At 42.8% G+C, this 130,424-nt stretch overlaps 1 long non-coding RNA gene across 1 annotated transcript; it reads left to right on the forward strand.

Annotated features, from left to right (window-relative positions):
* The first annotated feature begins 34,152 nt into the window (after nt 1–34,152).
* LOC115276996 lies at nt 34,153–98,168 on the forward strand. Its single transcript, XR_003902156.1, has 2 exons — nt 34,153–34,219; nt 98,108–98,168. It is a non-coding gene; the product is annotated as an uncharacterized LOC115276996 (long non-coding RNA).
* Nucleotides 98,169–130,424: the final 32,256 nt, after the last annotated feature.

Here is a 130,424-nt window from a genome sequence, read left to right on the forward strand (position 1 = left end):
GTGACCTTCATGGCTGCCTCATGAGGCAGAAGAATCACTCTGCTAAGCCCTGCCTGAATTCCTGCCAATAAAACTGCACACATAAACCATGCCTTTAAACAATAAATGGGCTGTTGTGCTACTAAGTTTTGGGATAGTTAAGGAGTGATAGTAACCAGAATGGGTTCTATTGCTATGATCCTGGTCTCTTCTCACCCCATCCTTGAGGGAGAAGACCTCCTTTGTTTGACTGAATACCAAGGAAACAGAATCTCCCACCAGTTACCTGGAAACAGAGTGTGGGTAGGGGCAGGAGTTGGCTATCCAATAAGACCTAAAAATGGTAGTTTTACCCTGAGGGTCTAACCTTGCAAGTAAATCTAAGGTGGGGAGGCGGCAGCATTTTAGATAGACCCAGGTGGGATCTATCTTTGGGTTGTATAGTGTCCCAAATAAACGCTGTGAGTTGAGAGAGAGTGGAAAGTTAAGGGGTTAAGTGATCTCTGTGGCCTGTATTTCCCCTCAGGTTGCATCTGACAAGGACTCCTTGAGGAATAGAGAGGATCGTTACATGGGGACACAATGGTCTTCATATTGTAGACTCCAGTACTGCAGAGTTTGGGGTCCCAGGCATCTACCCACAGAAGGCCAGGTTATTCAACCATGGCTGACCTGAGGGTCATGACCAGCATCCCAGAGGAGGACAGAGGCATGCCCTGTGGCCAGTGTCAGGAAGGCCCTCATACAAATGTTTCTTAGGATTATTTTCTCAGGGACTTCCTATGAAAACAGCAGAATACTAACTCCAGAGCTGTGATGAGATCCCAATTGCTTCTGGCTGCTGTGTTATCTTGATTTTGAGAACTGATTCCATTCTGAGACAAATAGATGGGCCATGCTCCCAGATTTAAGAAGAATAAAACTTCATAACCTTTCTTCATAATAAAAGTTTGTGAAAAGAAAAAAGCTGTGTTGGTGTCAGGCCTCTGGGTTGGCAGGGTGACCTCTGGTTTGGCCTCTTTTCTTCATGTCACAAAATGAGTTTATAAATGAGTGCTTAAGAAAACTCTAAAACAAAAGAGAAAAGCCTCTTTGGCAGAATGATAGTGGGAGCAGAGCTATCTTGCTCTGAGACAAACCTCTTTGGAGGACTCTATGCGGCCATTCCCAGGCAATGGGAATTAGGCTCCCTTGATTGCATTTATGTTTTACAAGTGGTTCTTAAATTGACCACGGGCTCTTATCATCATTTGGCTGAGGGCAAAGGCAGGATGGTCAACCAAAATCAGACGTGAGCAGTGTCCACAAGGTTCTTCCCCCTGGTAATTTGTTTAGAACCATGGGAAACCCTTCTGCCCTGAATCCCATAGTCACAGTAGGTCACTCCACTGTGTCTCTGATGAGAGTGAGGGACTGCCAGCAGTTAGAGACTAATAAAGGGAGCACATGATTTCTACTTTCCATACTGACTGGCTACACTTTGGTCTTTTTGCTTTTAATCTCCCTCATACTTATATTACTTACTATTAAATACTTTGGGGAGCATATTTCAGATGGCTTCACTGTCATGTCCTTCTCTGGGACGATGACACCTACAGGCTCTCTGGTCTGGCTGCTTCCAGGAGTGCCTGCTCTTGCCACATTGCTGGTTTTGACCCTGCCACAGGACTCTCATAGTGTCACTGCACCACACTCTAGGGGCCAGAACAGTTGCCAGTCTGCACAGATTCAATGTTTTATCTATGTTTCTTCTTGTTCCCGGATTCCAAGTTGGAGTCATTTATCTACATATTTTTCCAGTTTTATTGAGATCTAATCAACACACCTCACTGTATAAGTTTAAGGTGTGCAGCATAATGGTTTGGCTTACATATATTTCAACATGCTGACCACACTAAGTTTAGTTGTCACTCAACAATCTCACGCAGACACAATAAAAAAGTGAAAGCAGACACAGTAAAAAAGTGAAATCAGAAGAAAAAAAACTTTTTCTTGTAATAAGAACTTTAAGTGTTTGCTCTCTTACCATCTTTGCTCTTTATTGTCCAGCAGGGTCACCTGCAGTCATCACTCTGTGCATTGTGTCCCTGGTACTTTCTTGTAACTGGAAGTTTCTGCCTTTTGACCACTTTTCTCCAGTCCCCTCCTCCACTCCTTGCCTCTGGTAACCACACACCTCATCCCTTTTTCTATAGTTTTTTTTAGTGGATCATTATTTAATATTAACTGTTGATACTATAAGAATTTTATGGAATTAAAAGAAAAGTCAAAATAAGGCACCTGGGTGGTTCATTTAGTTAAGCATCTGACTTTGGTTTATGTCATGATCTCATGGTTCATTGAGTTTGAGTCCTACATCAGGCTCTCTGCTGTCCACGCAGAGCCATCTTCAGATCCTCTGTCTCCCTCTCTCTTTACCCCTCCCCTGCTCATGCTCTCTTTCTCTCAAATAAAGAAAACTTAAAAAAAGTCAAAACCAATAATATGGCTTCCTATTTTAGTCTATACGTATCACATCTCCAGTGAGATTACACATTGTTATTACTGTTATGTGGATATAAGTAGTGTTGATGTAAGCAGAGAATCTTAAAATAAATAGTTCTGACACCTGAAAAACAGAAACATCAGCCAATTGCTAACTGTCCTGAGACCTTAAATTGTTATTAATCTTTTTTTGTGGTTCATATAGTTCCACCAATCAGGAAACCAAAGCCCAGAGCTGGAAATCTAATTTACAAAATTCTCTTCTCAAAGGATCGTCTATGAGAAGATAATGAATCTTTTCTCTTACCTGTAAAAATGTAGTGAAACAGATTCTTAAGTTGAAATATACTAATAACTGAGAAGTTGATGATAATGCATTTAGAATGGCTGTACTATGAGTTGACATATATCACAAGCAACTTATGTTCATTTTCATCTGTTTTAATATTCTGGTTCACCAGGTCATGATTTCGAGAATCCAACCCTTTCTCATTTGCCTTCCCATTTCTGACGCTTGATGGCCATGCCACTAACTTGTGCACAGTTTCACAGGAACCCAGCATTTGATGTATTCTTTAATGAAGCCACCCAGAAGTGGCGCCTGGAGGAGCGCTGGCTTCCCTTCCCTGGTCTGGGAAGCTGCTGTGCAGAAGGGATAAGTGCCTGGTGCAGATTTAGCCGGGCTGCTGTTTCATTTATTATATCTCTTTATTGCCTCTATGCCGGCAATAGACTCAGGGTCATAAAATTAGAGTGTGGTCGCCATGTCCGGCTTCCCAGATTTCCATGTCAGGTTGTGAAGCCCCGAAGTTCCTGATTCATGCCACTGTGCATTTTCAACTTTCTTTGTTAAGGATTTCAGAGATTGACAGAGCATTATTAAAAAAAAAAAAAAAAAGAGGTGGAGGTGTGCTCAAGTTTGTAAAATCGCCCCAAAACGCCCCAAAATAAGCACCAGAGACTGCTAGGGAGACCGAGTCACGCCTGCAAAAGCAAAGGGCCTTTATTACAAGCTTAAGCTCGGGCTCACAGTCCCCAGGAGACCCGCTGGCCACGTGGAGAGAGCCCCAAACAATGGCAGGGCAGGGCCTTTTATGCCTTTGGGAGGGGAAGTTACAGGGAATGATGACAGGTGTACAGTGATCCAATCCCTGCCCCCCATCAATACTGGCAGTTGTGAGAGCCAATCACAATAGTTGGAGTATTGACCAATCAGAGTGGGCCCAGGATGCCCCACGTGGGGCATGACTAGGCCCGCCTCTAGGAAGGTCAAAGGTATCTGCCGGCCTCTCCCGATTGGGCACCGCAGGAGTTGTCCCTCCTTAAGGTGCGCCCTTTCAGGAGAAGCCGGCGCCTTCCGCTTTAAGTACAGGGGAAGGCTGGGTTGGACCTGCGGCCGGCGGGGGAACGCCCCCCAGAAGGCTGGGAAGGTCCGGTGGTGAGGACCGGATCGGACCTGCATCCTTACCGAGGAGGCTGAGAAGCAAAGCAGCGTTGACATTTTAGAGAAAGCATCTGCCTTATATAGAAGAAGCGTAGGTTTGGGTTTTTTTTTAAAGGCAAAGGCGCCATCTTGGCAGCCCTTCTCTCGCGTGAGGACTATGTAGGCCACAGGCAGCCCCCCTGGAACCTGCAGCAGGGACCACACAAGGAGAGCCCTCCAAACAGGAGGAGCAGGGCCTATGGTCGCTGTACCCAGAGCACACATCAGAGCATGCGGCTCCCAAAGCCTTCAGCTAGCCGGCAGGTTGTCTGACTTTTGTCTCCACTTTCCCTCCCTCTTAGAGACAAAGAATAGCTCTCTTTGAAGAGAAGGCCTAACCACAAACAAAGTGAGCAGAGAAGTTTCCTTTGTTGCTCGTCCACAGCAGGGCTCCGATTTAAAAAGAAAAAACAAACAAGCAAACACTCCCCTTGCCCCCTGCAAATATTTTCCAGAAATACACCATCTAAAAAAATCCATGTTTTCATTGCAGTGCCAGGAAAATAGCTATTGGTATCAGGAACTACCTTTGGTTGGGGGCTATTATACATGATCCCTTGTGATGTGATGTTCACAGCCACCCTGTGAGGCAGGGGTATTCCTTTGCGACATAGGAGAGGACAGGACTGACTCCCCGGCTCATGTTCCTAATCCCATATAGTATTTTGTCCATGAACTTGATTCTCTGGGCTAGAAGGCATGGCTGCCTCCAGAGAGGAACTTTCACAGAGCACTGGCTCTTAACAGAAGGCAGTTTTGCCCCCTAGGGAACATTTGGCAATGCCTGGAGACATTATTGACTGTCCCAACTTTCAGCTGGTCAGCTACAAAACATCCTGCACGTCGAAGATGGCTGAACTTGTCGGTAGCGTTGAGGTGGAGACAGCTTGCTGCAGATGCTTCTATTTTGTGACATTAAAGTTTAAAGTGGTTTACTTTGTTGTAAATACTAAGAAAGGGAGGAAACTGGAGGATGAGAAAACTCCCTTAAATCATCACAGCAACATCAGCCTGGGTTCTTACACACAAAATGCTTCAGGAAACAAACCAAACCCACACCACTTTATCCTTAAAACCTGGACAAGATGGGGCTCCTGGATGGCTCAGTTGGTTGAGTGTCCGACTCTTGATTTCAGCTCAGGTCATGATCCCAGGGTCGGTGGGATAGAGCTCCACATAGGGATCTGCGCTGAGCATGGAGCCTACTTAAGGTTTTTTTTCTCTCTCTCCCTCTGCCTTTCTCCCCTGCTCACTCCCTCTGTCTAAAAAAACAAAGCAAAACAAAAGAAACAACAACAGCAATAAAACCAAAAAATAAACCAGGACAAGAAATGCACACGTAGGAGACTCAGTGTCATGGACGACTGATGGCCTTTTCATTATCCTTGCTTGTATCACTCTCTTCCCTTTTTGTAACAGCTGCATCCAGATTTCCAGGGGATTCTGAGTGAGCCGACATCAGCCAACATCCCTAGGCGAAGCTCCTCACTGAGGAGTGGGTGGGTGACCTAAACAGAAGAAATGTCTGGATATTTTCTGTGAATACCGGGACAGAAGCTCTCCTCCTAAGGGTGGGTGGGAGTAAGATCAGAGATCAGAAACACTTCCCTTTCTACTGGGAGGGAAGCCCCAGCACTCCTGACATCTTCCAGTTGGTCAGCACCTGTTACAGCCAGGGGCTCCCCTCCCCTGGGCTGGGGCTCATTCCACCCCCCCCGCCCCCGCCCCCTGACCTCAAGCCTTAGCTTCAGCAGTTTTCTCTGCAACAGCATCCCAGAGCTGATTTCCTGCGCTCCTGCATAGCTCAGTTCCATGCTCTCTCCTCTAGGAAGCCTGAACTACTCTGAATTCTTAGTCTGTTTAGTGACAGCAAGGGCTGAGTTATATGGTGTATTTTCATGATCTACCCTACTAGAGTAAAAGTCCCTGGAAGGCAGGCACATGCTCTATATTTCTCTGTATTCTGTGCAATGCATAGGGATATGTGTGGTCTGAACAAGCCACAGGACCACAGGAACAGAGCCATGTGACTGGGGGGTCCTGCTTTGTGTGCCTTTGGGATAAAATGACAGTTGTGGGGGGACAGACTATGATGCTACACTTCCAAGTCCCTCTCTGTCAACCAAGGCACCCACGTATTTGGGTGATACTCCTGTCCACAAATGGCTCCAGCCAACTCAGCCTATCTGCCCCTGTCTTCCTTTCGGCTGCTTCCTTGTGATCCTTTTTTTAGTACTTCGTCCAGCTCTCCCACTTCCTAGCTAGTGAACCTCTGGCAAGCCTCTACCTTCCTGTGCCTCCTTTCCTCACTGGTACTGGTCTTGAGGTGACGAGGCTTCAGGGGGCCATTCTGTGCACTGTGGGTAGTCACTGAATGTGAGCTGTTATGAAGAGCAACAGGGTAGGAGACTGCAGAAGAAGAAGGGGAAACAGGCAGTTTCATCAGCTACTTACTATGCAGTGTTTCAGAGTTGAGGGTTCTCTTGCACACAGTCATTCACTAGACTTCTACTGTTCAGTGTGTGACCACCGGTCACAGGCAGCTACAAGCACTTGAAACTTGGCTGGCACAAATTGATGTGGCTGCCAGTGTAAAACACACACGGGAGACTTAGTATGAAAAAGGGAAAGTACAACATATTATTAATATTTCTTTTTATATTGATTTACCTCCTGAACTAATATTTTGGATATATTTTGCTTAAGAAAATATATTATTAAGATGAATCTCGGTTGTTTCATTTTTTTAAGGTGGCTACTAGAAAATTTTAAATTACATCTGTGTGATTTTATTTCTTTTAGGCAGTGCTGGTCTTGGTGGAATCTTCTGCAGTGTGACTTCTGGGTGTTGAATGGAGCTTCCAGCCCACAAAACATCTCTTGTACAGGATTATGATGGCTGAGATCCCACTATAAGAGCCTCAATCCTTAAAGGCCTTGAGCCCTGGGAAAAATTTAAATCTCCCTGGAGGATTTTAAGCTGTCAGTCATTTGCACCTGAGTATGAATGAGCACAGAGGTGTTTTTTTTGGTGGAAAGCAGATTTTATTTGAGGAAGTGGGGTTGGAGGGAAACAGAAGGGAGCAAAAACAATGAGAACAGTGAGTAGTCAAGAGGGGGCAAAGGTTCCCCACTCAAATGGGTGAAGAGGGTGCTGAACGGGGCAATGGTGAAATAAATCTGCAAATGTTGCCTTCACAGCTTTGTTTCTTTTTTCCTTTTGTACTTCTTACAGCATGTGGCATGGGGAGCCCACAATAACTGTACAGACTGGGTGACCAATATAAGATTTGAAACAAGGATTTCCTTATATAGGACAATTTCTCACCTGGCATGATTTGACCTTGATTCTGCAAACCATTGCCAGATGAGTAGCTGTCATTTCTTTCTTGGGTAAGGAGTTTTACTAAGAGATTTTTTTCCTTCTCTGCTTCTGTAGCTTATTGAGATGGGGTTAGAATTATGACCTCCTTTGTAAGCGAGGAACCTGAAGCTAAGAGAGAAAGGAGTGGCTTAGTTTTGATTCTGTATAAACCATAGATCCAAGATGAAAAAGATGGCTTTTATCATTGGACCAGCCAATGGATGGGCCATTTGTTTCTTACAGATTGTCAAGAAAGGTGGGTACTAACAAACGGTCTCCAATTCAGAATTTCAGGGGAGCAGCAAGTCAGAGGGGCCGGTCACTTCCAGAACAACCACCACCTGATGTGGCTGCACTTCCTTGCGACTGATTTTTTTGTTTGGTGACATCAAACCAACTTCAATTTCCTGATATAAGCCTTGGAGTTCTTTTAATTCTGAAGACAACACTACTGGTTTCTCAAATAATTTCCCAAAAAGAACTTAAATGAAGGAAAGTAATTAGTTACCACAACAAGAGGTGTGGAAAAGCTGAGAGGCCTGTCATGGACTGTGAGGTGTTGCCAGGATCTTAGTCTTGGGAAGACCAACCTCAGAGAAGACTCCTGGCCTCAGAAGTAATTTCTCTTTCTCTCCATCTCTCCTTCTCTTTAAAAGTGTTCTCTAGGAAACTGACTCAACTATTTTTTCTCTTCTTTTTTCTTTTAAAGAATATGAAAGATGACAAGAAAATAGAGGAGAAAAAGTGAATTCACTCACTCACTTCATAAGCTTTGAAGGAAACTTCCCTTGGTAAAGTTCCTCCTGTGAGGTCATAAAATGCTCCTGAACAATAGCATTTCGACCTGAAAGGGCACTTCCATCCTTTGTGGTTTTCTTTCCATTCGATCAAGGCCTTCTTCTCTCGCTCTGTCTTTTTGTTTAGGAAGACTAGGGGAAAAGCTGTTTTTGTAACTTCTAGTCAAGACATTTCTTTTGAGCCAACTCTTTGTCAGTACCGTCACTGGAGTTGTGTCTAAAGTCCAGCACTTTATCTAAGAATACTGTCTGCGATCCACATCTGAAATATGTGTGTGCAATCTAATCAAATGCTTTCCCTTTCATTTCATTTATTTATCTTCAGAACACTGCTACAAATGGAAAGGTTTGAAGTAATGTGAAATGAAAGGTTTTCAGTCATGAGAGCTTGAAAAGAGTAAGTCCCTCTTGGTAAGAGGTTTCTGGTGGCTTTGGTTTGTGTCATCCTTCCTTTCTCCCTGTGGTGATCCATGACCTCCAGTGAGGGTGAAAATATGCCTGCTTGGACAGTATGGAAACTCCGGGTATGGTAGTCTCGCTCAGCTGGGAGGCCAAAGGTCTAAAAGATTCAGTTCTTGCCCTCAAGATGCATTCAACAGCTATTTTTTCTGGCTATGTGCCAGCTGTATGGATTTGCTAGTGTCCTGTGTACTAGACACTCTCCCTGTAAAGTTTACTTCCCTGTCCCCCAGCTACAGCAAGCCATGCAGCCTGCCTGTGGCCCACAAGAAGTGCCGAGGAATGAATACACCCTGGGACAGGCCCTCAGCATGGACTCTAGGGAGGAGTGCAGAAATACCACAAATCCCTCCAAGGAGGAAGTGCATGGGCTGCCCCGTCTTAGGACTGCCCGCAGGCTTAGGCTCCAGTCATCCACTGCAGCAGCTGGCCTCAGGACACACCCTTTATTGGCTTCCCTTGTCCCTGATGTATCTGTCAGAGTCCCAGTGCCTCTGCTTGAGTGCTGGTCTCTGGGTCTGCTTCTAGGGGAACCAGGAAGTCACCTGGGTATAGCAGGTCAGAACAGTGAGGGATATTGGGCATCAAGGAAAGGGGACATCTAATATATAGATGTATATATTATGTACATATAATGTAAATCTTAAAAAGGCTTTATTTAAATTACAGATAGTTAACATACAGTGTATTCTTTTCAGGCGTACAATACAGTGAGTCAACACTTCCATACATCATGCGTGCTCACCACAGAAGAGCATTCCTTAATCCCCATCCCCCATCTCACCCATCCTCCCACCCACCTCCCCTCTGGTAACCATCAGTTTGTTTTCTATAGTTAAGAATCTGTTTCTTGGTTTGCCTCTTTCTCTTTTTTTTCTCCCTTTGCTTGTTTGTTTTGTTTCTTAGTTCCACATAGGAGTGAAATTCTATGATATTTGTCTTTCTCTGACTGGGTTATTTTGCTTAGCATTATATTCTCTAGCTCCATCCATGTAGCTGCCAACAAGATTTCATTCTATTTTATGGCTAAGTAATATATATGTATATATGGGGAAAGGATAAAACATATATATATGTATATATGTATATATACACACACACATATTTTCATATATTCATACCACATCTTCCTTATTCACTCATCAGTAGATGGACACGGGCAGTTTCCATAAATTGGCTACTGTAAATAATGCTGCTCTAAACATTAGGGTGCATGTATCCCTTAGAATTAGTGTTTTTGTATTCTTTGGGTGAATACCTAGTAGTTCAATTGCTGGATCATAGAGCACTTCTATTTTTAACTTTTAGAGGAAACTCTACACTGTTTTACAGAGTGGTTGCACCAGTTGGCATTACCACCAATAGTGCAAGAAGGGGTTCCCCTTTCTCTACCCCCTCACCAACATCTGTTGGTTCTTGTGTTCTTGATTTTAGCCATGGGATAGAAATCTTGCTTTGTATGTGTTTTAAGTTACAAAAATAAAATTTCCATCAAGTTCTTGGGATATTCCTTGATGGGCACTGGGTAATGTATAGAAGTGTTGAATCTCTATACTGTACACCTGAACTAGTTTAACACTGTATGTTAATTATGCTAGAATGAAAAAAAATTAAGTGCTTTACATAATGATAAAAATCAATGCCACCACTAACAAATTCTTGGGATACTCTTTAGATGGCTAGGATTTCCCATGTGTAGTCAAATCTTGGACTCTCAAGATGCTGGTAGGAATGTGGGTCAACCACAAACTTTGATGGCAGCATTTTCTGGACAGTCAGCCTTGGGGAGGGTGTATAATAAAACAGTTATCTACAGGACTGTCTCTAGGATAAAAAAGTAAGCTTGGATGCTTGGGTGGCTCAATTGGTTAAGCATTCAACTCTGGATTTCGGCTCAGGTCATGATCTCACGGTTCATGAGTTCGAGCTTTGAATCCAGCTCCGAGTTGACAGTGTGGGATTGGGAGGCTCACAGCCTGCTTGGGATTCAGAGTCTCTCTCCTTCTCTCTCTGCCCCTCCCTTGCTTGTACTCACACTCTCTCTCTTTCTGTCTCAAAATAAATCAATAAATAAAATATTTATAAAATGAAAATGTAGGACTCTCCTAGCCTTGTTTTCATGACTCCTTTCCCTCTCCCAACTGCCCCTGCCTCCAGCAGGTCCTGAATTTTTTAGTACAATCTTAGAATCCATGTTTTTTCCTTGTTCACCCATAAGCCATTGGGATGTCCAGAAGTCTCAGAACAGGAGTGATCAGACCACATCTCTTATGTTGCCTTTTGCACCTGGAAGCCACACCATGGGTCTTTGTTGAAGCACATGTTCCAAATAGGGATTTGGAAGGCATGGTTATCATATCCATTGGGCCCTGTGCTCACTCCCAGTGATTGTGGGAAGCAAGAAAAATGGAGGAGGTGACATGACCAGTGGGTACAAGAAGAGGCCTGAACCTGGGCTGTGGTCAGTCTCTAGCCGTTTCCACTACCAGGATGGCAAATGGTACAACCTCTACTCTCCTTTCCTACAAACCCCTTGTGGTGCTCCTGTCTTAGTTTCCCAAGAAGGCTTTTTATAACCTCTTTAACCTGATTGTACCTGCATAACACTGTGTGAGAGAGAGAGAGAGTGTGTGTGTGTGTGTGTGTGTGGGTGTGGGTGTGGGTGTGTGTGTATCTGTATGTCTGTGTATAGATGTGTCATTCTCTGTGTGGGTTTATCTGTGTATATATGTGTCATTCTCTGTGTGGGTTTATCTATCTGTGGGTGTCTTGTGTTTATGTGTGTGTATTTGCATGCATGTTCTGCACATATGATGGGTTCACTCATAGCTTTGGGAGGATGATGCCACCATCATGGAGTCCAGGACTTATGTGTCAGAAGGACACCTCTGGATGGAGATTCAGGGAGTCTATGTTCTACCTGGTTCCTCTTTTGCCACAGCCCTGCTTTATGCTAATCATGATTGTTGGCTCCAGTTTCCTCTTCAGTAAAATTCATAAGCTGGTCAAAATGATTTCTGTGGCTTTCTCCAGCTTGAAAAACTTAAAAGAGACTCTTTACAAAGATGCGGGCACTGTATAGGGAGACCACAAGGGACTGTGCATCTAAGTAACAGAGAGTTGAATGGATGAGGTTGGGATCAGAAGCTGGAGAGGGCCTGCTTGACAGGAGGCTCCAGCTGTGGAGTGCAGATAGACTAATGTGACCTAATGGGAAGAAGGAGTAAATAAATGCCAAGCCTCACTGTCCTCTCTCCCTCTAGATACTGCTGGGGCTCCTGGTTATCCAAACCCACTAGGAACCATAAGGGTAGGTAATCTGATGGTGTTGCACAGGTCAGTTTGCAGGGCACACAACAGGTTGGAAAAGCATGGAGAATCTGTCTAGAGAGGCCAATGGAAGGGTTCCTGCCCATTGGGCCTGCCCTTTACTTACGCTAAGTCCATAGTGAGCACAAGGTGCCATTAACTTCCTCACCAACCTCAGATCCTGATTTCATCTGTTGATTGGACTTTAGCCAAAACATGATTAAACAAATCCTCAACATCCTCCTTCTTGTATCTTCCTATAAGCATGTGCTCCTGATAATGGTCTACAGGTAGTCAGGCTTTAGAATGTACCGGTCCTACATCTCTTCCCTCATTTTTGTCTCACAACTAGCTCCCCACTCAGCTTCTCATGACCTCCTTCTTTCACTGTGGCAAGACATTCTTAATTAACCTCTGATTCTGCTTGTAGAATTGAATTCTAAAAGCAGGACTCTCATCTTCGCCGTTCAAAATTCTTCACTGGGCCCTCTTGTCTGAGGCTTCAGACACAGTCCATGCTATAGTGTGATGGTGGCCTCCCTCATATCCCAGGATCTGAATGAAACTGCCTTTCCAGTCTCATCCTTGGGACCATTCTTCATAGCCCTGTGTGCCCACAGCCAGATGCTGCTGGAAGCTTTTCTGTCTCCACTGAGGATAATCGTGGTTTGTGGAGCACCTAGTGTATGCCAGGAGCTGTCCTAGGTACTTACTCAGCCTGCACTATCTCCTTTACACTTCAGAGACAGGCAGTCAACAGGTCCCTCCTGCTGTACAACAAGTGTAACAAATTTAACACAAAAATTCAAACTAAACTCAATACGCCAGAAGCGAAGCTGGAGCTAACGCGTGCAGGAGCTAAATCCAGAGTCAGAAAGGACTGGAACTGAGAACACCATGTATAAGTGAAGGCCTTCAGTCCAGGCATGGTGAAGAGCCGAAAGTGAGTCCTCTGCACAAAGCCAGGGATCTCTAAGGCCTGTCAGTCCACCACTGGAGAAAAATACCACTCCCCAATTCAGTGCTTTGGCAAGGAAGCACTGCCCATTTAAGGTTGAGGAAGAAAGAGAACCTTCTGCTGAAATTTAAACCCCAAGCTGTCCGTGTACAGTTAGGGATCCCAATTACTCATGTACTTCAGGCTTCCTGAGCCCATAAATTAATATCAAATGTATGCTAGACATGCAGAGCTGCATCATGTCGTAGCCAAGGCGACAGCTCTTCTGCAAACTCCTCCTAGAGATGATCCCTCATGAGAAACTTCCAACTGCCATAGAAAACAAGCCCTTAGTGGAGCAGAGTGTGCAGATGTACCACTGAGAGATCTCTCACCCTAACAACAGGCCACCTGGACCATTTTGCTTAAGGAGGTTACAGAAGTAATGATCTCATATAAGGCAAAAACAAGATATGGTTTTACAGTGATAGAATTTTTGAAAAAGAGCCAAATATGGATTCCAGAAATAAAAAATGCAGTGTGACATAAACAACTCAGGACTGGGAGGGCAGAGGAGGCTGGCCACGCTTTGAACTGCTGAATTGGTAGATAGCCCGGGGAACGATTTAAACCTTACAATAGTCCTGGGAGCCAGGCAATTGTTTCTCCATGTTACCACAGGAAGACACTGATGCTCAGAGAGGCAAGAGACTTCCCCAGGGAACCCTGACTTTGAACTCGGATCTGTGTGACCCTGCAATATGCTAGGGCTGGTCTTTACTAGCTTGTGGGTGCTCACTGTGTGCACCTCTTCCCAGTTCCATGTTCAGTAACAAAATGTAGGTAGCTTGAAATTGGCCATGGCAAGAGTACACCACAGAAGATGCTTTCTTCCCCTAGAAAGTCTATTGCTAAACCCTCATCAGCATACCACTGGTCTGACCCACACTCCCACTGTAAATCAGGAGTCACAGGCAGTTTCCCAGGGGGTTTCACAAGACTGAGTGGGACTCGTGGGTACAGGTGATTGTGTCCCCTCTTTGGAGTGAGCAACTGTGACAGACCTCCAGAAAATTCTTGTTAGAATGTGGGGAGCTGAACCCAATCTTAACATCTTCCAATTTTTTTCAAGAGAAGCTGCAAAACCCAGATTTTTATGTAGAGCTCAATTTTAAAATGTTGGCAACTGATTCAGTTAAAAAAAAAAACAACATTGTTCAGGCCAAAGAAAACACATCTGTTGGCTGGATTTGGCCATGGGCTACAGATTTGTGATTTTCACTTTTAACCAATAAACCCAATTATTTTGTGTCACTGCTCCTTTCTGTTAATCCTTTCTGTAATGTCCTCCGACTTGTCAAGATCTAGCTTAAATGATAGCTTCTTCATGTTTCATCCTTCATTCCTGTCGAAGCCATCTTCTGAACACTGAGAAGATAGTTTTGAACACATGCATATTTCCCTTTAAAGAAAATGCTTATATGTTTGATATTATTTGTGCAGACATTTCTTTCCTTCTCTGGTAGCTTGTAACCTCCCTGAAAATCAATATCTATGTGTTGGTCATCTTTGTTTCTCCGGAAATGTTCAGCAAGTCCCTTGTATATAATAAACATTCAACAAATATTAGGTAAAATTAAAAACTGAAAAGTCAATAGATGTTTATTTGAATCCTATTTTATGCTTGCCTTGAGAATTGTGGCTTGTCTACTCAGTCAAGAAGACTAAAAATTTAGATGGGAAATTTCAAAGCCGTGTTGACAGCCCTGGAGACATTTCTCATCATTCCTGGTTTTATGAAAGAAACACACTCAAGGGAAACCTTTATTTTCATGTGTGTGTTGATGCCTATGAATGGGGGTTCCTGTGTTAAGCTTCATGGTCCAAAGAGGGGGGTTTCCATAGTTGTGGTTGACTGAAGTGATAGAATACAGAGCATTTCCCCATTGAGTTAATTTTTTCTTAATAAAAATTTATTTGCTTGGTAAAATTAAAAACATGATGTTTACTCACATTGGCATGTAAAAGAATATTTAAATTCCTTTTAAATTAAAGTGTAATGTATTATGGAGCAAGATTTAAAGGAATACACACACTTGGGTGCAAATCTTAAATTAAAAATACTGTTTTTCTCCTACATTTTCTTATAGTGTTTTAAACAAAGAATCTTTAGACTATCAGTGCTATAGATTTGTAAAGCTTGCAATTCTTCAGCTCTTAAATTTCCTTTGGGGTCTTCAAATGTCCTGATCTACTCTTTCCCAAAGAATTGTCTGGTAATTCTAAAAAATAATTGATTAGTTGTCTCTAAATTCTAAGAAGTATCAGATTCCTTTTCTTTCATAGGCAGGGTAAACTGTACCTTCAGTTTCCTTCCACGGTATTTTTTCTGAGCAGGACAAGGTTAGAACCTTGTGTCCTCAGCTGGTTGCTACTCTTGGTAAAAGATCTTAGAATTAGAAAAACCTCAACCTCATCAGTACTTTGTTTTAAAAATAAGTCAAAATAAAACAATAAAAGTATTAAAGCATTAAAAGTATTAAATACAGATACAACATGTTTTCTTCTCACATTAATCATTAACTTTGTTATTTACATACTTTGGAACAAGGTAGTAAAAAATGAATATGGGCTAGTCATTTTTTTTCAAACTTTCTCACATGTGTATTTTAAACATAGGATCTAGTTTGAACCATTGAATTCACTGAACTTTTTTAAATTGTAAAACTTTAGTCTGATAATGGCATAGAAACAATCTATAAATGCCATTTAAGTTGAATTTTCTCATCATAGTTCAGAAAGACTTAAATTCTGCTAGCCACTCAAGTTATCTTATTTCTAAAGCTTTGGAGATTCATGTGTATTATGTACAACCTTGTACATTTATTCAATAGATGTATGTTGAGGGCACTAGCTACACAGTGGTGAACACAACAGGGAGGCCCAGGACCCACCTTGTGCCATCAACAGTGTGTGGCCATATAGGGACTGAGCCTACAACTTTGACATTTTTGCTATCACATTCTGACCTCAGTTGCTAAACAGCTTTGAGGTATAATGAATTTTCTTTCCATTGCCAGTAAGATATGATTTCATCATTTCCAAGACCTAGGTTATTAAAGCTTGAAAGGAACAGTTTTCATAATGTATAAGTTCATCCTTCGTATCAGTTCATTCCATTAGCTAAAGCCCCTGATTTCTGCTCTTTATCTATTATGTTCTGCTGTACCACGTTAGACTGACCATCCTTGAAACAAACTGACAGGCAAACATTGGACATATGTGGTAGACACATGTCAACCTAATGGGGCCGATTGCCTTTTGTCTTTGCTCTTTAATAAGCCCTGCATCTCAAACTGGAAGTTTAGGAGGTTTCCTTCATTAAGGCTGGAATTCTTATTTTGAAATGATATGAGTTAAATGGGAAGCTTTGGGATCATTTATACCTTTCATGTCGACCCCTACATGCATTTGCTCATTATTTACTATTGTTTTTCAGAACAGTCATGGTGTAGCTCCAGGAAGTCATAGACTATAAGGGGGGAGGGTAGTGAGGGGTAGCCTTAGATGACCTGAATCCAGTCTTCTCCTTTGACGGAAGAGGGAGAGATCTGAGGCTCAGGGAAGTGAAATGAATTTCCAAGGGCACAAAGCTGGTCACAGAGTAGGATCCTACATCCTGGTCTCCATGAGAATAATGTTCTAAATATTCTGGTCCCACATTTTATGTCTCTTTATCTTGTTACACTATTACAGTTGGAGTTGTAGACTATTAACTTCACTGATGCAATGTACTTATTTACTGAATGAAAGTTTTAGGTTTTCTTCTGTGAAGGACACTTGTCCTCACTCAGCTCATGACTGGTTTTGAGTTGGTTCATCTCAGAAATGCCAGCCATTTGCTGCCTGAGCTTAACCAAAAGAGGTATTTACAGCAGTTCATTTTTCAGAGACCAAAGCAGAAACCAAACGGTGCTTGGAGTTAACACACGTTGCCCCTTCCTTTTGCCCTGAGTGAGTTAGTTGATCCAGGCAGGGCCTTTACACCTTCTGTTTTTGTTCCCCTGAGGCAACATAGTTGCATGGCTGCAAGGAAGTTACTGGAAGTGGAACTGGCCAGACTCTGGGAAGAGAAATTGTATGTGCCAGATGGGAAATGGGTGAACACTTCTCTTATCTGTTTGGTCGAACCACATGAAATTTTCAATACTGCACTACTTTTTACCCACAAAAAATGGTAATTTTATACAGCATACTCCAATAAGGCTTTCCTTTTTCTCCTTCCTTCCCTCTTATCTCCCCAAGCCCCCGTAAGTATTTTTCCCTGGCCTGGTGGTAGAAATCGATTCTCTGACTTACTATCAAACTTATGCTTATTTCTCCTTATCATTAAAGGCTTTCAGGCTCTGTTTAGAATGTCAAAGATTTGCTCCTTAAAAGCCACCACAGGAATTGAAACTAGGTTCAAAGAGGATATTTAAACTTAGCAATCAACCAAAAAACACTCCTGTATTCAACATCTGCCTGGTGCTCTTTGCTGCTTGTAAGAGCTTGGAAAATCAATAGTTCTGTGCTGTTTCCTCACTGGAAGTAGTCTGGTTCAGTGACTGGAGGCAATATGCTTAATATTAACATATCTTGAGAGATGAAAGCACTTTCCTTGTGCCTGGTCAGGTTGAGACATGGTGACTCTATCTATCACCAGAGGAATATTATGGTTGGATTTCTATCACTTATAGACCTAAAAGAGGTGCCCTGTATTTCATCAGGAAAGCAGGGTGCCTACTTGGACCATCAGGTAACCAAACTTGTGTGTAATTGATAGGCAGCAGGACACTGTGGGGCAGGTGACTGGCTATCCAAGGGAAGATAATCCCATCAAAAGCTGTGAGCCATTAATTTTTAATATAGCTTTTGGGTAAGTCTGGAAATCTCAAGTGACTGCCTCAGTCTCTTCATCCTTAGAGAACTTGGAAACTTGCCAGATTAGAAATGAATGCAAAGTTGGCCATGAAGATCCATAAGGCCTTCTTGTGGAACTAGTTCTTGGCAGTAGAAACAGAACAATAGGCTGACGATTCTGGGTAAGTACTCAGGGCCACCTAGCATTGGAGGAAGGGAAGACAAGATGAATTGAAAGTTACTGGGTGTTAGCTATTGCTCCTCTTTTAGTCATTCAGAAATGTTACACTGCAACCCCAAACATGAAGCCTTCTTCACCCTTCACTGGTAGAAACACAGTCTGAGACACTGCCTTTTCATGCAAGTGACACATATTATCAAGGACCTCGTTTGTGCCAAGTCTTCTTCTTGGCCAGTGGATGTCAGGTGTAGCCTCCAGAAGAGCTCACCAGGGACACTTGTGAGAAACAAACTCTCAGGTCCCCTCAAGACCTGCAGGAGCAGAGAGGCTTTGGAAGTCTGGGGTCCCAGTGTCTGTGTCCTCATAAGCCCTTCAGGTGACTGTGGAGCAACCCCAAAGATGGAGAATGATAGCTCTAGGCATGAGACATGGACAATTGAACAACACAGTGGGGCATGGTTTTGGTGGCTTTATTCTTGTGTGGTAAGGCTCATAAAATGTGCCTGACAAACTGTTGCTTAGAAAACATTCTTTGTTTGCCAACCAATGAAAAGGAGGCCACATTGAGAAAATGATAGATTTATGTTTTGATGAAGTGTCACCATCTCCTTTGAAGCTAGGCCACATATTAGGAAATTCTGGAATTGCTAAGCCATGATGTAATGTTGTAATTTTGCTGTGAACAAGTTTATGAGCCTTGATGAAGATTTTTCCTTTTTTCTCTAGCTCTTAGCTATAGCCTGTAATGGAGTTTTGATACTAGAAAATAATGCTCCTTGGCATTGCCTCAACCTAAAAACTGAGAGAATAGCTGAAAAACCCTTCTGTCAGTGCTGTCAAAAAAGCATGAACAGTTTTGCTTTGGGTCTTGTCTCCTACTTCCCTCCTTTCTTCCCCTCCTTCCTTTCTTAATTTTTTTCTCCCTTCCTTTCTCCCTCCCTCCCTTCTTCCCTCTCTTCCTCTTTTCCTTATTTTATTTCCTTCTTTTTTTATTTTATATTAAAAATTAAAATCTGATGTCCCTGTCCTAAGGTACTTCTCTACATTTATCCCACACACCTGGAAATAGGGTTGCTTTGGAAACATTCATTAAAAGAAAACATAGATCATGATGAAGGGACCTTTATAGACACTGGCATTCTATGTTTCCATCACAAGCGATAGCCTTCTGACTATTCCCTTTTGCAGTTAAGACAACAAGGCTTGGAAGAGTAGAGCAACCTGCTCATGATCCAGTTGGTTAATGGCAATGGAATTGGAGCCAATATGTGAACTCAGACTTTCTGCCTTCCAGGGTCATGTAAGCCCCTAGGTAATATATTGTGATCTGCCATTGTCGTATCTTCTGCTTGGCCTATTTTTACCTGTGCCCAAGGAAAATTGAATCTGGAGACTACTCCAAGGTGTGCTAGGTTTATTGCTGACTTCAATCTCTTTAACTCCTCAGCTGCTGCCTCCTCTTCCATATCTTCAGAGCCACCAGTCAAATGTGCTCCCAGAGAAGGTGGGCCCTGGGACATCCATTGCTTGGAAGGAAGCTCCAGTGGTAGAATTTCAAGTTATCAGTTGTCAGGTGGTACACTAGGGCTCCAGGCCATTCTTCTTAGAATTGGGAGGATCTGGTAGACCAGCAGGACCTTAGTACCTGAGCTTCACTAATGACTGGCACCTAGATTTCCACCCCAAGTGATGTTGGCAACATACTTCAGACTTCTGTTAGGGGGAATCTCACCAGCACTTATTCCAACAATGAGGGTAGCTAATGCCCTTCTTCAAACCTTTCTAAGTTAAAGATTTGACAAAAAAGAAAGTTTCCGGACATATAAATATCAAATAGGAGATACTTCATACTTTTTTTTTTTTAACAGAATTTATCTGGGTGGAGAACAGAAAGGATTTTTAGGGTAGTGAAACTACTCTGTGTGATACTATGGTGATAAATACATGTCATTTTGTATTTGTCCAAACCTACAGAATGTAACACACCCAGAGTGAAGCTAGTGCAAACTATGGACTTCAGGGGATAATGATGTTTCAGTCTAGGCTCATTGATTGTAACAAATATACCACTCTGGTGCAGATTGTGGGGAAGACCATGCACAGGTGGGCAGGGACAGGAGTTACACGAGAAATCTGTACCAACTCAGTTTTGCTATGAACCTAAAATTGCTCTAAAAGGAAAGTCTATTAAAAAAATAGAATTTATCCTTAGAGAAGGGAAACATGGTTTTTAAGACAAATGATTTTCCTTCTGTCTTGTGGCATACATCACCCTGCTGTTGGGAATTATTGGAAGAATTTGGGTATCAGTTAGATATCATTTTTAAAAAGATAGTTGGTTTAGTGGATAAAGGACCAATTAAATAGATAAAGAGAAAGGGCCCCGTGAGACAGACCCATCTATGTGCATGGCCACTTAGCTAAGTCTGGGAAAGCTTCAGAAAAATGAAAACAAAAACAAACACCCAACCCTCCCTCAACTTTGGAATAAGAAAAAATCTGGTCAGCAATTCCTTATTCTAGACGTTGGTGAGCTGTCAGAAAGAAAGTAATGATACAGGACATGCTAGAAAAAATTGAAGATAATAAAGGGCTTGTTTTATTTCATTTCAGTGAGGTTTGAGGTTTCCAACATCGCCTCCATTTTCACCGGCTGACATGCAGGACTCAGAATCTTGATCTCAATTACCAGCCTGTCCACCCCACCAACACCCAGCAGCTGCCCCAGGGCAGCCCTGGGGGCCACTTGAAAGTCCATCTGGTTCTTCCAGAGAGTCTTGTTTGTTTGTCTTTTCAGTGACATTCTGTTTATTCAGCTCTGTTTTCCCTTTTGAGGGAGAAAGTTTACAATTTCTTCTTCTTTTTCTCCTCTCTGCCTCCTTTTTATCTACATTTCTGTATTACCACTGCAGATGAGAAGGATTAAAACTCTGAAGGCAAAGTAAAGGGACCCAGACCAGGGAAAGGAAGGAGAGGCGCGGAGGAGGGATCGGCCCGGGGTGGGGGTGGGGGTGGGGGTGGGGGTGCGGCTGTCACCCACATTCCCGGGCGCCCTGAGCGCAGCCTGTCATTTCCTCGCTGGGCTCCGAGGCGGGGCCGCCGGCCGCCTGGCGACGTGGGTGGGCTTCTGTGAAGACACAGTGTCTCGTCCCATTCAGGAACTGCCCTGGGCCTGGCCCCTCGGAAGGCGGGATGTTTGCTGTTTGAGTAAATAAACCGGCGGAGGCGCAGGCTGGCCGTGCCTGCCCCGCGCCCTCACCCCTGCGAGGCCCGGCCCAAACCGGGAACGAGGCCCCGCTGCCACCCACCGCGACACCGGCTGGGCGGGGGTGTGTGTCCCTGCGGGGGCTGTGACCGCGTCCTTCCCCGGGCATTCCAGGAACCGGAGGGGAAAAGAGAAGCTCGCAGCTCTATCTTTGTCTCCTGTCACAGTGAGGAATGTGGGCCTGTTCATCTGGTTTTTTCTTGTTCCCTTGGGAGCTCTTGCTGGCCACCTCTGCCCCAAACACTCCCCGAGGCCCGGGCCGCGGTCCTTGCAGTCAGCTGCCGGTCCCGCTCGCCCTCAGACCGGGGGCGGCGGGCCGCGGGCCGGGTCTTCAGGCACTGGGCAGGTGTTGGATGCGTGTTTTACCGACAAACGAATGATGGACATAGAAGGGCAGGCTGGGGGGTTGGCTTGGTGGTTCCTCTTTTCCTGCCCACAAATTCATCTCTGCCCCTGCCCCGCACAGCCAGTCTCTCCCAGCCAGGAGCCCAGGGTTTGTCGCTGGACTTTGCCATCCACCTGCCTTTTTGAGAGGGTCAAAAGCAGGCGGGGCCAGTGATGGAGGGACAGGATGGCTCTCTTCTGAGGCTGCCTTGGAAATCTTCCCTCCCCACAAACTTCCTTCACATCGTGGAGCTCTGTCTGTCTCTCTCTCTCTCCCTCTCTCACACACATTATCTCTCTCATGCACAATATTGTTTTAAATTAAAAGTGCTTCCAAAGCTCCTGACCAGGTACAGTCAAGCATGTCAAGCATTCAGATTGGGCTCCCCCCGCCCCCCACCTTCCTAACCCCCACTGGTTACCAGTTAGTGCTTGAAGCCACCTGGACAGGATCTCCTTCCATGCCCAGTGCAAGGTAGTCCCTTGATAAATATTGACCACTGACCACCTACTAGGTGTCAGACACTGGAAGAGGCTGACTGTGGTCAACAAAAAAGATTCGGAGTCTGTGCTCATGGCATTTCCACATATTAAGGAAGACAGGTAATTAAATAATTTCAATAAAATATAATGTAACAAGTGTTAGGAAAGTGTTATTTAAGATGCTATTAATTACATGGCATCTCGTGATATCTTCTGTTATCTTAAAATTTTTTTTTAATGTTTATTTATTTTTGAGAGAGAATGGGTGGAAGAGACAGAGAGGGAGAGGGAGACATAGAATCCGAAGCAGGCTCCAGGCTCTGAGCCCTCAGCACAGAGCCCAACGCCGAGCTCCAACTCAAGAACTGCAAGATCATGACCTGAGCCGAAGTCGGACACTTAACTGACCAAGCCACGCAGGAACCCCGTCTTTTGTTATCTTAAACAGTTACATGATTTAACATGCTTACATGTCTTTCCAGCTAAATGCTAAGTTTCTGGAGGACAAGAAGGATATCTTACACGTTTTCTATCTTCCACGGTTCTCAGCCTAGTGTGCTCCAGTGACACTCATGGTTCTAGCCGTGAGCACTCTTGTCCCCAGGGAACATGTGGCAATGGCTGGAGGTGGAGGCATTTTTGATTGTCACAACTTGCACCGTTCAGGGGAGGGCGCATCTAGATGACGGAGGCCAAGGACACTGAGTGCACAGGACAGCCCAGCCCTGACATGGAATTACCCAGCCCTAAATGACAGTAGTACAAAGTCAAGCCCCTGATCTGGGGAAAACCTGTGAGCTCCTCCTCACAGCATCCTTCTTCTAGCAAGGTCCGAGGTCATGGCTGATTTGATCCTGCTTCAGGTCATCAGTCCTGAAGTCGGGTCCAGGACCAGCCTGTGTCAGCTGGCACAGCTCCACCTGAGGCTTCAGCCAGACATGTGTGACGAGAGGGCGGTCTTGCTGGGAGAAGTTTGAACACCAACACTGGCAATTCTCCAGCTCTAACTTGGCTCTTCGAAAGTGGCAGAATAGGGATGTTCCTGGGATGGTAACGAGTAACTGCTACTCATACGATTGGTGTCCTCCACTCGGATGTTTCCATGGGGCAAAAGTCAAAACTGGAAATTTGACTTCCTGGCCCCACAGCACTGAAGTAACTAAAATTGGAAAGTCATGTTTTAAAGTGGTGTCAACTTTGATTGTGGTAGCCAGTGTGATGCCGAGAAGGAACAGGTCCTGAATGATCGAGCAGGGTGTGGTGGCTTTGTAACCCCTTATTTTGTGCGCCTCCTGAGACTTGGTAACGACAGATCAGGAAACTGCACAGCAAACACCTGCTTGATGTCAAGGTGTCCAGCTTCTACACACAGGATAAAGCATGCTGTATCCTTTTAATGAAGGGCAATTGCGGCCTTCACTGAGGCAGAATGTGTCTCTGCAGAGATTACTGACCACCCTGGGATAGGGAGTGGCAGGGGCAAGGAGGAATGACACTCAAGTGGCAACGTGTTAGGCTAGTGGTTGAGGAGAGAATCAGAAGGAAGTTCTCCCATGAGCAGGCATGCCCACTGGTGCTTAGGAGTCATGAGGACTAATCTCTATGCCTCTTTTCCCTCTTTTCCATGTAATTCATCAAGGCTGCTAGTTAAGATCACTAAGCGTGACTGTCTTCTTCCAGCATGGCTTAGGAAATAGCCCAACCCTATGGTTAGGCTGAATGGTAATCTAGACGCAACGGCACGGCAGTGATGACAGGCTCAGTGAGAGTGGGAAAGCTGCTGTTTGCAGAAATGCCCAGAAAAGTGTATTCTTGCAATTCCACAGAAAGGGCACTCAGCCCGTAGCTGTTTGAGTATTAGTGGGGAAGCAATATCTCAAAGAGCTAGAAAACTCAGGGACACCTGCTTTATAGGTGTTTACAGACATGCAAGACTTTTAGTACCTGAAGGTAGCGTTGAGAGGCCCTGGTGCAATGGGGTGCATCTGGGCACTCAGAGAAAAGCAGCTTGGGGCCTTCAAAACAGGACAGGTCTCCAATGGTGATTTTGCTTCCCAGGGGACATTTGTCAACGTTTGGAGACATTATTGGTTGCCACATGTGGGAGAGGATTCCTGGCACCCAGTGGGTGGAAGCCAGGAATATTCCTAGGTATCCTACAACACACAGGTTAGCCTGACAACAAAGAATTATCTGGCCTAAAATGTTGATAGTACCACTGTTGAATGACCCTGGGCTAGAACAGAGAGAGACACACACAGGAACTTCTTGAGAAAGACTTTAAGATAAGACCCCCATGGCCCGTGCTGTGAAGGTCTGTGAGGGGTTCATCCCACTGAGGATGCATTGCGGACACAAGCCACCTCTAGCCTACTTGGGATGTGGTGCTCTAGGTTCTATCTTGCAATTTTGGCATCAAGGGAGGGTTAAATTCTAGAATATTTTCATGCATGTGTGATTCTGAATCAGTCTCTCCCAGCCAGGTTCTTTGAAGGGGGGTTGGGCGATTTTCTGTGGTGAGGGGAAGGGAAAAGCCTCGCTCTTTCTTGAGGGGCCTGGAAGAACATGTGAGCTGAGGTACTTCCAGACTCCTGCTGAGTATGACTGGACTGAGCCTGGGGTAGCCAGGCCTTGAGGATCAGTCCTTGCCGAAAGCATCAAATTCAAAGTACAAAGCAGTTTTGTTGGTTCTCCCAGGGTTGTGGCCATAGTGGGGAGCATGGGGGTGGCCTTCACTACGGCTGTGCCAGAACCCAGACTCGGGCGACAAGCACAACGTTCAGGAGTGCGGGAGGCAGGCGGGGGAAGGCCTCAGAAGGAGGGACAGTCTAGACGTTCAGGTGGGCAAGCAGTAGGGCCTCCTCTGAGGGACCTGCCTCCATTTTTGTGTGATCTGGGTCAGCATCTTTACATCACCTTGTCTCACTCTGTCCAGCCTCTTGCGAGAAGAGCAGCCACCCTTGCTGGCACTTAGGTTCTCCTGAGATTCCTAGTCACTGAAGGGGCCTTTCTGTGTGACCTCATCGGTGGGGCATCTGCAGTATGATTGGTAATCCCTTTAATTATGCCAGGAGATGTGCATACAAACACTCAGTGACACAAAATGGTGCCATTTTATAAACAGCTGGATAGGACTCCACACCAACCACACATGAAGAATAGTGACAACTACCGAGTTGATTTTTCTGTATTTGAAAAACCAAAGGTCTTTGGAAATACATGCTTCCTGGATTTGAATCCAGTTTGGAAGGGCTTTTAATGATCTCTTCTTTGAGCCTTGTTTTTCTTATCTATAGGATTGTTCAAGGCTTGGAAGGATCCAGGTGACACAGCAGGTGCAGTATCTGTCCCAGAGGAGGGCGAGCAGGAAGCTGCTGTCCTTATCAGAGCTGCTCTTTGCCATGCTCCCTTCAAGACCTGACAAGTCGGGCCTGATTCGGTAGTTTGCAACTGGAGTTAGCGTTCCTTCACTGTAGCTACCTCGAAGCTTCCCCAAAATGTTTGGTGGTATTTGCCATATCTAGTGTGTGTGGAGATGAATTAATCAACACGGAAGTGCAAATATTGCCTATGTGAAAAGTATGTAAGAAAAAGAAATAAAATGAATAGTTAAAAAGAAATTCTCTTTGGAAAAGAAGGTAGAGTAAAACAAAAGAGTAACATCACCTGGATGGAAACATTACCAAAGTTCTTATCACCGGGTAATGTGCTCAGTAAATTATCTAAGATGCTATCACCTTAGATAGTTACCTGGGAAGGTCATTTTATCATTAAGTTTTTATGTTTTAAACTTTAGCTCTCTAAACTTTCCATTGCTTTTATATTACCTATCTTAGGAAAGAGGTATGTGTATAAATGATGCTGTTTTTCAGATTCTGTATTTGAATGAATTGGAGGTGTGTGTGTGTGTGTGTGTGTGTGTGTGTGTGTGTGTGTGTGTGTGGTGTTCAGAGGGCAGGAGGAAGGCAGTTCAGAAAAGCCTTACCCACTCAGATATTCTCTTAGGGTAACTTTTCTGAAAGCAAGTTTGTAAAACCATTTTATTTATTTATTTATTTATTTATTTATTTATTTATTTATGTAAAACCATTTTAGACTTAGCACCTAGTAGCTAGACATTTTAAATTTAGCACTGATATAAAGAAATTCAACATTATCTTTGGTTTCAAAAAATGTCCATGTATTCATTTTCTCAATTGCTAATATTCCTTAATATTTATTGAGTACATTCAATGTATATAAAAATACACCAAGGTTAGGTAGGCATGTGGGAGATACAATGTGTGGGACAGGGGCCCTTTATTCCAGGAGTTTACAAGGGGAATGAGAGAAAACGGCCCTCTTCCTTTTCCATGAAATGGCTCAATATCAAGAAATTACTAGCTCTCTAAATACGTATTCTCATCTCGCCAGTGGGATACAACTCGAAGTGGAGGTTGATGCCCTTAAGAAGGAGGATGTGTCCTCCTCTCCCCTTTCCCTTCCTGGTGGAACTCAGATGTGGTGGTGGTGAGCCATGGCTGCCACAGAAGAGCCAGGCAGAGCAACAACGTGGAGGAAGCCTGGGTACCCGCCCTCCCAACAGTGGGGGAAGGCTACCATCTTAGCCCTGGCTGCACATGCTCAGACAAGTCTTGCAAGAGACATACACCTGTATCTTGTTTAAGTCATTGTTGTTCTGGTCTCTGTTGTGGCAGTAGAACCCATCTGTTACTTATTATGGGAAGTCAGGGCCTAAATGAGCAGAGCAGGACTAGAATAGTTAGGCTTTATGGAGAAGCTGCACACTACTCTGTTTCTGCTGTTAGAATTTCCGGAAGCAGAGGAGAAAGTAGAAATCACCTGAGATGGTTCAGAGAAGGTTGCCTGTTTGAGGATGGCAAGGAGGCTGGGACGGCTGGAGGGAATGGGAGTGTGCAAGGAAAGCCTGGGTGCATGGAGTGTGGACAGGATTTGGAAAACCTGGCATTCCCAGTGCAGAATTTCGAAACTAATCTTAGAAGCGTCAGGAAACACTGGAGTTTTGGAAGCAAGTTGGAAGGAAATTCTGGACCTGGCAATTTTACTAGCGAAAGGAGACTAGATATAGACTGGTCCAGGGGTTTTCCAACTATGCTCCTCAAAAACCTTGGGGAACTTTCTAGGGCACCAGAGAGGGGCTGATTGGAGGTGGGAAAAGGCAGGAATCCTTGCCCCTCTTCCTCATTTGACCCAGGAACCTCCGTTTTATCTGCTTAGTGTATATTTGTGGCTTCTGTGCAAGATCTTACTTGAAGAAAGGAGCTCATGGGTTTAAACATTTTGAAAGCTACGGGACTGTGGGTGGTCTGGGAAAACAGCAAATCCAGCCTGAAGTCTGGATTCGATGGAAAATGCTTAGTGTTTAGATGTTCTGTGTTTACGAGTTTAAGAGCTCTACAATCACTGTCTGCAAGCATGTAGGACTCCCCTGACATTTAGTTGATGATTTTAAGCCTCAGTTTCCTCATCTGTAAAGTGGTAATAAGAGTGGCCTCTTTCTAAGAGATGTGGCGAGGCATGAGTTATTATACATAGAGCACATAAAACAATGCCTCACACATACTAAGTGCTCAATAAATGTTGGCCAATATTGTTTATTATTACTATTATTATTATTATTTTATAAGGAAACTTGCAGTAGATTATTAAGCCAGTGTTGACAGATGGGGAACAAGAGGCACACAACAAGTTGAGAAATTTGTAGCTTTCATTGAAAATACTCACTGGGAATTAATTCTAGTTCTGGGGAAAGAAGATCTAGTTGACGTTAACTTTGGAGAACGGTTAGTCATCAGAAGACTGAAGTATGAAGGGGCACTGCTCTGCCTAACCCAACACCTGCTAAGCACTCAACAACTGCTATCAGGAAGTTTCTATGACTTGATGTCAGAAAGTGACTTTCATGGAGGTAGATTCCCCAAAGCCAGTTTTTCCCAAGCCAAATCCTCTCCTCTATCCGCCATTGCCTTTCTTTCCAATCTGCCTTCCTCTGCTCTTCTACCAGAATTATCTCTCCTGGTTACAGAGAAAGGCAATGAGATACAATGTATCTCTCTTGCCCTCCAAAATAAATCCCACAAACCTTCTGCCATTTTGCTTCCATTTCAAATTTTTTTCACTGCTTGTAGCTATCAAGAATATGGTTATAGGGAGCAACACACATAATAAATGATGAGGGTGGGGTCGGTGGAGTGGGACTCTTGATCTGGGGGTTATGGGTCCAAGCCCCACACTGGGTGTAGAGATTACTTAAAATCTTTCAAAAATAAAAAAATAAAAACAGATGATGAGGGCATTATAAGTTCCCAGGAAATCTACAGAAATTCTGCTGTGTTTCTGCCCTCCATTTACATGCAATAAAGACAATACGCCTTCTTCTCTGACTTCTTTATTAGATATGTCCTTGGATTTCTTCTAATTCTTGTCTTGGAAACAAAGCTATACAATTCTCTGTAGGTGGAGCCTTGTATCAAACAATGTAGACTTTGACTCAAGAACCACACAAAAGGTGTGTTGTAAAAACCCCATTAGGAGCAAGAAGATGAAAAAAGAGAGAAGTCATCTTTTGGGGTGTGGGTTGCGTAAGGGTGACATGAGACACAGAAAGTGGAATCACTTATCTTCTGTTTCATGTTTCATGTTTATGTCTCCCTTCCTTCCTTCCTCCTTCCCTCCCTCTGGTCCTCGAGGATAGAAACTCCCCCCTGAGAAGCCTGCCTGCTTGCATCCTGTTCTCCCTTTTTGCTGGACGTGTCAGCAAGTTCCTGCTGCCACAGGCATGCCTGAACTCTCTGGATATAAACCATGCATGGCCCTCCCCCTTCTCTGATGTCCAATGATGAAGATTCTCGTGTCTAGAGGTTTTGCACATTTACAACAGCAGCCTGATGGTGTTGTTCGGGGAGAGTCCTGCACCAAAACATGCAAGAACCTTTTATCCAGAGCCCCTCAGGTGACTTGTTGGCGAGAACAACTTCACCTGTCACTGAGAACAACCGAGGAAGGGTTAGGTTAGGAAGAAATTAGATAATGTATTCAAGAGATGGTACCATTTTTACCTAAAACTGTAAATTAACATAGTTAGCACTTGAAGCCTTAAAAACACTGTGAAAATATGGGTTAGTTCCCAAAGGAAGAAAAGAACTGTTGCTTCTCTGTTCACAATGATGTTAGTTAGGGTGGCCCCCAACTTTGTATAACCTTGAAGTGATGAGTCCGATTTCAATATGGCTTAAACTTTAATACTTTAATAAGCAGTTGGCTCAGAGGTTAATATGGTGCAGGTACCAATGTCTGTATTTGTCTCCTTGGAGTTGGTCTGGTTGTAAAAGTCACATTTACTGAGATGGTTTCTATGAGCAGCCTAATAATTAGAGAAGTAGCTCTAAGCAGAGGAGGAACTGATTCACTGGGGCCAATAAATGTCTCTGCATTTCAGTCTCTTCATATCTGAGTTGCATTTCCCCCCCAGAGGAAACCACAAAAAAATACCTACTACAAGTACACTGAGGTCTCTTGAGGCAGATGCCGTGAGCGGTGAGGGAGGGAGGGCTCTTGTGGAGTTGTGGTTGAATCACCTCCAGAACCAGTGGGAGGTCACCAGGCTTCTTGCCTTAGAGACATTTACTTCTCTTCGACTCAACCTTAAGAAGTCTTGCCAGGGTGAAATGAACTCAAATTGCTCCTGGCCTGCTGCTTTAATTTAATTTTTTTCCTGCTGTTTGGGAGTGTGGATGGTCTGGGTTGTGCTAACTGTGTGGAGTGAAGACCTCATCTGTTGTTATTTGTGGATTTTCACGAAAATCAGGATGTGTGTCAGAAGCCATCCCTGCGTGAAATCTTCTGAAACAAAGGGGTCAATGCATCCAGCAGGGGAAAGCCTGCCTGAGGAAAATGTTCACATTCTCTAAGAATGCTGAGTTAGCAAGTCTGTTCAGCCAACTCCAAACATCTATTGAGCACTTTTTGTATACCAGAGCTCCACTAAGTGTGAGGCTGGGTACCAGCAATGGATCAAAGACAGAGACAAAGTCAGGTGGATTCTGATTCTTGAAGTAAGAGAGTGAAGAAGACCACCACTATGGTTGGTGGTAATGAAAGACTGGTTTTCCAGTTTGAGGAATTCCTTGAAATGTCCCAAAGGGACCATGCTTCCCTGGTAGCATCCCAAGCTTATAGAAAAGCCCTGTTTTCTTCCTCCCTGAGCCTCAACCTCAAATCTGTGAGCCCTGTTGTGCCCATTTATACAATTTCAGCACCACACAAAGACCCCACCACAGGGCTGGGGCCAGACCTCCATCTGCTATGTTCACCAAGCCGTACACTCTGGCTAGGGGCCATGTCCATCCACGAGCCGCATCTGCCCACAAGGGGTGCTTTTCCCCTCATTCTTGCAGAAGTATCCCACAGGTTTGTAGCTGTGAGTTTGATGCACTGAAGTTCTTTGCTAGTCCAGCTTCCTAAAGACACTGGACAAAATTATAAAGAAGCAAACGACATCCTCCTTGTGTTACATGATGCAGGAAACCCTAAGTGGAGACCCAAAGACATTCCTGGACTTACTCAAAAGCCATGTCAAGAACACCTGTGCATGCCCCATCCCCCACTTTCATCTTTCTGACTTCTAGCTCTATTCTTTCTTTGCAAGAAACTATGATAAATGCCAGAATACTTAATATCTTATGATAAAAATTGGAGCTATCAGCTACTGAGTGTTTCTTTTTTTTTAATGTTTTTTTTTAAAAAAATAAGTACTTATTTTTGAGAGAGAGACAGAGTACTAGCAGGGGAGGGGCAAATAGAGAAAGACACAGGATCTGGAGTAGGGTCCAGGATATGAGCTGTCAATACAGAGCATGATGCAAGGCTTGAACTTGTGAACCATGAGGTCATGACCTGAGCCAGAGTTGGACGCTTAACTGACTGAGCCACCCAGGCGCTCCTGAGCATTTCTTCTTTGGGCATGAGGCATGATGCTCAGTTCTCGGCATGGACCTTTCTCTGTAGCTCTTGCAGCTGGCAGTGCCTGATATCACTGCCCCACATGTGGCCTTAGAGGTTCTACCTGCTCAACAATCCATGAAGCTCCCTTCAAGGGTCACTGCATTTCTGAATAGATGGGGGCTCCAGAGAGAATCAAGGCTGAGCTCCCCATCAGGCGCTTACTGACAGATGATACTGAGCCCTCCTTATCTTCCAGGATTCACCTGCACCAGTGAAGAGAAATCTCAGGCTCTAGAAGAGTGAAAGGCGGTAGCTTCTATGTAGGTGAGGTTGACATTGCAGGTGTCTAGTGAAAGAAGGAAACCATGTTACTTAAACTTTCATCTACTTCTTGAAGAAAATAAAATCCTACGTTGAACACTGCAAAAAAAAAAAAAAAAAAGGAACATGGATTTCCTATAAGACATGACCTCCATACCCAGGATGAAAGTGAGTTTGATTCTCTTTCAATATAATTAACATTGGCACTAATTTCAAATGCATTCCTGTTTTTACGGACTTTGGCATTTGACTCCTGCCTTTGTTAGGAGAAGCGAAGGAAGCAAGGACCACCTTTGCCTTCCCTTCTTCTTCTGTGTAAGCACACTGTGTGCCCCTCAGACACACACACAACCCTTTTAGTGTTCAGAGGCACCGAGGAAGGATGGAGCCATCAACACCTGGCATTTCCAGGGCCCAGAATTTCAGCAGATGCTGCCTAGCTGGGCTGTTAACAATGTCATGATTTGGCCATTTTTGGAAAAGCAAATGGACTATTCTTGAGCATTGCTCAAGTACACATTAATAAGTGTACTGTATACATTGGTCTGCATACATACATATGTGTGTGTACACCCACACTTGGGCACTCAAGCCCACACTCACTGCTGACTCAAAACCATTGTCAGCTGCACTTTCTCCAGTAACAGAAGTGATTACCCTGATGGGAAATGCAAAGTTAAGCTCTGAAGTGAATTCCTTAGAAATCAGTAAGAAGGGTTTACTGGAACTTCTTTTTTTTAAGATGAAAAGTTTGTTTTCCCTTAATGATTTGCTCCAAAAAAAGCAGCTCTTACCATATGTTTTCCTGGAGGGGAGAAGGAGGGGACAGATTGTACAAGCTGAGTGCTGCTGACTAAATATTGCAGCTCTGGATTCCACTGGCGTCAAGTCACCAGGATCCTGGAAACGCCTTAGCGTTTAAGTAACAATAGTTGAAGGCTATTTAGAAAAGTCCTGAATAGACACGATGCCCCAGGTGTATTGGAGTGTCCAGTAGCTTAATCTATTATCTGTAAATGCATTTCTTTCCCTGGATAAGTGAGGAGAGGATCAGTCTATAATAAGATTTTAAGATTTTCTGAGCCCAAGTTTTATAAAAAAAATTTAAATATTCATTTCTTAAAATGTTTTGATGTTTATTTATTTTGAGAGACAGAGAGACAGAGTGTGAGTGGAGGAGGGGTAAAGAGAGAGGGAGACATAGAATCTGAAGCAGGCTCCAGGCTCTGAGAGGCTTGAACCCATGAACCACAAGATGATGACCTGAGCCGAAGTCAGACACTTAACCAACTGAGCCACCCAGGTGCCCCGTACAGATTTTAAAGAAATGTGGTGATCAGCCTTTAAATTCTGACCTGAACATGGAGGGTGGCCTGGCCCAGTGGAACTGATACTGATAGAGATCTATAAAACTGTAGAATCAGCAATAAAAGTAACTGTCAATTTCCTGGTTCCACTTTTGTCCTGCAGGTAGCACTATCACTAAGCTCATTTGGACAGGGCTCTGCCTACCCTTCTCTTAATGTCTTTCAGGGGATAAAATTTTATGGGCTACTTTGGTAATGCTCCAGATGAATTATCATCAATTCATTCAACAAACATTTATAAAGTGCTGACTCTATGCCTGGTCTTCTGATCTCTGGGGATATAATAATCAGAAAGTGCCCAAATACCTGCCTTCATGGGACTTACATTACACTTACATTGGGGGTGAAGAGAGTTTGGAAAATGTGAGGATAAAAAAGAAACAAAGTGAATAAGTCAAATATATAGTAGGTTAGATGGTGAAAGTGTTATTTGAGTAATACTCATCTGTAGCTTATGTTTGCATGAGGCTTCATGATTTTCCTGGACCAGGACATGTATATTCTATGTGATCTTCACAAGAATAAAGGGTCTGGAATGTTAAGGCAATTCCTCCTGGTCACATGATTAAAAATATCTCTTCTGGAATTGGAATGCAAATCATCAGGCGCTTGATGTCTTTCCCCTGTATCTAACTTAAGAAATGAACACAACATTTGTCTCATTTTGGTAATCAGTGGGGACTGGAAAGCTACCCCTTGAAGACTGGAATTCTGTTTTGCAGTTTGAATACCATGGTCATTCAATAATAGCAACTCTAGTTGCAAGGGCCCGTGAGGACTAGACAGAAATAATCACAGAAGGATGGCATTGGAGAGACACCAGGGAGAGTCTTGCTGGGGAGGAAGCAAATAATTTTACCCTTTCAAACATCTTCCAAGGGGAACATGAAAATATAGCCTGGGCCAGGCTCTGGTCACATCATGTCACTGCGAAACAAAACTGAAAACCAGAGGGTGTTGAGAGACAAACAACTGAGCAAGTGTTTACTTTCATAATATGCTGTGATTCCATGTACCAAGAAACTTAATTCCCCTTTTATTCCCTACCACCCCACCTGTTCTTCCCTGCCGTAAAACAGAAGAGAAAAGGAGAACCAGATGTTCTCTAATAGTCATCAAAATAATTAATTAACTTCAGCAGCTTTCTTTGAACTCAAGCTGGAGAGAACCATGGGCTGTTCATTCTCGAGGGGAGGTGGGACTCGTAAAGAAACATGAGCGTTTGAGGCTGATATTGGTGCACCATATGGGAAACAAACGAGTAGAAGTTTTCAAATCAGACACAACTGGATGGGAATTCCAGGTTGACCACTCACTAACCTCAGACCTGAGATGAGTTTTTTAAGCCTCAGTTTCCTTATTTACAACATAGAGAAGTTGCCTACCTGGAAGATTGTTTCAAAGGGGGTGGGTCACATGACACATGGCAGTGACTCAGTAAGTATTATAGTGTCACAGCCACATCATATGTGAGTTCATGTTTTGCAAATCCAACTATCTATGCTTGGCAAGGAGAGAGCTGGGAAACAAGGTTAAAAATGTGAGTAGTCTCTGCATGTTTAAATATCTTGTTCAAAGAAGGCAGCCTGAGGATCTCTTGAGTGTGTTCACTCTTCTGTTCAGTGGACCTGTATTGAGGGGACAAGCCCCTGCTTCTCCTTCACAGATCTCACTTCCTTCATGCCCCTGGGGTGCAAACATCTCACCAGCCCAAGTGTGACTCTCAGGTTTGAAGCTGCATATATTTCATACCTCATGCATCCTAACCACAGTCCGACTCTGTCATCAGAGGCCCAACTAAAGGAACAATGATCAGTGGTGGTTTTGGCACTATGTAATTGTTGTCTTTTGTTCTGAAACCAGAGAAATGTGAAATAATAAAAAGATACAATTTTTTTTCCTAATATATTAGTAAAGATCTTTGAAAAAGTGATAGTACCCAGGGTCTTCCAAGAACCTCATCGCCAATGGTATAAATGGGTTTTTCTGGAGGACACAATAATAGGTATCAAAAAGCATAAAAATGTTCAGATCTCTTGATGTCCTAATTCTACTTCTGGAAACTTTTTTGAGGGGGATAATGAAATAAGACCTCACTGCTTTCTAATTTATTTTTTTAATGATTTTTAATTTTATTTATTTTTGAGAGACAGACAGAGCATGAGCAGGGAAGGGCAGAGAGAGAAGGATACACAGAATCTGAAGCCGACTCCAGGCTCTGAGCTGTTGGCACAGAGCCTGAAATGGGGCTCGAACCCACAAACGGTGAGATCATGACCTGAGCTAAAGTTGGAGGCTTAACTGATTAAGCCAGCCACCCAGGCGCCCAGTCCCCCCTTTTTAAAATAACATTTAATTGGAAAAGTTTGTCACAAAGTAATCTATAAGACCAAATTATTGCAAACAACGTCAAGCTCCACAATATAGGATTGGGTAACTAAAGCGTTTATTCAGCAGATACTACTGTGCACCTTACCATGGCGCCCACTGTGGCCCTGACGCCAGTCCTGCTTCAGGACGCCTCTCCTCAGACGTGTGCTCTGAACACACAGATGGACCCAATGTTGAATGCTCGTGTTTGTAAACGGTATCCCATGAGAGCCATGTATTGCCATCTTAGAACTTTGGGGCTTTGTGGATATATCGGAAATCTTACTTAAAAATTTAGCTAATGTCTCAAAGCTCACTGAAGAACTCCAGTAGTTAACTCTTTGAAGTTTGATAGTATAGTGTGGTAACAGTGACATCTCAGCACCATCAACCAACAGAGTGCTCCTGTGACCCTGTGTTCATGTGTTTGAACTAAACAGAAGCCTGTTTGCAGCTGAAGTCAGCGCAGGGAGCGAGGTGAATTGTGGCAACTTTGTCAGTGTTGCGTATCATAGAAGATGCTCAAGCCCGGGAGGTGGGAGTGATGGCAGCATCTTTATGGAGAGTTATCACATAAGAAATGCCTGTACCATTGATTAATATGTCCTTCTAAACCAGGGGTTTTGGGGTGATTTTGTCCCTGAGAAGACATTAGACAGCGTCTGGAGACGGTTTTGATGGTCATAGCTGGGGGAGAGGTATTACTGACACCTGCTGGGTGGAGTCTAGGGATGTTGCTCAACATCCTTCAGTTCCCAAGACATCCAGCTTCTCACAACAAGGAATTATTAATTCTGAATGTCAGTAGGGAATGGCTTGAGAAACCTTGCTGTAAACATAACCAGCGAAAGTCAGATCTTCTACTGTCTCCATCTCCTGGGCCTGAAGGTTTGGTCTGTGGAGCTGGAGCAACCCCCAAACTCAAAATGAATGTGTTACTTGAAGAGGCTTTCTGAGTATAACCTCAGATTGCTGCCTTCACTTGGTCATCTTTCTTGTTCTTTTTTTCAAGTAAGTCTCAATTCCATTTATTTTTATTTTTAATGTTTATTTATTTTTGAGAGAGAAAGAGAGAGGCAGAGGCAGAGAGAAGGGAGAGAAAGGATCTGAAGCAAGATCTGTGCTAACAGCAAAGAGCCTGATGTGGGGCTTAAACTCATGAACCAGGAGATCATGACCTGAGCTGAAGTTGGATGCTTAACCAACTGAGCCACCTAGGCGCCCCTCAAATAAGTCTCAATTTTAATAAAATCCTCTACATACACATTTATTTGCTAATGAAAATTGAAAGAGCACACCAAAAAAACCCTTTTGTTACAATTCAAATTTTTGAAAACCAGAAAATCTAGTTTATGCACCCTCCCCTGATTACACTGTAATCGAACCTCCCAATATTTTCTATGTATATAAACCCTCTGTACATGATACTCAGTTTCCAAGTTTTGATGTTAGGTTTTATCTGAAAGGCTTAACCGTTCTAAAACACACAGGCAACACTCAAAACCTATTAGTGCTTCTTTGGGTCAAATCAAAAAGTGGAGCTGAAGTACACTGCAGTCATTCAAACGCAAAATACATAGATTCCTCGCAAACTACTGGGATCAAGATAGAAAAGATACAAAAAAGGCAGAGCTTATAGCAAAGATCATCAAAATATTATACAGTCCCCCAAGCTGCTGCGTAATGATCCTAACATTACTAGCAAGAAAAAACAGTACAAGAATAAGGTTTATGTTTACATCTGTCCTGTGTCATCATTATTCTATCAGAAAGATCTCTATGATACAAGCAATAATGACAGTTACATCTAAATCTTTCCACTCTTGATTCAATATCAAGTTCCTTCTGCCATAGTTCTTTTGGAAGCGTAGAAAAAGCTGGTTGAGGTTATGCTGGTACTTAATTAATTGTGCCACCATTTCCATCCTTTCTTTCTGAGCAGTTAGGGATGCCCTCACTCCATCCCTTTTCCTGTTGAACGTGCAGTCAACAAACCCCTCTGGGTTCTTCTCTCTGTCCTCCTGTTGGGATGGATATTTCAGTAGAGGGGAAGGGAATTTGGTTCTAGGGTTGAGAGTTAATTTATCATGATTCTTTATTAATACTTCTGAGATAGGTTGAGAGGCAGTGAGCCATCCTGGGAACTCTCTTCACTGGGCATTTAAGAAGACTCTCGGGGCCCAGGTTGGGTAAAGTTGCTTTGCTTTGGTGAGTCCACTGAAAGCCTGAACCACAGATACTCCTAGATCTTCAGATTCCAGTGGAAGGTGATGCTCAAGACTCAACTTGCTACAAAGTAGCCTGGAAAGAACTCTACAGGCCCTTTCGAGCAAGAAAAACCTAAACTCCAACAAACCATGGTGAAAGAAAAAGCAAACCTTGGTCATCTTTATTTATTTTTGTTTGTTTTGTAAATTTAAAAAAATGTTTATTTATTTTTGAGAGACAGAGAGAGAGAGAGAGCGCAAGTAAGTAGGAGAGGGATAGAGAGACAGGGAGACACAGAACCTGAAACAGGCTCCAGGTTCTGAGCTGTCAGCACAGAACCCAACGTGGGCTTGAACTCAAGAACTATGATATCATGACCTGAGCTGAAGTTGAATGCTTAACCAACTGAGCCACTCAGGTGCCCCGGTCATCTTTATTTCTAATATTTTTGCATGCACTCGAAGAAAAAGTTGTCCTTAAAAGTTCACTCTAAAAATAGAGCAGAGGAGCAACATAACTGGCTTGTAAGATAACACTATCATCTGGATTTCCACCTACCCCTCAGCTTCCTTTGGTGTATGTGCCAAATGCAATACCTTTCTGGCAGTGGGAATGTAGGAGTACCTTTCAGCAGGCTGGAGAATGAGATGCTTGCTTTCTCAAAGTCCATCAGGTGGTGCACTTCTCAGCAGAGTCCACCAATGAGCTCCTTTCCCTGCAAGCAAACTCTGGCTGTTTGTACTCATGCTAAGTTGGCATTCTCTGCATGACAAGTTAAAAGGCTTTTTTGTTGCCCAAAGAGCCTTTGAAAACATAATAGCGGCTATTCTAGTCTGCTGGAACATGTTGTAAAATTACACGATAAGACAATTTCAAAATCTCTTCTATGTCATGTATTTTATTCTTAGGTGGAAAAGAATGATGGAAAGGCCACTCCCTGGCAGTTGCAGGCAGCAGTTTTGGGCCATAATAGCTTGCTTAGTGTGCCAACAGCAAAGCGCAACCCGCTGTGGGGTGCTGGGCACTCCTAAATCACTGATAGCCTTCACTGCGTTTGTTCTTGTCAGAGGCAACTGCTCAACACTTTCTTGATGGGCTTTTCATTTTACAAATATTTCTTCAATAAAATTCACTCTGTTGGGAATGACCAGAGCCTTTTGGCATCAAAATAGATGAAGTGCACTGGACTTCAAACTGATGTAAAAAGTACAAAAGCAGCACATTTAATAACACCACTAGACCTTCTGCACGTGGCAGAATATGATTCAGGAAAACAAGCTTCTTAATAATATGTTGTCTGGAAGGAACTTTGTACCTAATCACTCCAGTAATTCACAAAAGTCTTTTGTCTTCATCTACTGAAAACAGTCTTCACCAGATCAACATTTTGGCAAGTTTTGTTCAAGATTTTAGTTTCCATAAACCTCAAACCATAAAAATTATCTGTTCAAAAAATTCATACAAACTGTTGTTTTGAAATTTGGCTAGTGAAAATATATACGTTGGGAGTCTCACTTATTTGTGGTACTTTCTTCTGTTCTTAATTTTCATTCTTAATTATATCTGGCTTAATAGTTATTTATCAAGCCATATTGGTTGTAGTGCATGACTGTGGATTTATTTTCCTCCTTAAGAAATTTTGGGGTGACAAATATGAAATTCTGCCTAAAATTCATTCTCATAGATAAGAATTCCTAAATAGGAACTTTCCTGGAAAGACTCATGGTCTATGTGGAATTAAGTAACCAAAAATTGAACATAGTTCTTCAAGTTTGCTTTCTTTAATACTAGAAATGTTCCGTGCCAAATAATCCTCTAAATATTAGAATTCTAGTACAGTTGAAAGGTTATTTTCCCCCTTGTATTATTGAAATTTTTATTGATGTGTATTGGGTTTAAAAAGATACACTATTCTTTTTTTAAGTTTATTTATTTATTTTGAGAGAAAGAGAAGGAAGGAGGAAGAGAAAGAGCGGGGTAGGGGCAGAGAGAGAGGGAAAGAATCCCAAGTAGGCTCTGTACTGTCAGCACAGAGCTCAACGTGGGGCTTGATCTGGTGAACTATGAGATCATGACCTGAAACAAAATCAAGAGTCAGATGTTTACCCGACTGAGCCACCCAGGTACCCCAATAAACTACTCTTTTTAAAGTTATTTAGCTAACATTCTCTTTTAATACTCATATTAACTATTTATCTATGCCCCCACTTAATCATTGGAAAGTTGCTGGTAATTGTTTTTCATGTGAAGTTAACATTTTTCACAATCTATATTGTTTATTTCATCATTTTTACTTATTTATGTATCAACTGACAGAATTTTAACATATAAAATAAATAAGGAGATTTCCCCTCATGTTATATCCAGTATGCTAACCTAGACCTAAAAGTAATAATAAGATACTGATAATCAAGTCAAATGACATCTTGCTCTGTTCATATTACTACTGTTGTTCTCCTGATTAGAAATGATGAGAATCTATGGACACTCACAATCATTGGTCACATCCAAGTTTGGGGCTACCAGAAATGATGTTGAAATCAGCATTCAGCTCTTTGGCCTTTCAAAGGCCTTTCAGACACCAAATCTGAAGTAGGTTTTGGCAAAAATTCAAGGTTAAATCCAAACATAGGTGCATTTTTACATTTAGTGGAAACTATTGTATATGTATAGTTACATATGCATACACACAAATACAATACATATATGTACCTATTAATGTAATTTAAAGGTTACTGAGGAATATGGAAACATGCCCAAATGTCATTTATTCAGTAACAGCAGTTTGCAAAAACAGTGTTAGAGAACCATCTCAAATGGAAAATCAACCAGTGTCTTTTAAATTTTACTTTGTGGATGTACCAAGGAAAAATGGAAGTATCTCCTTTCCTCCTCTGGGAATGCCCTGCTAATGAAGAGGTGGAGATTAAAATTTAACAGCCCTTAAAAAATGTTTCAGGGACCACCTGGGTCTCCGTGGATAAGGGTTTAGTCCTCTGAAAAAAAGCACAACTTTTGTGCTTCCCAGGTGGAGAGGGGGAGGGTCCCGGCTGAGAAGGTGGGTTGGCAGATGCCTCAAGACCTTGTGAGAGCATGGAAACTTTGCTCTGAGACGCAATCCCAGGTGGCTGGCTGAGGCGGCTCGCTAAGTCCTGGCTTTGGAACGGCAGCGTCTTTGGGGCTCAGCAAGTAGTCTGAGGATGGCTGTGAAGGGGGTCCCAGCGCCCTCTGGGGTAGCAGTGCCTACCAACTGTGAAAAATTGCTGTCTGGTGGCAGTAGCATCGTTATCTGATGGTGCAAAATGTCAGCGGCGACCACCCCCAGCAAGGACTGTGTCTGTCCTTGTCCCCAAGCACAGCAGTGCAGGCCCTTCACTGGTCTCCTATGAGCATAGGATAGAGCCCCCAAATGACTGACAGTAGCCTTCTCATTAAGCTCAGACAGACAGAGATTTGATTTCGAAAATGAGACATGACCCAGGCTTGTAAAAAAAAAAAAGAAAGAAAGAAAAGAAAAGAAAAAAGAAAATGAGACATGATGTCTCTGGAACCCAAAGCTCATGTGACAGCCTGGTTCCGCCTGACACATGGACACATGCATGTGTATTGACAGAACACCATGCCAGATACACATCAATGTAGTAACACTGGTTTCTTTCGGTAGGGGAGTCAGAGGAGATTTTAATTTTTAAAACTTTCCTACTTGATTTCTCTCCCCTAATCTCTAGAATGAATTTGTATTAATGTTACAATCAGGAAAAAAAATTCTAATAAGCCAGGTGATGACTTAAAGAAAATCTACAGTAATCAGGAAATTCAAAATGGTCAGAATTATGCCTTATTGTCTGTTGCACCTCTTCGTGCCTCGGTAAAACGATGGCTGCTATTTTTTTTCTGAGAGTTTTTTTATGAGCCAGGCAATGTGCTGAGCATTTCATGTTAATTAATTAATCTGCACAACAATAAGATGGGTACTGTCATTGCTTCCTTTTAAAGATGATGAAAAATTATAAAACATTATTGAAAGAAATAAAATAGGATCTGAACAGAGTGACATACAGAGATTCAAAGAAAGAAATGAAATAGGATCTGAAGAAATGGACAGACATTCAGAGATCCTACAATGCCAGGGTGGGCAGGCTTTTTCTGTCAGGAGCCAGATAATAAGTATTTTAGGGTATTGGGCTGTTCGCCTGTCACAATGACATAACTCTGCCTTTGTAGTGCAAAAGCGGCTACAGACAATCTGCAAATGAGTGAGCGTGTCTGGGACCAATAAAATGTTATTTCAGAAAACTGGTGATGGGCTGGTATTGGCCCGCAGGCCACAGTTTCCTTAGAGGAAGACAAGAACATAAACACAAAACTTTCTAACTTAATACCTAATTTAACTCAACTCTAATCAGGAATTTAGGATAATGTTTTTAACGTCTAGGGTGGGGAGGCCTTTTAAAGCAAGATAGGAAACCAGAATGTCTTAAGGGAAAAGTCGGACAAATTTGACTACCTAAAACTTAAATATTTTTGCAGGGCCAAGTACAATACAAAAATAATAACATAGAAATGATGGGTCTAGAGAAAATATTTGACACACATATGATAGAGCATGAATATTTCTAACATGCAGAGGATAATACAAATTATTGAGCAAAAAAGAAAAAAGAAATTAGGAGAGTGGGCAATTCACTGAAGTTAAAATGAAAATTGAATGTCAAACGTTTGAAAATGTGTCCAACATCATTAGTATTTGAGGGACTGTCATATAACAATAAAGAGATCCAATGGTTTGCCAATTAGCTTGGCAAAGAATAACAATAGTGATAACATTCAATGCCAGTAAAGATGTAGGGAGACTTATCTCTCACGCCTTTTGATGCTGGCAGGGTCTAAACTGGCGTACATGTTGTAAAATAATCCAGTGGTAGCTATTAAAAGGAAAAAAGGCAAATTCAAAATCATAAATTACCTTGAAATTAAGTAAAGAAAAAATATTTCTTTTTCTTTAAATTTTTTTAATGTTTATTTATTTTTGAGAGAGAGACAGAGTATGAGTGGGGGAGGGTCAGAGAGCGAGGGAGACACAGAATCAGAAGCAGGCTCCAGGCTCTGAGCCATCAGCACAGAGCCTGATGTGGGGCTCGAACCCATGAGCTGTGAGATCATGACCTGAGCTGAAGTTGGCTGCTTAACCAACTGAGCCACCCAGGTCAGATTGCTACGCTGAGAAAAGTTTATAGCTAGCTTTTAAATGATGTTAGCATTTTTCGAGAGAATGCTGTTTAATTTCCAGTTCATAAGTATCACAGTTAAGATTGCTTGTCTCCTGGGACTCAGTTGTTTAAGCGTCCATCTCTCAGTTTTGGCTCAGGTCATAATCTTACAGTTCATGAGCCTGAGCCCCACATCTGCCACTGTGCTGACAGTGGAGCCTTCTTGGGATTCTCTGCCCCTCCCTCACTCTCTCTGTGTCTCTGTCTCTCTCAAAAATAAATAAGTGTTCCTTCACTTGTCTCTCATGCCCATTTGGGGGCTTACTTTATTTTGTGGCATGAGGTTCTAGTCCTAGGTAGCTCTGTTGGTGGTGCTGGCTGGTCCCATTCCCTCTCTACTAGGGTATCCAAGGGCTAATGTCCAACCACTTCTGGTCCAGTGAACAGCACTCATTTACATGAACGACACAGAACATTTTATCAAATCAGGGGTCTGTAAAAGTCCCAACTGAAAGTTAGTACTCAAAGGACCAGAAGTGAGGGTGAAATGACTTCTTAAGGTCTCTAGAGCCTTTGCTCTAGTAATAAGGCATGATTTATTCTAATAAAGAAATTTCCTAGCTTTCCAAATCAAGGAACTTCCAAATCATGATAGTGACAGACTTTCTGTGAACCCAGGCTAGAAGCTGCAAAAAAATAAATGCGATGATACAAATAAATTTGTATTATGTCTTCCCCTGTCTTCAAAGATGAACGCACATCTGTTGGCCCTTTAGCCCACCCACATATCCAGAGCCAAAAGGTGCCTATGAATACTGCTAAATAATCTCCCACAACCAACTCAGTGTGTTACAGGGCCCGAATCAAACAGAATCCCAGTGTGAACTGGGTAGAGCTGAGTGAGAAATAAGAACAGAATTTTCTCCATATGGCGCTGTCTATAGAAGTCACTAGGCAAATTAGGAGGGATGGTGGGAAAAGGTTATGAGCACAAGGCTTGGAAGTCCCATTTGGATGTGCAAATCACACCCCAAATACTTATCTGGGCTTCCTGAGTAGGACAGGGATTCCCTTATATCTGTTTGTCTACCCTAATCATCACATGGGTGCTGTGCTTTCAGCCTCTGGATGGGGCAGGACATGTGAAACCTCATATAGAATGTTTTAATTTCATTTCTGATTATAATTTACTATAACACCATCAACATGAGAAGTTAAGTCTAGTTCCATCCCCAGGGTGAGAAGTGGGCAAGGTTTTGTTCTAGATGGTCCTGTTTTACCCATCATTCCTCTCTTGTACCTCTCCCTCTAATGCTGGCCATTTCCACCCCATGCCTAGCAAGGCCCCACACGTCAAGCTACAGGGTCAGCAGTATCACAGGAGGAGGCCCAGTGGGGGATAACACAGAAAATCACTTTTTTGGCTTGAGTTTTGGGGGGAAGTATTCATCACTGAGGCATCAAAATGGGAGCTTGGTTTGATCATATATGTCACAGGACTCTGTTCGCAAACGTTCATCTGAATGGCCCAGGAGCTCCCTTCCTCCTGGAGATGGTCTGCAGCAGGCTCTGTGAGGCGTGGTGTTTTAGATTCCATCAGAAATCTAAAACCTGTAAACACACTGACAGCAGTCAGCCGAGGGATGTGAGAAACTCACAAATGAACAACAAATGCAGGCAGAAAAAGGCCAGACCAAATGGACTGATGTTTTTCACGACCGTGGAGGGGTTTAATCCACTGGTCTCAAACCATATGGCACGCTGAACACGAGCCGGGAGAGGCTGGGAGGTACTTGGCAGCAGACCATGGAAACATAAACGCAAGGCATTTTGTTTCCTTGTGTGTGCTTTTTTCCCTTTAAATATTTACTTTTTGTGTTTTGCCAGGACACAGTTTCCATCCCATATGCAGAGCAGGCTGTTTTTGTAAATGGGGGCAGGGGTAGGCAGGGGACAGCTTGGCTCAGGGGACTTGTAATAGGATATCGATTCTGTCATGTCCATGTTGCTGGCTGCCCTTCCCTGGACAATGGTGAGCAAAAACCTGCCACAGTCTTTGCCTCCAGGTTCGGAGGCTCCTGGAAGAAGGGTCCTCCCTTTGAAAGCTCAGACGCACACCCACATGCTGAGACGTGCACCCAGAGAGAGAAGGCTGGCCAGCTCATGGGAAAGGCGTGCCTTTGTTGAGCCCCTAGTAGGTGGTCTCTGCCTGTCAGGTCTGAGGCCCTGGGTGGGCCGTGGAACGTGCGAGCAAACCACACTGGCAGGGAACAGAGTCTCTGGCTTGGAGGCTGCTGATGGGGCATCTTTCACAAAATTTCCACCCCACAAGAGAGTCAGACTGGGGAAGAAGGGTGGCAAGGGAAGTGGATGGGCGAAGGGAGAGCAGCTGGAGAGAGAATGGGGGTGGCAAATCCCCAAGCGAAATAGAAATGTACCATATAAAAATAAATAAATTAGTCCTGGGCCTTGAGCCATGTTTCAACCAAAATAATGTAAGCAATCAAATGCTTACTGTCTCTAATTCACCCAGGCTTCCAAACACATTACTTAACAGAAAATGGAAGGGTTTGTAATAAAGGAGTGTAGTGGTTGCACAGTGCGGGCCACGTGGTTAGGAGGCGGGCTCAGGGCTGGCAAATACAGATGTCCTGAACTAAAAATACACAGCCCTGGCATTTTTTCATTGGTTATGAGGGATGAGGGCTGGAAGAAACATCCTGACATTCTCAGGAGGTCTCTGAGGGATTCCATTTGTTCCACACGCAACCAGGGGAGTGGATGTGAGAGGCGCCATGCTAAATACGAAGACCCAAGTGCGATGAGGAGTCCAGGCACTCCTCCACCGATGGCAGAGTGAGCCCATGGCAATAAGTCTCCTGCCTGCGAGAGGGACCTTAGTCCACATTTGTAGAGCATTTTTTAGTTTATAACATCTTCTCATGGTCCCCACCCAGAGACTCTGATGCTGTTGTCCTTATTTTCCAGTGTAGCACTAATCGAGCTGTAACATGCATAAGCATCAGGACAGACTCACGGGCCCCATTCCCAGGGATCCCAATTCAGTGGCTCTGGGTAGGACCCAAGAATTTTCATCTCTAACAAGCTCCTAGGTGCCACTTCTGCTGCTGTCATTGGCCACACCTTCAAGTTGTACTGTTTTCAATGAACTCAAGTATGAGAACCTTTATCCATCTGGGTAGCTGGATTCCAAGTCCACGTTTCCCACCCAAACCATGATGCTTCTTACTCTCCATGTGTCCTCTCTGCCAGTCATGGTGCCCACATCACTCGAGCCTGGAGTTGTCCTCAGATCCCTTCCTGACACAGTCCCTTTGGCAGCCACTGACAATCAACCAGAGTGGACATGCCCATATGCTTCCTTGTCATCTTAGAAGTGGCAGAATGGGCCTTGGTCTAGAGGTCAGAGAACTGGACTCAATCATGAGGGCCATTCACTAGCCATGGGGACACCAGATGTACTTTTTAATTTCACTGCACTTTAGTCACCTCACTTGTCAAATAAGGTGGCTGGGTTGCATCAATGGTTCTCAGTCAGAATAATTCTAAGACTGATGTTGTATGAGACTGCTTGAGCTGCCATAACAAAATACTGTAGACTGGGCGGCTGCAACAATAGGAATTTATTTCTTCTACTTCTAAGGGCTGGGAGTCCAAGATCAAGGTGTTGGTGCTTTATTTCCTGGTAAGGGTCCTCTTCATGGCTTGCACATGGTCATCTTCTTGCTGTGTCCCCACATGGTCATTTATCTGTGTATGCACGTGTCCGGTGTTTCTTTTCATAACAGCTCTAATCTCATCATGAGGGCCCCACCCTCATGACCTCATCTAAACTTAATTACCTCCCAAAGGCCCCATCTCCAAATACCATCACATCAGGATTGAAAGCTTCAACAAATGAATTTGGCAAGGGGGGCACACAGTTTAGTCCACAGCACATATGGACAGCTTGTTTTAAAACACAGCTTTCTAGATTCTTCCACCAGAGGTTCTGATTCAGTCTGTCTGGGGCATAATCTAGGAATTTATGTTTTTAGCAGGCCCCCCCCGCCACATGGTTTTCAGCCTCACTTAGGCTTCAAAAGCTTTGGGTCCGTTGGTCACTAAGCTCTCCAATTCCTGGCATGAACTGTGGGGTCCTTTGTACTCCCAGAAGCAACTTGTTCCTCTATGTGCCTGAACACATCACCTGCCTCAATCATATCTGCTGACAGGAGATGTAGAGTCTAGCTCACTCGTATGCAGGGCTCTAGCCCAGCGCCCCTCCTAGAGCCTGGCACACAGTAGGCACATAAGCTATGTATATTGGTGGTCTTGCCCAGGACCTCTTCTATCTTCAAAAGTCTTTGAAATGTGTAAATCTTCTTTGAAGAGCTCTCCAAGAGGTTAGCCAACATTATTTAGGAAAAAGGCAGTAGGGCTGCCTTTGTTTTCACTGTCCAGGAGGCTTACACAACAGTGAGTACATTTACATTTCCCTCTCTCCCCAAGCCGCAGAAAGGAAAACAACCTGCACTGTGACTAGAAAATGAATCTCCACATTACAAAAGACAGACTCGCTCCTCTAGCCCTCTGGCCGGCTGCACCTTTCCTTCCTTCCCTGTCAATTGCAGGGCCAGTGGTTAAAGCAAAGAAAGGCCATAACTGTGGCTTTGTTAGGGCAATACGACCCAAGAGAAAATGAGGACACTTTCCTACATTCCTTTAGTTCCATGAGGAATAATGAAGCTAAGAGAGGGCAGGGGATGTGGAATGAGTTTTCTCTGCTAGAAGTGGGACTCAGAGGAAGAACAGGAATGCAAAGTAGTTGGACCGATATGCTGCAAATTATAAACCATTTCTGAAAAATTACAATGGGACATCACTACACACCTGTTAGAACAGCTAAGATAAAAAAAAAAAGACAATACCAAATGCTAGTGATGATACAGAGAAAAAAACTGGATCTCCTAAGACATTATTGGTGGGAATGTGAAATGGTATCACCATTCTAGAATGTTTAGCAATTTCTTATAAAACGAAACATACCATATGATCCAATCATAGTACTCCTGGGCATTTATCCCAGAGAAATTGAAACTTATGTCCACACAAAAACAAATACAGCCTATACGTATTAGCTTTCTTTGAAATAACCTCAAATTGTAAACAACCTGATGTCCTTCGATCGACAGATAGTGAAACACACTGGAATATCCATATTATGAAATTCTACTCAGCAATAAAAAAGCGCTATTGATACATTCAACAGTTGGGAGGGATCTCAAGGGAATAACGCTGAAAGAAAAAATGCAACTTCAAAATATTTCATGGTGTACGATTCCATTTATGTAACATTTTTGAAATGACAGAATCATAGAGCTGGAAAAGAGACAGTGATTGCCAGGAGGGTAAGCTATGAAGAGGAAGCATGAAGGAACCTTGTGGTGGGATTCTTCTGTGTCTTGTTTATGGTGGTGGTTACATGAATTTACATGCATGATAAAAAATGCACAGGACACACACACACACACACACACACACAAACATACACACAAATGAGTGCATGAAAAACTAATGAAAGATGAATAAGGTATGGAATTGTACTAATGTCAATTTCTTGGTTTTGATATTTCACTATAGATAGGTAAGATGTATCATTAGGGGAAGTTGGGTGAAGGGTACATGGGACTTCAGTACTATTTTTGCAACTTCCTGTGAATGTAAAATTATTTTAAAATAAAAAGTTAAAAAAAATCCTAAAAAAAGAAAGTAACTAAAGAAATGCATTTTTTTTCATGATAGAAGCTGTTTGTAATAATCAGGAAAATAAATTTCTTTCTTTTTTGGAGTAGAGGGTACCATTTTGGTGCATCATATTCTTAATGAATTACCTTAAAAGGCAAACATTGTATAGAATAGAGAGGCCAGAAATAAACCTTTCCATACATGCTCAAATGATTTTCACTGAGAGAGCCAAGACCATTCAATGGGGGAAAAGGGAAGTCTACCCAACAAACAGTGCTAGGAAAATTGGAGATCCAGATGCAAAAGAATGAAATTGGAAGCTTACCTTAAACCGTATGCAAAGATTAGCTCAAAATGGATCAAAGATCTGAATATAAGAGTTAAAAGTATAAAACTCTTAGAAGAAAACATAGGGGGAAATCTTCATGATATTAGATTTGGCAATGATTTCTTGGATATGACATCAAAACAAGAGGCAATAAAAGAAACATAAATTGGCCATCAAAATTGGAAGTTTTTGTGCACCAAAGGACACCATCCACAGAATGAAAGGACACCCCACAGAATGGGAGAAAATCTTTGCAAACTATCTGTCTGGTAGGGATTAATATCCAAAATTTATAAAGAACTTCTACAACTCAACTATAAAAACCCACACAACGTAGTTTTTTTTTAAAAAGTGGACAAATGACTTGAATAGACATTTCTCTAAAGATATACAAATGGACAAAAAATACAGGAAAGGATCTTAATATCAGTAATCATGAAGAAAATGCAAATCAAAACCCACAATGAGACCATGCAGTACCCATTAGCGTGGTTATTAAGGAAAACAAAACAAAACAAACCAGGAAATAACAGGTGTTGATAAGGATGTGAAGAAATTAGAACACTGATACAATGCTGGTAGGAATGTAAAGTGGTACAGGCACGATGGAAAAGGGTATAGCAATGTCTCAAAAAGTTAAACATAGAAATATCATATGATCCAGCAGTATCACTTGTGGGAATGTACCCCAAAGAACTGAAAGCAAGAACCCAAAGAGGTATCCATGTTCATAGTGGCATTATTCCCAACAGCCAAAAGATGGAATCAATCCAAATGTCCATCAATGGATAAATGAATAAACAAAATATGGTTTATATATACAATGAAATTTTATTCAGCCTTAAAAACAAATGAAATTCTGATACATCTTATCACATGAATAAACCTCAAAGATATTATGCTAATAAGCTAACACAAAGGACAAATATTGAATGATTCCACTTACATGAGGTACCTAGAGTAGTCACTCATAAAGTGGAACAGTGGTTACCAGAGGCCTGGGTGGGGAAAATGGGAATTATTATTTAATGGATTTCGAGTTTCAACTTGGGATGATGAAAAACAAATGAATGTACTTAATATCACTGAACTGTACATTTAAAAATGGTTAAAATTGTAAATTTTATTTTGTTTTATTTTATTTTTTGAGAGAGTGTGAGTGCGTGGGTTAGTGGAGGAGAGGCAGAGGGAGAGAAAGAGAGAGAGAGAGAGACAGAGAGACAGAGAGACAGAGAGACAGAGAATCTGAAGCAGGATCCACCCTCAGCACTGAGCCTTAGGTGGGGCTCAATCTCACAGGCATGAGATCATGACCTGAGCCAGAATCAAGAGTTGGGTAGTTAACCACCCAGCCACCCATAAAAATGATAATTTTTATGTTGTATGTATGATAGTACAATTTTTTAAAGTTTATTTATTTTGAGAGAGAGAGAAAGAGAGAGAGAGGTGAAAGGGACACGCAGAGAGAGAATCCCAAGCGGGCTCTGCACTGTCAGCACGTGGGGCTTGAAACTACGAACCATGAGATCACAACCTGACCGGAAATCAAGAGCTGGACTTTGAATGAGCTACCAGCTGCCCCTGATAGCACAACTTTATTTTAGAAAGCATTGCTAGAGGTAAATAGGGTCACACACACACAAGGCAAACATTGCCAAATTCCCTCGTTCTTTATATTATTTCTTTCGATCCCTAAAAAGAAGCTGGTTTTACCACAGTTTCAACTAAAATAATAATAAGATTTGATTTACGAGGAACTGAAATGGTGCCAAACAATACTCAGAAAAGTTAAAGCTTTCACCTTGGAGTTTTTAGTGCTGGGCATTTTGACTTAAAGTCACTATTTGTGTGGTGATTACCTCTGCTGTCTCGGAGAACTCAGTCTGAGAAAGCTACTTGGGGTATTCTGAATACAAGTTATTCGTTCTGAATTCATACCATTTGTCCTTCCTGGAAAGGCCCCACTCTCCTTTTTTCTTCTCCACCTGTTCAAATACTACCTACCTCCAGACCCAGCTCAAATTCCACCTTCTTCATGACTAAGTTATTTGGTGATTTCTCTGCCCCTGTGCTCACCTGCTATACTTCTTGTTCACACTCTTTTTTTTTTTGACATTTTTGTTTTTTAAGGTAGATTTATAAAGTCAAATTTCATATTCCTCCAATTAGTGTGTAAGATCCTCAAGGCAGAAACCAAACCATTAATCTCTTTTTCACTACCAAAGCATTCGGTGCTGTGATTTTCAGAGTGGGCACTTAGTAAAAATTTTGGAACTGATTTAAAATAAGTTTTTATCCATTTCCCCATACAATTCTAAAACATCTGAAAAATTTTTTTTGTTTTTATTTATTGATTTATTTATTTTTTAGAGATTGTGAACTTAAGCAGGGGAGAGACAGAGGGGAGGGAAAGAGAATTCCAAGCCAGGCTCAGTGTGGAGCCTGACAAGGGGCTCAATCCCATGACCATGGATCATGACCTGAACCAAAATCAAGGGTCGGATGCTTAACCAACTGAGCCACCAAGGCATCCCTGAAAAAATTTTTTAAGTAAGAAAATTCAGTGAATAAAGACCTAGCTTGTGAAACACAGAGACACCTAACAAAATGTTTAAGGACTTTCTGAACTTTGAAAGTAGTGCATTAAAATATGCTGGAATGAGAGATATAGCTCTTTATAAATACATGGGTTGCTGGAGCTACAAGGAACTTGAGACATCATCTACTACTAATTTCTGTGTCTGACATAACAGGAAATGAGTGCCCAGAGAGTTGAAGATATTAACTTAAGAACACACAAATAGTCCAGGGTTGAGACTAGAACCCATGACTTCTAAGTTCCTACTTTTTTTTTTTTACTTGGCACAGCTGCCTGATGGAAGTATTTTATTTATTGAGATATAATTTGTGAGATACGAAGTATTCAGAAATGATAAATGCTAATGACAAATTTACACCTGTGGTGGATAAAACATGGGAAAAATAATCTTGTATGTTCAAATTGGCAGGTCCGTGGGTGTAAACATTTTCATGCTGGAGAAGCAGAGATGTAGAGAACTGTGGTGTGGAATTAAACAAAGACCACCCAAAGAGAACAAGCAGAAGCTATTTATTCAGGATGTGCTCTAGAAGAGAGTCAACCACCATCACTTGCATTTGGGAGAGACTCAAGGCAGGCAGAGGAGTGGGGAATCTTTAGAGTGGAGAGAAGGGAAGGCTTCAGGTGTGCATTGATTGGAGGTCATCTGGTCTGGGGAAGCTGGGGGAGGGATAATTGGAAGGGGACCATCCTATATGATTATCTAGGGTGCACTTTTGGCCTTTCTCTGGTTGTTCTTAAGCTGGAAGCATGGACAAAATTAGAGTAGTTGTCCATAATTAACCAAGTCCTGGCTATTTGGGGCCAGTAGTTACAGAGGTTATTGTTTGGCTTCCTGGAACAGCTGCTAGAGATAGTGGTCAGACTTCCTGTAAAAGCGTTATCGATAGCAGGTTGGTTTCCTGGGCTGGTCACTGTAGATCATGGGTTGGTTTCCTGGGTGGCTGATGCAGACTGTGGGTGAGAGTTCTATTTTTGTATATGGTCTGGCCATTGCCTGCTTGTATATTCAGTCTCTCAGTGGTTATACCTAGGGAAATTGACTACTTCTTGCTCTCTGAATATGCAACCCCTCCATTCCCAGACTGAAACGAAGCAGCACATTCAGGAAATATGCCTCTGTCTCATTGGAAAACAGAGCCTATGCTGTATACTATGCCCCCATGAGTCTTCCTAAAACACTGCTTTTCTCATATTAATTCCCTGCTGAAAAATATGTGCATTAACTCAGGACTGAGTCTGACTCTCAGTGTTGTCCATTCATCCAGTCCACTCTTTCTTCCTCCTCAAGGCTTCACTCAAACAGGGATTCTTGCCTCCCCAGGCATTCCCACACTTATCCTTACTTCCCTACCCCTTTTCCTACTTCCTGGAATGCATTCTGCTCTCTTTTCCAAATCTTGTCCACAGTTCAAGTTTCAGTTTTAACCCATGAACCAACTGCCCACCACTCTGATGTGTATGTGTGCAGCAGAGACTCACCTAGGGCAGCTGGTTAAAAGGCAGAGTCTTGGGTCCCCCTGGTATTCTTATTTGTTAGGTCAAGGCAGGTCAGGCAAGTCATATTAGGGTTGGCAGGGAGCAAGAGGGAAGAGTGCTTTAATTAAAAACATTTGCATGAACATAGAGGTATAAAAACGTGTGTGTGTGTGAGTGTGTGTGTGTGTGTGTGTGTGTGTGTACATATTACATATTAGGGAAAAATTGTGGAAGGTTTTGAAATGAACCAAAAAGATAGCTGGACATCTTTAATGGAAAACTAGGCATTGTCTAGATCTATTTGATTTTATGTCCAGTTTTCCAGATTATTTGATTTTATGTGGTGTCTGCCCCTTTCACTGTCATTGATCTTTTTAGAGCTCTGTGAATTGCAGGTAACTGACAGCACTGCAAACAAATTTTGCATGTGTGGAGGCCCCACAGATTTCTCTTCCCCACTGTGGAAGAAGTCACTTCTGCGTCTTTTAAGCAAATTCATTTCAGTATTCTTAACGGCCTACGAATATGTTGTCCTTTGGATTCCCCTTTGAGCTAGTGATAACATTTTACTGGCTCTCTCACTAATTAATAAGTTAAATAAACTCATAGCATATGTCCATTTGATTTTTCTACAAGAGCTGTGGTTTTATCTTTTAAAAATTCTCTCTCTGACACACAGGTACGTACGCATACCTACATAGACTCTTCTAGGCTTCGTCATTTTACCCTGAGTAGAGAGACAGATCAGGGACTGATGGAAGCCACACCATGTAACTGGAATGTGACTAGGTGATGTGCTTTTGAAATGCTGGCATCACCGTTGTGTAATTATTTACCCCTCCCAGATGTCATGAATGAATATGTAATCTCACTGTCAGTTTTTCCGTACATCTCTGGGAACTTTCCTCTGGAAATCCCAAAGTGCCACAGGAGGTGGAGTCAAGTAAACATCAGATCTTCTGACTGCCAGCCAGGCACCAAATGCCTCTGTTGCTCAGAGTGCAGTCACAAAACATCTTGACTCTTTCATCTGTAGGAAGCCAGGGAGTGTCTGCCTCGGGACCCTGCTGGAATGCTCTCCACCTGGTTCTCATGTACCAGGCAGCTGGAGCCACTTAGCCATCCAGAAGCCAGCAGCACCAGACGAGCTGCATGCACACCAGAGAACACCCACCTCCCGGCTCAGGGCCATTTTGTTCCCTTTCTGGTCCTTGTTTTAAAACCATTAGGCAAAATGTCCAGGTGTTTCCACACCTTTTGCCTCTCAGCCTTCCATGGACAAAGACTCTTCTTGACTAAATTTTAGACTCCTCTGAACCCTCTTCTTAATGAGGCCTCAACCTTGGGCCCTGTCTTCAGCCTGCTTCATGACGTTGTAGCAAGAATCCTGCTAAGTCAGGTTAGAGAGACTTTCACTGTGCTCGGTATCTTGATCACCTTCCATATCTGATCAAATTCCTCATCCCTTATCCTCCACAGCTCATCTCCCTGGCCCTCCTTCAGCAAGAATCTGAGATTGGTTTAGCAAGAATCCCCCTACCTTGATGTCTCCTCTTAGTACTTTTTCATCCACTGATCTCCTCACTCTGCTCCTTGGCTATAAATCCCCAGCTGTCTTGACTACATTCAAAGTGGAATCTCGTCTCTCTTCCAGTCATGGCACCTGTTGCCACAATCCTGAATAAGGTCTTCTTTGCATTTTAACAAGTATCAGAATGATTTTTTTTCCCTCTAACACCGCTAGGGTGTGAGCTCAAAGGGATGACTCAGCCTGGCCATTCTGACCCATCAGGCAGGCTCACTCAAGCTGACTTGGGCTGCCCTCTGCTTTCTGAGATCTGCCCAAACCAAATATCCATGCTTTATCTTCTGAGGCATCCTGTTCTGTATTTGCCCTTGGACACCTCCAGGCTGCACCCCTAGAAGAGAATCACCAATTCCCCTTTTACCCTTGAACACCTCCCAGGGTGCAGACCATTGTTTCAATTGCTGGAGTGTCCTGGAGTTCAAGGCCAAGGGAGAGGATTTTGCCCAGCCAAGTGCAGCTGAGTGCTGTGCAGCCATAACCACACACGCTATCTCGCTATGCTCTTCTTCATGTGTTGAAGGGGTGGGAAAATTTTGTAACCCACCTCCCAGCATTCCTTGGGGAGATGTCTGCTTTTTTAGCAGGAGAGTATTCTACATGCTTGGAACATTAAAAAAAATTAGTCAGACTCATGGAACCCCAACAGAAGTCAGCCCCCAAATTGTGCAAGGATGAAAGGGGGCTAGGAAATATGCCTAATGGGCTGACACAACAAACCATTTTCCTAAAGGGCAATGACTGATTTCCTATGTTGGAAAGAATTTACGACCTCAGTTGCTTTTCTTTCTTTTTCCCACCTTCCTCCTCCTCATGCAATAAAGATCAGTTTATCTGGGAGTCACTTCTTTTTGATGGGAGCTCGTCTCTGGGAGAGAGATTGGGCTTCAAGAGGCACATAAAAGTAAGTAGTAAAACAAAACAAAACAAAACAAAACACAACACACAGTGCAGTGCCACCCCTAGTCTCCTCTGACTGGCAGGACCTGTCACTGGGGAAGCCAGCAGCCAGCCTGGCCATGGGGTCCAAGCCGCCATGTGCACTGCGATAAGAGCCATTTGCAGTGAGGTCAGCCTAATTAGCCAGGCTAATGTCTGGTTTCCTGGGGAGAGCTTTTGTGAAGTAATTGCCTGCCTTAGGGTCAAAATGTAGTAATTATAGGCTTCTCCCTCTCTCTCTCTCTCTCTCTCTTTCTCTCTCTCTCTCTCTTTTTTTTTTAACCAAATGAGATAAACAGCCTTTGAATTCTTCCTGCAAGTCAGCCAATCACACTGAGAGACTTCTCTTTGTGCCTCAGAACTGCAGAGGATATTTTGACAGGTGATTTCAATACCATGCAGCTATTTATTTATTCTGGGCTTGGGACATAAACACAAACATCTTGGCCTACAATTCCACACGTTAAAAGACTATCAAGCTCTGTCAGAACTAAATGTGGCGATGGCGTGGCAGAGGGTCTGCTCAAAATGCTGACGTTGGAGAATAAGGTCGGCAGATATTCTGAGCTAACCAAAAATTCCATTACAATTTTAAAGTTAACAGAACAGCAGAAATATCTGTGTCAACCAGCTCTCTTTCTCTCAGTTGTTTGCTTATTTTCTCTGGAAAAATCAACAACAGAATAGTCCAGGCAGACCGTGGAAAGCTGATAAGGTAGGCACCGTCATTTCCATCTCTGGAGATAGACAATGGACCGTGGAGACCGGATTAATTCCAAGCATGACATGAACATATTTTTACCAGTCCTGGTTGGGGTGAAGGTGCCTGACCCCACAGAGGGTGAATAAACTGGTTTGGGGACTGGGAGATAGGAAATGGGGATATGTTTTATAACTGGAATGAACACTGTTTCAAGGATTTTGTTGCCTCCTTTTAGTACCCCCACAACCCTTCAGGCAGCTAGCTAGCTGACTCTGGAAAGCCACATGTTGCCTATGGACCAGCAGCATTAATATCACGAGGGAGTTTGCTTGAAATGCAGAATCTTGGGCCCTACTGCCATTTTCCTGACTCATAATCTGCATTTTAACATGATCCCCAGGGAATGCTTATGCTTATTCAAGATTAAGAAGCCCTGGTTTAAATGATCGTGTGATAGGATTTGTTCCAGATGCGTGGCTCATTTTAAGGAAAGACGCTAAGAAGGCCCAAGTATGGGGACAAAAGATGAGAAGTACTAGAATGGTGACCTAGACCATTTTGGTCTTTTTAGAAGAAGAGTAATTTGTAGATCATTATAACCCACATATTTATTTATTTATTTATTATTTATTTATTTTTGAGAGAGAGTGAGTGCACGCGCGTGCACACACACGCATGGGGGAGGGGCAGAGAGAGAGAGAGAAGGAGATAACAATCTGAAGCAGGCTCTAGGCTCTGAGCTGTCAGCACAGAGTCCGATGGGGAGCTTGAACTCACAAACCGTGAGATCATGACCTAAGCGGAAGTCGGACACTCAACCCACTGAGCCACCCAGGTGCCCTATAACCCACATTTTTAACATCAAAAGTGGGTTGCATGTGGGAATTTCAGCCCACCCCTCTGTGCCCCCTAGGTGGGGACCTAGGAAATGTGAAGGATATAGTTTCCCTTCTCTCTGGATCTACAGATGCAGCTTGATACTAGAGATCGATTACTATTTGAGCATGTGGCTGGTGCCTGTCTGTTCTCAGTTCACCGGATACAACTTTTAGGACAGGCCACGCATAGGGAAGTCTGGTAATTAACAATGCAGGTAACCTCTTTAGCAGTGCCACAAAGATGAAAGAAATGAAGGAAAGTGCCTGTTGGGGTGGGGTCCAGAAGTTTGTACTCTTTCCAAATCCCACATGAAATGCACCAAATGGTGGTTGTGAGCTCTGCAGTGCGCTTGCTGTAGGAGACCGCTGATATTTTTCTAGCACATGGGTGGGTTTCAAAGACTCTGCTGTAAGGCAGTGTAGGTGAAGAAAAGCAACCCCTCATGATGCAGAGCATGGAGTCTTTAGCCATTTAAAGAGATTTACTGGACCCAAGTCACTATATTCTATAGCTTTCTATACACTAAAAATAAGACCTTAACCATCATTAAGCAATCCCTAGGGAAAAGGGAAAGAATTAGGACTATTTCCATTATTTTAATTGCATTTGAGAACTTGGAAGTCAAAGTTTTTTCAAAGCATTCTGTGTCGAATTACTCCAAAATCGTCTCCTACCAAGAAAATTCTGGCTGGTGACACATATTCTATTCCTGGAATCAGAATCTCTTCTCCAAATCATCATATAGGAACTCCATTCTTAATCCTGCACAAAATACATGAGTTATCTACCCAGGACTCTGCCCAGCTATGGAACAAATGTTAGCTATTTGGTATCTGCAAGCCACAATACTAAGTAGGATAAAGAATATTCTTCATTCAACAAGTATTTATTGAATACATAATGTCTAAATACAGGTCTAGAGGAAGTAATTATAATCGGGGTTAAAATTTAGTACATGTCTGCTGTCTGTCAAACAGTGTTCTATGTAGTTCTCACATATTATCTAACTTAGTCATAAAATGGCCCCATAGATTGGGAGCTTTGGAGGCAGAAGCCCAGAAAGTCCAAATAATTTGGTGGACATCACACAACTAGTAAATGGTGGAGCTGATTTGAAACTAGGAAGTTGTTTCATAAACTGGTGCTCTTAATCCTGATTCGATCCTTGTCTCTAAGAAGACAGACCCTACCCTTGCTCTCACGGGACTTACTATTTCATAGGGAAGACTGACATTAAGTAACTAATTGCAAGTCAGATGAGTGTTATGCTATGAAAGCATATCAGAGAGGGGACCGAAGGCTTCCAGCATAAGTCACAAATTTAAGTTGTGAGTGAGAATTCCTGATGTAGAGTTTCCATGGCAAGGCTAGAGCATGGAGCTGGAGCCAGAATAGAGTGAGACTGGGTGAGTTATAGTAATGATGTTGTTCTATTTGGAGAGTAGTGGAAAGCTGTTAAGCTAAGTGAGAGTGTGCTCCGATCTGATCATGACAGCAGCAGGGCCGAGGTGGAGAATGGGTGGTTTGGGGGTGCTAATGGAGGGCCTTGATGGGAAGCTGTTACAGGAAGGATGATGGCTTGGCCGTGGGGATAGGACACATGGTTTGAGATGGGACCAGTTGGACTTAGTTTAACTTGGGTTACAAGGGAAAAGGAGTTAAATTTCCAAAATGTAAAATATAAATAGTGGAACTTAATACAGACTCATTGACTTGATGAAATGTAACCAAGTATTACAAATCATGCTATAGAGAGCCTCTCCTCCCTATTTTATCCCCACACTCTGGGCCAGGCACTCTGCAAAGCGGTTTATGTGCATTTTATCATTGATCTTTGTAACAATCCTGCCAGGATAGCACTGTTTTGATTCCCATTTTACAGGTGAGGAAGATGAGGCTTGAGAGGGTTAAGTAGAGGACTCAAGGCTGTAAGAAAAGTGGCAGGAGCAGCGCTAAAGCTCTAGTGTCTGATGCCACAAACCAGGCTCCTCATGTGTCTATTTCCTGAGCTTGTCTGATGATAAGACTTTCCTGGGACACTTGTTGAACAAACATATGTCTGGGCTCCATCCCTGGATATGCTGATCAGTGAGCTGGGGCCCCAGGATCTGTGTGTTCACAAGCTTCCTCATCCCTACTGTAACATGCCTCATTCTGCTTAGTTTTATTCACAGAACTCACCACAACTGGAAATTTTGTTGTATTCTGTGTTGGTTTATTATCTAGCAGCTCCTCTAGAGCATAAGCCCCAAGAAGCCAGTGACTTTGGCCAGCCCCAGGATCATGCCAGGATGGATGCTACCCTCTTTCATGCCCTCCTCTCTCCCTGGAGGACCTTGAGAGCTCCTGGCCCTGTCTCCCTGTCTCCTGGCTTCTGTCTGTCCTGGCTCATCTTATGGCCAGCCTCCATACTGAAGCCCAAGTGATCTGTGATCACACAGATGTAAATTTAATCTGCCATCAATCCCTTGCTCATAGTCCTTAAAGCAAGAGTGCTGTGATCTGGCCCTGGCTTCCCCTTCCTTCTTTCCTTCCTCCACCCTCAGTGCGGCCAGCCACCCAGGCCTCGAGTCACCCCAAGTGCTCTGAGCCATCAAAGTCCCATGGAAGGCTCCCAAATGCATCTTTCTTGGAAGTACCACAGCTGCCCTTGCTGGTACAGTGTGGAAGCAGCGAGCCTGGAGGCCAGGCTCTCTGGTGGCGACCCCTCAGCCCACTTCCTTTCCTGTGCTGTTATTCCTGAGGCTTTAAGAGACAGCAGTTTGCTGGCTGGCTTGAAGAAAACTCAGCAGAACACGCACTATGGCCGTGCTGCTGACCCGGGTGGAAGGCACGAGAGGGTGTCCTGGGTGGGAGGTCAGGGCGGGCTGCTCAGCCATCCTGGTGGTCAGGGGCAGAGTGGAGACTGCAGGGAGGTCTCCCGCAGGAGAGCTCTGCGGTGCCTGCTCCCTGGGTGGCCCGGCCGGCACAGCCTGCTATGTTCTGTGCAGTTAAAAGAAAGCTGCGGGTGGAGGGACCTTGCTGCTCAGGGCCTCGACCGCGGCTTACGCCACACATGGTTAAAGTACACAGACGATTAGCAATCAAGGGAAGGACCTCCCTGCTAGGGAAAATGACACAGGGGTTACTTCTCTGTAAACAGCCCCAGAAAAAGCACCGGTTCCTTTTACGGGCTGTCTTTCCTTCCTTTGAAAAGTTGCAAATGCACCCATTGAGTACTTTGCCTCTCAGCTCACACATACACACACTCCCTCCCAACCTCCAGTCTCAAACAGCAAAAACCCCCAAAGGCTGTTAGGACTTCTCCCAAGTCGGGGCCCTGAGATTGAATCGCTGATGTGCGGAGCCAGTGGTGCCGGAAATAGAAAACAGGTTCCCGCCCCTGGGCTACATGTGGCCTCCCAGCTCTAGGGAAGTATCCCTGTACTGCATTGTTCCAACACCTTCCTTTCACAGGTCACTCGAAGAACAAAACAGAGCATTTGCACGTTGCCCTTGTTTTTTATTCCACATTAAAATCTCATGAATAATGTGTCAGGCTCTCTTGGGGAAAGGTGGGACAGACACTTAAGGGGTTTTAAAAACCTCGTATCCTACTCATATCTGTGAAGCCAGAGCCTTTTGGGGTGTTTGCAGCGGAGTGATTACATTGTTTCTCTACCTGGGAGGCCCCAAATATCCCTTGGGAACAGAGATTTCTGGTTGTACTAATGGCCATTAAACTTGTGAATGATGGAAGGCCCCATGCAGGCCTAAGCAGCAAAGGAAATTTCTGGGCTTCTGCAGCTGGGAAGTCCAGATGGGCTCAGGCATCCCGGTGGCAGCAGGTGAAAGCAGATATGTCCGGAGCACTGAGCACAGAAGGCACCAGCCCAAGCACCGAACCCTCAAACCACACAACAAGCAGGGCCCTGTCCCCATCCCATTTTGCAGATAGATGGACAGGTTGAGGGACAAGACCCCAGATGTGACCACGAATGGCTGAAATGGCTGAAGCTCTGAGTGCCAGTCAGTCTTGCTTCCAGGGTCCTTAAGCACATCTTCTCTGCTTCTTGGATCTGCCATCCTCTGAACTTGGCCCATTCTCTTCTACCAGGTACAGGCCTCCTCCCTTCATGGAGAAGCCCCCGGGGGGGGGGGGTGTTTGTACCCAGGGGCTTCAGAAGAGGGCAGTCTCTTACAGCAGCTCTACAGAGCAGGGAGCAGGGCCAGGCAAAAAATATAAATGTGTGACAAGGGCCATGTGCTGGGCACTGTGACAAACCATGACTAGCCATAGCCACTCCAGGGATGTGGGCAAGAATCACCAGATCCTCCAGTTTTCAAGAAAAGCCAGATATCTGGATTTTTCATGTAAAATTTCTGCTTTTGAAAATGCTATGCAAGCCTAACAAAATGCACATTCAAAATGAACATAAAGTTCAACTTCTGATCTCTGGAAGAGCCCTGGGGAAGCAGCCTCGGGCGCACATCTGCTCCTTTGGCAGGGGCTCTCCAGCCATCTGGGTCCTGGTGGGTCCCAGTCCGCTGTCAGGGCAGGGTGTGTGTGATTGACAGCCCACACGGAGATCACCCTGCCCTTGGCTGGAGTCTCTAAAGAAGTGATTCAGTAAACTCTAGAACTTCTGTAGAGTTACTTGTATGAATCCATGGTCCCACAGAGCAAGTTGTATGAGACAAAAATATCCCATTTAAAAGTTAAAGTGGTTATGTTTTTGGAATGGCTTCAAAGCAGAGATGAACATAATGGGCTAAGAGGCAGCTGATGTAAGCAGTAGTGACATTTCTCCAGCTCTAACGAATGTGCCTTAGTCGGAAATTAGGGGACCCTCTGAGGTTGAGTTGGAAGCTTGGTTTCTATTTCCTATTCAAATTCTGGCCTGTCTGATGAGATAAATACAAAGGAGCCAGATGTGGTCCCTTTGTAACATTTGCTGATTATACTGGATACTGTGGCTGCAAGGCATTTTCACCTGGGACTGGACTGTGATTAGCAACGTTACAGGCCTTTCTAACTTGGGTTCTAACTGCACTGAGCCCTGCTGTGTGCACAAGCTTCACGACAGACTTCAAATTCCTAATCGAATAATGCTGCAGGCACAAATTTGAATATTCTCTTGCCCTTGGTATGGATCATTTCAGGAGGTGCTTCCTGTGTGACACCAAGATCTGAGCACCAGCAGGGGTCCCTCTGCCCTCAATCCTCTTGTCCGGTCTCATCACAGAGATGACTGTAAGCACTACCTTTCTTCAGGCTTAACACATTGTGCATCTTTGTTAAGCTTACATGGTTCTACACTAACCTGGAAGGATAGCATATCAGCACGTGTAGCAATCTGCTCTGTACTGTCTGCCCGTTTCGGCTGCCCTACACAACTCTTCCTCTTCTAAAGTTGTTTAAGAATAGGCACTGTTAGCCCATTTTCAGAGGAGGAAACTGAGCTACATATGCAAGATATATTTGTCATATAGATAGTGTCAGGGGCAAGATGCCAGGAGTATCACATAAGACGCTTTTGGCTTCAGGTGATAGAAAATTTCCATACAAATGACTTAATGAGGAAACTTAGTATCTCACATAACCATAAGCTGGAGGTCAGACTTAACCAGCTCTAGGGCTGGTTACTTAATGTATTTCTTCCTCAGTTTCTGCATCTGTAAGATGGAGATCATAATAGACCCTGCCCCATATGGTTGCTCTAAGGATTAAATAAATTAGTACATGGGAAATATTTAGAACTGGGTCTGGTCTATTATAAGAGCTCAACAGGCCATAGTTATTAATGTTATTCTCCATGGCTCCTCCTCCTGAAGGGGACATGTAGGAGACAGCTTTGATGTGACATCTGTGCAGCTTGTGTTTCAAACGAATAGCATGAGCTAGCCCACCACCTCAGATTCCAGAGAGGACAGTGTGGCTTTATGACCCCTTTAAGTCGAGGCCGGAGCATGAGCCAGTGCCCTGTGACAGGGTGCAGTAACGGGAATCTCACCCACACATCCTCAGGGCTTGAGAGGAAGGAGCACTTTCCTAAAGGAAATCTGGGGGTGCTGTGACCAGAGGAAGAATGGTAGGCATGCTGAGCAGATGATACTACAGATGACCCTCTACCATTTGTTTTCCCTTTGACTTTAGGAGTTGGGATTTTGATTAAATGTGTTGAATATATTAGACACGTGTTAGCAGCTGTGGTTGTAAGAAATTTTTCGGTCATAATATTATCCTTTATTCTGACCTTCAGACTGTAGTCTCATCTCTACAAATTCTCTCAGTATTTGATCATATTTAGATTACTGAATTTTTTATACTAAACATTTAGAGGGGCAAATGACACCATCAGAGGTTAACTCAGCATTGATAGACATAAATTTTTTTTATTGCACTTCTTTGATCATATAAGCATGAAAAAAATTCATACAAACCAGAAAGAGAGCAGACAACAAAGTGTCTGTCCCACTAGGGTAACCTCAGTAACCTGCATTGGCTCAAGAGACACAAGAAGCACTAGAGCAACATGGCTGCCTGGGAATGTTGTGCCTCTCCTCCCACAATGCACTGCAGGTGCAGAGGGGCGGGACCTCACCACCTGATGGAGAAGTCTTCCTTCAAAATGTGATGACAGAGCTTTATCATCTCCGTACTCCTAGTCCCCACTGCAATGACCCCCTGTCGCGGTTGTTTCAGTGAAACATAATACCTATAAACATTTTTTTTCTAAAAAGCAGTGCATTATAAATCATTTTTCTGAAGCCTAAAACTTGCTATGATTGAACAAGTACTTAGTAAGTAGTTTTTTATACTAACAGAATTTTTTCCTAAGTGTAAAAGCCACAGACCTTCAACAAACATCTTACATTTAATCTTCATTTTGTCAATACATGTACATAGTTTAAGAAGTGAAACAGTTTGGGGTGCCTGGGTAGCTTAGTTAAGCATCCGACTTTGACTCAGGTCCTGAACTCACAGTTTCTAGGTTCAGGCTGAGTCCGGCTCTGTGCTGACAGCTCAGAGCCTGGAGCCTGCTTCAGGTTCTGTGTCTCCCTCTCTATCTGCTCCTTCCCCGCTTGTACTCTGTCTTTCAGAAATAAATAAAAACATTAAAAAATTTTAAAGAAGTGAAACAAGTTTTGTGACAACAGTAACAACAAAAATTAAAGCAGTCTTTGCATATCCCACCTCACCCATCCCCCTTTCCACTCCTCTTGCAAACATTCTAACCCTTCCAGATCTTTCTTCTGATGTTTATCTCCAGGTTGTAAAATAATGAGCTTGCATTACTATTCTTTAATTTTAATTTTTGGTATGTCTTCATCTATTTGAGCTGCTATAACAAAGCGTCATAGACTGGGTAGTTTATAAACAACCGAAATTTATTTCTTCCAGTTCTGGAGGTTGAAAGTTTGGGATCAGGGTACCTATGGTTGGGGTCTGGTGACCGCCCTTTTCTGGGTTGCAGACTGCTGAGCTCTTGTGTCCTTCTGTGGTGGGGAGCAGAGGAAGCAAACTTGCTTGTGACTCTTATAAAGCACTAATCCCATGTATGAGGGCTCCATCCTCATGACCTCATCTAACCCTAATCATGCCCCAAGGACCTCCTCTCCTAATACCGTCACACTGTGGGTAGGGCTTCAACGCAGGAGCTTTAAGGGGAGACAAACCTTCCGTGCATAGTCGATGTCATCATCAACTTCTAACTATGGAATATAAAGTTCGGCTCCTTTCATACGTGCCTCCCCACACTCTCCCGATAAAATTATTTCTATGAGTTTTGATTAAACCAAAATTCTGCTTTTGCAAATATCATGATTATTATATAAACAGCTGAGCTGTGTAGTGTACTATGATTGTTTCCTTTCATAGACACTGTTTTGTCTCCCTGGCAGTTAACAACTGCCTCATATTTTCATTCCCTAATTTTGTAATGTGCCTATCATTTATTCATCCTCAAATTCTTTGTCAGGGTACACATTTCTCAAAACATTCTAACACATCAGGTAATCTATGCGATTCATATTTTCCTTGATGATTATCCTTCTGGAGATTTCTGTTCCCATCTATGAGTTATTTTACTCAGTCTTTTCCCCATAGACTTTTTTCCCCCCAGAGCATTCCTCTTTCCACTTCCGTTTATGAACTGGTTTTTTCTTGGGCCAGCTGGAGAGCCACTGTCCACAACTCGGCGATCTCATCCCTTACCCTAGGAATTCTAATTTGTATTGGAATGTTGGTTTCTTGGAACCCGTCTTTTCTTCATTCTCAGTGTATTTCTTTGCTTTGGTGAATCACACCCTTCAATAGTTTCACATTTTTGTTTTGTTTTGTATTTTGAGGCTTGCATGTCTGTAAATGAAAAGGTGTTTTATTTTTTACTTTCACTTTTTGATTGATGACTTGGGTAGGGGTGATAAAATTCAAGGTTGGAAATTGTTTAGAAGGCATTACTCTATTGGCTTCAGTCTTGCTTCTGAAAAGTCCAATACTATTACGATTCCTGATCGTTTGTGGGTGCCCTGTTTTCTCTCGAGAACTTAGTAGAGTCATGTTCTAAAATTTTAAGACCATCTGCTCAGATGTGTTTTATTTGCTGTCTGTTTAGTTTATTGTGCCAAATAGTTGGTAGGATTTTTCAGTCAAGAGACTTATGTCCTTTGGTTCTGAGAAATTCTCTTATTTTATTTTTGTAATAATTTTCTTCATTCAGAGTGAAGAAAATTTAATGCTCAAATTTGGTGGACTAATCATCTAAATATTTTTTTTGTATTTGCTCTCTTATTTTCCAATCTTTTGTTTGTATGTCTTTTATTTGAAAAATGTATTTCTTCAACTCTATCTTTCAACTTTTATAATGAAGTTTTAAAAAATCATGTGGCACCTTGATCTTGTTTTATGGAGGTAATATTTCCTTTATTTCTTCACTTAAAAATAAATCACAGATTTTAAAAAGATATCTTGATCTCTATATTATCTCTCTTTCCTTTCTGTCTTTCTTCACAAACTTTCCTCAATTTCTTACATATTTAAGAATGACTATCACGGGGCACCTGGGTGACAGTCGGTTAAGCATCCAGCTTCGGCTCAGGTCAAGATCTCATGGTTTGTGGGTTCAAGCCCCACATCAGGCTCTGTGCTGACAGCTAGCTCAGAGCCTGGAGCCTGTCTTCTGATTCTGTATCTCCCTCTCTCTCTGACCCTCCCCTGCTCACGCTGTCTCTCTCTCTCTCAAAAATAAATAAAAACATTAAAAAAAATTTTTTTAAAAGAACAACTATTGCAACAATACAGGAAACTCTGTACTGTAGGCAACGGTTTTTGTTTTGTTGAAATTTCCCAAAGGGTAAATTGGCTGTTTTGTTAGAAATCTTCAAATGTCATTATTGATAGTCAAGAATCTGGAGCCCATCAGTTTCCCCAGAGAGGGACTCTAGTTTTCTGGTGTGGGATGGGATGGAGTGGAAGGTCCAACCTGACGTTTAGAGTTCAGAGCCAAGTGAGTAAAGGGGCATAACTTTGACGTTACCTCCTGTTTACACCTGGACCTAGGTCGCTGGGCCTGGACTCTGCTTTATCATCTCTAAAGAGAGACTCCTCTTCTGGATGAGGAAGAGGTGGTCCCACACCCTGTGGGATTAGCAAGAGGACTGTGACTTCACTCTCAGCCCACCTACCAGGATCCTCCCCATGAGAAAAACCTGATGCTTATGTTCCTGAGACTTCTGGGCATGAACAGACCCACAGCCTCTGGTGCAGTGCTGGCTTTCTGTTCTGCTCAGTTAATCAGTACTAGATCTCACTGCTGCCTTTTGACCTTAGTCTGCTCTGACTCCTTTCGTGTTCTCTTTGCCTTTGTGGATCAATGTCTTTTTATCACTTTTTATGTCACTTTAATGGGGTTTTGGGAGGCAGTAGAGAGGAATGTATGTGTGTAATTCATCATGTTTACGTAAATTTCCATAAAGCCGTAACACCTGACGTCATTAACTGATCCGCACATCCACATTTGGGACAATTCCACTGTCTCCTAGCTGTCCATCACATTTCCAGAGAAATGGCTTCACTTCTTATTTGGAGTCATGGGGGAAGGGAGGGTGTGTGGGAGTGGGCATGGAAAGAGCCCCCACTTTCTTTTTTTTTTAATTAAACATTTTATTATTTTTGGTTAAAATGTTTTAAATGATTATTTATTTTTAAGAGAGAGAGAGAGAGAGAGAGAGAGAGAGAGAGAGAGAGAGAGAGACAGTGTGAGTGGGGGAGGGACAGAGAGAGAGGGACCCACAGAAACCAAAACAGGCTCCAGGCTGGGAGCTGTCAGCACAGCATGGGGCTTGAACTCACAAACCTCCAGATCATGACCTGAGCTGAAGTTGGACACTTAACAGACTGAGCCACCTGGGTGCCCCAAGAGCCCCTCCTTTCAATGCAAAATCAGAGTGGGGGATGAAGAAACTTCTGCTAGTTTCCAAAGTATTAGACACTGCTCTTAGGTCTAGGTAACTTTCAAGATGCCAGGCTTTTCTGAGAGAGTTAAACAGTAACCTAAGGCTTTGTTAAAGTTCCCAAATTTAAAATGATACTGTATGAGGGAAAAGTCCCACAACAAAACATTCTGGTGTCTCTCTGAAAGAATAGCCCATTTTCTTTTTATCTCTTTGCTTCAAAAACATGTTCTCTGGCTACAATTGAGGAAAAGAAGCGTTGGGAGGTGGAGGGACTTGATAGTCCACCCCGGGGCGTTTACAGAAAATGCAAGCAGTGCCTTTTCTATAAGTGGTGGTGTTGGAGACAGTGGTCTTTCTAGTCTGAACCCAGTTCTCAGCTGAATAACTTGAGCAGCTATGCCTGCTTCTCTTCCAGGCTGAGGACATTGTAATTTACAGGCTCCCTCCTGGGGTTCTGCGGCAGAAGACAATGATCAAGGACTTATTGATCATGCACCCCAGGAACAGACATTCCCTTGGCTAGGGGGCAGAGTTTGAATCCTGGAGCTGGATCCTTGGTGGACCCTGAGGATTCTGTGCTGAAAGGCTGCCAGGAGGCTGGCAGGACATTGGGAATGGTACCAGCTGGGGATTGGGCTCACTTTTGGGTACAGAATGTTTTATTCAGTGGGGCAAGTAGTGCTGAATAAGGCCTTCAAATTCCATGTAGGGGGTTATTTAACTTTCCCCTTCTTTCTCAAGCTCTGTACACAGCCAAAGGCATTTGGAACTTGGCCCACATTGATCATATTCTAGGTGACAATGGAATCTGGGCCACCTCAAACCAATGAATCTCTAACAAGACACAACTGGCTGTTAGGACATGTCTAGGGAATTGTGACATTGCCAGTTGGGAAAATGTTCTCTGTATAAACACACTCATATTAATGTGTAAACTATTTCCTTCCCAGTGAAGAGGCTCTCTTTGTAAGATTGCTCCTATGTTCCCGCTTGGAGGCTAAAAAAGGTGTCTTCTCTAGGTAGTGGGGGTCTTGGTGTGGGAACAAGATGCTATGCCTAATCCAGTGGTGTCTGGCTCTGATCCAGCCCAAGGTTCTGTGATCAAAGCTTCGGAAGGAAAGGAGGACAGCAGGGATATGGGTGGGGGGATGAGCTATGGTGGGGAGGAATGTGGGCTCAGTGAGCAGAAAAGTGGCCCCTTAAAGATATGTCCACGTCTTGACCTAGGGAGCCTGTGAATGTGACTTTATTTGGAAAGAGAGTCTTTGCCGGTGTAATTACATGAAAGATCTCCAGATGAGATCATCCTGGATTTAAAGTAGGACAAAATCAAATGACTTATAGGTGTCCTTGTAAGAGAAAGGGGCAGAAATTTGAGACAGGGAGACACAAGGGGAAGATGGCCACATGACAAAGGAGACAGTGACTGGAATAATGCTGCCATAGCTAAGAAGCCACTAGAAACTGGAAGAAGCAGGAATGAGTCTCTTTTAGAACCTTTGGAGAGAGCATGGCCCTGCCAGCACCTTGATTTCAGACGTCTGGCCTCCAGAACCTTCAGAGAATAAACTTCTGTCATTTTAAGATACTAGATTTTTGGTAATTTGTTACAGCAGCCATAGTAAACAAACCAAATGGGAAAGATCTGGAAAGGAAGAAGCAGGAAGACAGGAAGACAAAGAGGTCAGAGTGGAAACAGCCAGAGAGGCTGAGGCAGGGAGGGGCACGGGGCTGGTGTGATAGCTCCTCCCACCCTGTCTTAGTCTGCCTAGGCCACAATCGCAGAATGTCACAGGCAAGGTGGCTGAAATGACAGAATATAATTTTTTCACAGTTCTGGAGTCTGGGAGTTAAAAATTAGGGTGCCAGCCCGCACTGGTTTCTTGTGAGGACTCTTCTTGGCTTGCAGACAGCCACTCTCTCACTGGTTGCTCACATGGCAGAGAGAGAGCGAGAGAGAGCAAGAGCAAGCTGGCTGGTATCTCTTCTTATAAAGATGCTGATCCCATCATGGGGGTCCCACCTTCATAACCTGATCTAAACCTAATGAGTTTCCAGAGTCCTCATCTCCAAATACCACTGGGGATTAGGGCTTCCACATAGGACTTTTGGGGAGACAGAATTCAATCCATAGCACTCTCTTATAGAGACCTCCCAACCTAGGTGTGGCAGTTTACTAGCTGGAACTGGACAGAACTGTGCTGCACAAAACGGGCAAAAATGCTGTTGATTGAAGAAGGATAATTAACCTGGAAGGGAGAATACACTTGTCCGTGGTTTAACTAAGCTCTAAATCAAGGCTAACTCTACAGTTTGGATGCCAGTGAAGGCAGGTGGTTATCATCAATCAGATTTGTGAAATGGGGACCTCGGGCGTTATCTGTTTTGTCCCACTATCTTCTTCTTCTTCCAGGATGGGTTACTGACTAGTTACTCTCCTGTTATGGGCTGAATAGTGGCCCCTTTCCTCACTCTCAATTCTTACATTGAAGTCCCAATCCCAAGTACCTCAGGATATGATTGTATTTGGAGACAGGACCTTTAAAAAGGTAATTAAATTAAATGAGATCATTAAGGTGGGCCTTAATTCAATGTGACTGGTGTCTTCACAAGAAGAGGAGGTTGGGACATGGACATACACAGAGGAAAGACCCTGTGAAGACACAGGGAGAAGATGACTATCTACAAGCCCAAGAGAGAAGCCTGAGGGGAAACCAACCGACTCTGTTGACACTTTGATCTTAAAGTTCCAGACTCCATAACCATGAGAAAATCAATTTCTTTTCTTGTTTAAAAAATATTTTAATGTTTTTTATTTATTTATGAGAGACAGAGTGAGGAGCAGAGGGTCAGAGAGAGAGACACACACACAGATCTGAAGACAGGCTCCAGGCTCTGAGCCAGCTGTCAGCACAGAGCCTGACTCGGTTCAAACCCACGAACCGTGAGATCATGACCTGAGCCAAAGCCAGACACTTAACCGACTGAGCCACCCAGGTGCCCCGAGAAAATCAATTTCTGTTGTTTAAACCACCCAGTCTGTGGTACTTTGTTTGGCAGCTCAAGAAAACTAATGCACCTTCTCCAAGCCCAGTCCTTCAGGTAGAACTCTCCTTGTTCTATAAACAGGCTCCTGATGCCCAGACCACCTCCACCTCATTGCTTCTCATCCTCTCGGTCTGTTGGAGTAAGGGACACAGTGGAATCTCTGCTCACTACCTTCTAACTTTAGCAAGTTACTCAATCTCTTTCAATCTTGGCCATTTCATTCATACAACTGGATGTAATAAACTCTCCCTGGGCATGAATATTAAATGAACTAACATATGTAAACAGATTTAATGCAGCTGAGGTCAAACCACTCTAGCATCTTCTACATTAGGGGACACTTACCATGTTTTGCAGCCCAGTACTGAGCAGCCTACTTCTTTGAAGGAAATGTCAAGGTCTGTGGGAGGTTGGGCCTTATCCCTCACTGTGTGCAAATGAATCTTCTAGCAATTCATCTTTGGGAGTGGGGCAGGCAATGTGACTTGTTCAGCCAGATTCTCCCATCAGGCCTGAACTCTTGAAGGAGTGACATAAAGAACTCATGGAGGTGACAGTAGAGACAAAAGACCAGGGATGTGGCAATGAGAGCCCAGCAACCTCATGGTGCTATCCATTGGGCTGCACCCCTGATGGTCTCCTAAGCAGCAAGTCTTGTGGGATGACTTTCCAATATTCTTGTCTAATATTTCTTCTTCATTTTGATTTTACATTTATTTCATACATTGCTTTCCAATGATTTTATCTTTAAAACCTTCCAATAAAATTCTTTTGTGCTCATGTTAGAATTGGTTTCTGTTGTTTACTACTAAGTGCCCATCAATATTGTGTCCTTATTCACAGTCAGTTTCCTGTGCTCTGTTTTCTTGGGGCCTGTCTCAGCTGGCAGTCAGATTGAAAAGTTATTTAACAGATTACTTCGCACTAAGGTGAGAAAGATTTGTATAAAGTAGTAAATTCCCAGAGACATTTGCATTTTGAAAAGGGCAAGGAACTCAATGATGCAAAGAAGTTAGGATTTTATTTAACCATCAGTGGAAGTGTCAATCATAGGACTAAATCTATATGTGTAGCAGACTTGTTATGCCTCCAGAATCCTGTTGTGCAAGGCATTGTCTAGTCTGCTTTGGCAAAGACTGGTTATTTGAGTGAGTTCCTCCCATGTTGGCCCTTCTGTGGGCACAGATAGAGAGCATGGCTGTCAAAACGATCTAGATTTTACTGGTTTAGCCACAAGGTTATGCATTTCTTACTTGAAAGCCCACTCAGATGCCTAATTGACAAATACTGGCAGGTAGTGGGTACATTTTGTCCAAATGAGCAGAGGGGTGAGGGAGAAGACAAGGGAATATTTGTCCAAATGTCTTAATCTATTGTTCAATATAGATGACATGTGGCATGACTAAGATAACTTCCAGGCAGATCCAGTGGGGCAGGGTGGGTATGGAAGTGGAGAATGCATTACAGGTTGGAGATACCAAGGACAGCTTGGGCCAAAATGCAAATTTCAGGTCAATTCCTTTAGCCACTCTACTGTTCTCGGCTCCTAACTACCACCACAATGTTGTTTTTACTGAGACTTTAATCAGCTCTTGAGGGCCTTGCATCTTAAGAAGGAAGAGGAATCAAGGGCAGAAGATGGGGGAAAGGACAGGAGCAGAGCGGGACCAAGAAAGGGGCATTCTCTACAAATTAGTAACTTCTAAGTAGAACTGAGTCAGGTAAAGCAAGAAGGACAAATTGTTATATGAAGCAAAGAAACAGGAAGACAATCTGGGAAATGACACTACTCTCATTATTAGGCTATTTATGAAAATATTGTGATGATCCATTTGGTTGTGAGATTTAGGGGTCCTGCCTACTGCCTGCCTAGGTCATAGTCTGGAAGAAGAGATAGATGTCTTGTTCTGCACTCAGTAGTCAGGAGACTGAGTTTCTGAGATTTTTCAGGACAAGAGTCTCATAAGCAGCAGGAGTAATGAGAAAAGCACCCTCCTCCCCCAATAAGGTGGTGAGCCAAAGCCTAGAGAAAATATCAGCTGGGAAATATATAAGGAAGAGCTATCTTTTCACATTCTTGAAGGACTAACTTTAAGGTCAATTCACTGCATGTGGAAAATCTCACTAGGACTTTGAAATGGACTATTACCTCCTATGACATTAGTTGTGTCAAAAGGGAATTTTGGCTTCCAATGGTAAGTAGTTTCTGGGGGTGCTTTTCATATTCCAAACTATGCTGCCTCCAGGAATATTTTCCAATGCACTGTTCTGCCAGCCAAGATCCCATCTCCAGGTCATTGCTCAGCCCTCCCTCTCTGTGGCTCCTCAAGTCCATCAGCCAACAGAATACCCCCCACTTTCCACTCCCACTGCCCCTACTTTGTCTATGCCTGCCCTGTTTATGGCTCTGGCTCTGTCCGAAGGCTACTCTAGGACCTTTTAGCTTCTAGTTCTTCTCCCCAGTTCAACTTGTCCTGTCTATCATGGTCAGATTAATAAATACCCAAACTTCCACGTTATCTACGAGATATTAAGCCCAACAATCAAGATCTTATTCAATCCAGACACTTCTTAGTTTTTCAGAAATGAGAAAAGAATTTTAATTATTGTGGTTTTAGCTTCCAAAATTCTTATAGATGTTGAAAAAGAGTAGTTTCCTGGAAGAACAATGGCTGGGTGTCCTATTTCTATATAAACATCCAATGAAATCCAAATAATAATTTTTTTATAATGCCTTTCACGTGAGATTGAGCCTCACTTCAGGCTCCATGTTGGGCATGGAGCTTGCTTAAGATTCTCTCTCTCTCTCAGCTGGCGGGGTGGCTCAGTCAGTTAAGTGTCCAAGTCTTGATTTCTACTTAGGCCATGAGCTCACAGTTGTGAGATCCAGCCCCACGTCAGGCTCCAAACTGAGTGTAGAGCCTGCTTGGAATTCTCTCTCTTTCTCTCTCTCTCTCTCTCTCTCTCTCTCTCTCTCTCCTTCTCCATTGCTCTCTCTCAAAAAAAATTATCTCTGCTTCTCCCCTGCTTATGCTCTCTCTCTCTAAAATAAAAAAAAAAAGAAGAAAAAGAAAAGAATGAAAACCCTATGAAGACATATTCTAATGTTTTCTTCCTTAGATTTTAAGCCACATGATCATAGTTATGTAGCTGGATTGCATATGAGGGGCTAAGCAAAAGATGGTAAGCCAATGCTGAGGAGATGGAAAAGGAAAAGGGTGGAGAAAGCCAGGGTGGTGATCTGTAGATGGAAGCCAGATGAGAAGACTCTCTCCCTTCCAGCCCATGCTCAAGTGATAGCAACAAACTCACACAGACAACACACACTCAAATATATATGCATGTGCGCACACACACACACACACACACACACACACACACATCAGTGTTATTAGATTTCTAGAGCATTTCTGAAGCAATCATTTCACTATTAGGTTGCCTTGTTCTTTAGGTTTTGGTTTTTCTCATTTAGATATTGCCCATTTCTTTAAAAAGTATGGTAGTCATGGGGGGAGAAGTTCTAATGATCTTCTAAATAGTCACTCTTTGGGTCTCTTTCTCTCTTCTCTTCTCCTTTTTCCCCTTCATGTATTTTTCATAGTCCAGCACTTTTAGCAATGTGAGATGATCCAAAGGTTCTCAAAACCTTTGCATGCACAGCTTCACCTAGCGATCACTTTCAAGTATGATCCAGAGAGGTCTTTGTCTAGAGACACCAAAGTTACCATCAATTACTTAAAATACTCCATTACTAGCTTGTATTTGAAAGTTTCCTTCACGATTATATGTATTTTAAATTTCACTGTTTTGGAATTAGCCACATTGTAGAAACACAGAAAGATGTAGAAATAAATTGAAAAAAGGTCTGTAGAAACAGACTTTTCATCATAAAAGAGTAAATTATTAGGTGTTAGAAAAATATAAATATTGCAAACTGTGTTTTATACACTGCTTCCAAGAATAAGACTATGCTAAATCTGGGGGAAAATGATATTGATTAAGCAGATTTCTGGATGGCTCCTTCCTTTTGCTTTTAGCACTGCTTTGCTGTTTTACAGGCAGTAACCCAGTCACTAAAGAAACAAGAATCTGAACAGAGGCCCTGGAAGATATGCCAACCTAAGAACTAATTATGGCTCTGTTAAACAGTGAGATGGAGTTATTGTAGATTTTTAGGGTGTGTCAATTAAAATGTATTTTATAAAACAAGTTTCCAGAAACTAAGAATTTTTCAAATGTAAGAAATAACTGAAAGAGTAATTTGCAGAAATGTGGTCTCCCCATGGAGCCATTCCATGAAACAAAAAAGTAAAATGATGTTAAATGGAAACAGAATAGAGGTAACCCTTCCACATGGATTTTGAAACTCCTTTCAAAACGGCTATCTACCAGATAACATTACCAAATATCCTGTATAGCCATTATTCTGAAGCTAGAATTCTAAATCAAGATCAAGGCCATTGTCTCTCTGAAGGCCCTAAGAGAGGGTCCTTCCCTGCCTCTTCCAACTTCCGGTGGTTTCCAGCAATCTTTGGTATTCCTTGGCTTGTCATCACATCACTCCAGTCTCTGCTTCTGTGATCGCATGGCAGTCTTCCTATGTGTCTGTGTCCACATTTCCCTCCTCTTATAAAGATATCAATCATTGAATTAGGTCTACTCTAATCCAGTATGCTGTCATCTGAACTTGATTACATCTACAAAGATCCTATTTCCAAATAAGGTTGCATTCATAGTTGGGGGTTAGGACTTCAACACCTCATTCCTAGTCCATGATGTCACCATAAAGAGAATATGCCAGAAGTTCTTTGTTATGTATATACAGTAATATTAGTAATAACTACATACTCAGAATAGAACTACCCAGAGTAAGATCAACTTCTGCATGACAGCATGAGGAGCTCTACAGACCCATTATAGTGAAACTGGGGGGAAAAACAACAAAACCCAGACATATAAAGCTTCTGGAAATGGTCCTAAGAAAAGGCAGCAAATGAAGAAAGTTCTATTCAAGAAAATTTATAAAAATTTGGTGAGACAGATAAGCATTTGTGATATTCAAACCAAGACTGCTTCTTCTCTTCACATTTCCAGTTCAGCAGGGTGGAGACTTCACCCAAAATTTCTGCAGCCAAGAACACAGGGTTCCCTCTCCCCCCAGCATGCAGAAGGATTTCTTACCCAGAGGAGCAGTATGGCAGTGTTTCTCATCCTGTCTACAGCTACCTATTTCTAAGACTAAGTTCCAGATAAGTGAGGTTGAGAGGCAGGGGTACCTCTTTTGCTACCCAATTACTACTTGTAGAATGGAGGGTTTACCTTGGGAATGGCATGCTGAGAAGAATGTGGCCCTGGATACTCTTGCCCGAGTTTGTGAGATGGTAGAAGATGTAACCTTAAAGAATTTCTGGCTGTCCCTACTTCTCCACCAAGTGCTCAGCACCTAGAGTAGAAGTGTAACTCAGAAAGAAGCTTGCCATTATTCATACTCCCAATTCCAGAGCCCTGGCTCAAATATTTTGCTAGAGAATGGGGTTGGGAAGCGCAGTAGAAGCAGGCCATAAAAAAAGATAGTTCATAATATTTTCCCCAAAGAAATTTAATTCTTTTGTAACAGTGCTTGGAGAAAGTCAAGCTAAGCATGCCCTCAAACACCATTGTGGTTGTGGTGAAAGGCAACTGGAAAAATATTTAAGATACAGGCTGAACTGTAAGCCTTCTAGTTTGCAGAAGAAAACTTAGAATAAGTCACTAGAGAAGAGAAAGTACACCAACATACAAGTAATGGAAGACCAGAAGGAAAAGAGAGAAAAGAGAAGAAAAAAAATATTTGAAGAAATAATGGCTGAAAAATTTCCAAATTTATTGAGAGATATTGGTCCATAGTTTTCTTTTCTTGTAATATCTTTGTCTGGTATTGGTATTAGGGTAATGTGACCCTGGGTCAGAGTTAGTGGGTAAGGAGTTAGGAAGGGCTCCCTTTCCTTCTATTGTCTATAAGAGCTTGTAGAGAATTGGCATAATTTATTCCTTAACTGTTTTTAGAATTCACTAGTGAATCCATGTGGGCCTGATGCATTCTGTTTTAGAAGGTCATTCATTCCTTTAATATAGTCAATTCAACACCTTTAATAGTATAGGTCCATCCACAATGTTTCTTCTTATGTGACTTTTGGCAGATTGTGTCTTTCAAGGAATTGGTCCATTAGGCTACAAAATTTGTGGACATAGTGTTGCTTATAGTATCTCCAAGTTTACTGAGAACTATTAACCTACACATCTAAGAAGTTCAACAAACTCCAAATAGGGTAAATTCAAAGCAAACTACAAAGAGACACATCAAGTAAAAATGTTGAAAGTTTAAAAACAAGGAGAAAATCTTGAGAGACAAAGGGAAGAAAAGAGAAACTTAACACACTCTTAGTACTGTCTCTAGAGAAGAGATAAAGAACTTAACTCGGGAGTGAGAGAAAAACTCTCACCCCATATATTACTGCTGAGCTCGGGAGAGAAACTTGTCCCGAATAGCTGGCAAATTCTTCCTTGGGGTCCACGGCATCAGCACTGGCCCAGGATGGCACCAGAAAAAAGAACAAAACAGCCCCCTCCCCCTGCATGACCCTAACTGGGAGGCAGGAGGCCAGCTGCCCCCAGAAGTACACCTCGCCTCTGGCGGGAGCAATGAGAATCCAGGGGACACCAAGAAAAACAACCCCCACCCCTACGAGATCCCAGCAGAGAGTCGGTGGCGGCAGCTGGGGGAGCACACTTTGACTCTGGCAGCAGCAGCACAAATCCCTGGCGGTGCCAAGAGAAAATGCTCCTTCCCCCTATGAGATCCCGGCCAGTGAGTCTCATCTGTGCATATCATCTGTGGTAGCATTAAAGTGTATAGACTAGGATTTTGAAGTGAGGCAGGCCTGGAAAATATAGCTTGGCTCAGCCTCAGCACAAAGAGATTGGACTCATAAGTGTGGCTTGCAGCCCTTAGTTCCAGCTGAGCTTGGGCCGCAGCCCTTCATCCTCCACAACCACCAAGGTGGGGCCTCCTCTGAGAGCAGCCTCTGAGACCTACCTACACCAAACCACGCCTCTCTGAGAGGAGGAGCTGCTGCTTTTTCGTATTTATTTTTTTATTATCATTACTTCTTTTACTCTTTTTTAATTTTTAAAAAAATTTTTATTCTTTATTTTCCTTTTTCCCTTCTCCCTCTTTTTTTTTTTCTTTTGCCATCCAGATATATTCTCCCTTATCTCGTCATTATCTCACCCCTCAACTGGTTATACGCTTTTAGACTGTCCATTGTCCTTTGTTATCTCCACGCCCCTTTATTTTTTTCTTCTCTTCCTTTCTTTTCTTCTCTTTCCTCTGCCTTCCTTTTCTTTCCTTCCTTTCCCCTTTTAATTTGTTTGTTTGTTTGATTTGTCTGTGCAATTGTGTGCTTTTGTTCCCTGTGTGTTTGTCTGTCTGTTTTCCTTTTCAGGGCTACTCCAAGAAACAAGCCAAAGTACGCATGACAGAGAGTCCCAAATATCGATTAGTAGAGAAATTAAAAAATCAAAGACAACCAAGAGGAACTGACAGACACCATTAAAAGAACACTTCCTGAAAGGACAGACCCTGGACAGTCAATAAGCCTCCTTTAACAAAGCAATACTAACAGGTGCACAGTGCACAATGAGCTTTTAAAAATGACAAGAGATAGAAAGCTAGCCAAAATGACAAAATGAAAGAACTCTTCCCTAAAAAAAAAAAAAAAACACTCCAGGAAAATGTCACAGCCACAGAATGCTCAGAACAGATATAAGCAAAATAACAAGAATTTAGAACAATTGTCATAAAATTAATCACTGGGCTTGAAAAAAGCTTCAGAGAAGCTACTGATACAATGACTAGGAACTTTCAAAATAGCTGTGATGAGTTTAAAAAAGCTACAAATGAGGTAAATAATAAGATGGAGGCAGCCACCTCATAGAGAGAAGAATAGGTGAATTAGAAGACACAGTTATAGCAAAAGAGGAAGCCAAGAAAAAAACAGAGAAATTGATCCAGAAGTAGGAAAGGAGAATTTGAGACCTGAGTGATACAATCAAATGGAACAATATCCATATCATAGGAATTCCTGAAAAAGAAGAAAGAGAAAAAGGTCCTGAAAGGGTGCTAGATCAAATTATAGTTGAGAATTTTCCGAATCTGGGAAAAGAAGTAGACATTCAAATTCAAGAGGCACAAAGAACCCCCTTAAGACGCAATTTGAATCGGCCTTCGGCACGACATATCATAGTGAAACTGGCAAAATATAAAGATAAAGAGAGAATTCTGAAAGCAGCTAGGGATAAAAGGGCCCTAACCTACAAAGGGAAACCTATCTGAGTGGTCACAGACCTATCTAATGAAACTTGGCAGGCCATGAAAGAATGGCAGGAAATGTTCAATGTGATGAACAGAAAAAATATGCAGCCAAAAATCCTTTATCCAAAAGCCTATCATTCAAAATAGAAGGAGCGATAAAGGTGATCCCAAACAAACAAAAACTGAGAGAATTCATCACCACCAAACCAGCCCTACAAGGAATCCTAAGAGGGATTCTATGAGGGAAATGTTGCAAAGAATCCAAGATACCAGAGACACCACTACAAACATGAACTTTACGGAGAATACAATGAATCTAAACCCACATTTTTCAATAATAACACTGGATGTAAATGGACTGAATGCTCCAACCAAATGACACAGGGTACCGGAATGGATAAAAAACAAAATCCATCAAGAAACTCATTTTAGACCTGAGGACACTTTCAGACTGAAAGTAAAGGGATGGAGAAATATCTATCATGCGACTAGAAGCCAAAAGAAAGCTGGAGTAGCCATACTTATATCAGACAAACTGGACTTTAAACTAAGGCAGTAACAAGAGATGAAGAAGGACATTATATAATAATTACAGGATCTCTCCATCAGGAAGAGCTAACAATTATAAACATCTATGTGGCGAATTCGGGAACACCCAAATACATAAAACAATTAATCACAAACAGAAACAATCTTATGGATAAGAATGTGCTAATTGCAGGGGACTTTAATACTCTACTGACAGCAATGGATAGATCAACCAGACAGAAAATCACTAAAGAAACAATGGAGCTGAACGACACACTGGAACAGATGGAAGGGATAGATATATTTAGAGCTCTGCATCCTGAAGTTAGGAAATTAACCTTCTTTTCAAGTGCACATGGCACATTCTCCAAGATAGATCACATACTGGGTCATAAAGCAGCCCTCCATAAATATAAACGAATTGAAATCATACCATGCACACTTTCAGATCACAATGCTATGAAACTTGAAATTAACCAAAATAAAATGTCTGGAAAACCTCCAAAAATGTGGAGGTTAAAAACCACCCTACTAAAGAATGATTGGACTAATCAGGCAACTAGAGAAGAAATTAAAAAATATATGGAAACAAATGAAAACGAAAATACAACAATCCAGACTCTCTGGGATGCAGCAAAGGCAGTCCTAAGAGGAAAGTATATTGCAACCCAGGCCTATTTCAACAAACTAAAAAAAGCACAAATTCAAAATCTAACAGAACACCTACTGGAACTAGAAGGGGATCAGCAAGAGCACCCCAAACCCAGCAGAAGAAGAGAAATAATAAAGATCAGGGAAGAAATAAACAATATAGAATCCAAAAATCAGTAGAGCAAATCAATGAAACCAAGAGTTGGTTTTTTTGAAAAAAAAAATCTATAAGCCTTTAGCTAGGCACCTCAGAAAGAAAAGAGAGAATGCCCAAACACACACAATCATGAATGAAAATGGATCTATTACAACCAATCCCTTAGAAATAAAAGCAATCATTAGAGATTACTATGAAAAACTATATGCCAACAGAGTGGACAATCTAGAAGAAATGGATAAATTCCTAAACATACATGCACTACCAAAATTCAAACGAGAAGAGATAGAAAGTATGAACAGACCAATAACCAGTGAAGAAATAGAATTCATTATCAAAAATCTCCCAATGAATAAGAACCCAGGGAAATTCTACCATACATTTAAAGCAGAGTTAATACCCATTCTTCTCAAACTAGTCCAAAAAATAGAAATAGAAGAAAAACTTCTGGACTCATTCTATGAAGCCAGCATCACTTTGATTCCCAAAGCAGACAGAGACCCACCAAATAAAGAGAACTACAGACCAATATCCTTAATGAATACAGATGCAACAATACTCAACAAGATACTGGCAAATTGAATTCAACAGCATATAAAAAGAATTATCCATTTTGATCAAGAGGGATTCATTCCTGGGTTACAGGGCTGGTTCAATATTCACAAATCCATCAATGTGATACATCACATTAACAAAAGGAAAGATAAAAACCATATGATCCTGTCAATAAATGCAGAAAAAGCATTTGACAAAATATAGCATCCTTTCTTAATAAAATCCCCTGAGAAAGTCAGGATAGAAGGAACTTACTTAAAACATTATAAAAGCAATTTATGATAAGCCCACAGCTAATATCATCCTCAGTGGGGAAAAACTGAGAGCTTTCCCCCTGATATCAGGAACACGACAGAGATGTCCACTCTCACGACTGTTGTTTAACATAGTACTGGAAGTCCAGCATCAGCAATCAGACAACAAAAGGAAATAAAAGGCATCAGAATTGGCAACGAAGAAGTCAAACTTTCATTTTTCGCAGATGACATGATACTCTACATGGAAAACCTGACAGACTCCACCAGAAGCCTTCTAGAACTGATTAATGAATTCAGTAAAGTTGCAGGATACAAAATCAATGTACAGAACTCGGTTGCATTTCTATACACCAATAATGAAGCAACTGAAAGAGAAATCAAGAAACTGATCCCATCCACAATTGCACAAAAAACCATAAAATACCTAGGAATAAACCTAAGGATGTAAAAGACCTATATGATGAAACTAGAGAAAACCTATGAGAGAAATTGAAGAAGACACCAAGAAATGGAAAAATATCTCATGCTCATGGATCAGAAGAATAAACATTGTTAAAATGTCATTACTACCCAAAGCAATCTACACATTCAATGCAATCACCATCAAAATTGCACCACCATTCTTCTCAAAGCTACAACAAATTATCCTAAAATTCACATGGAACCACAAAAGACCCCAAATAGCCAAAGTAATATTGAAGAAGAAAACCAAGACTTTAGCCTCTACTACAAAGCAGTCATCAACAAGACAGTATGATATTGACACAAAAACAGACACATAGACCAATGGAATAGAATAGAGAACCCAGAACTGGGCCCACAAATGGATGGCTAATTAATCTTTGACAAAGCAGGAAAGAGTATCTGATGGAAAAAAGACAGGCTCTTTAGCAGGTGGTGCTGGGAGAACTGGACAGCAACATGCAGAAGAATGAAATTAGACCACTTTCTTACACCATACACAAAAACAAACTCAAAATGGCTGAAGGACCTGAATGTGAGTCAGGAAACCATCAAAACCCTCAAGGAGAAAGTAGGAAACAGCCTCCTTGACCTCAACCACAGCAATTTCCTACTTGACACATCCCCAAAGGCAAGGGAAATGAAAGCAAAAATGAACTATTGGGACCTCACCAAGATAAAAACTTCTGCACTGCACAGGAAACAATCAAGAAAACTAATAGGCAACCGAAGGAATGGGAAAAGATAGTTGCAAATGACATATCAGATAAAGGGCTAGTATCCAAAATCTACAAGGAACTCACTAAACTCCACACCCGAAAAATGAATAATCCAGTGAAGAAATTGGCAGAAGACATAAACAGACACTTCTCCAAAGAGAACATCCAGATGGCCAAAAGACACATGAAACAATGCTCAGCATCACTCATCATCAGAGAAATACAAATCAAACCCACACTGAGATACCACCTCACGCCAGTCAGAGTGGCTAAAATGAACAAATCAAGAGACTATAGATGCTGGTGAGGATGTGGAGAAATGGGCCCCCTCCTACACTGTTGGTGGGTATGTGAACTGGTGCAGTTGCTCTGGAAAACAGTATGGAGGTTCCTCAAAAAACGTTCAATAGACCTCCCCTATGACCCAGCAATAGCACTGCTAGGGATTTACCCAAGGGATGCAGTAGTGCTGATGCGTGGGTGCCTGGGTGGCTCAGTTGGTTGACCATCTGACTTCAGCTTAGGTCAAGATCTCATGGTTTGTGGGTTTGAGCCCCGCATCGGGCTCTGTGCTTATAGCTAGCTCAGAGCCTGGAGCCTGTCTTTAGATTCTGTCTCTCTTTCTCTCTGTCCCTTCCCTGCTTGCACTCTCTCTCTCTCTCAAAAATAAATAAAACATAAAAATAAAGAAGTGCTGATGCATAGGAGCACATGTACCCCAATGTTCACAGTAGCACTTTCTACAATAGCCAAATCATGGAAAGAGCCTAAATGTCCATCACCTGATGAATGGATCAAGAAGATGTGGTATACACACAGACACACAGACACACAGACACACACACACACACACACACACACACACAATGGAGTACTACATGGCAATGAGAAAGAATGAAATATGGCCATTTGTAGCAAAGTGGATGGACCTTGAGGATGTCATGCTAAGCGAAATAAGTCAGGTGGAGGACAGATACCATATGTTTGCACTCATAGGTCTAACAGGGGAAACCTAACATAGAACCATTGGGAGGGGAAGGGGGAAAGAGAGTTGGGGAGAGAGAGGAACTCAAATCATGAGAGACTGTTGAATACTGAAAATGACCGAGGGCTGAAGCGGGGGGGGGTGTAGTAATGGAGGAGGGCACTTGTGGGGAAGAGCACTGGGTATTATATGGAAACCAATTTGACAATAAACTATTAAAAAAATAAATAAAATAATTTCTTTGAAACCTCAAAAAAATAGCATTAAATGTGAGTGGATTAAACAATCCAATCAAAAGACTGAGATTGTCAGATTAGATTTTTAAAAATGTTTCAACTATATGCTGCCTATAGGATAGACACTTAAGATTCAAAGAGGCAAACAGATTGAAAGTAAAATGATGAAAAAAATGTACATCATGCAAACAACAATCACATGAAAACTGGAATGGCTAAATGAATGACAAATAGATTTTAAAATAAAAACATGTTATAAAAAGAGACATTTTATAATGATAACAAGGTTACTTCATCAGAAAGATATAACAATTACAAACATATATTCATTTAATAACATCGAACCAAAATATATAAAGCAAAAACTGACAGAAATAAAAGGAGAACTAGACAATTCAATAATAATAGTAAGAGACATCAATACCTCCAATATGTACAGAACAATCAGACAGAGAGTAACAAGGAAATAAAAGACGTGAACAATAGTATAAACCGGTTAGATCTAGCAGATTCTTATAAAACACTCCACTCAACAACAGCAGAATATACACCCTTTTCAAGTGCACATGGAACATTCTTCATGATAGACCATATACTACATATGCTAGTCTATAAAACACACCTCAGTGAATTTAAAAGGCAGAAATAATCCAAAATACGTTCTTCAACCACAGTGAAATTAAAGTAAAAATTAATAGCAGGAAAGAACTTGAGAATCTTATGAATTTCCCAAGTTGGGAAACCTGGAAAGCTAAACAACATATTCATAAATAGCTAAGGAGTTAAAGGAGAAATCAAAAGGGAAATTATAAAAGGGTCTGAAATGAAAGAAAATAAAGACGCAACATATGAAACCTCATGTGATTCAGCTAAAGGAATGTTCAGAGGGAACTCTAAAGGTGTAAAATGTCCATATTAAGAAAAAAGAAAGATCTATGTCAGTAACCTAACCTTTTACTTTAAGACACTGGGAGAGGGAGAGCAAACTAAACCTGAAGCAAGCAGAAGAAAAAAATAACAAAGATTAGAGCAGAAGTTAAGGACAGACAATAGAGAAGATCATTGAAAACTGATTCTTTGGAAAGGTCAACAAAATTGATAAACCCTTAGTTAAAAGTCAACAAAAATAAAGATTGTCAATGAAAATAAAAGGAGAAAACTTGAACTGCTAAAATCAGAAACAAAAAAGGGACATTATGATTGATTTTACAGAAATAAAAGCATTATAAAGGAATACTATAAACAATTGTACTTCAACAAATTAAATACCTTAGATGAAACGGACAATTCCTAGAAAGACACAAACTAATAAAACTGACTAAAGAAAAAACAATGTGAATAGAACTATGCCAAGTGAAGAAATTGAATTAATAATAATAATAATAAAACTAAGTAAAAAAAGCTGATGCCCAGAGGACTCCTTCACTGAATTCTCCCAAACATTTAAAGACAAATTAAAATCAATTCCTCACAAACTCTTTCAAAAAATAGAAGAGAAAGAAACTTCTTAGGTAATTTTATGAGGCCAGTATTACTCTGATACCCAAACCAGACAAAGGCATCATAAGAAAACATAATTACATACTAGTGTCTCTTATGGACATGGACATAGAATACCTCAACAAAAAATTAGCAAATGGAACCCAGCAACATCTAAAAAGAACTATACACCCTAACCACGTGGGATTTATCCCAGGGATGCAAGGTTGCTTTAACACCCAATAATCAGTTAATGTAAAACATCATATTAATAGAATGAAAAAGAAGTATCACATGATTGTCTCATGGATGCAGAACAAGAATTTGACAAAATCCAACACTTTTCATGATAAAAAGACTGAACAAACTAGGGATAAAAGGGAATTTTTTTCAAACTGGTGAAGGGCATCTATGAAAAATCCACAGCTAATATTATAATTAATAGTAAAAGACTGGAAGCTTTCCCACCATAGTTAGGAACAAGACAAGGATATTTGTTCTTGTCATTTCTATTCAATGCTGTACTTGAAATTCTAGCCAGGGCAATTAGGCAAAAGAAAGTAATAAAAAGCATACAGATTAGAAAAGAAGAAATAAAACTCTCTCTATTCTCAGATGACATGCTCTTATATACAAAAACACCTAAGAAATCTGCTAAAACACTGTTAAAACCAATAAACAATTGCATTAAGTTTGTAGGGTACAAGATCAACATATAGCAATAAATTATATTTTTATACACTCACAATGAACAATCCAAAAATAAAATTAAGAAAATAATTCCGTTTACAATAGCACCAAAAATGCTTGGGAATAAATCTAACAAAAGAAGTACATAACTTATCCTTTGAAAACTACAAAGATAATTCAAATAATTGGAAGAAACACTTCATGCTCATAGATCAGAAGGTTTAACATTGTTAAGGTGGTAATACTCCTCAAATTGATCTACAGAATCCATGAAATTTCATCAGAATTCCAGCTGGCTTCCTTGTAGAAGTTGACAAGCTGATTCTAAAATTCATATGGAATTTTTTAGGGTACAAGAATAGCCAAAATAATCTTGAAAATGAAGAACAAAGCATAGAGTTCAACCTTCTTTATTTCAAAGCTAATTACAAAGAAATGCTAAGACAGTATAGTACTGTCACAGGATAGATAAGTTGATAAATGGAAGAGAATTGAGATTCTAGAAATAAGCCTATACATCTATGGTGAGTTGATTTTTCACGAGGGTTCTAAAACTATCCTATAGGTCAAGACAAGTCTTTTCAATAAATGGTGCTGGGTCAATTGGGTTGCCATATATGAAAGCTTGACTTTGGACCCCTACCTCACACCATTTATGAAAATTAACTCAAAACGGATCAAAGACCTAAATGTAAGGTTAAAACTATAAAACTGTTAGGAAAAAACCCCCACAGAAGTATGATCTTAGATTTGGCAAAAGATATAAACACCAAAAGCACTAGCAACAAAGAAAATGAGCTTGGACTTCATCAAAATTATAAATTTTGTACTTCCAAAGACACTATGAAGAAAATGAAAAGATAACCCACAGAATGGCAGAAGATTTTTTAAAACCATATATCAGGTAAAAGACTTAGATTCACAACATATAAAGAACTCTTACAACTCAATAATAAAAAGCCAAATAATACAATTAAAAAATAAGGAAAGGATCTGAATAAACATTTCTTTAAAAATATATAAAAAATGGCTAATAGCACTTTAAAAATGGTTGATATCATTAGTCATCAGAGAAATGCAAATCAAAACAATAAGATACCACCTCACACCTATTAAGATGATTGTAATCAAAATCTCAGAAAATTACAAGTGTTGATGAAGATGTAGACAGATAGAAACCCTCATACACTGCTGGTAGGAATGTAAAGTAGTGCAGCCACTTTGGAAAACAGTTTGGTAGTTCCTCAAATGATTAAATACAGAGTTACCATATAACCCAGCAATTCTACTCTTAGGAATATATCCAAGAGAACTAAGAGCATATATGTACATAAAATCTTGTACATGAATATTTATAGCAATATTATCCATAATAGCCAAAAGAAGGAAATAATCTAAGTGTCCATAAGTGACAAATAAATGAAATGTGTTATAACAATGCAATGGAATACAATTCAGCTATAAAAAAAGAATGAAGAACTGATATAACATGGAAAAATCTTGAAAACACTTTGAAAGAAGCCAGCCACAAAAGATCACATGTTATATTGTTCCATTCATAGAAAATGTCCAGAAGAGGGAAATCTATAAAAATAGAAGGTATTTGTGGCTGCCTAGAACTGGGGAATTTGGGGATGGCAAATAGAAGGTGATAGAGTATCAGGTTTCCTTTTGAGGAGATGAAAATGTTCTAAAATGGACTGGTGGTGATGGTTGTACAAATCTGTGGATATATTTTTAAAAAACATTGAATTTTATATGTAAGGTGGTATTGTATATGAACCATATCTTAATTAAACTATTAAAGAAAACCTACTCAGAATGAAAATAGAGCCTAGCACCAGAACTCCAGTAATATAATACACCCTCCTACAAGAAGGGCAGACCCACACAAGGCACCCATCTGTGAAATCTCTATAGATTGGAGTATTGCTTGAGATGGTGGGGTGTGTGTGTGTGTGTGTGTGTGTGTGTGTGTGTGTGTGTGTGTGTGTTTTAAATGCTACCTCTCTTTATTGAGTGTGTGCAAATGCTTCAAGGGACTTCCACCTACCTTCTCTTTGTTTTCCTGCTATTCTATGATTCTTCCTCCACTTAGCTCCATAGTCATAATTCTGAGGACTGGGGAAAGAACCATTTCATTTCCCGTTTGTCTGGCTAAAGCAAAAGCTGGTTATCATAATGGAGACTCTGGTTGAGCAAAAACCAGAAGAGCCATCTTGGATCTTTTCTGAGATCTTACCCTCAACTCTCCCATAATTTGTGAGCTACAAGTTTACTTGTACCTTTAAATCCTTTTTTTTCCTTTTCTTTTTGCTTTATATAATGCATTTATGTTACAATAGAGCCTGATTTTCTACAATAGGCTTTTATGTGTGCTTTTGATTCAAACACAAAAGCTCTTCTTCAATGTAATACATACATACCCAGTCATTATGGTACTAAATAATTCACAAGCCTCAAGCACACTTAGACTAAGACACACTTCCTGTCCTCCTTGCTGAGTCCACCAGCATGTCCTCTCCTCATTACAGAGCTTGAGAACAAATTACTGTGCTTTTCAGACAAAGAGTCTATATTTCACTATCATGAGGATAAGTAAGTTTGCAGTCTGAATATTAACTTCTGTCACTTCTACGCCTGCTGGAAGCCATGCAGGCAGGACTTGGATTCTGGGTCTGGATACGTGACTGATTTATTCTTGGGCTCATTCTATTTGGAGCATTTTCTATGCTGTAATCAAGATTACCCATGTACACCCACATGTGTTGCTGGAGACTTGGAGAGGAAACTCCACCTGTTGTCCGTAGTGTGAGTTACTCAGCTCCAGGCACTTCTTATCCCTGACATTGAACTTAGTTTGGCTTATTCCCTTTGGCATATATTGTACTCCTTATCTTAATGGATGGGGCCACTCTGCCAGTCTACACCACTAATTTTCCTACTTTTTACATGAGAGAGATAGACTTTAATTTGGTTTAAGCTGCCATCTTTTACTTGGTCTAACAGTTATCCTAACTATCAAATGTATCTCTACGTGAATAATGTTTGGGCTCAAGCTGGTAACCACAAGGAAGGATATCCACCCAACTAATCAGAGATTCTGTCACTGAAGAAAGAGGGGGAGATTAGGATATTAGGAAACATAACACTTCATATAAAACAGGCCCAAGCCCCACTGACCAAACTAACAGGAGATCAGGAACCTTACAAGGTGGCTTCCTTGATTTGTCAGAGGTCCTCCGAGGTGCTTCAGTGTAGGGTCCTCCTTTCTCATGTGGGTGGATTCCTACAGCAGCTTCCTCAGCCAGACTAAATACAGATTCTTTAGTGCGTCATGCTGCTCCAGCTACTGCTGCTGCCAATGACCCTCAGAATACTGAGCACTGGGCACCAGCCAGCCTTACCCCTTAATTCTCCACACACAGCAGAGACCAGACTGCACCTTCGTGAGAATTTTCTAAACTTTGAAGATAGTGAGATGGAAATACAATGAAGAGAAGGGCTTACAGTGAGCACACTGGCCGACATTCCAGGCTTCTTTATCAGGCTGCTCCCTCTTGCCATCTTTGAAGGTACATCTCCTCACTTCAAACTCTCGAAAATGACCCTAAAAATGTGGGGAGGAGGAAATACAAAATCTCATCTCTAAGATCCACTTCTAGAGCCTCTGTTTCTTAGACTAGAACATCTGCACCCCAGGGAGGTGACATCTGTTTCTTAGACAACCACCTACAGGGTGTGGCCTCCACAAGAATGACATAATCCCCAGAACGTTTGCCAGAGTCTGGATTACTGACCATAAGTACCGTCAGCCCAGCCCAGCAGAAGGCTGAAAGAAGGTCAGCCCTGCTTCTATGCAGTCTCGTCTCTCAACCGCTCAATCCAGTTACTCAATCTCAGCCATAGTTATAAACAAGAGCTTTCCTTTCCACCAGGACTGATTCAGTCCACAAAGCTTGGCAGACAGAGCAGCCTCCCATGTTCTCTGCATTTCTCCATCTCTGTTGATGTAAGAGTTTTCTTAATTAGGATGTGCCTGATAGCAAGTCAAGCCTCTCGTAAGCTGAGGATTCTGAATTTGGCACTGTTCCTGGGAGGAGACGGAGTTAGGAGGTCAGATGTAATAGGAAACCATGCAGTAGCCTTCTTTTACACATTACATTCCGGGATTGGCTTTCTGGTAGTTCTGTCTACCTAATTCATGGTGACAGTTTCTCAGACAATAGAGCTTGGGGACAGATAGAAGGGCATTTAAGCAGGAATGTGTATCCTTCCAGATTTAGCACCCCCTGGAAACTGTTTCTGCTGACTAAAGCAATAACCTCTTGACTTGTAAGGTCACCTCTGAGAACCCAAAAACAGAAAGTATGGTCTAGCTGCAAAAGGGCAGCTCTGGTCAGCACTTACACTCATGTGAGGTTTGTTTTCATGACACTAGAGCAATAAAATGGTTTATCTATTACAAGTGTAAAACTGAGATACAAATATTCATTTTCTGTTCATGCAGTGAAATCCTTGAGCATCTGAAACGTTATGATCTCCTGTGATTGGAGGCTCATATTTTATGTGAAAGGGGACCACACCCTGAGCTTTGTAAACCCTTTATATAGTTTAAATTGTGCCTCTCTTCTATTCACCAACGCACATTTATATCACATTCTCCTTGCTTCTTTACCATTTGTTATTCAAAGGAATTATCTTGCTATTGGAAGTGAAATTGCTTTTAGCTGGAATCTCCTCTGTGGGAAAACAGTACAAGAATGTTCTTACCTTTGGTGGTGGTGATGTTTTGCATACATAAAATAGAAAAAGAAATGGTGGAAGGGAAGAGACCATGGGGCCTAGAGATGGGATGGTTTCTATTTGTAGCCGAAAGTGTCACTGCCACATGTAATGGAACAGGAGGCCTCAGAGGTGCCTAGGGAGTGACACCCTGCAGGGAGTGCTCTGCTTCCAGGCCCTGATGAAGCAGGTAAGAGTTTTCTCTCCTTGGATATAATTTTATTTTTGAAACACCAATCAGAAAACAAACAAAAAAGCACAGAGGATAATAAATAGACATTCAAGAATCAGCCATCCCTAATGATCAAATGTGAATCTTTGAACACATTTACTTCTAACCTTTTTCCTAAAAAAGAAAATATTATAGATATTTTGAAGTCTCCAGAGTTCCCCTCTCAGATCCCCTGCTCTGTCGCCACCCACCATCCCTATGGTACCATGCCAGCTGGGTTATCAAAGTTTTCTTATACACTTATGTGTCTACACGTACTAAAGAGATTTACGTTGCTGTTTTTTTAAAGACCACATAAATAGTATCAAATTGTATTAACATTCTGCAGCAAGTTTTGTTCATTCTAGATTGTTTTCTAGATCCATCTATGTTGAGACATATAGAACTAGTTATTCATTTGTACTGCTGTATAGTATTCCTTTATATGTCTATGTAAAATTTATTTATCCATTTCTCTACTAACAGACATTGGGGTGCTTTCTTTCTTTTTTTATTGTAAATCATGCATTTGTGCTATTATTTCTAGAATTGGAATTGTAGACATACAATGAAGATATTGCAGATTTGGTTCTAGACTATTGCAATAAAGGGAATATTGCAATAAGACAAGTCAAATGAGTTTTTTCATGTTTACTCTATATGCTTACCCTATACTGTAGTCTATTAAGTGTGTAATAGCATTATGTCTAAAAATGTACTTACCTTAATTAAAAAATACTTCATTGCTAAAAAATGCTAACCATCATCTGAGCTTTCAGCAAATTGTAATCACTGATCACAGATCACCATAACAAATACAGTAATAATGAAATCAGTTTGAAATATTGCAAGAATTACCAAAATGTGACACAGAGCACACAAAGTAAGCAAATGCTGTTGGGAAAATGGTGCTGATAGACTTGATCAATGCAGGGTTCCCATGAACCTTCAATTTGTAACAAAACTGCAGTATTTGTGAAGCACAGTAAAACAAAGCACAATAGAATGAGACATGCTCCATACTGGGTTACAGAGTTTATTAATCAGGGTAGCAAGAGATGGCATAACAAATGCAAATGGATAATGGCTCAGGCAAGCTAAGAACTTATGTCTCCTTCATATGGAGTCTAAAATGGTTGGTCTTGATTGGTAAGTTGCTGTCCTTCAAGTGGGTTTCAGGGATTAGGCTCCTTCTCTCCTTGGGCTTTTCACCACAGCAATTCCGAGGTGACTGTGCTGGCCCAAACCCAGCTGGTAGAAGAGAGAAGGGGTTTGGAGTCATACCCTTCTCAACCACCTCAGTCTGGCAACGGTACCCATCACCGGGTCACACGGCCCCACGTAGACACCAGGCAGGCTATTTCCTGACTCGTAGACAAATCTAACAACATCAAAGTTTGGGGGAAATTTAGGAAAACAGAAACTCTTATATACCATTCTGGGGATGTGAATTAATACACCACTTGGGAAATCAGACATTTAGTGAAGGTTTGGGTTCTGGGGGAGAGATTAGGTCCCTGTATGTGGAACAAAGGACTTGCTAATGGAGATTAGGACCCCATCTCTGATGTTTTCTGACTCCTACTGTCATTCTGGCTGTCCACCTTGCTTTCTGTACTTCCCACAGGTCATTTCTTCTTCTCAGTCTTTCTGGGACATTTAGGATATTTTAGTTATTGCAACAGAAACTACTTCTGCCCCAGTAGGCAAAAAGGACAAAAACATAATTTCTAGGATGGATAAGGAATGAGTGAGGAATGGAAGGACTAGCTGAAGAATGGGACCTCAGTGTGGATGGCAACCAGTATTTCCTGGATTCAGGGGGCAGGACATAAGAGAGGTCACTGGGATGGATGGATTAATTCCCGTTCCACCCTCCCATCCCTCTATCCAAGGAGATGTCTGATTGGCTGAGGCTGGGTCACCAACCCCTCTCCACTTCTCCCCTCCCCCTTGACTGGGGAGCTGCAGCATAAGTGATTGATACCAGAACCAAATCAGATTCACCAATGCTGGTGCCCGGGAATAGTTTGGTACCTTTGCCAGAAGAGGGATAGTGGGTGCCGAGCAGGTGCTAACATAAATCTCAGCCTCTGGCCTCCTGCCCCAGGCTTCCTTTCTCCCCTGACCTTCCTCAGAGCCATTCCCTTTTGAACACAGAACCTCAAAATTCTTCCCATGCTACTTCAGAGAGCTAGTCACCTCTTTTTCTCTCCCCCAGGCTGACTTGTCCAAGCCTTTTGGGTGCCAACTTTCTTGGCTAAGGGGCCTTATCAAAGTATTTTTCTAAACAAAAGGCCATCCACCCTGGAGACAAATTATACCACTCCACTCTGAGACACATCTGGCTGCAAGAACTTGTGGTTCCAAGGAGCACCTTTGTCTCTGTTCTGCACTCACACTGAGGAGAGAGGCCATGTTCCTGCAGAAGTCTCCTGTTTGGGTGCTGGAGGGTGGTGTTGAAGATGACAGCAGGAGAGAGAATAACTATCGTGTAGAAGAAAGGAAAAGGAGGGTGGGGAAGAGTGACAGAAAGCAGAGAGCCTAAAAGGAGACAGCACAGCAGTAGATGGAACAGTATGTTTCTTCCAGGGGATGGGATGGGTTGGGTTTGATTGAGGTTCTTAACTATTTTTATGGCATGAACCCTTTCAGCCATTGGAGTACATTTCTGGCCCCCTTATAAGAAAAAAAAATGTGGTTTTTTTAAATGCATGAAATGAAATACATAGAATTACAAAGGCAACTAATTATATTGAGATGCAGTTATGAAAACTTAAATGTTTTGTCAAATAGTAATATGTGTGCTTCTTTCTTAATGTTTTAAATGACAAGACCTAGTAGTGGATCTAATTTCTATAATGTGAAGAAGTGGTGAGCTTATGTGATATAAAGATGTCCATGATTTTACTGGTGACAAAATTTCTGTGCTGCAGAGAGAGAGAGAGACTGAGCATGAGCAGAGGAGGGGCAAAAGGAGAGGGAGACACAGATCCGAAGCAGGCTCCAGGCTCCAAGCTGTCAGCACAGAGCCCAACGTGAGGCTCAAATTCATGAACCTTGAGATCATAACCTGACCCAAAGTCAGATGGTTAACTGACTGAGCCACCCAGGTGCCCCTAGAGAGCTTTTGCAACATAGGAAGTGATTTTAACCAATTTTTTTTGTACCTAGTGACATTAACCAAATTTTGGATTGTCTTGCTCATGTTCTTCCTGGAGTTGAAGCAAAGCTCTGGGAGGTCACACAGGTGCTTTGAGGGCATTGGTTTGAAGGGGCCTCTACATCTTGATTTTGATCTGTCGTGGTCCTAAACTGAAATAGGATTCAACCTCCCTGGTCTATGGGTTGTTCGGCAGACATGTGAGGATGTCCCACATGAACCCTGGCTCCAGCCTCCCTTTGTCTTAGATGCAAACTTTCTCATTCTCTCTCTCTCTCTCTCTCTCTCTCTCTCTCTCCTCCTCCTCCTCCTCCTCCTCCTCTCTCTCTCTCTCTCTCATCCTCTCACTTCATGGGCTCAGGAAACACTCAAATGTTTTTCACATGGGGGGAACTGTGGGCTTTTGATGGCTCTTTAATGCCTGGACTCCATATTTGTCATGAGCTACTACATCACCATAATGGAGCAGAGACTGCCTTGTGAGGTCTGATGACTCTGCTTGGGAAAGAAGGGACAGGTGGACTCTGCCCCAGTGTCTCCACACTTGAAGAGAGATTCCATTTTTTTCCTTCTCTTGGACTAAGCTGGTGAATGGGAAGGGCAAGCAGAGGCACATCACACATGAATCACCTTCTTGCCTCCCCAGCTCAGACTGTATTTATTCAGTCTCCCAGAAGTAGGGCATGTGCATTGTCTACTTCTCTTTCAAGTCTTGTTATGACACAAATTGTTTTCATGCTTTGGGAGGGGGTAGCCTTTTGCAAGTCAACCCCCCTCCCATCTCTCAAAATTCTCAACTTTTACAATTTAAGATATCAGCTTTCAAGGGCATTAATTTTGAGTTTCAAGAGCCTATTTAACACTGAAAATCCAAGAATTCATTTCTTTGGTTTCTACATCTGGTTCTGGTCCTGCAGCCATGAGTAAAAGCAGGTAGGTGACAAAAACCAAACTGGGTCACAGGTAAGTTTTGTAAGAGGAAATGATTTTGCATCTCAGGATGCCATATCATATCCTGAGCTGTATGATCTCTGGGTATTCATGGGCAGGTGAGCATTCTAGCATTAGTCACAATTTCTGTCCCAGAAATCACACTATTCTTTCCCATAAAGTGTGAACATATTTTAAATTCTAATTTCTGTTTTATCACATACCAACCTCTGAGAAGGAGAAGGCATATGATGTTGATGATGAGACAAGTCTCATTCCATTTGGAGACACAATAGAAGTGTTTTTACCAAGAAGAAAGGAAGGAGAAGAATAAAAGGGAGAAGGGAGAGGAGGACAAAAGGCAATTAGCATGTTGGAAAGTTCGTCCACACAATGGACAGCATAGGAGACAAGGGGTGTTAGGGAAAGAGGACACATGCGTCATTGGAAGAAACAGTGCCCCGGCCTTGCTGATGGCCTACAACATGGACTTTGGGCATGAACACCTTTTTTTTTTTAAATTTTTTTAATGTTTTTTAATTTATTTTTGATACAGAGAGAGACAGAGCATGAGAGGGGGAGGGGCAGAGAGAGAAGGAGACACAGAACCAGAAGCAGGCTCCAGGCTCTGAGCTAGCTGTCAGCACAGAGCCTGACGCGGGGCTCGAACCCACGAACGTGAGATCTGACCTGAGCCGAAGTCGGAGGCTTAACCGACTGAGCCACCCAGGCGCCCCAATGAACACCTTTTTCAAGGTACTAAGTTGGGGGTTGGGTATCTGATCCCAGGGAGACGCAACTCCTGCCTGCATTTATGGGCTCATGCTTTTCAGTCTTCTCACAGAAACCACCTCTACTCTCCAGAATCTTCATTCCCAACAGGCTTGGCCAGGCTCTTCCAGAGTCATGGTGAACACTCAGCAGGGACAGCAGTGTCGGAAGATGTGTGAGGGAACACTCTCAGTTGCCACACTGTGGGCCCCAGCTGAGAAACACCATGTGGTCAGGACTGAGGGTAAAGATGGTGTTGTGCCCTCGCATGAGCTTGTTCCCACACAGGGTGCCAGACAGAAAGTTTCATTGGTGGGCACAAATCAGCAGAGTGTGGATGGGACCTGAGCCTGGGTTGTGGAGATCAAACTTGCCATGCTCTATGCCCAGCCAAAAGCAATGAATGCTCCCTAATAAATGTTCTCATGCTTTCAAAACTGAGGAATGCTCACTTGACTCCCACTTTGAGTGGATTTCCCGCATCTCAGTAAGCAACCAAGCAACCTTAGCTGGATGGCACCAAAGTCCCAGGAACAATGTGTGCCCAGGCTAAGGGCAAGTGACTTTCTCCCTAACTGTCTTGGTTTCCTCAACTCTGTATCAATAAATTATTTCCTCCTACAAGGGAGGACTCCCTGGGAAGTTTGCATTTTCATATTGCACTACCCCCAGAAAGCCAGTATGTCACAGAGATAAGGGTGTGGGCACCAGTGATCTAAGACCTCTATCTTTTCATCTGGGAAAGGAGACTGCTACCAGTACCTACCTTACAGGTGACATAGGACTAAGTGGGTGACACATCAAAAATGCCTTTAAATGGTGGCTGCCATGAGTACTCTTCAGCTCTTTCCTGACTCTGTACCTTAAACAAATCCAAAGTCACAAGGCTGTAGCAAGCAGCAGAGAGTTATTTACAATTTCATGGAGACACAAGTTTGAACTTAAGTCCTATGCCACAGGCAAAATCCTCATTTGCCACTTCTGTCCTCTGCCTGAAGTTTCCCTAAGGTTGTCATCATTGGGCACTGCCTTTCAATCACGTCCGCCTGTCTTCAGTATGACTGTTATTATCATGAAAGTTTTAGTTTGTGATAATAGTGGAAAGTCTTTGCAAGACCATTTTACAGTGAGGCAAGGGCTGTTTAAGGCAGTCTGGCAGCACTTAAATTAAGTTCACCCAAGACCCACACCCAGCAATTCTGCTTCTATGCACCCAACACACTCGCCCATGTGTCATGGGAATCATGTGCCTCAATGGCTGTGCGGTTCATTGTAGCACGGCCTGTGAAAGCGTGAGGAGTGCTGGCCCCAGAGCAACATACTAGGTGCACAGCCATGAGAAGGAAGGCTCTTCAAGTGGCTCCCAGTGAAAAGGTAGAAACAAAACACCTAGAGGCTTATACTGCTCAAAGTGAAGGTGGGGACCAACACCTGGGCACAGACCTCACCTAGTAGTCTGTTAGATGGGCAGCCTCTGTGGCCACCAGATCTCCCCATTCCAGACCCGCATGTTAACAAGATGCCCAGGTGAGCACTTTAAGGTTGGAGAAGCATCATCTGCTGCAAATAAGGCAACAGCAAGCTCTTCCCACAGCCCCAGAAAATAGAAGGATTCACATCAACACCTTAAATGTTTGCCTTCGGGAGAAGGGGGATGGGACAGGAGAAAGGAGATAAAGGTTAATACAGAAAATAAATGAAAATTAAGGGGTGAAACGTGTTTCCTGGGGGTGGGGATGAAGGTAAACGTGGGCACTTTCTGCCGGAAAGATTGTTGAAGACGCAGATGTGTTTTCTCTTCCTCCCTCCTAGTCTGCAAGCTCCTAAAGGAACCTCTGGCTTGAGGACAAGCTTGGGATCAAGGTCTCAGGATCTTAGGCCCCTTTCAACACACTGCCTTGCCAAGGCTGGGCAGCTGCACCAGGCTTAGACTCCCCTGGTCCATTTGCTGGAGCTGCTGGGTAAGTTCCAAGTGCTTGCACATGGAATCGGGTGGAAAAAAAGACAGGGCACTTAAGGCAGAGGAAGCACACAGAAGAAGAGAGCCCTTTTCATCTAACACTGATTCCCAGTCAAAGCAAAATTCCAGAGATTGTGAAGAGCAAAATAGTATTAAGCAGAAAATCATTTTGTGTTGAGAGACTCAGTACTCTGCCATTTGTTTGCAGTCTGTCTATTGCTTTATACAGTTACTTCAAAGCACTGGGTGGTGGGCTCAGAAGGAACTATTAGTAACAGAAACGAGGATTTAAAAAGAAAGTGTGGGGAAAAGGGTGGGGGAGGATGGGATAGACCCAGACCACTTCAGTAATGCCCAGAATATCCACACTGAAGCTGGGGCTGGAACTCCTCGTTTACGGAACTGGAATAACAAGAAGCTGGCTTTTTGGCATCCTTATGTGGCTGTGTGTGTGTGTGTGTGTGTGTGTGTGTGTGTCTTTTCAAATGTTGGAAAACTGAGGATAATTCAAACACAAGCTCTCCAGCTCAGAGTGGGGAAAACCCTGGATGAGATTACTATGGACAATTACTCTTCCAAAATAGTTAATGTAGGAAATGTCACTAAGTAACTTTTCAAAACCCAGGCGCATGACTGCCATGCTTCATTTGCATGGCCATGGTGGTGATGAGTGAGACAAGGTTATTGCAAAGAGGAGAGAAGCTGCCTTTTAGGAAGCAAATGGAGACTGTGCCCTGGGGCAGGGCCAAGAAGACTTGGCTCTGTTTGCAGCAGAGAGATGGTTGGGGGCCTACCGAACACCGAGAAGAAAACCCAAGGCCTTGGAGACACCATAAGGATTCTTTCCACTTTGCTTTTCCTTTCATCGGTGAAGTTCAGAAATCCTTTTACAGAAATCAATGAGGCCCTCATTGTCTTTGAGTATTATCATTTCTGTTCTACAGATGAGGTAACATCTAAGGTTATAAAATGAATGAGTGATGGAGTCATCCTTATTTTCCAGGAATCCCAGTTCTCCAAACCCATTCCATGGATATTGAACATGGGCTGTAGTAAAAAGTCTCCAAAAAAAGAAAAAAAAGTTTCGGAGCAGTCTTTGGAATTCTGTATGTGGTACTGTTTCATCTATAAGATGCCTGGTGTATCTTTTCTGCTTAACTTGAAGAGTTTTGGAGATCAAAAGAAGTTAAATGGATATGTAAATACCTTCTAAAGTCTACCACAAGATGCAAACATAAGTTACTAGCGCCAATAAAGGATATGTTTTCTGTTGTGTAATTCCTCTTACCTAAGACCCTTTGGGGAGGAGAGTCACCTAAGGGTTTTGCTGCCAGGTCTCTCCCTCTGGTTTCTGCTCAGACCTTTTTTTTATGCTGTGCAACTGTCCTGAGCTGTTTTAGTCACCTGGACTCCCAAATGCTAGCCTGAGAACCTGTGCTCCTGGAGTTTGTAAGGTACTTGACAAAATGTTCAAAAGAAAGGCAGTGGGATTTTTTTCCTACAAAGCCAAATTTATTCAGTCCAAAGCACTGTCCTTAAATCTGAGGCCCCCATCCCTTTACTTGGCATGAAAGTGCCATTTTAACATTTGATGCTAATATAATGGTGCCAGAGGATGGTAGTTTTGCCCCCTCTTAATGTGTCTATTTGGAAAAATTACAAGTTGGCCACTTTATGTAGGTCCTCTAGTTTTTTGGTTTTTGGGTTTTTTAAAAAAAATTATGGGCCCATTAAATTCTACAGTCTGGGAATCACTGCTAAATGCTTGATTGCTTGCTTTCTGAAGGCCTGAGCTTGTGCCTGTGGGAAGCAATGAAATGCATACATTATACCCTTTACAGGACACTGATGAGGAGGGGAATTTGGACTGGGCAGTCTCTGACTTAGGAAAGCAGCCTTCCCAGAATTTGGGCAAGCAAATGGGCGTTAGCACTCTCATCAACAGGGGGCAACTGCTTGTACCATGACTCAGATCTTGGAGGGTGGCCTGGCCACAAAAGTTTTGGAGGTGGCACCTGCTTTGAGCTGCTGCCTGAGTCTAGAGTTTATACTCAATATCCTTGGTTAGAGCTAGCAGAAAGTAACATTTTGGGTGATCATTAGGGGTTATTCAAGCCACACTGTGTTTGACAGGTATACTGCCCATTAATTAGGGCTTTATGGGCAAGCCCAATACTTAAAAGGCCATTTATAGTGTTGTTTCTAAGGAAAATTGCATTCTGATTTCAAATCACTAAATTAAAATTAAGCTCTTGAAATGGCTCATACAAGGTAGGATCTAGGCCCCATCCAAGAGACCCAAATGAACTAAAACCAATAATTAGTATTTCTATCGTGTATTTTTACATGTTAGCATCAAGGTCCTGATGAGCCCTCTGAGGGAGACAGAAAGGCTGGGTTCTAGACCTGGGGGTTCCCTATGCAGCCACCAGCCACATGAGGTCCCGCTGTGGTAAGCTCTAAGTAAACATTGGATTTCAAATATGTAAAAAATATATATATAAAATATCTCATTAATAATTTTTAAAATATTGACAACACATTGAAATAATTTTTTGGATTTATTGTGTTTAAAATATAATATTAAAATTAGTTTCACCTGTCTCTTTGAACTTTCTAAAATGTGACTAGAAAATACAAATTTCATAAAATTTTAAATTATATATGTAATCTGTGTAATTTGTGACTTGCATTATTTCTATCGGAAGCACTTCTCTAGGCCAGAGAGGTTGGCAAAGCACAGCCCATAGCCAAATCTAAGTCATTGTCTGTTTTTGCAGTAAAGTTTTATTGGAACACAGCCACACCCATTTGTTTACCTATTGTCTCTGTTTTTGAGCAATTGTCTCTGTTTTTGAGCAACACCAGCACAATCCAGTAGTTGTACAGAGATTGCGGTGGCTTACAAAACCTAAAATATCTACCATCTGCCCTTTATTGACAACATTTGTCAACATTTGATCTAGATTATCAGGGTTCAAATCCTGATTTCTAGATTTATTAGCTGTGTGACTTGGGCAACTTCATCTATGTGTGCTTCTGTTTCTTTTTTTTCCTTCCTTCCTTCCTCCCTTTGTTCCTTCCTTCCTTCCTTCTTTTTCTTTCTTTCTTTCTTGCTTGCTTGCTTTCTTTGTTAGAACAACTCAGCAAAATAGAATTCTGGAATTATTGTTGGACAACATTGTTTTTCACATATATCAAACAGGTCAAAAAATAAAATAAAAAGCAATTTCATAGACAAAAATACTGAAAACAAAAGAAAACCTTCATCTTTGGCCTTTTTAACCATCTCCTATAAACCAACTACTTATATTTTTGGGGGGTTATTTATTTATTTTTGAGAGAGAGATAGAGAGCATGAGCAGAGGAGGGACAGAGAGAGGGAGTGAGACAGAACCCTAGGCAGGCTCCACATTCCTACCCCAGAGCCAGTTTTCAGCTCAAACTCACAAACCATGAGATCATGACTGGAGCTGAAATCAGGAGTCTGACTTAGCCACCCGGAACTACTTATGGTACAGCTAAGTACATTCACACAAAAAAGTTACTGGAATGTTGGGAATAAGATTGTTTTGTTGTTGTTGTTTTCACCTCTCTTATAAGGTTTGTTTTCTCCTTGAAATTATAATGGACATGGTCACAGCACAAGTAAGGTCAGAAGTAGGACAGAGAATTCTGGGAAGGCTGGTTAGGTCATCAGAGATGACCCCTGACAATATGTACAAATATATAAAATGTAAATCAAAAATAAAAATTTCCTCTTTAAAATACTTAAGGAAAAAAAAAACAGGGCCTTGGAAGTTTTGGTTCTTTTTTCCTCCCCTCATGCAGATTCCCAGTGTGGTTTGGGTGGGTGGTGGGGTGCATGTGTCACCTGTGGTGGCACTGCTGGGTAGGACTGTCCACTGGAAGGTGACCAAGTATAGAATCTGAGACAGGAAGTGGAGAGTGAAATAGGTCATGGTGGCCTTTTCTTGTTATTGTTAAGTTTTCCTTTTTTGCTGTCTAGTCACCCTCATCGATCTCCTGCTTCTTGGTATGGACATCAACCTCCTCATCATCTTCAGCGGCCATGTGCCTGCAGCTGCCTCAGCCTCCTCATCCTCTCCACCCTCGTACTCACCATTGCCTTCCTCCTCATCCTCATCCCCCTGCCCTTCTCTCTCTTTTTCATCTACCTTGTTGTCAGTCTCCTGCTCCCCATTTTCTTTATGAGCTTCCCATCAGCCTATAAGGCTCTTCTAGTATCCACCTCCTGCACGATTTTCTTCTGCAAGTCCTTGCTGGTCATCTCAAAGCTGGTGTCCGGGGAGTATGACCCCAGTGATCCCATGCAGAGGATCAAAAGGAAAGGAAGAGGAAGAGGGGTGTCTGGGTGGCACAGTGGGTTAAGCGTCAGACTCTTCATTTCAACTCAAGTCATGGTCTGAGGGTATAAGAGATGGAGCCCCACTTTGGGCTCTGCGCTGATAGCGCAGAGTCCATTTGGCATTCTCTCCCTCCCTCTCTGTCCCCATGCACTCACTCTCTCTCTCTCTCTCTCAAAATAAATAAATAAACATTTTTTTTAAAAAGGAAAGCAAGAGTTGGAGGACTCTGCAGACAAAACTACAGGAGTCCAAGGTGGCAGAGGTGGCTGTGGCCACCTGGGAGAAGGACATCAGAAGAATGCAAACATGGCTTTTCAGAGAAGCTGGGGGCGGTGGGTGTTCATCCATGTTTTCATCTGTAAAATGGAGGTAATGATGAAGCTGACCTTCTTCTAAGAGGTTGTTGTGAGGATCAAGAAAAATAGTATGTATCAACCGTAGAGTCAATGTTGGGTAAATGCATCATCATCATTTTTCACATGGCATGACTGGAAATCAGAGAAAACAAAAGAGGCGCGCCTGGGTGGCTCAGCCAGTTGAGGCTCTGGCTCTAGACTTCAGCTGGGGAAATGACCCGAGGGTTGCGAGGTCGAGCCCAGTTTGGGGCTCTATACCGAGCACGGATCTTGCTTAAGATTCCTTCTCTACCTCTGTTTCTCTCCCCCCACTCCTGCTCATACTCTTTCAAAAATAAAAAAAAATTAGAAAATATATTAAAAGCAAAAGAAAAAGCCCTTTAGAAAAAGGATTGTTAGTGCCAAGAGGGTAAATTCATGGCTTTCATGTACTGTCTCCCTGCTAAGATGTGGCCTCAAAATTGTTCTCAACGCTGGTCTCCAGGCAGTAAACACAACTGGGCTTGGCCTCTGGACTGAAATTTCTTTGTCATCCTTGCTTCAAAGACATGGAACTCAAGGTCAGTTGTGTAGACAGAATCCAATATAAGCATATCAAAGAAAAACATTACACCTTTGAGGTCTCCTAAGAGTTGTAGAGTTCTTTTTTTAATTAGGGGCACATAAAATACAAATAATATTTTGCATTTACAAAGTCCTTTGCAGTTTATAAAACATTCCGATAAAGTTAGCAGAGCAGACATCTCCTTTAAAAGATGGGAAGACAGAAGGTCAGAGAACTGTGATTTCTCACCAGTAGGAACCTAGCCAAAAAGGAGCAGAACTTAGACCCTTGTCTGCAGGCCTATGGTCTTGTATCTCTGGCCATCCTTAGAGCCAGAGTCCTCAACAGAAACGCTTTAGAGAACTGGCAGTGTAATCTTTTGAAGCAGGCTGAGTCTTTGTGTACAAATTAAGTAGGAATTTGTCTTCAGTTCTCAAAATGCTTACTTTCTTCCATTTTTTTCTAGAGCGACGTCTCCTTCTTACCTACCTTTGTTTCCTCCCAAAATCTGATAAAGATAGGGTGTTTTAATTAGCTATTGCTACAGAAGAAAACACCCCCAAACTTAGTGATATAAAATAACCACAGCCATTTACTATACCTCACAATCTTGTGGATGGACTGGGCTCTGCGGGGTGTTTCTCTTGCATCCTGCTATGTCAGGTAGAGTGGTAGTCAGAGGGGCTCGACCAGACCAGAGTGTCCAAGATTGCTCACTTATATGGCTGATGGTTGAGTTGGCTGTTGGCTGGGAGCTCAACTGGGGTTGTGGAATGGAATGTTCTAGTTCTCAAATTACATCTGATGTTCAGCTGTGGTCTGAAGAGATAAGGGTAAGTGTAAGACGATGGCACTGAGGGGCAGGCAGGCCCAGGCAACTACTGCCAAGTGGGAATGTAGGCCCACCATCTCCAGAAGACCTCTCAATTTCCAAGAGAAGGCCAGAATATCACTTTTCATATGAAGTCTCTACTTCTTCCATGAGAGCTCAACTCTTAACATCGAATTGCATGGGGCAAATTGACCTGTGAGCTTCCAGGTTTCAATAGCTGCCTTATACCCTCATGGGACAGCCCATCTTTTATGTGAAACACCTGTTGGCAAGACAGCCCAGCAACCCATTTAGCAGAGACTATAATGTCACTGCTTAGTGGTTGGTAATAAAGGGAGGAGAAAAGAACAAGTTAATTACCATGAAGCTGGATAGTCGCCAGGGGAGAAAGGCATTTCTGTCATTTATTTACTAGTATTTACTTGTAGGACAATAAATCAAAATCTCGTGTCAACCAGGAGAAGCAGCAGTGGCCACAGCTGCGCCAGACACAGCTTTTTATAGGATGAACACCTGGGGAAGATGGTTTCCAATTATTCCATGCAACTCTTATCAGATTCCAGGCTGGAGAAGACTAGGGAAGGGACAAGAAGGGCAGACTGAGGGAGGGGAGCCTGAGAAAAGATGCCTCAGCCCCCGGAGAGACGCACAGCCGTCTGGAACAGGAAGGAAGAAATGGGCAGAAGAGGGACACTGCAGCTCCAGCAGTGTTCAGAGCCAGGGCCCCCCCGGAGTGATCCACCCACCTGGGCAGGAGGTCTTCCGCCCTCCCCAGCCCCGCGCTCAAAGCCTTTTCTTCCTGTGGAAATCAAACAGTATTCAGTTCAAAATGGAAAAACATCTTTCCTGCAGTGCAGTGAAGAGACACCCATGCCGAAGAGCTCCCCAAACAGACACAGGCTGCAGACAGTAGTGGAGAGCGCGCTTTGAAATCCGACTCCAGGGACTCCGCACACACCAAACAGTTCACAACATGTAAGGCCATGGGCAGCCGGTGCCTTCTGATGGGAACTCTAGAGGGGGCAGAAGCCACACTGGGGTCAGCATACCCTTCCAGTGGTCTGCTTGAGGGGTCTCCCATGGTGTGAACGGGAGCCGGGCATCTCTCCTTGCCTGCCGCCCCACCCACACAGTACGTATGGGCACAGGTGCCAGGGCTTGGCGCCGCGTTTGTGACTCCATCCACTCCAGTCGTTCATTCAAGAAGCTTTATAAGCGAGCTGATTCTCCGGGCTCCAGGAACCCAGTCCTGACCTTGAGATGAGCACAGGCTCTCCCTGCAGAACCTGCGCCGTTACAGCCCAGGAGGATGGGGTTATAGGTCAGGCGTCACCCCGCAGCTCCCGGACCGCCAGGTGGATTAGGAATGGGGCCGCTGTTCCCGTGACCTCAGTGAGCAGGAGGGCCAAAAGGATGTAGGTCATATTTACCAAATGTAAAAAGGAGTTAAAGGTTAAATTAAAAATATATGCATTTTAGTCTTCACTTCGGGGTGAAAGAGGCAATCTTTGGGTAGTTTGGGTGATGAAAATATTTTGTTTTCTAAATGTTTATGAGGACTGTTAGTCAGGATACTTGAAATTAAGGCCCTCTAGCAAATTGCTTAGTATGTGGGATAAAATACATGTGGGAAGAGCAGCAGAAACATGGAAAATGAAAGAATTGTAATTCTGGGGACAGAATTCTTATTTGTAATATTTATATAGCACATTCATTGCTGGATGGGAAAACTGACCTTATTTGGGCATTAGTAGAATTAATAACTAATAATAGCTAATATTTGTTGAACTCTTATTCTGTGCCAGGTATTATCTTAGTTACGTTGCCTACATTGTCTTATTTAATTCTTGCAGCAACTATCTGGGAGGGGTACCCTAATCACTTCTAGAGGTAAGACACTCCCCCAAAGTTTCCCAGTTCATAACTGGCAGGACCTAAAATCAAACTCAAGAAATCTGAGGCGGGGATGGGGAGGGGTACAATCCCAAGTAGGCTCCACACAGCATGGAGCCGGATGTGGGGCTCCATCCCACAACCCTGGGATCATGAACTGAGCTGAAATTAAGAGTCAGATGCTTAACCGACTGAACCATCTAGGCACCTCTTCTGTATTTCTTTTTTTAAAAAATGATTGCCTTTAAAGAAACCTACAAGTAGCTTGGGGAAACTCATTTAAAAGAGCAAACTGTTTTTGAGCAATCCGATTCCTTAGGCGAAAGAGCATAGAAGTACAGAGGACTTTCCCTGTTTTTTTACTGCAGGTTTGTCCAGGGTGTCTGCAGCAACGCTCTGCTTCCATGAATAAGTACTGCTAGGTTTGGAGACTATAAGGCCACACGGCTCCATCTTCTAACATAGTTTGTATGACATAATCACTTCCCTAAATCTCTGTGAGCTCCCCTCCCAGCCCATATCAATACAATTTAATTATAATCTCCAGCCAATTCCATTTTAGACAATAAAATCTAGAAAGAGTTAGTGGCCGGCATTGAGGGTTCTGTTGAAAGTTTCACCTGGGAAAAGATGTAGAAGATAAAGCTTTTGATCATCTTTGATAGCGCTCTTGCCTGCAGGCTGACCTGGTGGTCTGGACTGCCTCTGTGTTTATAGGAACAGCCCTCCCGGGCGGGTCTTCTAGTGCAAAGCCACAGCCACATCTGCAGCGCCTCTGGTTTAGAGCCTGCAACTGAAGCACTAGAAATGTTACATTTGTCCCCTGCTGCCCACCCCTCATTTTAGGGGTTTTTCCTTCCTATTCCCAAAGGGGGATCATCCTTTTTTGGTTAGATAAATGCTTCATCATCTATTGCCATGGACTTCCTTTTATGATCAATTAGTCTGAGGCTGTCAGCGCTTCTTCAAAGCTACCATGTATCTTTCACACCCCTCTACCCTGTAATTTATAAGCACTACGGGTTTCAAGAAAAAGAAAAAAAGAAAAAAAAGGAACCCTCCAGTACTTTTATTAGCTGCTGAAATGCATCAAGGATACGTACACTTTGAACTGCACAGAAGAAGGTAACCATGCCTGTAATTGGAATAACTCACATCGGTCCCCTCTTGGCTCTCTTTAATAACCTCTGCATTGTTTTATCCCCAGGATTTATTGATGACCTGCAGTAGCTCTCTCCCAGGCCCCAGCCCACTGGGGTGTTTGTGGGGGAAAGGGCAATGCGCGTGGCCCACTCCCTGACCTGAGCCGCCCCATAAATCAGGGCCTGCATTCGTCTGTGATGGTGAGCCAGATGGCAGCTGTTGTTGGAGGAGCTCAACAGGAATCAAGGCCTGTGATCTTTCCTGTTGCTAACAGGCCTGATTTTTTATGGCTGTCAGCATCCTTGGAATGGTTGAGGGAGGCACGCAGGGAGGCAGGGGGCTGGGGCCCCAGGGGCTCTAGATCTTCACTTTCTTCTCCCAAGGGGGCAAGCACAAAGGTCTTTCTCTCTTCCTCCCTGGCCAGGGGGCTTGGCCTTATACTCTTTTCTGAAGAAGTTTCCTAGAGTGTGCGAGTGGCAAAGCTAAACATAACCAAACACCTTGTTAGAAAGGAAAATGGCAGTCAGCTTCCCTTTGCTGTTGGTACGTAGGCCCTGAGCATCAACCTACCTGAAAGATGAGTGGCCCTTTCTGTTGGAGTAACATCTAAAACTCAGTGGCTTCTTAAAATGCAGTCTTGTTTCCCAAATACCCTTTATATGGAAATAAAAGCAATAAAGCAACTTGGTGGGTCCGACATTTGGATTTTTTGCTTTTCCAGAGTGAATGGATAGAAAATTCAGGAAGGATGTAAGGGTAAAGGATGAAAAGCAAAGAGCTGGCCAGACTAAAGAAAGAAACCCCAGCCAGTTCTGAGGTACCTGATTAGGGGGTGTTAGCTGCAGAGATCCGGTCATTAAGGTGGAGTTGGACCCCAGTGGGTGTACCGGCCTGATCACCAACGTGGAATAAACAGTTTATTAACAGTCCTTGTGTGGTCCAACAGCCTGCCTCTAACAGACACAACCTCCCAGCAAGAACAGAGCTGGCCACAGGGCAGGGCTGTGTGACCAACACCAAACAGAGCCTACAGAAGCCCAGAGGAGATGGTAATAGAATCTCAGATGCAGCCAAGTGGTTTATAGCTCAGGAGAATGAATCTATTCATTGTTTATGTAGGGCTTGAAGCTAGCCTCAGATCATAGCGACACTAAGCTTACAGATAAAGCAGGCGTTCCCAAGAAATCACATGCAGAAAGTTCCAGGGGACATCCAGGTTCTTAGCAACATTGTGGGTCCACTGAGACTCTTGGCCACGACAACATTTGCTGCAGTGGGATTTAGCCTGCAACCACATGTCTGCTTTTCAAGTGCTGAGTCCGATGCGCCTCAGATCCATTCCCATTTGGGGTCGTCTGTAAGCCAATGATTTGACAGCCGCAGCTCTTCTAATCTCTAGAGGCCTTGCTTGTTCAAGAAAGAAAATTACCAAAACAGCCTCAGAGACAGTTTACCAGTACAAGGCATGTTCAAGGCGGGCTGGCTGGAGGAAGGCCATTCAGATGTTTCCCCCAAAGGGCAGGTGCTTTGCTTTCCCACAGACCAGTTGGGGAAGGGCCCAGGTGTTGTTGTCAGGGCATCAGGCCAGAGGTTAGACCTCTTTGACTAACACGGCAGACAGGTAGGCAGGGGCATGGTTGTGTGAAGTATTCTTTTCCTAGAGCTGGGCTTTTTGGCTTTCTGAGACACCTGTGAGATGCGCTATTGACTCATAATGTAAAAGAGGCGGTAAGACTCTGTCTTCGTCTTTTCCTTCTTCTGGACCAACCTAAGCAGAAGCAGTAGAGGGTGCAAACACAGGCAGACAGTTTTTACTCCTCCTTGATTCAAGTGCTCTTACCAGGACTGTGTTTGAATCTGTCCCATTGTAAAGTTTTCAGGAAGGATTTCCTATGTATGATCCACATGATTATATTTGGCTTTCTAGGGAGTAACCATTAACACAGCAGCCATAGTGAGAGTCTGGGAGCCTAAAGAGGTAGAAGACCTATTGTGGTGGCCAGGATAATGGCCCCTAAAAATGTCCATGTTCTAATCCTTCAAACCTTACATGACAAAAGGGGCTTTGCAGGTGTGATGATGTTAAGGCTCTCAAGATGGTACATTATCCTGGTGGGCCCAATGGAATTGCTAGAGTCCTTCAAAGGGGCAGAGGAGAGAGAGAGTCAGAGGAGAGGTGACAGTGGAAGCAGGGTTAGCATGATGTGACGGATTTGGCAGCCTCTAGAAGCTGGAGAAACAAGGAAATGGATTCTTCCCTAGAGCCCAGGAAGGAACACAGACATACTGACACCCTGATTTTAGCCCAGTGAGACCCATTTTGTACTTCTGATGTCCAAAACTGGAAAGGTAATAAATTCGTGTTGTTTCAAGCTTCTAAGTTTGCAGTAACAAACTTGTGACCGCAGGAACAGGAACCAAGTACACTCATCACTTATAAAATGGTCTTTCCATGTGTTCACCTCCCTCTTAAAAAGGCTTTGTTTCCCCTCCTGTGATTGGACTCCAATGGTGTCCTGAACAACTCTGAACAGGTGAGAAGTGAAGGACTGAGGGCTAAGAGTAAAGAATTTGTCTGAGAACAGATTCAGTGGCTATTTTAACAATCAAAACAAACAAGCCTTGCACGTGAGTGCCAAGGTCAAGAACTAGCAAAGACAGGCAAGGGGGCTAGTCAGAGGCTCAGTTGGGAAGTCCACTCTCATCCCACGGTAAATATCCTTGCACAAAAGTATCTTTCCCTTGGGCATCTTTGTCCAAGAAAGAAACACTTAATTTTTCCCCTAATTGTTAAATCTGATTAAGAAAACATACACATGCAAATACATACACAATTTGGTCCTTGCTGAATTTCATTTTACATCTGACATAATGACCTTGGCTTTGTAAAGCTGTTGAATAGGAAGGCAATATCTCATAGTGGTTTGGGCATGGGCTATGGAATCAGAGAACTGCGTATGAATAAATGACCTCTCTTCACATTAATGGTTGACCAGGAGTAGTTCATCACCATCCCCGAATCCCCATTGCCCCTGTGTAAAAGCAGGCTAAATCCTGGTACCTACATCACAGCATCATTGCAAGTATTAAATGACAATAATGTCCATGGGCCCTTACCACAGTGCTGAGCACGTAAGCCCACAGCTGGTGCTCCACAAATGTAAACTAGTTATTTTAATAATTATATTTGATGGAACTAAATGTGCAGTTTAATTATTCACTTAACTAAGTTCATGATCTGACCCAAAGGTGATGAAGGTGGCAATGATAAAAAGAGCAAGCATAGGGCACCTGGGTGGCTCAGTTGGTTAAGCGCCCCACTCTTGATTTCGGTTCAGATCATGATCTCATGGTTCGTGAGATTAAACCCCTAGTCAGGCTCTGTGCTGACAGTATGGAGTCTGCTTGGGATTCTGTGTCTCCTTCTTTTTCTGCCCCTCCTCCCGCTTGCTATAAATAAATATAAAAAAAGAGCAAACATTTATTGATCACTTGCTGTGAGCTAGACACTCTTTGAAACACTTTACCATGAAATAATGGAAGCTCAGGCAGTTTGAGTAACTTACCCAGGCCACCTGGCTAATTGGCAGCAGAACTAGGATTTGAGCCCAAGCAGTTTGAGCTTCGAGTCTGACCAAACACTCTGCCATGCTGACTTTCAAGAGATACCCTCTCCAGGCTTATGCCACTATTCCTATAACCACAGGATAACCAGCAGATTCACTTCTGCTCCTAGTTTTCTTGTGTTCTGTAGGGTCAGTGTAGTGCCCTGGGCATAATCCTTAAGATTTAATGATGCTGATTAATATCCTGGAGATGCCATGCAATTAAAATTTTGGCTTCCCAGTGGAATATAGGAAGAGATGTAAAAGAGGGTTAATGATTGTTTGGCCAGGTGAGCTTGAAGCAAGTCTTCCAGGAGTCTCTCCAGCATTGTGGTCAGGGCACTCCCCATGACTGCTAGTGATAGTTCAGGAATGATTCACTTGGCATTGTCCTCTGGACACAGGGTGAGTACCAGGGCACTCACCTTTTGTGGGTAGTCATTTCCATGATTACAGACAAGCATGTTATTTCCAGGATTCTAGAACATGTGGGTGGCTTCCTTAATGGAGAGGGTGACAACTTTGGGAGGTAAGAGGATAATCTAAAAAAATCCAGGAAAAGTAGCCATCAGGAAAAATGGGCAACACCAAATATTATAGCTATCAGAGAACAAAGTTATCATGAACATTCAGGAAAAAAAATCTCAGAAGATATAAAGTGTAGAGTTCCAAGCACTGAGAAGAGAAATGAACCAAATGAGTGGATTTCCAGCTTTTGATGGAAGCTGAAGCAGAGAGATTCCAGGGTGAGGTGGGGAGTTGGGCTCAATTCTGTCAACACCTCGCAGGGACCAGTATTTCCTCTGCTCAGAGTAGCAGCTGTTCCTTCCGACCTAGAGGTTGACTATTTCTGAATAGTTTGCACACCGGCTGAATCCCCCCTCCCCTGGCAGTCTTGATTGTTCGAGGAATTCCTTTCTGCTTCTGCAATTGTCTCTCCCTCTTCTTTCCTTCTGCTCCTCTTCTTATTCCTCTTCCTCCACATTCCCTAGTCAGATTTCTGGCTACTGAGATCGTTCCAAAAGGAGTCAAAGCAAACAGCCCAGCTTAGGAGCTGTAACTGTGATTTAATGCCACTCTCATACTCAACTGATGTTCAGAGAAGCATGGGAAAGACAAGAATCTTCTACTGAAAGAGGCAACATTTAAGAATGAATTTTTTATTTGCTGTCATACTTTGAGTTTAAAACTCACAGTTTTATATGCATAAAGTAAAGTAAAATAAAATAAAATAAAAAATTCCTAGTGTATTGCAGGGTGATTAGGTGTCTGTAGGGATGGAGAATCACCCAGCGCGGTGCTTTGCTGCAGTAGTAGGGAGCCTGCAGATTCCATTGCATGATAGTAACATTTCAGTGTCAGCTTGTGAACCTTAATGGGTTCTGTTGCTATGAATATTATTGCCACTGGATTATTTTCTGTTGAAGCCTGGGTTCTGTTAGTATTTTCAGAATCTTATTTCAGCTTGCACATGTTTTAAATACCAGGAAGAGTTTAATGGGGAAGCTGTGGCTTCATGAACTGCAGGAAAATGAACTGTCCTCAAGTCCTGGTCAGTTTTGTTGCCAATTTGGAGAGTCAGGGACTCTTGTCTCAGAAACAATCAGACAGAATAACTCAATGCAAGCAGGGGCATTGGGGAAGAGGTGGGAAAACCTAATGAAATGATACAATGAACCAAACTAATAGAAACTAAGGATAGAGAAAACTGAATGATAGAATAAATAGGGCAAAGGTGATTTTATATCTTCTTAAGCCCTTCTTGCACACCCTAAATATCCTGCTCAGTACATCATTCATTCATTCATTCACTCATGCCACCTCCATCTGATCATCACCTTCAGGAAAGATTCAGAGATAATGGGTCATCAAAACTAAAAGCCACAGCATGAATGGAATGAGTGAGGGGAACACACAGAAGGCAAACTAAGGCATGAAGCTTAACAGAGAAGTTAGACAAAGGAACATTGTTCTCTCCAGTTCAATACAATCAAATCCCAGAGCGGATCTGGTGATTGGCCCATGAGCATTTTTCACTTGCTAAAGAAAAAATAGGATAAAAGCAACCAATTTGTTTATTTTCATATTCCTCACTTCCATGTAAATAATGGAGAGATTAGGAAATAAGAGTAATCAACTCCAGTAAATGAGAAAATGAAAGGAATTAGCAAGAGGTGGGAATCAAATGGGAAGTCCCCAGAGGGTGGCTCAGAGAGAGGGAGCAAGGAATCCAGGAAGTTACAGAGAAAGGCTCCGCAGAATGTGTGGCAGCACCAAGAGGAAAAAGCCCTGTCTGCGCTCTCTAGCATCTTCAACTTTCATCAGAAGGATCCATATTCAATAAAATACTATTTTATCTTCTGTCTCCCCATTAGTCTATCAATTTCTCCCTCGGGAAATTTCTAACCTACATAGTAAGTACATCCATAAATGTTTATTGTACTCAGGTCTAAAAGCAATGAATGGAAGAACAAGGAAAACATGTTGTGTGAGATAGAGATAGTGGAAAATAATAGTAAGGGACAAAAGTTAAGAGACATCTTTCAGGTGTTGGTTTGGATCTTTTCTGACCCTTCTAGAATCAAGTACCCCTCCTGTGGGTTTCCCCAGCACTATGTGCTTACTTCACCACAGTATATGGTGGCCTGGTCTGTGACCACCTGACTCTCTTCCCCAATGAACTTTAAGCTTTGAGCTCATTAGGGTGTTCTAGAATCTAGCATGGTGCCTGGCTCACTGTAGTTGTTCAACCTATATTATTTTGAATGAATAAGAAAATGAGGCAAAAGTTAAAGGAAGAATCTTGTGATGAAATAAGGAAATTGGTTTTCAAAACAACTGAGGGCATGAAAATGTGTTTAGGCACCTCTGAATGAAGAGATTTAATTTGAAAAAAAAATTAAGGCTCTTTAGTGAAAAAGCAGGGAAGGCTGCTATAATAACAAAGATGTGTGGTATGATCTGGAATTTTGGTTTCTTTATCTGTAAAATAAAGTAAGCCATCACCATATCCTTTTGGGGAGGGTTCACTGACACAGTGTGTAAAGTGTTGAGCCTTTACAATTTGTTGGCCTCTACAAAGAAGACTGGTAAGTTGAGAGTGATAGAAGCCCAGTAATTTATGAGAAAGAAAGGGGAGGTTGCTTTACTGGCTTGTGTACCTAAGCCATGAGGAGGGCAGGAGGGGACAGTATGAGTTCTAAGATGAACCCCAGATTCCCTTGGTGTCTCCACAACTCCAGCTGTCTCCACAAACTTGCCACTGTGGCTACCAGCAGCTCCAGACTCAGGTCAACAGTTTCACAGATAGGAAAGGAAATGGGGTTTCTCTCTTTGGGCCCCAATTCAACAAAGCCTGGGAAGATCTGTAATGAGTCCTATCCAGTTATGTCCTCACCTCCTATGCTCCACACCATGCTCAGGAACCTGATGCACCATGGATGCCCTACTCTGGATCACATGTTCACATTTCAAAGAGGGCCAAAGCATTGAAGAAATCATTATAGGCCAGGAACTCATACCAATTTATGTCTCTGATATTCAATAAATGGAAGCTATTAATGATAGGAGCGGTCATAACAAAATGCAGTGAAGGAAGTGAAGGAGGGGAAATGACCAACTTTTCCCTCAACCTTTCCATTCTAAGTTTAATAGCGTGGAACTGCCCTTGGCTTTCACCTCAATACCTACTCTGTATCTGGTAGCTTAAAAAATTGGAAGTCATATACTGTACTTTGTAAAGATCAATGTCCCAATTTGACCCATCTGCCAGCCACACTCAAGGTGATTGGCATCTTGGAGCCACTCCCTTTTCCCTCCTCCTCGTTTGAATAAATAAATGTCAACTTCCATAGAAGGAGGCAATATGCCTCCTATTTTCTTTTGTGTACCTTGCCTTACCCACAGAGCACTGTGTTCCCAGTGTTTATTGAGCACATTTTAATAACTGAATGAACAAGTAAATGGATAAGCAAGCAAGAATGGTGTTGCAAGATGAAACTCATGTGTCAAAATGTTTTCTCTAAAAGTAACTTGAGGTGCCTGGCTGACTTAGTCAGAAGAGCATGGGACTCTAGAGTTTGAGCCCAACATTGGGTGTAGAGATTACTTAAATAGATTAAAAAAACTTTAAAAAATGAAAAATAGAAGTAAGTCACTGAAAATAACGGAAAATTCTGCCTTAGAAAATGTGTCTCCTAAGGGAGTTGAACATATTTGTTGGATGACTAGGATGTACAGATCCATGAGTTTGGCACACTTCCTGAAGAAATAGATTTGGGCTCTGAAAAGTTTCCAATTAATAACTTCTTATTTTATGCAAAGTAAGCCATTTTAATATTTCTCAGTGAAAGATTAATTTATCTCCTGGGATTTCAATTCTGAGCTGTTTTTGCTAATCCTACATGTAAAATCTAGTCTGAAAAGGCAGCATGGAAATCCAAAGAATACATTTACAAAAGAGCTCATCAACAAGGGAATATTAACACAGTGCCCTTGAATAGCTAAGTTCCTGGGGGCAACCAGCAAAGGAATGAATCAATTCATGTGCAATCAGTCCTGAAATGTTTCCTGAACGAGGTAAGTTTGGAGTCATATTTTAAAGGAAGTTAGAACTGTGCAGTGAAATTAGGAATGGGGACCGGAGACTGGAAAAAAGAATTATATAGTCATAGATATGAATTTTAAAACCAGATCGAGAAATGTTTTTCTCCTTGTCCTTAGGAAAATACTTTACCTCTGAGATGAATGGAGGGGAAGGGAGGAGGAGTGTGAGATCAGATGGGGGAAACTCATGGGCAGTGGTTCAGTGAGCCCTGTCCTCCCTCCGTGCTGTTTCTAGAAGCAGGATCGCTGTGAGAGGTTGGCACCAGGAGGACATGAGACACTGCACTAGAGTAGCTGGAGTTTGAACACTTGCAGGATGCTGACAGGCTGTGAAGCTTGGGATCTCTCAGAGCAGCAGAGGTAATCACTGGGGTGTTTGGGCAGAGACATCCAGGTAACTAGGAGAAGCAACAAACTATGTGGGAGGCACACTGAAAGCCGAGTCCAAGTGTTAGTCTGGATTTACAGAGATGATTAGGACAAAACAAACAAACAAACAAACAAACAAACAAAATGAGAGAGAAAGAGAGAGAATGAGAGACAACTGACTCGTCAAGAGAGCCTAAGCTATGCTCTAGTAACAATTCCCACCTGTGGTTCAAACAAAAATTTGCTTCTTGCTACATTTTTTGTCCATTGCATGTCAGCATCACAGTCGTGGGGGACCCAGGCTGATGGAAACTCCATCCTGGCACATGCAACCACCATTGACAGGACAGAAAAAAAAAGAGCTTGCGGATTCCTCTGCATGGGTTCTTGGAGCTTGTGCCTAGAAACGAGGCGCATCTCATCCTCTCGCATCTCATTGGCCATAGCAAGTCACGTGGCCGTGCCGAACTTCAAAGTTCTTATAATCTCCTTTCAGTTTAATTCCCTAATAAAATTCGCTTCAGAATTTCAAGCTTAATACTCGGTATTTTTTATTTAAAGCCAGCCTTCATCTGAATTTATTTTAATATCTGTAAATGAAGAAGTTATAATAAATGAAGAAGGCCTGGATTGTGTTCTGTGAGGAGTCGTCTTCCTTGCTGCGGTAGCATATTCTTTGGGGGGCAGAAGTTTCAGGTTGAGAGAGTGTTATGGTTGAGTAGAGACTGGCCAAGGGGAATTCCCTAAATGGAAGGACCTTTGCTTCCCATTATGCAGGAGCAGGTCCACAGCCAATGGTGCCGCAGAACTGCATGTGTGCAGTGGCCGGTGAAGGCAAACAGTCCACCCCTGGGTGAGTGGGGTCAAGGAGTGCCTGATAAATGTGTGTTGCTGTCAGCCTCTCTGTTTTGGCAGTAAGACACTTGGGACAGTGAAGATAAGATCTGTCTCCTGTCCACTTATGTGCTCCAAAATCAATGAAGTAATGTCCTTTAGGGACTGAAATTTAAGATTAAACATAATGGCTTTAAGTGGAAATAAAATGGTTATTTGCAGGACACAGCCTGAATCTCAATGCACTAAGATTCACCTGCCAAAAACTTACTGAATTCCTTCCTATGGACCAGGTACTGTTGTAGGCACTTGAGGGGTGGTGATGAACAAGGTGGATGCTGTGCGGTGCCACCCAGGTTCCCCTTCAGGAACAAAGCTACTGGGAGTTCTAATGGCAGATGGCCCTCAAGTGTCTGCCTTCTGTGGACTGCTTCAGCCACAGGAAGCTGCCTCCCTCAGCGTCATGTACACTTTAGACAGCAACCCACATCCGGTGACTGATCAATGAGGGGCAACATTCAGGCAGAAAGGACAAGTGTAAGGGTTCAGAGGTGGAAATAAACTTCAGGAATCTGAGGAAGAGAGAAGCGCACTATGGCTAGAGTGGCCACGAGCAAGGGGAAGTTGCCATGAGTTTAGTAAGACGAGGGGGCAGCCCGTAGAGGCTGCTGTGGGCCGCCACAAGCACTTCAGGTTTTAACGGCAATTAGAGACAGGGCAACACTAGTCCATAAGGGCTGTCTGTGATTTAGAAAATGGTACTCCTGTCTCAAGTTGAAAAAAAAATTCTGTTAATGAAGTGTAGTGCACAATTTGAACAAACATTCCTAGGATCCTTGCTGGGAATTTCAGGGATGAAACTGACGGTGACACCTGAGACATGGAAATAGGAGAGGACAGGGGTAAGATGATAGGAATAATATCAGTCCTGGAGTTTAATCAGCAGTATCCAGCCTAGGTTGACCCAAACAGTGATTCCATAATTCAAACTGCATTTTAAATCGATGGCCAGTATCCTATTAGGACTCAGGCAAAGCTGCTGCTGTGTAGTTGCACCCCTGACTCAGCCTGGCTCTCCCCACATGCACACTCTTAACCCCTTGACATGGGGGTGCACATGCAGTCAACAGTGTGCATACACTTGCCACATACCCCCTCCACCTGTGCCTGTCCCAGCTGGTTTAACACAGCTGGAGAAGGCTGTGTTTCTTTGGATGGTCAGTTCCATATCTTTAAATAAAATAGTGTATTTCTTGTATCAGATAGGAATTGTGTTCATCTGCCAGCACAGAGATCCAGCAAAAGCTGCTTAAACAAGATAAAGATTTGTTTATCTCTGACATAAGAGAAACCAGACACAGGGAGCAGAAAGATAGAAGGAAGCTGGACCCTGAGTGATTATAGAGCTACCATAGAAACCCTGGACTCTACATCTGGCAAGAAAGAGATGAGAGAAAGGAAAAGGGGAATGCCCACATGCTTTTTGACCTTTTAAGGAGCTTTTCCATAAGTGCTACCAACAACTTGGGTTCAAATTTCATTGGTCTTTAGTTACATCTTCTCTCCACCTCTGTCGGATACAGATATGCCACTATTTGTAGTTAAATTAATAATCAAAATATCTATTACTATTTACAAATATATAAATATTGTTTCAGCTTCAAGAAATGAAACATTTCTTTTCTTACAAAGAATTCTTGTAAAGCTTTTGAGTTTTTCTAGAATTTTAACTAGCCTCTCCTTTCTTGTACTATCTGTCATTATTATAGTGACAGCTTTCCTCCACCCCACCTTAATGCAAGATCACCAATCACACTATGTATTCTCTCTTTCTTCTTCCTCACAAAGTCCTTTCTCCCAGGACTTCTCGTTCTTCAGTCTTACCCTCTACTGGGTGATCTCAGTCTGTTGCACATTTGTCATCTTTGGACTTGTCATTACCGCTCTCACCAGGCACTGTGTGTTGGGTTCCAGATCTTCTTTGTTTACTCCAACATTTTGTTGGAACTTAGGAACTTGATCATCCTAGCTAAGCAACCAAAGAGGTGTTGGACTAGGCACCAGACATATGAACACCAGTGAAACATGATCCCTGTCCTGAAGGGTTTCACAATCTAGTGATGGAGACAGGTAGAAAGATAAGTAATATTACTTAAGTGCACTTATGTGTTCTAGAAGCTAAAGTGTGAGGCAGCATGTGAGCAGGAGCAATAAAATTTATTTGTGGAATCAAGAAAAGCTTCATAGTAAATGTGACACCAGGTCTTAAAAGAAGACTAAGTAAGTGTTTGCTTAATAGAGAAGTGGAGGGAGGGAATTCCAGGTACAGGTAACAACATGGGCAAATTCATGGAGGCACAGAAGCCAAAACCACTTAGAGGAATAAAAATTCAGAGATACAAGTTCAGAAGGATAAAACACAGAAAATAGAAGTGCCTAGGTGGTTCAGTTGGCTGAGTGCCCAACTCTCGATTTGGTTCAAATCATGGTCCCAGGGTCATGGGATCGAGCCCCATGTTGGGCTCCATGCTGAGCATGGAGTCATCTTGGGATTCTCTCTCTCTCTTCCGCTCCCTTTCCCCTTCTCCCCCACTCAAATGCTCTCTCTCTCTAAAATTAGAAACAGCAACAGGGCACCCGTGGGCTCAGTTGGTTGGGCATCTGACCTCTGATCAGGTTCGTGACTGAATTCTCATAGGTCATGGGTTTGAGCCTCTCATCAAGCTCTGTGTTGACAGTTCAGAGTCTGAAGCTTGCTTCTGATTCTGTTTCCCTCTCTCACTGTTTCTCGCCTGCCTGTGCTCTGTCTCTCAAAAATAAATAAACATTAAAAAAAGTTTTTTAGGGGCACCTGGGTGGCTCAGTTGGTTAAGCGTCTGCTTCAGCTCAGGTCACGATCTCACGGTTCGTGGGTTCGAGCCCCATGTCGGGCTTTGTGCTGACAGCTAGCTCAGAACCTGGAGCCTGCTTCAGATTCTGTGTCTCCCTCTTTCTCTGACCCTGCCTTGCTCGTGCTGTCTCTGTCTCTCAAAAATAAATAAAAACCATAAAAACATTTAAAAAAGTTTTTTAAAATTAAAAACAGTAGCAACAGCAGCCACAACAACAACAACATATAAGGTGGTCGGTTAGGTGGTGAAATAGGTTTGGTCAGAGGATACAGGACCTAGTATGCCTTCCAAATTCCAAAACCTCTTTATAAAATTATGAGTGTGTCTTATTTGCAAGTTGTGGGTGGCCTAAGCAGATCTATAAATGTAGGCATAGCATTAAAAACCCAAACAGTTCTGTTAAAGAAATAAAGTCTCTTCAATTCTGGTTGTTGGTTGTTGGTTTTTCAGTCCCAGTTCAGACAGAGGAGGCTGAGATGCTTCCATCGGGCTTACACACCCCTCACTAACAGACTGCTTGATGTTTTTCAAGAGTTAGAGTTTTATTAGAATGTAAAAAAGAATAATTGGTTTAGTTAATCTAGTATGCAAAGTCGTTGGTGTTCCTATGACATTATAAAATGTTAGGATTCAAAATAATTAAAGATCTCTAGCACTCCAGATTTTTTCTGCTTTAAAACGAGAAAATGATTGTTACCTAGATGCATACTTTGCTTTCCCTTCAAAAGACAGAGCTAAACCAAGTCACAGAGGGTAAGGCCTTCCCCTTTCCACCTTCGCAGATTATTGGATTTGTTCTATATTTGCAACATTTCTAAGTGCTGCAGAGGGGCTGGGGCAGACATAACCTCACCTCGTAGACTCCTTCTGGCTCCACCTCACAAGTCTCCTGGGTATTTTTACAGAATTATTGGTTGAAAACCATTTAAAATATCTTTCCTTCATAAATGCGTGTGTATATAGCTTTCCTGTTTCCCTGCAATCCCCACATTATAGGTAAGAAGTAGCCAATCAGACAACTGTTTTATGAAGAGGCTCATACCTGGAGAAAAACACCCTCACATTCATTAGCAGTAGAACCCAAAATAAAGTACTTCATGGTTACTCCCTTTTAAAATTATGTTTTGCCCTTACAGATCAAAGTGTTCCATGGATTCTGTCATAATAGCTCTTTAGAGAGGAAAATAGCCAATTATTGGCTGGGGAATGGTGAAAAGATGTATGTATGTGGAGAGAGACAGATTATACGAACAATATTTTGAAATCTCCTCCTAAACTAAAACCTGATTCATAGGTTTTGTTATGAACATTTGAAAGTATTGGGTCCATTCATTTATTTTTCCAACTAATATTGAATGTGTATCTAGTTTAATGCTAGGCACTTGCTGGACAATGAACATGGTCCTGCCCTCAAGGACCTTCGTCATCCGCTGGGTGGCAGTTAAGGGAGACTTTCTGGCACACCGCATTGTCAGTCCTGGGGGGGGTAGATCCCGCCACCCCCACTGTTGTGCTCACATTTTCAGATTTAATTTCCACTCCTAAAATGACATCCTCTGTCAAATTCAACAAATTCCACTATTATAAAATGTCTTCAAAAACATTTTAAGGCTTTTTGGTTGTTGCTCAACTGCAGATGATTTTCTTTGGGTTCAACCTACTTTAATATGGCTTTTCTTGGCCTGAAAATCTCAGTTATGCCACTGAGGACTCTCCTTCTTTCTGGAAAACAATATCAACTGCTCCAGGCTTCTATTCCAAGATTCTAAGCCACTCCAATATCATTCTGGAATCACTTCTAGGCATGGTGTGAATATATATTTATACATCTCTATTAAAGTATATATATTCATGTATGTATGTGCAATATGTACACATACGCAAGGATATATTTACATTTCTGGTTCTGCTTCCTTTTTCTTCATACTAGAAAAAATGCAATATGGATAAAGAAATTAAAACATTAACTGAGTTATGGCTCTAGATTTCACAACTCAGTGAATGGAAGGAATTTTGTAATGACTAAAAGAGGAGTATCTTCATGGTCTGAGTGATATTATACAATTCTAGTTAATGAGACCGTTTGGAGTTATCTTGACCCAAATCCTCATGTGGCAGACAGGAAACATCTGCAAGGGGGAGAAGCTTATCCTGACAGCCAAATCCTTACAGGGCTTATCAGTTTTATGGGAACAATTATCCACAAACACCCATTCCATTTTGTGCTCCAATCAGTTACCCTGCTGTGGGGCAGCATCAACTTTTATGGCACTTTGGAATCAGCTGGGGAGGTGCCAAAGGCACTTTTGTTGGTGTGCTGACTGCAGGGAGTCTTCCCTGCTGGGACAGGTGGGGCTGGGCACTGGACCCTTGAATGGCCATTCTGAAAATCAGCCAAGTTTGGGAACCTCTGTGATGGAGTCATTGCTCTAGAAGCTCCGGATATTTAGGGGCTGAGATTACCAAGGTGGCCTGTGTTCTGCCTCTCTCTCTTTCTCCAGAGTGGAAGGTCCTGGAAGCAGGACAGGAATGTGTGGAGCTGCAAGGACACCAAGGATCTAGGCGTCCTTGCTGCTGTGGCTGTGTAGATGCCGCTTACGTGGCCAGGAGCCCCGATGGAGTGCCGTAATGGGGAAAGATAAGCTCCTTGGAATAAAAAGAGGGCGCCTGTCTTTTCTGGGTTCTTGTGCCAAAGCAAGAGGTCTCAGAACCACTGGGAGGGGTGGGGGGAGGAAGCTAGTTTGTAGACACAAAAAAGCCAAAGGACAAGAGGGCTCTGTGTTAGCAGATTCATTTATAAGGAAAATATCAGAAGCAAAAGGCACACATGGGAATATTGTTATTGGAAAAAGTATTTTGCTAAAGAATTTTTATAAATGGAAACTGCTTCAAGTTCAAGCCATATTTAAAAACACAACCACATGGGTGGCAGGAAGGAGGGTAACAGCTGTGTTCAAATATTTTTCTGAGGGGATGAACGCCCGACCTCTTTCAGCTGTCCCTCCAGCAGGCCTGAAGTGGCTTTGTGGGTTTTGCTTTTGCCTGGACTGCCCCCTCGCCCTCTCCAAGGCCTCTGTGACTTGGTGAGGATGATAAAACATGGTAGCTGGTAAAAGAGATATCCATTTTTTCACCCACGGTGATTCAAGAATTGTTCATTTTGGAAGTGCCTGATGGCTCAGTCGGTTAAGCATCTGACTCTTGGTTTCAGCTCAGGTCATGATCTCACGGTTCGTGAGTTCAAGCCCCATGTTGGGCTCCACACTGACAGTGTGGAGCCTCAGTGTGGAGCCTGCTTAGGATTCTCTGTCCTCCCCTCTCTCTGCCCCTCCTCTGGTTGCTCTCTCTCTCAAAATAAATAAATAAACATTGAAAAAAAAAAGATTGGCTCATTTTGGTACTAGAGGGAAGAAATGGACACAAACTATATACAAGGTAGTGGAAAAGTCAAGGGATCAGATTGCCTATAAAATTCATACCCATGGAAGCTCAAAGTGTACTCAGGAATGGTTTTTTTCCCTCTTCCTTCGACCCATAGTAAAATGGACTGGGTTAATTTTTGGTATTTCTGGGTGGCTGTTTGAAGACTGAGGGAATTTGGGTATATTGAAGCAAAACTGTGAATAGAGCTAAAGTGAAGGTTTGCTGTGGCGTGCAGCTCAAAAATCAGCGTAGGCCTTCCTGGGTGGCATTTTTGGAAATTGCTCTGATTCGACACAACCTTTTTTGATCTACTGGAACTTAGCTTATCTAGAAAAACACATTTCTGTGTTAATTAAGGTATACGGTCCACCGCCAGACGTGAGTGGTAGGCGTTCTTGTTGGCTGTCCCCGTGCCATGAGCTCTGTGCCCAGACCACGGCTGGCACCAGAGGCAGGCACTCCAAATATACTTGTTGGACAAGTGAAAGAGTAACTGCCTGCCCTATGAACTCCCAGGAAACATTTCTGAAGTAGCAAAAGACCCTTAATATCCTTTTTCTCTAAATTAATAATTTCAGTTCCCAGGAAACAAAAACTTTTCTGACCTTCTATATATTATCTTATAGCATATAAATGTAATCAATGTAAATAAAATCTGTTCATCCTATTAATAATAATTAACATTTTGTGAGCACATACTGTAGAATCATGCATTGTTCAAAGATCTTTGCATATATTAACCCATTTTCATCCCATACAAGTGTATAGGAGATACAACATTTTCTCCCATATGACATTATAGGAGAAACAGTTATGCCCATTTTATAGATGAAGCACTGGAGGCACAGAGGATTTAGTACCTTACTTAGGCATCCTCCGCTAATGAGTGGCAGAATTGGGACCCCAGCCCATGCAGTCTAACCCTGGACTTTGTTCTCCTGACCACTGCCCTGCCCTGTGTCCAGTGCTCATCAAGGGACCCCTCATGGTTTTGTCTGCCCACATCCCACTTCTTCCTTCTGGACCAGCCATATCTGCTACCCTAAGGAGAAGGTTCTCTGCAAACAGAGAGTGAACAGAAGGAAGCCAGGCACTCAGAGAAACAGGAAGGAGAGACCAAGAGTACTGGAGCATCGAGTCTCTGGTTCCCAATGTTCCATGGTCCTGCAACATTTCCCCTTTTGGCTGAAGCTAGCTTGAGTGAAGTTTCTGTCACTAACGACCTAGACTGTTCTCACTGGCAGAGGTAGAAGCTCCTCTGGGCTCTACACCTAAGATTTCAGAGCCCTTTGCCTTTTTATAAAGAAAGGGCCTTTGTCTAGAGAGGGATGTGAGCCTCTCTCACACGGCCTTCCCCACAAGCTGAGGCTGCTCAGGAGCTGCTGATCCAGATGTTTTCAAAGAGGCTGTAGCACTTTGTCCTGTGATCTCTTGTGAATAGACTTCGTCATGCTTCATCAAGCGGGGGAGTCTGTTTCTCTTCCTGTTAAATGGGGGCATGATCCATGACACTTTGACCAATTGAGTGTAACATAAGTGGGTTATGCGACCCTCAAGACTAGGCCTTAAAAGGCCTTGCAGCTTTTGCTCTTGCTCTCTCGGGGTACTGCCCTGAGGCCGCCTGGAGGATCAGGGGCCACATGGAGGAGAACTGAGATGTCCCAGCTCAGAGCCAGGGGTGTCTACCAGCAAACACGAGTTGAGCATGAATCCCTGTTGGACCTTCTGGCCCAGCCAACCCTCTGGCTGAATGCAGCCACGAGAGTGACTCAGGTGAGCCAGCAGAGAAGCCGACTTTCAGAATCAAAAGAAATAACAAGTCGTGTTACTTTATACTGCTGAGTCTTGGACCAGTTTCTTTCACAGCAACAGATAACTGATACAACCAGCCTCCACGTTGTAAGTTTTCAAGTTTTGTAGCTAATATTCCAAAGAGAACAAATACAGCTGGCAGGGAGCAAGAAGCTTCCAAATGGCATCTTCTTAGGTGCTTGGGGTTGTTGTTTGGTGAAGAGGTATGGGGACTGAAGTTATGACAAGACAGGAATAATGACTTACAAGGCAGAAAGGCAATAATTTGACTGTACAGGTATTTACTTTGTAGCCTAAAGAATGCCTTGGCACATGAGGCACGTGGCTGACGCAGTCGGTTAAGCATCCGACTCTTGATCTCGGCTCATGATCTTACAGTTTGTGAGTCTGAGCCCTAGGTCATGCTGACAGCACAGAGCCTGCTTGGGAGTCTCTCTCTCCCTCTCTCTCTGCCCATCCCCCCACTTGCACTCTTTCTCCCTCAAAATAAACAGACTGAAAAAAAAAAAAGAATCCCTTGGTACATATCAAGGTAACAAAGTGTTTTTGCTACCTGGCATTAGGTCTGAGCTCCTAAATGTCAGATGTCTTACCAGGTACACAAGGAGGATCAGTACACAATCCCTGCTGCCTGGGAGAATGGGTATGTTAGCTGTACAATGGTAATCTGTGTGGATAAAGCCCTAGTGTCATTCAAGTGCCCTTGCTAGAGAAGAAGGTTCTGGGTGAGCCCTGAGAATGTTTGCACTTAGGAGTCCCATGATCCCATGGTCCTGCATTCACTTTATCAGGCCCTATAATACTTGTGCTTCAGGAGAACCTGATACAGGTCTAATTACTAAGGCAGCCCAAGCTTGAGATATGTTAAGCTTCCAGATCTGGAGTTGTGGACTCAGCCAGAATGTTTACAAATTTAATGAGCTTTAACATCTTCTCTGATTGTACCAGTTCGTTCAGGAAAAGCCTTTCCAATGCCTTGCTGTTTTTCCTTCTGGCTTGCTCTAATGCCATGGAGTATAGAGCCATGGAGCCTTGTGTATAAGGGAGTCAAGGTCCTTGTTTTCTGTGAAGCTGGGGATGTCTCCAATGACTAGAGACAGACTTAATGGGGTGTGGAGTTAGATGTTGGCTCCTAGGGAATGTCTATATGCTCAGGGCAGAGGAAAATGACTCGCTTAATTATGATCAAATTCTCAGGGTCACATAAACTGGTGTCCAGCCAGATAGCTTGGGTTTCCTGGGATCTCACTAAAAAGAACATAAGCCACAGGTGTGATTCAAGTGTCTGAAGGCCTCAGGAGAAGAATTTCAGGGGAATTTCTGGAAACAAGACTGTAGAGAAATCTACAAGGGGACAGTTTCCTTGCACAGGGAAGGCATTCAGCATGCTGCGGGTGGCATGTCAGGTGTGATGTGAGGAACAATTGGGGTCCAGGCAGGAATGTTCCCCCTCTTTCCCCGATGACACCAAAGCCTCTTTGCCAGGGATCCCCACGCCACGGGGATAAAACTACAGTGTCAGGGACAAAGAAAAAGTGCTACGGGAGGGATGTTTTCATGCCTGCTGGGGTGATGGACTCTCCCGGGGGTTAGGCAGTCAGAGATCAAGGGCAGATCGCCCCAGGTGTGGAGGGCACTATGGTTGGGATGTGTATTGAGAAGTTTGGCCATGGAGCCCACAGATGCCTGTGTAGAGCTTTAGCAGCAGGGCCATACCCTTAGTGCAGGCTGGTGGTGTGAGCATGTGGGGGCCACACACAGCAGAGGGATTACGGGGTTATTTATTTCTAAATAGTACAGCTGCAGATGTAGAGATAGATACAGAGATATATACTGTATAAATGTATTTGTACATACACACACATCCACTGTTAGATTCCAGGACACACAATAAGAGAGGGCTAATGTCCTATCCCAGAGCAAGTGGGGATTCCGGTCAGATTGTTCCAATGACTCTACCTGGGGCCCACAAGCTAAAGGTCACAGGGTCTTCTGGACAATTTCCAGATGCAGACCTCAAGGCTCAGAGAGGTAGAGTGGCATGTCAGCAAGGGACAGCACTGCAGGGCTCACAGGCCGAATCTGGTCCGGGCTTGTCTTTGCAGGTGAAGCCGTATGGGGCCCCCGCCATACGCAGTCTGTATTCAGCAGAGGGAAGGTTGGCACATGGCTCTACCATGGGCTTCATTCCAGAGGAAGAGGATCCCCACACCCTCCATCATGATCACAGAATAAGGACCAGTGTGAAACCCAATGGCAATTCTGAGCAGATGTTATCAAAAGAAGGGCATCTTGAGGCACAAGATTTGGTATCTTATGTCTCTTGCCGCGTTGAACCCTGAGAGCGGCCTTGGCAGCTATGCTGAGACAATGGTTTCGGGTGGAGTCAGCACACAGCATGGGCGCTGCATGTCCCCGAACAAGCTTCCTTTCAATTAGCTCATTCCAATGAGTAACCTGTAGTGGCTTGAACTTCAGTTGATGTAAGCTTTTCTTGCCAAGAGAGAGAAATGGCATAAGAAACTTGTGCAAAGCTACTAGAGATGACATGATCCAATCTTTGGCAACCATATTTGGACTTAGAGCTTTGTTAATACGCCAGAGGTATCTTCACGTTTATGCATCATAGATATGCCAGAGAACAGGGCAAAAAAGGTTTTGAGGGGGGAAACGAGAGGAGGAGGGAAATTATGGAAGGAAACCAATGAACTTTATAGTCTTGAAGGGGCCGCTTCAAAACATCTGGAGGCTGCCAATCCCCTGACACCCAGCCATCCATCCTCCCAGACAGGCCTGCATGCAGGGGTGGCCCCGGGACACGGGGACGCCAGAAGTGCAGCGGTCACTGGGCTGTGCAGGGCGGGAGGGTGAGGAAGCTGGCCTCCGCACCTGGGAGGCCGGTGGTCCCACTGCCGGGGCGTCTGGTCCCCGAGGCTGCAGCAGAATGGGACGCAGCTTTCCCTGCTGGGGTTCAGAGCCAACACAGCTCAGGTCTTTCTGCAGGAACTGTGACGCAGCCTCATAGGGGCTCCAGTCCAGCTCCATCATCTTTTTCCCTAATTTTCCCCTTCAGCCTCCAAGACAGCAAAATGTGTCACAGGAAAAGGCCTCGAGACGGCAAATAAATCATTTCTGTGGGCACTGGCACTTTCACATACGAAATGAGACAGGTGTAAACGAGAACAATGAACTTCCAAATTATTTATTTATTTACTTAGGATGTGCTAATCTCTAACTTTTGAAAAATGTTTTTATATTTTTAAGAGAGAGAAAGCACGCATGAGCATGTGAGTGGGGGAAGGGTAGAGAGAGTGGGGACAGAGGATTCCAAGCGGGCTGTGTGCTGACAGTAGAGAGCTTCACACGTGGCTCAAACCCACGAACTGTAAGATCATGACCTGAGCCAAAGACGGAGGCTTAAGCTTAACTGACTGAGCCACCCAAGCGCCCCACCGAACTTCTATTTTAAAGCAATAGATCCTTGTTTTTCAAACGAAATGTTAAAGCTAAGTGGAAACTTCGGGTAGGGGGATGGCTCAGGGGGTGACACGCAGCCTGTAGAGCCGCTCTCACAAAGTACCACAAACAACAGGAATGAATTGTCTGCCAGTTCTGGAGGCCAGACATCCTGAATCCAGTGTCTGCTTGGCCCATTCCTGCAGGAGCTGCAGGAACCATCTGCCCCAGGCTTCTCTCTCTGGCCTGTAGATGGCACCTTCTCTCTTCACAGTGCCCTTCCTCTGAACATCTCTACGTCCACATGTCCCCTTTCTTTAAGGACATCTCTTTTGGTGGGTTAGGGCCCACCACCCTAACACCTCACCCTGACTTGATTACCTCTATCAAGACCCTGTCTCCAAAAAGCTCATATTCTGAAGTACTAGGGTCAGGGCTTATATGAACTTGGAGGGGACACAATTCAACCCAGAACAGAGCCTTTCCTGCTTTGGTCCACCCCCTTCTCAAAATGGAAACACCCAGCTCCAGGCACATTGCAAAGCCACCTAGAGCACCTCATTAGCCCCTTCCCCGAGCTGGAACAGTCTCTTTTGGCACAGACCTGTGCTAAATGAAACCGTGTGAGAATATGGGTGGTTACTGGGTGGCCTGATGTTGGTTTCTAAATGCCATTTGCACCGAGTGATGCCCAGAGAAAGGTCAGGTTCCGTGGCTGGCATAGGGAAATTCAGAGACAAGTCTGATGTAAAGTTTTGTGCTGGGAAGTAATGATGGGAGCATGTCAAAAGGACACAGGGTGGGGATAGAAAGCAGAGAGAGAGAAAAGAAAGCAGGACACAGAAACCTGCTTTAAAAGGGCACCATTGGCAAATCTAGAATATAGGACCAGCAAAAGACACAGTGCTTGTAACTGATGATAGCCTTTCCAACAAAACAGTGACCCAGGAGTCTATATTGATAGAAATGAGGGAATTAAAGAAAGAAACAAATGTGGAGAAAGGAATGTGCTTTTTTTATAGCCACACCAACTAATGCCAACAAATAGTTTAATAAAAGTCACCATTTTAACCATCCAGGAATAATTAACTTAGGCAAGAATCACCATTAGATGTTAATACCAGTGAGGGAAAATGTGATGGCAAAGAGGGTATTTAGATAGTCTCAAAGTGTCTTCCCACAGGTTATTTATTCATTTCCAAAGGAAAAATAGTAACTTCATGGTGCAGAAACCTGAGGGATGTCACCTCAACTGAGTGATCATTGTTAACAAAATGACGAACAAAACAAAGTATCATCTTGCGCCTCCACATATGATGCAGTAAGGACACAGCAGCATGTCTGTGCTACTCCATGTATTTGTTTTTTATGGCTGCTGTAAAAACAAAAATACTGCAAATTCGATGACTTAAAATAACAGAAACTTATTCTCTCACAGTTCTGGAGGCCAGATGTCTGAAGTCAGCATTAGTGATCCAACATCACTAGTTATCAGGGAAACGCAAATCAATACCACAAGATACCACTTCACACCAGTCAGAATGGCTATTATCAGAAAGGCAAGAAATAACAAGTGTTGGCGAGGATGTGGAGAAAAGGGAGCCCTCATACACTGTTGGTGGGAATGTAAACCGCTGTGGAAAGCAGCCTGGAGATTCCTCAAAAAAACTAAAAAATAGGGGCTCAGTCAGTTAAGGTCTGCCTTCAGCTCAGGTCATGATCTCATGGTTTATGAGTTCGAGCCCTCAGTAGGGCTCTGTACTGACGGCTCAGAGCCTGGAGCCTGCTTTGGATTCTGTGTCTCCCTCTCTCTGCCCCTCCCCTGCTCATGCTCTGTCTCTGGCTCTCAAAAATAAAAAAGTGTTGAAATTTTTCTAAAAAAAAATCTAAAAAACAGAATAGAAATATCCTATGATCTAGTAATTCCACTTCTGGTTATTTATCTTAAGAAAACAAGAATGCTAATTCGAAAAGAGCCTTTTTTAAAAAAGTGTTATTTTGGGAACACTTTATTGAGATATAAGGTACACACATACAATTCATGCATTTAAAGTGTACAATTAAATGGTTTTTAGTATATTCACAGACTTGTGCAACCACAGCCACTATCAGCTTTGGAACATTTTCATCACCCCCAAAAGAAATTCAATGCCTTTCATCTATTACCTCTCCTCCCCCAACCCCAAGCCCAAGGAAACCACTAATCTACATTCTGTCTCTAGAGATTTGTCTGCTCTGTGCATCGAATATGGAATCCTTTATGTGCTCTTTTGTGCCTGACTTCTTTCACTTAGCACCATGTTTTCAAGGTTCATCTGTGTCATCGTTCCTATTACACACATAGGCTTATTTGTGTAAAATTGTGTAAAACGTCCCAAGGTTATTTATTTCCTCACAGAGGCTGAGACCCCTTAGCTGAAAAGCTACCAGTGCTACATTCAAATTGTACACATCCAGTTGTTTTAAGTAGAACTTAAACAAGCAGATTATTAGCCAGTTGGGGCCTGCCGGCTTTGCATGCTCTGGGAAACTACTAGAGCCTTGTGACCTTAAGACCCAAGGGTGCTAAGGTCCTTCTGACCCGAAGACTGCCAGCCGTGCTGCTAAATGGCAACACCTAGATACATCCACCCCTCTCTGGGGGCTCCCCTGGGGTTGCCTTGGCCCTCTCCCCCCTCTGGATGGCAGTGCCTTGCCATCAGCCTCTGCAATCTCGTGTTGTGAGGAACTTCCCCTTGGCGCAACCCTGTCCAAGTGCTGTCCAAGAGGGTTTGCTGTGTGTTACTGTCACGTGTGGCTATTTCTGTTTCCTTGAGCACCTCCGCAAATCACTCAGAACTCCTACAGTTCCTTTTTATTGCAGAATAACATTCCATTGTATGGATATACCACTTTCTGTTTATCCATTCATCCCTTGGACACTGGGTTATTGCTACTCTTTGGCTGCTATGAACATTCCTGCGCCAGCTTGTTTGAATGCTTGTTTTCGTTTAGAGGTGCAGTAGGCATGACTTTGAGTAGATAATGAAAGAAAATGCAAAATGCTTATTGATTTATGATGTGGTTTCATCTTAGCTTGGGCAAACCATGCAGTATTTAATACATAGTAGCAGAATATTTACTATTGAAGCTTGAAAAGATGTGAGTTCTTTGTGTGCAACCTTTCATTTATGCATGTGAGAGGGTT

The sequence above is a fragment of the Suricata suricatta genome, chromosome 13, assembly GCF_006229205.1.
Source record: "Suricata suricatta isolate VVHF042 chromosome 13, meerkat_22Aug2017_6uvM2_HiC, whole genome shotgun sequence".
Taxonomy (NCBI): Eukaryota; Metazoa; Chordata; class Mammalia; order Carnivora; family Herpestidae; genus Suricata; species Suricata suricatta.